This window comes from Pinus tabuliformis, chromosome 4_1 (assembly GCF_031772625.1).
Source record: "Pinus tabuliformis cultivar Carrire ecotype Pingquan chromosome 4_1, CPIR1, whole genome shotgun sequence".
NCBI lineage: Eukaryota > Viridiplantae > Streptophyta > Pinopsida > Pinales > Pinaceae > Pinus > Pinus tabuliformis.
This window is the reverse complement of record NC_142303.1, coordinates 945920593-946064771: the sequence shown is the minus strand read 5'-3', so window position 1 is coordinate 946064771 and position 144179 is coordinate 945920593. Positions and strand designations below refer to the sequence as shown.

Below are 144179 nucleotides of genomic sequence, written 5' to 3'. Positions count from 1 at the left end.
TGGCGAATCGAGGCTGCAATGGACGTGGTAGTTCAATTGATAGTCAGTGGAGAGCCATTGAAGGTAATCAGGAGTGGAAGGAGCTGGCAGACCTCATCAAGATGGATCATGCTCAAGCCACGGAGGATAATGCGCGGTCCAGCGGGTCGGACTAATAGGGACTCGTGGAGAGCCAGATGTAAGATTAGGATGCAATCGGGTTTTGTCAAAATCATCATGCCAGACAGCAGGACGAAGGACTTAGATCGGGGTGACAGTACTACGGTGGCAGGTGAAACGGTTGGGAATAAGCTCACCCAACGCGAGGTTATTATTGCCCGAACTATGACTGGAGATGGAGGCGGCTCATCAGGATTCACAGCAGAAGGAATGAATAATGACAAGATGGCAGGGAGTAGTGGTTCACCGGAGAGTGACCGGCGATACTCGATAACCGGTATCTCCTGCGTCCCCGCGGCAAACAATACTCTTTATAATCGAAGCGGGTTGATGGTGAAGGATTTACGAGAGGTCATTATCCGGGCAAGAGGGGCGGGCTCCATTGAGAGGCATAAAACAGCAGCGAACAGTCCTGGAGACCAGGAATTGAAGAGGGACGATCCCCTGGGAATTATGGAGACTAGGCAGAGACAGCGACAGGCGATGGAGCATCAGGGCGTAGGGGAGGAAACTAGCGATAGAAAGGGCAAGAACCTCATGCAGGAGGAGCCTTCCTTCTCTGTTTGGGAGGTTCAGGACGAATCGGAGGAAGACATCATCCCGGATGTGACTAAGGAAAGCGGACGTCAGCACGAGCACCTGGTTGAGGAAGGAACCGAGCAGGTGAACGCGAACCCTGCGGGCGCTGAGGATATGATGTTTCGGCGTTATGGGTTGAGGAAGCGCGGAATGGTTGATGACAAAGGCGATGACAGGGCCAGCAAGAGAGCCCGTGGTCGAAAGGGACATGGAAAGGAGGCTGGGGAAACGTCCAGGCGGGGACCGGGAAGGAGCAGGAAGACGAAAGAGACTGTTACGGACCGTGTGCGCAAAGCCGAACAGGCTTTCCTTCGCTTTTCCAACCAGGCGGTTCGTAAGGTAATGCAGAAGCTTGAAGAGGAAGCCACCCAAGATCAGTCTGATGAGGAAGTTGAAGACTGGACTTTCCTGCTGCATGACCCGGGTCAAACCAGAGGACGCATGTCCCTTTATAAACAGTCCCTTCACCTCTACTGGGTGATGAAAGGAATCCTGGCCAAGGCGCTGCTGCAAGTGGCGAAGGAAATGGTGAATTTGGCTAAAGGAAGCCCGGACATCCGTCTGGAACTGAGTTTCCTGCGTGTTGCCATGCTGAAACAGGATGAAGCCATGATGAGGATGGAGGAGAATCTGAACACCATCCAGCAAATGCTAACACGGGACCAGCCGGAGCAAGCGGAAGAGGCGCTGCAGCAACCTGCGAAAGACCATGATTAACTCAAGATATGTTTAGAACTTGCAAAAATTTTTGTGGTTATAGCTTTGTTTTTGTCAAAGATAGGAGAATGCATATCATACAAAGCAGTAGCTTTTGTAATAGTTTTAGTAAGTTTCAGGATTGCATAGTTTATTTAGCAAATTCCATCAGACTATGGACATATTTTTTTTGGGCTGCTATCAAGAATTACAGATGGCATTATGACCCGGTTTCCCCTAGAGGGCGGGCATATACTGTTTTATGAACTGATGTAATGTTCTTTTTGATCGAAGTAATAGAATGAGCACCATCTTAGCCTACAAAAAAAAAAAAAATGGGATATTAATAATTTCATCCATACAATTATTATTATCATAATATTTTAAGAAATAGCCATACTATATTTATTTTAGGAAGAAGAAGTGAAACTACTTTTCACACGTGTGAAAAAGACACTACTAATATAAGATAAATATTGAGTGCATTTAATGAGGTAACCTCACATGAAAATGTATGGAGTTAGAATTTTCTTACACAATTTACCCATAGGTGATTATCCAAATTACTATTCCAGATTCTTCATTAACCATTAGAACTTCGCATGAGAATGTATGGAGTTAGAAATGTTTTACACAATTTACTTAGGGGTAACTATCCAAATTACTATTCTAGATTCCTCATTAACAATTAGAATATTAATCATTACATAGAGTAACTTTAGTAAGGTAATAGTAAATTACATAACTATTAATAATCATTGTTGTAGCATATTAACATAAACTTTCTGATGTAACCTTGCATCAATTTCATGATTCTTTTATTTCAGTTAGTTAATCGTATTCTTTATAATATAAATGTCACACCATGCAAAGAATCAACATCATAAAAATGGAACAATAGGCAACCACTTCATTAGACACCAATATACCCTGGAAACCCATAGGGTGTAAACTAGCAAAATTTTAATTTTATTATTAAATACTCATGAGAGTGTTCACCCGTCACTGAATGGCTATAAGGGAGCTCATCCATTGACCATTGTCATAAAATATTACAAAGAATATCATCTCAAAAACAACATAACTTGTTATAAGCTATTACAATCATCATGACATCATTTATCCACAAACCCTTGAGCATTATGTCTTTAGGGCCTAGTTCTTGCCATCAGTGGGTTATCCCACAATTGACATTCCTTAAATATCCATAGACCGCTAACTTATTGTCTGTCATAATGGTAACTTAATCCATTTTTATATATTGCAACATTTTCCTTCAACTGTTATTGTCAACAATGTTTGATATCATGATTAAATCAAGTATTAATCAAACCAATTCATAAATCTATACTAGTAGTCCTTCACCATCTATTCAGGTACATTCATATGCAAACAAAATATCGCAACATGCTTCCTTTAACAACACTCCATATGCATTAGTTATAAGTGTATAACCATCAATACATTTCTATAATCAAATACCGCATTAACTAATATTCCCCTCGCATAAGCACACATTCTTCCAAGAAAAATAACTACAATTGTCAAGACATTCCTTTAAACGAAAATAACACATCATTTATGATCATCGTGCATGTGAATTACATAAACTTTATCAAAAGAAGTAGTCCTTCAACTATTCCTTTTGGTGTATGCAAATACGTAAAGAAATCTAACACAACTAATGTTGTCCCTATGCATGTAAATTCATATACTTTCCAAAAGAGTTTTTAACACAATAAAGCATGCAAACACATGTTTCCTTTTCGAAGAAATCTAGCATAATATGGCATGCAAAAACATGTTTTATTTTCCATAAAGCTAATGCAATAGGGCATACAAATACATGTCTTCTTTATCAAATATTATACCAGCCTTACCCATATATATATATTCCAAAGAAACCAACACGTTACTATGGTTTTTGTGCATGTAATTCATATCCTTTCCCAAAGAAATTTTTCCAATGTAGGCTAACACAACATGCTAGCATTTCCCACATACAAATGTATATTCTTTCCAACGAAAGCTAATACAATATTGCAAGCCTATACATGATCTTATTCCAAAAGAAATTAACATAATAGTTATGATAGCATAAAAGTAATCACATATAATTTTTAAAGAAATATAGCTCAATAGTTATTATATCCATGTGAAGAACATATCTCTATAACTCAATGACTGTTCTTTGTGCATGCAATAGTCTATCATAATAGCCCTTATTTAATGTACGCAACACGTATTCCCTTCTCTAGAATTCTACCATCATTAGCTATTATTTTCATGTAAACAAATACATACTTATTTTTCAAAAAGAAGTTAATATAACCTCATTTTCTATCTTTCTACATGCAAGTTTCTCATGCTTCCATTTTCAAGAAATTACCATAGATAACCATCTTTTATGCATAAAACCCAGGCAACAATAACAAGGTTAACTTAACCTTTTATGCACCTAAATCAAGAAATTAACACAATTCATCTAGCCAGACAATATTTTCAAGAGATTATTCTTTTCAAGAAAATTAACATGATAACTTTCTTTATCTACACACAAAAACATATTTTCTATATCACAATGACTACCCTTTTGTGCATGCAACATGTGCTTTTTTTCTAACACAATGACCCTTACTTCAATGCAGATAATATTTTTAAGAAACAAGCATACATTTTTGTTATTGTATGAACAAGGTTCATATGCATATTTTGAGAAAATAATCTTTATTTTTCATCAATTCATGCACAAAATTCCTATGCAAGTCTTTCTGCACTCAAATCCTTGCATTCTTTAAACAAACAACATGGGTAATATATGCATACAGATTCGTGAAAACTCTTCCAAGAAAATTAATATAATCAATTTTTCTCTTTTCTAAGAATTTGATAATGTATGAAAATACATTTCACTTCAAAATCTAATACAATGATGCATGCAATTAATATTTTCTTTTCAAGAATTAACATAGAAATTTATTTTGGATTTTAGACATCTGTGGTTTATATCTTTTGACTTAGTTTCCGAAGAACCCATAGTAAAAACCATTTTCGTCAACATTTCAAATCCCAACAGGGATCCATCATCAGGACTTCTTGAATGTTGATAGTAGAAGAGATAAATGAGAGATTTAAATAGTTATGAGGTTAGTTGATTTAAGGATGAGAAGGTTAGTGGTTTAATGATATTTATTATTATCCTCGTTTTTAAGTTTTTTATTGTAATTTTGAATAATTATTGAAGAGTTAATTTATTAATTGAAAAATATTAAAAACTATTATTATTAAATCTAATTATTAATGGAATACTAATTAATCCTTAATCTTAATCAAATACTAACCCTTGATCTTAATATGAATATAACTAAATCTTAATATAGATTAATAATGATAGTCTTAATAATTAATATTAATAATTAAAAATAGTAATCATTATTATAAATATTTACTACTAAATGTTGATTTTTATTAATAGTTTAATTAAGTAATAGATCTTCTAATTTAAGTACTAGTTATTTTATCTAGTACTTAAATTAAAAGATCTATTAATTAATGAAACTATTAATAAAAATCAACATTTAGTAGTAAATATTTATAATAATGATTACTATTTTTAATTATTAATATTAATTATTAAGACTATCATTATTAATCTATATTGAGATTTAGTTATATTCAGATTAAGATCAAGGGTTAGTATTTGATTAAGATTAAGGATTAATTAGTATTCCATTAATAATTAGATTTAATAATAATAGTTTTTAATATTTTTCAAGTAATAAATTAACTCTTCAATAATTATTCAAAATTATATAAAATTACAATAAAAAACTTTAAAATGAGGATAATAATAAATATTATTAAACAGCCGACCTTCTCATCCTTAAATTAACTCACCTTGTAGCTATTTAAATCTCTCATTTAGCTCTTCTACTATCAACATTCAAGAAGTCCTGACAAAAATGGTTTTTACTATGGGTTCTCTGGAAACTAAGTCAATAGAAATTTATTTCAAGGATTCCAATATAATGGATATTATTATTGTGCACATATTCCTATTAAGATCCTATAGGAATCATGCTAATATCTCCAATGAAATTAATAATCTAATTTTCTCTCATAATTTCCTTGCAATCTTTTCTTTAATGATATAACTTATTTTCTTTCTATTTTCATAAGAAAAGTTTACATACATTCTTTTCATGAAAAATATCATGATTTTTTTAATCTTTTTATGTGCAGGTTTCACTTGTGTTTTTTCCAAGAAAACAGCATCACTAACTTACCTTTTACCAAGCAGTTTTCTTTCTAATAAAGTAATATGATTTCTTTATCTTTTACCATGCAATTTTCTTTCAAGAAAATAGTATGGTTTCTTTATCTTTTAACATGGAAAGTTCACACCCATTCTTTATGAAAAGCAGTATGACTTCTTAAATCTTTTTGTGTGCAGGATTCACATGCATTCTCTTTTCAAGAGAAACAACATCCTTAGAATATGTTTTTTTTAATAAAACATGGTTTCGTTATTTTTAATATGTAAAGTTTTCATGCATGTTTTTAGAAAAGTATTGCATAGAAATCATGCAAAAATTTCCATTGAAATAATTAATTCCTCCACACAAAAAATCTGTGCAACTTTCAGGAGTCTAGAGCAATATTTCCAATTAATAAAATAACCTATCATTCCTTGTACAAAACACATGCAATTTCTTTCCAAAGAAAGTCATGGTTACTTATATTTTGTGCGCAATAACCATGAAGTCCCATGTGCATACCTCATGTTTAGGAATACCTTTCATTGGAGCCACAACATTCCTCACCAAAGTTGTGATGATCAATGCCTCGAGACTTCACATGATGAAAACTCCAGTAGATGAAGATGAAAGTCATTTTTCCAGTTTACGAATGAATTTAAAGAACATGTAAAACTTTATTTATCTCAATGAGTTATCATTTTCTTTATTTGATTCAAATTAGTTGCCAACTAAATCATAATGGTTCTTGTTTTCAACCATTTCGTTAAACATGGTAAAAATAATATTTTCCATTGTGAATGCCAACGTAAATGCAATTTATAGGGATATTACATACTCCCTCCTTGAAGTAAGCATTGTCCTTGGTGTTTATCATTAACTTTTACTCATGATATAATGATCTAAACAACCAAAAGAGAAACCTTTCCCTTTAAAATGAAGGATTTTATTTCCAGGCAATATCAATAAGAAAAAAAACAATAATGTTTAGCAATAGTCATAAGAATTTACAACTGCAAAAAAATGCAATTTCTACTTTCCATCACATAGCCATTATTTAAATTCATAAAATACAACACAAAATCTCTATATCAACTTACCATTGCTTACCAAATACTCTTGAAAGCCATGACCACTTTTATGCAAGTTTTCTAAGAATATTTTGACAACCCATCCACACTCCATGGGATGCACCCTATAATATATGACTAACAAATCCAATATAATCATATGATTCACATCATTTTCAATCAAATGAAATAATTTTACCTATCAATCAATTATGTAATGTCAGGTGATATTTCAATCACAGTACTTCTACAAGTACTCAGAGAGCACTAACACTATAATAATCAAAATGATAAATCACTGCACCACGTGCACACTATCTTAGCTCTCGCTAAATACATCCACATAGTACTTCTAAAAATACTCAAAGAGCACCTAGCTCTCTAATCATCGAAATGATCAATAAATGCACCAAGTGCATATTGTCCTAGCCCCTGCTAAGACATTCAAAATATTAGTAATACAATAAAGGAACTTATACTTCCAGTAATTCCTTTCCAAGCACTGTCCTCCTTTCCTATCAAGATGTACATAAAATATTTGCACAATCATATAGAAATTTCATTTTAATACAACACATAACTAATTAGTTAACATGTTCCACTATGAGAACCACAGTGGGAATCCCAACCAATGGGAACTGGTTTCCATAACCAGATCGAGTCATTTTCACATCCAGACAATTCTCTGACAGAGACCATACTAGGTCCAGTCTAGAATTCCACTCACGAACTAGCTCAAGAATTCCAATGACCACGTAGAGTCCAATGTAGGATTCCTCTTGGCAGTGTCTTGCCTATTCCTCCACCAGCGTCCCATCTATGAGGAATTTTGGGCCTCCTCCAACAGATTCCAAATCAACAAAGTTGCCTCAAGATTTTTCCCCTCTTATCAACTTAGCCAACTATTTTCCCTTATCGAGATCATCTAATCTCTAGGGAGAGGAAATCCGAGCAGGCAAGCGCCATCAACCCCTCTAGGTAGGCAAGCACCATCAACCCAAGCTCTCCTATCCCTTCACAACTATCCACACCTGTCTAGCATGTGAAATTCTCTTTTAGCTCTCTTTCCAATGTAATTTACATAATAAACCATATGCACATTATCATTAAAACAAAAGAAACATTTATGCATATCATGCATTCATAAAACATGGGTCCAAAATATCTAGATTGACAGGAAACATAACTAACATATAGGTGGTACACATTCTGATTTTCCGAATAACACAACCATTCATATCATAACATTATACATTCTCATTTAAGGTTGCAATTCACATTGCAACATTTTACCTTCACAGGTTTTCTTGTTGCCATTAAGTTATTGCTATTTAATCTCATCAACAATTTTAGTCATAAATATGCATTGTTTAAACAAATATTCACTTTCGCAATCATTTTAGTTTCATGCATACAATATTGTCATGCATAAAAGTATATGAAAATATTCACTGCGTAAATGTCAATAACAATTAGGGTAACAATCCAAACATTTACAATTTCCCACAATGTACTGTTACCAATAGACCAACACATGAAGTAACTACCATAATCACTTGTTTACAACTTGCAATAAGATTTAATCAAATCCAATTCATGCATATAATATTTATATTTAGTCATGAAACACTAACTAATCAATGCTACCAACCATCTTAATTTAGTCATGATAAGACTCAATCAATAACTAGCTATTACAGTCAAGTCTCACTACTTGACTCATTGTTTATTTTTAACATCTAAAGGGGTTCTTCCAATGTCCTTTTAAAACACTCTATCATCCTCTTCAAGGACATTCCCCATATTTTACATTCATGCATTCACTCATTAAAAGTAGTGCATTGTAACTTTAGTCATGTTCATTAAATGTATCATTAATATTTTCATATTTGCAAAGGTTGGTAGTCAATTTTCACTTTCACTAGTTAGTGCTGAGAATTATTCATAGGTGAAATAGAGCTTTTATTGTCTTTTATTCTCATCGAGATTCAAATTTCATGAGAATATTTTTGCAATAGACTCACTTTATTACTTACTACTCTTTATTGTGGTTATAAACATGCATCATGCATCTAAAGTCATAAGTAGTCTATTGTGTATATCAATATGTGATTTTTTTAGAATCATACCTCAGTTGTTTCCCACTAGTATCATACCTCAACTTCTTTTCCACTTACCAATTCCCAAAAGGTGACAGTGTTGCAACATTCAACTTTGATACCACTTGTAATATACCCTAGTAACCTCGCATGAAAATGTATGGAATTAGAAAATATTTACACAATTTACCCATAGGTAACTATCCAAATTACTATTCTAGGTTCCTCATTAACCATTAGATAGAATCTTCATCATTATATAGTAGTAAGGAAATAGTAAATTACATAACCATTAACAATCATTGTTGTAGAATATTAACATAAACTTTCTAATGTAACCTTGAATCAATTCCATGATTATTTTAACTTAGATAGTTAATCGTATTCTTAATAATATAAACATCACATAATGCAAGGAATCAACATCATAAAAATGAAACAATATGCAACCACATCATTAGACACCGATATACTGTGGAAACCCCATAGGGTGAAAACTAGCAAATATTTAATTTTATTATTAAACGCTCATGAGGGTGTTCACTCCTCACTCAATAGCTATAAGGGAGTCCATCCCTTGACCATTGTCATAAAATATTACAAAGAATATCATCTCAAAAACAACATAACTTGTTATAAGCTATTACAATCATCATGAAATCATTTACCCACAAACCCTTGAGCATTGTGTCTTTAGGGTTTGGTTCTTGCCATCAATGGATTATCCTGCAACCAAAATTCCATCAATCTGCATAGACCCCTAATTTATTTCCTGCCATAACGATAATGTAATCCATCATTGTATGTTGCAACCTTTTCTTGTAACTACTATTGTCAACAACCTTTGATATCATGATTAAATCAAGTATTAATCAAACCAATTCATAAATCTATACTAGTGGTGCTTCATCATCTATTCATGTACATTCATGAAATACAAACAAAATATCACGACATGCTTCCTTTAACAACACTGCATATGCATTAGTTATAAGTGTATAACCATCAATGCATTTCTATAAACAAATACCACATTAACTAATATTCCCCTCGCATAAGCACACATTCTTGCAAGACAAATCACTACAATTGTCTAGACATTCCTTTAAAGGAAACTAACACATCAGTTATGATCTTCATGCATGTGAATTACATAAACTTTATCAAAATAACTAGCCCTTCAACTATTACTTTTGGTGCATGCAAATACATAAAGAAAGCTAACACAACGAATGTTGTTCCTATGCATGCAAATGCATATACTTTCCAAAAGAATGTTTAACACAATAGAGCATGCAAACACATGTTTCCTTTTTAGGAAATCTAGCATAATAGGGCATGCAAAAGCATGTTTTCAATTTTGTAAAAATAATGCAATAAAGCATACAAATACATGTCTTCTTTTCCAAATATTATACCAACATTACCCATATATATTCCAAGGAAACCAACACATTACTATGGTTTTTGTGCATGTAATTCATCTTCTTTCCCAAAGAATCTTTTCCAATGTAGGCTAACACAACATGTTATCATTTCCCATATACAAATGCATATTCTTTCCAACGAAAGCATATAAAAATCTTACATCCATGTACATGATCTTATTCCAAAACAAACTAACATAATAGTTATGATAGCATAAAAGTAATCACATATAGTTTTTTCTAAAGAAATATAGCTCAGTAGTTTTTCTATCCATGTGAAGAACATATTTCTATAACTCAATGACTATTCTTTGTGCATGCAAGAGCTTATCATAATAGCCCTTATTTAATGTATGCAACTCATATTCCTTTCTCTAGAATTATACCATCATTAGCTATTATTTTCATGTAAACAAATACATACTTATTTTTCAAAAAGAAGTCAATGTAACCTCGTTTTCTATCTTTAGACATGCAAGTTTCTCATGCTTCCCTTTCTAAGAAATTACCATAGATAACCATCTTTTATGCATAAAACCCAGGCAATAATAACAAGGTCAACTTAACCTTTTATGCACCTAAATAAATCAAGAAAGTAACACAATTCATTTAGCCAAGGAATCTTTTCAAGAGAATTAACATGATAACTTTCTTTATCTAAACACAAAAACATATTTTCTATATCACAATGACTACCTTTTTGTGCATGCAACATGTGCTTTTTCTCTACACAATGACCCTTACTTCAATGCACATAATCTTTTTAAGAAACAAGCATGCATTCTTGTTCTTATATAAACAAGGTTCATCTGTATCTTTTAAAAAAACAATCTTTATTTTTCATCAATTCATGTACAAAACTCCTATGCAAGTCTTCCTGCACTCAAATACTTGTAGTCTTTAAATAAATAACATGGGTAATATATGAGTATAGATTCGAGAAACCCTTTCAAGAAAATTAATCTAATTAATTTTTCTCTTTTCCAATAATTTGATAATGTATGCAAAGACATTTCACTTCGAAATCTAATACAATGATGCATGTAATTAGTATTTTTTTTCAAGAATTAACATAGAAATTTATTTCAAAAATTCCAATATAATGGATATTATTATTGTGCACATATTTCTATTAAGAGTCTATAGGAATAATGCTAATATCTCCCAGGAAATTAATAATCTAATTTTTCTCATAATTTCGTGGCTATCTTTTCTTTAATGTTATAACTTATTTTCTTTCTCTTTCATAAGAAAAAGTTTATATACATTCTTTTCATAAAAAATATCATGATTTCTTTAATCATTTTGTGTGTAGGTTTCACTTGTGTTTTCTTTTTAAGAAAACAACATCCCTGACTTATCTTTTACCATGCAATTTTCTTTCACTAAAGTAATATCATTTCTTTATCTTTTACCATGTAATTTTCTTTCAAGAAAGTAATATGGTTTTTTTTATCTTTTACCATGGAAAGTTCACATGCATTCTTTAAGTAAAGTAGTATGACTTCTTAAATCTTTTTTGCGTAGGATTCATGTGCATTTTCTTTTCAAGAGAAACAACATCCCTGCAATATATATTTTATTTCAAGAATCTAGAGCAATATTTCCAATTAACAAAATAACCTATCATTCCTTGCACAAAACACATGCAATTTCTTTCCAAAGAAAGTCATGCTTACTTATCTTTTGTGCACAATAACCATGATGTCCCATGTGCATACGTCATGTTCAGGAATACCTTTTGTTGGAGCCACAACATTCCTCACTAAATTTGTGATGACCAATGCCTTTTACATGATGAAAACTCCACTAGATGAAGATGAAAGTGGTTTTTCTAGTTCACGAATGAATTTAAAGAACCTGTAAAACTTTATTTATCCTAATGAGTTATCATTTTCTTTATTTGATTCAAGTTAGTTGCCAAACTAAATCATAATGGTTCTTATTTTCAACCATTTCGTTAAACATGGTAAATATAATATTTTCCATTTTGAATGTCAATTTAAATGCAGGTTTATAGGGACTAATTTTCTTTCAAGAAAGTAATATATTTTTTTTATCTTTTACCATGGAAAGTTCACATACATTCTTTATGAAAAGTAGTACGACTTCTTAAATTTTTTGTGCAGGATTCACGTGCATAATGGTTCTTATTTTCAACCATTTCGTTAAACATGGTAACTATAATATTTTCCATTGTGAAGTAAATATAATATTTTCCATTGTGAATGTCAACTTAAATGCAAGTTTATAGGGATTAATTTTCTTTCAAGAAAGTAATATGGTTTTTTTATCTTTTACTATGGAAAGTTCATTTTTTTATGAAAAGTAGTATGAATTCTTAAAGCATTCTCTTTTCAAGAGAAACAACATCCTTGCAATATATATTTTTAATAAAACAATATAGTTTCTTTATTTTTAATATGTGAAGTTTTCATGCATGTTTTTAGAAAATTATTGCATAGAAACCATGGAGAACCTTCCAATAAAATAATTAATTCGTCTACACAAAAATCCCTACAAATTTCAAGAATCTAGAGCAATATTTCCAGTTAACAAAATAGCATATCATTCCTTCCACAAAACGCATGCAAATTCTTTCCAAAGATCCCTACAAATTTCAAGAATCTAGAGCAATATTTCCAGTTAACAAAATAGCATATCATTCCTTCCACAAAACGCATGCAAATTCTTTCCAAAGAAATTCATGGTTACTTATCGTTTGTGGGCAATAACCATGATGTCCCATGTGCATACCTCATGTTTAGGAATACCTTTTGTTGGAGCCACAACATTCCTCACTAAATTTGTGAGGATCAATGCCTTAAGACTTTACATGATGAAAACACCAGTAGATGAAGATGAAAGTGTTTTTCCAGTTTACGAATGAATTTAAAGAACCTATAAAACTTTATTTATCTCAATGAGTTATCATTTTCTTTATTTGATTCAAAATAGTTTCCAAATTAAATCATAAGGGTTCTTATTTTCAACCATTTCGTTAAACATGGTAAAAATAATATTTTCCATTGTGAATGTCAACTTAAACGCAGGTTTATAGGGATATTATGGGATATTACATGAGGTTCCTCGTTAGCACTCCTAAATGTTAATAAGTCATTGGTTTCTGGTGCCCTATTATTCTTGGAACTTACCATGATGTAGCCTCACCATTGTTGAGCTTACAAAACAAATGAACAAGAAGACATAACAAAAATCAAATCAATTAACAAAAATTCTAAATGTTACCAAGAAATTATTAAAAGATTGTATTAGAGGGAAAAACACCTAAGCACCACAACTAACTCTAATGTGACTCAAGAGCCATAGAATATCTAATTGAAATGAAGAACTCAAAACTTGGAAATAAATAAATAAATAAAACTAATCATAGCCAAAATCTATCACATAAAGGACAAGAAGACTAGAAGAAGAAACCTTAAATTCTTTGTGAAAAACACTGAGAAAAATAAGATTGGAAGTCTTAAACCTACATCCACTAGACTATCATGTAGTTCCAATACCAAGGGTACAGAGAACCTACACTCCACTAGAGAAACTCACTATAACTACCAATAAGTACCAAATAAGAAATTTCTACAAATTCCACAAACGCCACTATAAAATGAAATTATTCCTTTCAAAAATCCATAAAAAAGGAAGAAGAAAATGATAACTCCAAATTTACATATCATTATGGTAACATCCAAACCAATACCTTGGTCGAAGAAACTATGAAAACCATAGCTCTCTCATATTATTCTTGAATTTTCAAATTCTACCACATGCAATTCAAAATCCAATCTACAATGTCAACAGGTGAAGAGAACCTACCTGCACTCCACTAAAGAAACTCACTATAACCATCAACAAGCACCAAATAAGAAATTTCTAGGAACTCACCAAAAACCCATATAAAATGAAATTATTCCTTTTAAAAATCCATAAAAAGAAAAACAAATGATAACTCAAAATTCACATATAATTATGGTAACATACATAACCAATACCTTGTTCCAAAAAACTATAAAAACCATCTCCATCAATGATCCAGGTGGATGTTGGTGACCACCCACCTATCCCATTTGGACCCCCACAACTTTCTCTTTCAGTCTTTTCAGTCTCATAAATTGTAGCACAGTTTACTATTTTCAGCAGTTTTTCGGGTCCTGAACTTCCGGAGTTGTTTTGAGGCCCTAAACGAAATTTTTTTGGAAATCTGGGGCAACATCGGTCCATGGACCGATGTTGCCTCCCAAAGTGGTAGTACTCGAATAGATCTTTCTAACGAGCTATCGTACGCGTCAAACAAAGATCGTATGCCAAAGTTACGACCTCGGGAAATTGATGTACCAATTTACCCAAACGGGGCCCACAATTTGGCGTTTCATCTTCTAGGGTTAGGTTTTGGGAAGTGAAGGGTTTTCCATTGTTTCTCAACAATAAATAGGCCTTCGAGCCTCATTGTAACACAGTTCGGAACAGTTCAGAGGCATGTAGCCGACACATCTCTTCTCAGAGATAAGCTACCATCGCCCTAGCTGGTTTATTCCATTTCTGGTTGTAAGCATATTTCAGTATTTTCCATTAATGAAATGAAGTATTATTTCCGCTGCATCTCTGTATTTATGGTTATCGCATCTCTGTATTTATGGTTATCTATGTAATCTATTGCGTTCCTATCTAAATCTGGATCAGTGGTATCAGAGCGGTCTGCTTTTTCTCTGTTTTTCTTTGCATGTCCCCAACAAGGTCAGGATATAAGGAGTTAAGGCTTGAACTGGTCGAACCTTTGCAATACCAGCCTCGCAAATCCAACGGCCTCCCATGGCGGATGAGAAGAAAGACGAGGGAGCAGGAGATCCTATCAAAATCTTGCTCGAAGAAGCCCTCGAGCGACAAAGGAACGCGATGATGGATAGCTTTGCGCAGATCCTTCAGCGGCTACCCAGAGGCGACGCATCGGCTTCCAACAGCGACTCTGGAAACGCCACACCGTTTAAGGTACAAGTTAATTTTGAAATCCCCATCTTCGAGGGTAAAATAGACGCAGATGTCGTAGATAAATGGTTAAATCTGCTAGATGGGTATTTTTCTGTTCATGGATTTTCAAATTGGGAAAAGATTGTTTTCGCTCTTCTCAAAGCAAGCCCCCCACGTCAAGGACTGGTGGGAAACCTACTGCGAGCAGAAGGATGAAAGTACAGGCTCACTATTTTCGGCCGCACCCACTTGGAATGACTTCCGGGATGCCATCAAGGAGCAGTACTACCCTGTCGGAAGCTATGAGGACAAATACATCAAATGGACCACACTGCGGCAGGGACGAGACCAAGATGTGCCGGAGTTCACAAACATTTTTCATACCCTTCGCACACAGTTGGGTATCAAAGATTCTGAGATGCATCTGGTACTCAAATACCGTGGCTGCCTGCACAAATACATCCAGGAAGAGATGGTGTTCTTGAACATCTCCTCCCTCGGCACAGCATACCGATACGCTGTCAAAATCAAGCAAAAGTTCAAACAGAAGAAGCGAGACTTTGGATCTGCAAATCCGAAGCCCAAAGGTCAAATCCAAGGCGGGGCAGCCCAAGACAACCCGCCGAAGTTGCAAGAAAAGAACAATACCACGAAGCCGAAGAAGGACACAGGAAAGTGGTGTGAGTTCCACAAGAGTCCCACTCATAACACAAGTGAGTGTCGGACCAAGCAGTCGCTGGTGACCGAGTTGAAGGCTTCCGAATTAGATGCATGTTCTGACCCTGAGCCAGAACCCGACAAGGGTAATGGCAAAGGGAAGCAGATCATTGATGCAGATCCCAGCGTCATTGTTGCCACCGCCAAGATCCAAAAAGATGAGCCCGAAAATCCAGAGGAAGGGGAGCGTCTTTTCCACTCATAGATGTGGGTGAAGGGTTCGCCGCTACAATTCATTGTCGACAGTGGCAGCCAAAAGAACCTCGTTTCAGCAGAGGTCGTGAAGCGGTTGGGCCTACCGACTACACCACACCCACAACCGTACAGTATCGGGTGGCTTCATGAAAGACGAGATCTCAAAGTTCATCAGCGGTGCCGCCTTCCCTACAACATCAAGCCCTTCACAGACGAGGTATTGTGTGATGTTACACCTCTGGATGTTTGTGATGTATTATTAGGCCAACCATACTTGTGGAGGCGACATGCTGTGTATGAGTCAAGGCCTCGTGCTGTCATTATTTCTTTGAATAATTCATTATACAGGATACCGGAGGTAGCCCCACCTACCACCACATCTTTGATCACCACTAAGAAAGGTAGCAAGCTCATATCACAGACCAGGAAATTCATCTGTCTGGTTCACTCCCAAAATAAGGGGAAGGTCGTTGCTACATCCATGACCCCTGCAAAGGGTTCCTCCATGCAGCAGCAGCAGCAAAGGGATACGGTCATGACAAAACACGGGAACAACTTCTCCTCACCCACATGGGTACCACACAAGTTTCAGGTGGGCAACAAAGTCTGGTTGCATCGACAGAAAGAACGCCTTACCAGAACCCATCAGAAGCTCAGACCACTCCGACATGGTCCTTACAGTAGTACCAAGGCTATGGGGAACAATGCTTTGGAGCACATCATTCCTCCATTCCTTCGCTTGCACCAAATGTTCAATGTGGACCATCGTCGACCATGCTTCCCACCATCACTGGACACATCAGAGATTGCAGGACAAGTTCAGCAGATGTAGGAACTCAACGCAATGGGGACCATTGCTTCCTAAGGGGGGAGGAATGATCCAGGTGGATGTTGGTGGCCACCCACCTATCCCATTTGGACCCCCACAACTGTCTCTTTCAGTCTTTTCAGTCTCCTAAATTGTAGCACAGTTTACTATTTTTAGCAGTTTTTCGGGTCCTGAACTTCCGGAGCTGTTTTGAGGCCCTAAACGACGTTTTTTTGGAAATCTGGGGCAACATGGGTCCATGGACCCATGTTGCCTCCCAAAGTGGTAGTACTCGGATAGATCTTTCTAACGAGCTATCGTACGCGTCAAACAAAGATCGTATGCCAAAGTTACGACCTCGGGAAATTGATGTACCAATTTACCCAAACGGGGCCCACAATTTGGCGTTTCATCTTCTAGGGTTAGGTTTTGGGATGTGAAGGGTTTTCCATTGTTTCTCAACAATAAATAGGCCTTCGAGCCTCATTGTAACACAGTTCAGAACAGTTCAGAGGCATGTAGCCGACACATCTCTTCTCAGAGATAAGCTACCATCGCCCTAGCTGGTTTATTCCATTTCTGGTTGTAAGCATATTTCAGTATTTTCCATTAATGAAATGAAGTATTATTTCCGCTGCATCTCTGTATTTATGGTTATCGCATCTCTGTATTTATGGTTATCTCTGTAATCTATTGCGTTCCTGTTTAAAATCCAGATCAATCAAATCATCAAATTGTTGTTGAATCTCCAGATTCTACAATATGCAACTCAAAATCCAATCTAGAATATGAACATATAATTTGAAACTCCAACAAACCTAGAATTTAAAAGTGAATAAAATGTGAACATATAATTTTGGGAAACTCCAACAAACCTAAAATTTAAAAGTGAATAAAAATAAACAACATTGCAATAAAAGGTCAAAAAAGTTGCTCGCTTGGAAATGTAACAAGAGTTTCCCATAAACCTAGAATTTAAAAGTGAATAAAAATAAACAACATTTTAAATAAAAGGTCAAAAAAGTTACTCACTTGGAAATGTAACCAGAGTTTCCAACACACCTAGAATTTAAAAGTGAATAAAAATAAACAACATTTTACTAAAAAGTTTAAAAAGTTACTCACTTGGAAATGTTACAATACTTTTGAGTAAATTGAATAACACGGTAAAAAAAGCTTATAAATGACTATCCTTAAACCTACATCACCTTTTTAATAAATTGAATGTTAATTATTATATGTAATATTAAAACAATTATATTTAATTTAATAAATCAAATAAAATTTGAATTATCATTATTATTTATCATTTAAAAACCATACTTATAAATCAAATAGATATTTCGTTTCGTTTCATTCTCCCACGTTATAGGGGAGAGATTCCTATTCTTGTGCAGGGACCAGTAGTTGATATAATACTGGTCCCACCAAACCACCAGTGATTAAGACTTTTGAAACCAATATTTAAACAGAAATAAATAACATTATGTTTAAATAAGTTTTAAATTATGTCCAAAAATCACCCATATATTGACTGGGCCCACAACTGTCCATAAATAGTATTTAACTATTTAATATTGCAAAACATATTGACCCAAGTAGAAAACAGCTAGAGCCATAAAGGCTTCCAAACTGGTCTATTCCAGAAGTACAAAACAGCAGTCACTTCAACCCCCACTCATCAGAACTGCAACTTTGCATCCCAAATAAATATGCCTACCTGCACATAACAAAAGGAATGTATGTCAGCCATAACTGCTGTGTTGTTCAACAACTAAACACCCTATGTTCAATAAATGACACCCAACCCAACAACAATTAAATCCAATTTGTTCAATAAATGACACCCAACCCAATAACAATTAAATCCACTTTGTTCAATAAATGACACCCAGACCCAATAACTGCAATAAATGACACCCAACTCACTCTATTTCTCATTAAAACAGATCAAAGCACATGGATCAACAAATAAACAATTCCCAACCATTAGATCACAGCAAATTAAATCCATACCACACATTCAAAATGAAGCCATTGCAATCCATGTGCATCCATGTCCACCAATTAAAATCAAGTCCCCAAAACTATAAAAGAAGTCCACCCACTGTTGAAGTTGCATCTTATGCTTTCAAACTATTCAGCAAACTTCAAGACAACATCACAGAACAGTAGCCAATATATTCAAGTCAGTTATATGAATTACAACTCATTCTTCTTACAGTTCTGTTTTTATTGTTTTCATTTATCAAATTTCTTACATTACAGTTCTTTCCATTCATTTATCAGATTTCTTACATTACAGTTCTGTCCATAGGGTGGTGACAGTTAACCTATACAGTTACAGTTAACTTTTTTTATACAGAGTTTATGTATGTGTTCTAGCTTATAGAGTTAAGCTATCGAATACAGTCGTATCCATCTAATCAATGTCACAGGTTGCTTACCTTACAGGAATTGAAGGTTAGCTTACACGAATTATTCGATCATCAACTTCATAGGGATTACAACTTACATATCACAAATGTTACGTATGTCCAAATGTTACGTATGTCGTGCTAGTACTGTAGTCATAGCTTGTTTACCTAACAGGAATTGAACCTTCAACCTTAGCTTACAGGAATTGAACCTTGAACCTTAGCTTACAGGAATTTAGCGATAGCTTGTTTACCTAACAGGAATTGAACCTTGAACCTTAGCTTACAGGAATTGAACCTTTATTATGGCTTGGGTTCTATGGTTCCTCCATAAGAACACTGAACGCCTAGCTTCGCAGAGCAGCTCTCCCCCAGCCCACAACATAGTGTGGAATCTGGATCGTTTCATCGAGCACCATTTCTTTTAGATATAAAGGTGTTCTGACTCTATTGGATCAAGTCATAATCTACGCCTTTTACTAGTATACTACTATGGGGAGAGACTAAGCTCTATTTCAGAGATTGGACTCTCTTATTTTGATTAGCCCCTACTAGTAAGAAGCTGTTCCCGAGCCAGGTTCCCTGGATCCACTCCTAGTCGGGCCTAAATGAATGAATGAAGAAGGGGGCGGGCAGCACTCTAAAGAAAGAAGCCTTTGCTCGTTGGACAGCTACCGAACTGGCTTGCTTGACTTACTTTACTGGTCGACAACTATATTATTATAAGACCTCCTGTTAGAAAGAAGGAAAGGTTATTGTAAAAGAAAGAATGCCAGCCGATGTCAAACTGTACTCCTAGTGTGAACCATCCGATTTTGGGCAATTCAGAAGTGACAAGATCCGAGTGAACATGGATGAGTTAAAACATAGAACATAAACGAATTGTAACTTTAATGACTCTGATAAACTTAGTAATTTTTCACATATTTTTCACATATTTTCAGAAGCATGAAGCTATTGAGAAAGCAAACATTTTGATATTGAGTCGAAAGACTGCAAATAAGTGAATTTATACTACTGATGAATGGACCATAGAACTGGGGAATGGTATCTTAGAATGGAAACCCGAGCAGATGACCATTTCTCTTTATTGGATTAGATGACTGTAAGATTTTAGATAATGAGAAAACACAATTATAAGTAACATATCAGATGACAGTCTTATTGGCCTTCATATCTTTTCACCTCGTTGAGCTCGAGACCTTAGGGTATGGAGAGCCCGAGCCATACGGAGTTGTAAAAGTTGGACCAAAGGAATGGGGATTTACATAATTCAGCACTGTAAATTAAGTCACAGATAATGGAGAGAAATCTTGGAGCAGAGATTGTTCTTCACAATATTCAAAATAAGTAAATAAATTATATGAAAAAATATAAAAAAATAAATGACTGCAATGAAACTCAATTAAACTGAAGTAAAACCATTTGTCTATGACACCTGGGAGACCATAGAATCATAATGTAACAAGCTCTGTATCCAAAATGTTTTGTCCTTACTGAAAAAATGAAAAATGTGGGTAACATAATTTTCAATTGGTAATAGAATTTGATCATGGGTAAACAAGTAGAAGGAATCAAAGACCAAGATTTTTTAATTCCAAAAATGTAGAGAAAATTAGGAATAGCATTAAATATCCTCAAATTGTTAGCAACTATAGAATAATATTTGTTCTGAAATATTTCATCTCTTATCAAATTGAAATTCAACACACAATCTCAGTGAAATATTCATGGCCAAAAAAGTTACAAATTCGATCCTTGTTAAATATCAAAAAACTGAGTCTTTCTTTGACAGCTGAAAACAAATGCTCTATCAGGACAAAATCAACAAATTGAGTCTTTCTTTGACAACGTTGAAAAAAAATGCTTTGTTAGGACAAATTGTTGCATGAATCTGTGACCTAAAGGCCTAAGCTCATTGTGTCCATGGGAAAATTTGCACTTCAACCCATTTGAATAGGTTCCCTTTTTCTCATAATGCATGGACAACTTGATTTTATAATTATTTACCTCGTCATAAATGTTGGAACTTATTGCATTGCCATAAATTGTTTCTAGTTTCTGACCAAAAATAGAAAGTTCGGGCTGACCCTTTTGAAGTTCTTCTTCTGAGTGAGCAAACTGACAATCAGTTCCCCACCCACACTTCTTTTTAGCCTAATAAAAATGGAAAATAACATATTTGTATGGAGGAAGTGTAACTATTTTAGTAGCACGTATCTCCTTCACATTTGATAATTTCCTGTAACAAGCTCTGTATCCAAAATGTTTTGATAATTTCCTGTAATAGAGGAAAAGTAATTTTTGCAGAAGTAATAAAGCATAATTTAACATATATTCTAATGTCTAAATGCATGCAATAATTTTACAGGTTGTTGCATCTATGGCAAAAGGAAGTTACTCTGCTCGTACAAGGAGAAGTGGCAGGAGAGTGACAAGGGGTGCGCAGCTGCGATGCACATCGTCTGATGATGACAGGCCAGCTGATGTCGATGCCAGCAATGCACCAGGGAACATTGTTGAAGATGACCATGTGACAGCCGCTGATGTTAACACACCATCAGCCACAGAACCACCATCAACAACAGTCCAAGGGGCAAGCTCAACTAAAAAGATCAGTGCTATAAGAGGATGGACAAAAGAACAAATGTTAGTTGCAATTGACGACATAGAGTTTAATGGATACTCAGTTCGGGCATCTGCAAAAAAACATGGTATTCCTCCCTCGTCAATACATTATTGGATAAATGGACTGACTCATACAAAACGTAGAGGGCCTCTTACAGTTATGACTGAGGATGAGGAGGCCGAGGTGGTTGAGTGGTGTAAAGAGATGGCCCAACTGGGACATGGGCTAGAGTTGATACAACTCAAATCAACAGTTGCTCAAATCTGTCAAGGGAGGCCAAACCCATTCAAAGATGGGTTTCCTGGTAAATCATGGTGGTTTGGGTTTAAAACAAGGCATCCAGAACTTGTATTGCGTACTGCTGAGGGCCTTGACAGAGACAGAGCATTAAATTTGCGCCCTGCAGTTGTGCAAAAATTCTATGACACACTTTCTAGTGCTTATGATAAACATTCTTATGGAGCAGACCATATATGGAACTGTGATGAAACAGGTTTACAGGCAGGGAGGAATTGTGGCATGCGGGTAATTGCCAAGAGAGGGAGCCGAAATGTGCCAAAGATTTTGCCCAAGAGCAGGGAGTGGATAACTATTTTATGTTGTGTTAATGCAATTGGTACTTCAATCCCAGGATTTTATCTATTCAAAGGTAAAAATCAACTGAAAAACTATATACAGAACTGTGAACCAGGTGCATGCATGGCTGCACATCCCCATGCATGGATGACTAAAGAACTGTTTCTAAGTTGGCTTTTTCACTTTGCTGCATCGGTACCAGGTGGCGTCTCGCCTAATAACAGACACCTTTTGATATTAGATGGCCATGGGAGCCACATGGCTGTACAAACAATTGAGGAAGCAAACAATTTAGGCATCGACCTGTTGACATTGCCCGCTCATACCACTCATAGGCTGCAACCCCTTGATGTTAGTGTGTTTGGCCCTTTCAAGAACTATTTCAGGTCGGAGCGTGCTGCATGGATGGCAAAGAATCCAGGGGTTGAGGTGAAAAGGTTTGAGCTAGCAGAGCTTGCAAGTAAAGCTTTTAAAAGGGCTTTGACACCATCAAATATCAAGGCTGGCTTTAGGAGGACAGGAATCTGGCCACTGAACTATGATGCTCTTATGCATGACACTGGTTGTAGCCAAGCGTTTCATGTGGATGGTCAGGAAGAAGGGAATGTCCAAACATGTGTTGAAGTGCAAGAAGTAGATGACCAAGATGATGTTGTTGCAGCTGGTAATATGATTTCCCTGTCTCAAGGACAGTTATATGCTGAAGATGATGAAACTGTGTGTGAAACACAATATAACAATGAACAAATTCCTAGTAACATGGAGATTGTTCCACCAACTCAAGAACATCAAATTCCTGTCGCTGATATTGCTAATGATATTGTTGAACATGCAGTTGACAATGACCAATTGACATTGCCAAGCCAAGTAACCCCACCTTCATGGCTAGCAGAAGCAATGATCAATTTGAATGCACATAGTGTCTCAGCAACCAATGAAGAAAGCATGAACATGCCCTCACAACCAGCAGAATTGAACAGTGAAATTGTTCATTTTTTTGTGGACAATAGATCAATGGAAGAAGATGAAGGACATAATGAGGCATCAAATGAAGATAATGATATGGTTCAATCAGTTCCAACAGATACTGAAAGGGAAGTACCAAGCAATGACATGCAGGTGGAAGGGGTGGAGAAGACACTTGGACGGTTCCTAAAGCTACCAGTAGAGAGAGTATCAATGAGAAAAACGCAAGGTGCACCGGGTAGTCTTCGTCTGGGCCGAAGCTCACAGCTACTCACCTCAGAGGACTATATAAACCTGTTAGTTGAGTCAGAAAAAAAGAAACTTGAAATGCAAGAATTAAAACAGAAAAAGAAGGATATGGTCAAGGAGAAGAAGGCAGCAAGGATTGTTGCAGCACAACAGTGAGCAGAAGAAAGGATTGAAAGAGATAAAGCAAGGCAAGTTAAGGACCAACAAAAGCAAATGGCAAGACAGGAAAAGGAAAAACGAAAGGCACAACAAATGCTTGAAAAGGAACAAGGGATGATCAACGATACAAGAATAGCTGATGAAACTAGGATTATTTCAAACTCATTGGACTCCATTGCAGATAATACACCATTATTCCAAGATCTCATAAACATTCAAGTGCCCCACTATCAAACCGAGGGTTTACCCACTTGCCTTGTTCCTACCAGAGCTGGTGTCAATTCTCTGTATGCTCATTACACACCTCCACTTAATGCAGGGGTCAGTAGTGCAAATGTGAGGTATGGGTACTCAATACCTCCATGGTTGGAAGCTGCAAATTGGAATCAATCATATGGCAACAATCGACCATTTCCTAATCAGCCCTTGACTGGTAGGCCAACCTACCTGGCTCAAGAAGGTAACTCAGGGAGTTTTGGCACTCAAGATTCTCAGGGCCATAAAGAATAGGGGTGTCATATGTTTTCGGTTCTAACCACATTATGATGTGGATTTTGGATGGATTGTATCTTTTTCTTGGCACAGCAACATTTTGGCTTACAACCTAGTAGTGATTTCTTGTGGCAACCGAACTGTGTGTTGATAAGAAATTTTCAATGGAATATGTCTTTCTGTAAAATATTAATTATGATAAAACTATTTCTATAAGTTATTCTGTGCGCACTGTACAAAGCTCTAAACTCACTTATGGCTCCAATAAGTGGACCGTTATAATGTGATGACAGTGCTGGGCAAGTTTACAATCACTTAACACTGAATAGAAGTCTACACTCACAATTAGAAACACCTCCTGCTCGCTTCTAATGTACGAGGCACTAGTAGTAAGGAACTCTATACTTAGCATGTTATTGATTGAATTAGAATGAATAAGAACTTTACATTGCTGGAAACTAGAAATACAATAAAGAACATAGTTATGATTTTTATCAATCACCTAGGGGAGGGTCGCCAATACATGTGCGCCCTCCCCGCCACGTCATAATACCACGCGTCAACCCACATGGCTCCGGTACGACACCTGTCCACCGTGGAGTATGCCCAACTTATAAAGAGCATGTGTTTTTATATGTGTCAGTAAAAATGATGGAAGTATCTAAATTAATCAAATCAGTTGATGAACAACTATGAGAATCATATTGTTCCATCTTGTTACATCAACTTTCCAAAAGCAATTGAGAAATTTGGGTGCACAGTAACCTAATCAGCTATATGACGAATTGTGGCTTAGTCATTAATTCTTTTCTAAGCACCTATTCACCATTTTCATTTTCCTTCATGAGTAGATCAATTGTTTGACAATTACAATAATTTATAAATCTACAAAATATAAACCAGCGTAGACCCATCTTAAGATGGGATCTTTTAAGCATCAAGAGAATCATGTCTCTGTTTCTTTAGATCCCTTTTTACACTTATGAGTTCTGGGGTTAATATTGATCTATAACAGTGTATTACGGTACAGAAAAATTATGAATTGCCTCTAATACATGTAAGAAGGAAATTCCAAAGCAGTAGGTATACAAAAATCCCACAAAATTGCTTCAGAGCTCAAAATCTACAGCATGTTAAGCTTTCCTGTAATTTAAACTTCCCTGCACAAAACTAGGCATTGCAAAAATAAGAGAGATTCAAAGGAAATCAGTGTACCGAAAGGAAATCCAGGGTAACTGCAATTGTGGGTCTTGTCATCAACGCTGGAGATAAATAATGTTTAAAATTTGAATGAACCTTAGGAAAGATCAACAATCAGGCAGAAGCACATGCCATTCTTAAAGGGATTGAATTGGCTCTTGATAAGAGTGTTCACAGTATCTAATGCATGGCAACTAAGCAACAATAATTATGTTTTTTGGAATAGAGATTATACCGACTCCATAAATTTAAAATTTCAGTAGGTCATGTGCTATATACGGGTCAAGGAGGGTTTTGATTCAATATTCTTTTCACATATTACAAGAAATTTACATTCAGAGGTACACAATCTAGACAATTCAACAGCTACAATGGACACCAGCACCCTACAAATATATCACTATTATCAACACATTCTCCTCTCCCGATAGCTTTGCACTCCTTATATCCCTGTTCCCCAAGCAACTAGGAAGAAAAGTTTCAAAAGTGCATAGAAATCTGTTTGCAGAATCAAATATTCCAACTTAGCACAATTCCTACACATCCCTTGGAAGTACAAAGGTTGTCTCCAACACAAATGGCAGACCACCAAAGAAATGGACTCTCCTATAATTGTGATGAAAAATATGCTCCAGGTCATAGGTGTAAAAAACAGAAATTGTTCCAAATTGATATGCCCACTCAAGACCTGACCGAAGACATAACTACTGAGAGACACTGGAGTTACAGGTTGAAAACACCAACACTCTGACTCAAGCAGATATCGAACCTATTTCTTCATGAAGAACGGTCAATCTCTCTGCATGCATTATCGGGCATTTCAACTCTAACAAAACCCTGACAAGGAAACTCTAACAAAACCCTGACAAAACTCTAACAAAACCCTGACAAGGATTTAATCCTATAAAGTTTGCTAGTAAAAGCTGAGCGATATTAAAAGGAAATAAAAGAGTAGAAGCTTTGTTCATAAAACAGTAAACCCTACCCATTTCTGGACTATATAAACTCATCAGCTGTAAAAACAAAATAACCTTCAAATAGAGATGCACCGTCACAAGTGAAAACGATCTCAAAAACTTAGCACTATGCAAGGTTTTACAGCATAAGGAAATCATAATATTCTACAATGAGTAAATCAAGAATAGTAGCGTTCAAACAGTATCCAGAGAAGTCAATTTAAATAATAGAGAATGCAACTTGTGTGTAAAATTCGGAATAAGACTTTCATAGAAGGAAACAAGCTAACAGTTATGACTTCAAGAAACCATAAATAAATTAACAGTATAACTGTGATTAAGGTCGTAAAATGTCCACGGCTTCCATACAAATGTCCATACAAATGTCCACGGCTTCCATACAACACTGTAGCCCAAGTCAATTTAAATAATAGAGAATGCAACTTGTGTGTAAAATTCGGAATAAGACTTTCATAGAAGGAAACAAGATAACAGTTATGACTTCAAGAAACCATAAATAAATTAACAGTATAACTGTGATTAAGGTCGTAAAATGTCCACGGCTTCCATACAAAGTCCATACAAATGGCCACGGCTTCCATACAACACTGTAGCCCAAGTCAATTTAAATAATAGAGAATGCAACTTGTGTGTAAAATTCGGAATAAGACTTTCATAGAAGGAAACAAGATAACAGTTATGACTTCAAGAAACCATAAATAAATTAACAGTATAACTGTGATTAAGGTCGTAAAATGTCCACGACTTCCATACAAAGTCCATACAAATGTCCACGGCTTCCATACAACACTGTAGCCCAGAGAGCAACCTGAGTAGCAAGTCTGCGAAGAAGCTTCATAAGGGTTTAGTGAGGCTTTAGAAGAGCCTTCCCCTCCGAGCAGTCGAATATAAAACAAACAATAGCACGAAGCAGAGCACTCAGAACTCAAGCAGAGCACTCAGAACTCTATGAAAGAAAAGAGAAACCCTCATATCCCAAATGAAAAAGATAAAATAGCAGGGACAATAAAAATGCAGCGTTTTTATCTATAAAGCAAACACAGTAACAAGGCAATTGAGAGCAGCTACAGAGAGTTTCGAAAGTTGGTCTGGGCTCATTTCCGCGATGTTCCATTTTCCCTTTGTCTTTCTGCTCGAGGCCGGCTATGCAAGTCAGGGGAGAGCAGCTACAGAGCGTTTTGAGGGCTAAAACAGGCTAAAACAGCCAAAACAGACAGAATGCCATAGAATGCCTAAAACCCTAAACCCTAAAACAGCAAAAATGCCATAGAATGCCTAAAACCCTAAACCCTCAAAAAATTGCTCAAAATACTGCCATAAAATGCCATAGAAAGTTCACAAAATATCCTGTTAGAGATGCTTGTATTGAAAAACACAGAGTAAAGCTGGTAGGATTAAAAATCCTACCGGTTACAGGCCATGGATGGTCGCCGACCTCCCCCACCTTCCCCACAGCTCGCCAGACCTTCTCCACACCTGCAACGTCCTTTTCCACACCTGCAACACCTGCAACAGGAAGAAAAAAGCCATTAGAAGCCATTAGAGATCACAAAAACAACAAAAACAGCAGAGCTAAACCCTAAAAATGTTATGTTACCTCAAGCTTAGTAGAATGGCGACCGACTCCTCCCCAAACAACAAAATCGCCGAATAAGACCACCACCAGAGAAATGCTAAACAACCGGCATTCCATGTTAAACAACTTGCATTCCAGAACGACCAAGAAATCCAGGCGGAAAAGCACAAGAAAAGCAGAACCGCTGTCCCAGCCAGAAACCCAGAAACTCCATCAAACCTTCGCACCAGCACACGAATAAACGACTCTGCGCGCAACAATACAAACCCTGTCAACCGAACACAGCATTCCCCCAACACAGGTTCTAACCACCATGCGCGCAGGTTACAGGGCCGTCCCGCGCCATCTTCGGCGGGGGGCTTCGCCCAACTACCGGCCCCGAGCAGAAAGACAAAGGGAAAATGGAACATGGTCGAAATGAGCCCAGACCAACCATGTAAATGGCACCAAGTTCGTGTTTTAATGTTGGAGGTGATAGCCCACACGGCCAGCTCCACGGTGGACAGGTGTCGTACCGGAGCCATGTGGGTTGACACGTGGTATTACGACGTGGCGGGGAAGGCGCACATGTATTGGCGACCCTCCCCTAAATATGACACATATTTCCCATCACGACTTTTAATACCTTTCTCTATGTCGTACTTTGACATTCTACGCCCTCCCCCTTCGATACAACGTAATAATGATGTTTACAGTATCATTTTTTAAATATTCTTTTTATTATTATTTTATTATATTAAATATTTTTATGAATATTCTTTAATACTAAAAGATATTCGAAAAATCGTTACATGTATAAGATTAAAAAAAAAAATCCCATGTGGAGGGATCATCGAAGCAAGCCATTATTACATTTGCAATGAACATTCAATGTGCTCTTATAGGGCATCGTCCACTTTACACTAACGTTCCACACGACAATATGTTAATGAAGGTATTATTTCTCTTCATTCTAGTGGAATTTTTATAAGGAAATAACCTTTTTTTATTATGGTTTAAACAATGTTAGGTTCAATTGTTATTTTGTTTTGGAATCCCACATTTAGGGGTATCTTTGTATTTTTTTTCATTGTCCTATGCATGCTAATGTGGTATCTTTGTAATTTTTTTCATTGTCCTATGCATGGTTTAATAGGGCTATTTTTTTCGGGTCATTGGTTTCTTTCTAGTTTTCCTTTATATTTTTATACCTTTTTTTTGTTATATTTTCAAGCCTTGATTTCTAAGCATCTTTTCACTCCTCTAGATTCTCTCCCTGCTAGACCCCTTCTCCTACTTAATTTTCATCATCCTATTTTTCCTTTACTCGAAACCATCTCTAATTTGGCAAAGAAGTGCAACAACTCCCTCCTGTTCTCTCATTACTTTGGTTACCATGTCATGGAAGGGCTTTGCAATGTCTAGCCCGATATCCAACATAAGAGAACCCTATTCTTGTGTGTGAGCTCAAGCAAAGGCAACAACCCACGGATCTAAGGAGCTCACTCCTCACTCAATACAAGAGGAATTAGAAGCAACTAAATGTGAAGCATGAGTGGAAAGAAAGTTCTTATCTAACATACAAGTTGAAGAAGATGTATAGAAATGGGTACCAAATAGGAGGAAGACCTAATATATGCAAATAGTGGAAATATATTGGTATTTAAAAATGATAATGAGAAACATGTTGGTAGAACATAATGAAGCCAGCGAGAAGAATCTTCTCTACATCGACACTCTGTAATAACAAGTAAACAATATGGATAACAAAATTTCATTTTTTATATAAAGAAATTAGTAAACCTGGAAAATAACAACAATCAAGAGGATTATCAACCCCCCGCTTATATCTAGGTGGACTCACCCAATACATAATTATAATTATGATTCTCTTATTTATATTTCTAGATTCTGAGTGCGCTCTTAATAAACCTACACATTGTTGGGTATGTGTTATATTCTTTGCATGATTAGTTGTTTTTGGACCCCAAATTCCTAACGAGGGGAATCCCCTCCCACCCCCTGTATAATTGTCATCGTGGGGGGTCCAACTGGGGCAGTGACACTTTTATGGAACCTCCTCTAATGGGGGCTTTTGAGGGCAGTGCCCCCAAAGGAAAAGTTTTGGAAATTTTGTCTTGTAAAATATTGTAATTTCATAGTCAATTTGGACCATTCATCATTAGGTTGCAGATTTGGTGGTAGAAGTTATGTTGGGGTTTTTTTCCCTAGAAGGCAAACCTCTTTTATGAGGGAATTGTATGGCAATTATGTATTCATTGAGAGATATTGAAAAATATTGTTGGCTTTCCTATTTTTGGATTTCCAAGATAAAATATGTGTTAATATATGCATTTTCTATTACATCTTTTTTTATTTTAATTAAGAATTTGTATGTAGTAATTTAATTGTGTAGTATTAAAACCTACATTTGGTATCAAAGTAGAGTTGGCTTCAAGGGGACACCTTTATGGCTAAGGAATTTGGCTTGGCGAGGAATGCAAAAAAATACAGGTATACACATAAACACAAAGATGCAGCAAAAATAAAACTTCATGTCGTCAATATCAAGGAATTGAAGTGTGCTTACATACAAAAATGGAAATAAACTAGCTTGGGCAATGGTAGCTTGTCTCTAAGAAGAGATGTGGCGGCTACATGTCTCTAAACTATGTTATAATGAGACTCGAGAGTATTTTTGTTATTGAACAACAAGGGAAAACCATAAACAACCAAAACCATAACCCTAGGAGATGGAATGCCAAGAGTTTGTGGGCCCTGTTGGAGTTAGTTGGGCAGCCAACTTCCCAGGGTTGTAACTTGGTCATATTATCTTTGTTTGGAGCATGTGATACCTCGTTGGAAAGATATATCTGAGTACTGCAGGAATTTTCATAGGATATATAAACGAGTCTATTGTATGCCTAAAAAAAACATTGTTTATGGGGTCAAAACTGCTTTAGAAGTTCAGGACCCAAAAAATTACTAAAAATAGTAAATGCTGCTATAAACAAGGAAACAGATGAAATCGACTGAAGGTCTAGGTTGAATAGGCAGGTGGCCACCAATATCTACCTGGATCATAGGCCATGTTATAGTAGGATATATATGGAAGTGATTCTCATCGTGAAAAGGAATTAATGAATTGTTTGAAGATAGAGGTCGAGAAATTTAATGGGAAAAGTTTCAAGTTGTGGAAGCTCAAAATGGAAGATTTATTGGTGGAAAAAAATCAATGGATTGTTGTGGATTTTGGTATTGCATCAACATGGAGTCCAACAGAATGCTAGACCAAGTTATATCGAAATGAAAAGAGCATAATAAAAATGGAAGCTATAACAAAGGCTTTATGGGACAAGTTAGAGCCTTTGTATCAATATAAGTCCTCAGTGAACAAATTGTTCCTATGGAATAAGTTATATAACCCAAGGACAAATGATGGAGCCTCAATGAGAGAGAATCTGAATGCTTTCAAAATAGTGGTAGGTGAGTCTATTATCTGTTGACATTAAGACTTCACCTTAAGATAAGTGCATCATTTTCTTATATTCTCTACCATTCTCATGGGATACTCTCATTGTTCCCATGGGTAAAAATGCAACTATTTTAAAGTTCGATGAAATAGGCTCATCCTTGTTGTCAGAGGATATGAGATGGAAAAACATCGAAAGCTAGAATGGAGATGCCTTATTTATAAGAGGACGCTTCCATAATAGAAGCAAAAATAAGTCCTCAAGTGGGAGATCTAAAGCTCTAGTAAAATTCATAAAGGAATGTTGGAGATGTGAAAAAGAAGGGCATTAAAAGAAATATAGTAGATCTAAAATTCTTGAGAAAGGGAAGGGATGTGATGATTCTCCTTTTGTAAAAGAAAAAACCTCCTTCGATGAAGGAGGGGACATGTACTTGGCTTCTTCAAGTACACATGAATATCATAAGGTATGGTTCATCGACTTAGGTGCATTCTTCCATATGACTCCTCACAATGAGTGATTTTGCAAGTATGAAAGGTTCAATGGTGGTGATGTTCAAGGATAATTTTAAGGGCGAATGTTCGCCCTTTCGCGAAATTAAGGGGTTTTAAATTTTTAGTGGGCGAATATTTTGTATCATAGTACATTTTTACAAATCACCTCAAATAGCCCACCTTATTTTAAGGGAGAGGGTAAAAAAGGTAAATTTAGCCCTTGAAATTAGGACTTACAACCTTCCATTCGCCCATTTTCAAGAATAGATTTTATTTAAGTGAATCCATTCGCCCATTTTCAAGAATAGGTTTTATTTAAGTGAATCCTATGGGCCAAATACCATATTTATAAAAGAGGTATGGTGAATTAATAAAAATATAAATAAATGAGAGGTATGGTAAATAAATAAAACATTTTTTATATTTACTCCATAAGTCACCTTATATACATGTAACAATGTAAACAAATAAAAATATAAGTAAAGTGGAGGTATGGTAAATAAATAAAACGACTTTTTATACTTACTCAAACGGTATGGTAAATAAATAAAAATATAAATAAACTAGACGTATCATAAATAAATAAAACCTCTTTTTATATTTAGTCCATAACCCTCGTTCTATTTATGAAGGCTCAAGAAAGAGGTTTTATTTAAGTGAATCCTATGGGCCAAATACCATATTTGTAAAATAGGTATGGTAAATTAATAAAAATATAAATAAACGAGAGGTATGGTAAACAAATAAAACATTTTTTTATATTTACTCCATAAGTCACCTTATATTTACGAACACTCAAAAAATGGGTTATATTTAGGTGAAACCTATGGCCAAAATACTATGGGACAAATACCATGGACTAGATTGTTATTAATACCATGCAAAAAACCATTATTAACCCTAATATTAGAATTAATAAAAATAAAAATGGCACATGGTATTGACCCATGGTATTCACCAAAATGGCACATGGTATTGACCGATGGTATTCACCTGGAATGTAGCCTATTTAAATGGGGGAATTAAACCAGCATGTAGCCTATGCTAAGATTCACTAGGACTTTACAAAGTTTTATTATTTAGTGAAAGACTCGCCAAGATCTTACAAGATTTTATAATTGAGTAAAATATTCGCCATGCCTGGTGAGAGATTCGCCAAAAAATTATATATACATATTATATTATTGATAAAATCGCCTTCCATTTTTCCTATATACCATGGAGATTCGCCCATTTATTATATTTATAAATTTAGGGAGGGTTCTTAAAATTTTCCCTGGTGATGTTTTCTTAGGAGATGATTTGACAACTAGAACCATAGGACAAGGAAATGTCAATTTGAAGCTTACAAGTGGAAATATTATAACACTCTTTGGTGTTCTGCAAATCCCATGATTAGATAGAAAATTAATTTTTGTAAAGCAAGATGAGTGATGCAGGTGTAAGAACGATATTTGAAAAGGATACTTGCAATATGGTTTGAGGATAAATGGTATTGATGAGGGGGGTTCTAATTGGAACTTTGGATAAGTTGTTGGAAATCAATATTAGTGATGGGTGCAATAGTTTCGTAGTTCCTGAGAATGGATCATAGGAAGTAAAAACTCTTGCAGCTTAGGGAGAAAAGATGATGTTATGGCATCAAAGATTGGGACACATTGGAGATAAGGGCCTTTGCGTACTACATAATAATGGTATGGTAGAAGGTATGTCTAATTGCTCTCTAGATTTTGATTTTTGTGAGCATTGTAGCTATGGGAATAAAAATCAGGTAAGATTCTTCTATGGTTCTACGAGGTAAGAGGGAAAATTATAGTTGATGCATAGTGATGTGTTTGGACCTATGTTTGTTCCATCAATGGGTAATTATGTGTACTATGTCTCATTTATAAATGACTTCTTGAGGAATACATGGATATATTTCCTTAGGAAGAAAATCAAAATCTTTGACAAATTTAAAGAGTTTAAGGCTCTGGTGGAAAGTGAGGTAGGAAAGAAAATAAAGGTGTTGAAAATAGATAATGGTATAGAATTATGGGGTAAGGAATTTGAAGAGTTCTATAAGAAGAGTGGTATTTGGATACTACTCCATACACACCTCAATAGAATAGAGTTGTGGAAAGGATAAACATGATGCTAATGGAAAAAACAAGGAGGATGTTTAGTGGTGTCAGGTTAGGAAAAGAATTCTAGGAAAACGAAGTGGATACTACATGTTACCCGGTAAATAGATCACCCTCTTAACCATTGAATGATGAGGTTTCACATGAGGTATGGATTTGTAAGATACTCGTTCTCACACATCTTAGAGTATTTGACTATGATGCATATGTACAGGTTCCAAAGGAGAAAAAAACTAAGTGAGATAGTAAACATGAAAGGTGCATCTTTATTGGTTATAGACATTGTTTGAAAGGTTATAAGTTTTGGAACGTAGAAATTAAGAAGGTTGTGTATAGCTAAGACGTGGTATTTGGAGATGTGAAAGATATCATCAAACAAGAAGCCCTATTGAGGGAGAAATAACTAGAGAGGATAGAGTTTGAAATGAATTATGATGAAGCAGACACTATAGAAAATGAGGAATCAAAATATGAAGAACCACATATCTAATATAATGCACTGCGTAAATCCCCTATACACATACTATGGTATTGAGTAGATCGGTTCGGGAAAGAAGGAATCAAAAAATATATACTCCACCTAATTTTTGTTGAAAATTTTCTTCTTTTATTACTGATGATAATCCTAGAACTATTTGGGAGCCAATGAATTTAGAGGACTCTAGAAAAGGGCCATGGTTGAAGGAATGGTAGCCTTGGAAAATAATGAGGTTTGGGATCTAGTGGAGATGCCACTTGGAATAAAACTTGATGGTAGGAAATGGGTGTTTAAAAGGGAGTTGAATGTAGAGGGAAAAGTGGAGAAATACAAGGCTCACTTAGTAGCAAAAGTTTATTCCTATGTCCATGGAATTGAATTTGGTGATATTTTTTCTCCTGATGAAAAGTTAGTTTTTATTATATTTCTTTTATTTGTTGTTGTTAAATTTGATTTTGAGAAAAACATATGGACCTAAAGAAAACATTACTACATGGTGATCTAGAAAAAGAGATCAACATGAAGTAACCAGAAGGATTTGTAGGGAAGGAAAATAAAGAGCTAGTACGCAAGTTGAAAATGTCATTGTATGGGTTAAAGCAATCACCAACGATGTGGTATCAAAAATTTGATACATATATATAGAGACTTGGTTTCACAAGGAACAAAGTGGATAATCATGTATATTTTAAATTAGTTGGTTAGCATCTTATTTTTTTCCTCTTATATGTGGATTATATGATGCTAATTGGAAGTGACGAGGAAATCATCTAGGATGTGAAAACTTGATTGTCCTCTAAATTTGACATGAAGAATCTTGGTGCTACAAATTTATATTTGGGCATGGAAATACAAGAGATTGGGAAAAGAGGAAACTATGGTAAAATTAAAGGAAGTATGTCGAGAAAATATTATGAATGTTTAGTATCCAGGAATGTAAAATGGTAAAGGTCCCTATTCTTGTAGGTGTGAAGTTCTTTGTAGATCAATGTCCCAAGGCACTGGAAGAGAAAGAGGAGATGTCTCATGTTACATATGCCAATGTGGTTGGAAGTTTGCTATATGCAGGTATGTACCATATCGAACATTGCACATGCAATGGGAGTATTGAGCAGGTATATGTCAAAATTAGGGAAGGAGCATTAGACAATAGTTAAGATAGTTTTCAAGTATTTGCATGGTACTACTAGATATGAATTGTGCTACCAACAAAGACCAAGAGTGGACATTGTTTCAGAAATACATGGCTTTGTTGATGTAGACTTTGATGGAGATATATATCACAGAAGATTCACAAGTGGGTATGTTTTTAACATTTGGAGGAGAAATTAAATGGATGAGCAAAAGAAAATTTGTAGTGGCACTCACAACTACAGAAGTTGAACACATGGTCACCACTTATGTAAGCAAGGAAGCAATATGGTTACATAGATTTTGTTCAGGTATTAGTTTGGTATAACAAGCTATAATGATAGATTTTGATAGTAAGAGTATAGTCTTCCTAGTAAAGAACCTTTCTCATCATTTGAAGACAAATCATATTGATGTTCAATATCACTTTGTGAGTAATATGATTCAAAATAAGAAGGTGATGCTGGAAAAAGTGGACACTTTGAAGAAGGTTTCACATTCATTGAAAAAATATGTGAGCACTGAGAAGTTCTCTTGGTGTATAGAAACAATGGGTATTGCTACCCTGGATTGTTGATCATGTACTCTTATGACCTCTTCTATACAAAGATAACAACAAATAAGAGAATTTTGGGTATGGGTTATATTTTTTGCATCGTTAGTTGTGTTTGGACGTCTTTTGTTTGGACCTCTTGAAAGTTGGGGGGGCGGGGGGGGGGAAGAAATTTTATGGATTCCCCACCGCCCTCCAATTGGGGGGGATTTCAAGGGAAAATCCCTCGAAAGGAAAATTTGGGGGAAAACATCTTGTAAAATTTTGTAATTACATGGCCAATTTGGATTGTTCACCATTAGATTGTAATCTTCTGATGTTAGAAACTATGTTAGGGTTTTTTTACCTATAAACCCACTTTTAAGAAGGAATTATATAGCAACTATGTATTCATTGAGGCATATTGAAAAATCTTGCTAGTTTTCCAAGTTTTGGATTTCTAGTGTGACACCCTTGGTACTTGTTCCCCTGATTTTTTGTAATGTAATAATGTAATGGCCTAAAGTGTGGGACCACAGATCCATGATCTAAGAGGGAATAGGTAATATGAACCCAAGTGGGATTATTTGGAACCTTAAATTAGGTTTATGGTGTAAACAATGAAAAAATGAAAAGAAGAGGAAGAGTCCAAGAGAAACATGAAGATACCCTGAGGAAATAATAAAAAAGAAAATACACAGCAAAAGGGGGTTGGACCTCTTCTTGGTAGAGCTCATGAGTAAATTTGGAAAGATTTATGAGCTAAGGGAATTGGATTTCCCTACAATAAAGAATTGTGACCAGAAAAGCAAGAGGAAATGGGAGTGAGTGTTTGTTATGGGTTGATAACCCACTTATGGAGTGCTTGACACAACTGATAAAGAACTTAGGGTGCTTTCTAGGGCTAATAAACCATATGCAGAAGGGTGGTTGTTGTGGGATGATAACCCACTCATGAATTCCTTGACACATGTGATAAACCATGCTTACCATGAATTCTGTTGTGTTTGACTAGTTGACAAACCACCCACTGTCATGTGCATTTCCTATCCTCTGTGTCCTAAAGAAGGATTCCTACTAAGGCTGTTGAAAAGGAATTCCCCTTAGATCGTGGATCTGGCTTGGGGGTGATCGATGTAAGTAAATTTTGGTTATAGTAGGTCTATGGTTTGGTGGAAAATTGAAGTCTTTCCTTTAGTTGGCTTTCTTTTCTGAATTGTAATGAAATGGTCTGAGTTGAGAGTTATGAATTTAAAGGAAACTCTCTATGACTCTTGCATGATATTGGTGCATGAATATTGTTGACTGGAATTCTTAAATATTTTATGGTTATTTTTATGAGTCTTTTTCATGCAACTGTAAGTTAAATGCCTGATAATTTCATTCTATTTTCTATGGAAAGCAATCTATGTCTAAAGTCATTTTTCTTCAATGGATGCCTTCTTTCCCGTGTAAAAGTGAGAGGTTGAACCCTGGGTATATATTCAAAATAATTGGGAAGCTTTCGCACTCTCTCTGTGCATACAAATGGTTTTGATGACCTCAGTATGAAAGAAACGTATGAAACTGTGATAAAGGAAGTTGTATGTGAATCTTGTAGATTTGAAAATTGGGCATTAGATATTATGTTATAAAACTTGAAATCTCAGGAGAGTTAACCCTAGTTTACTATGTAAAAAAAATACATATTTATATAATTTTACAAGTTGTCAACTGAGATGGGTTGCGAGTCATAATAAGCTCAAGAGGGATAGTAGACTGGGTTGTCCATTCCTTCATATCAGCTATGGCCCGAGGGACTAGGAATAAACCTTTATAAATAAGCACATGCAAAAGTACTAAAAATTTTAAAAAGTACGAGAACAAAGTCCCTAAGCCCGGGAGGAATTAGGGCCATTGTATGAATCTCGAAGGAAATACCTCCACTATTGGATGAGTCTTGGAGGAAATCCCTCTGTTATTGGATGAATCTCAGAGTAAACCCCTTCATCATAGGATGGTCTCTGATGTAAGATTCTCGGATGATTTCTCTTGGAAGTTTGGAAGGGAGGCTCCAACAAGAACTCTCGAGATTAAAAGTTCTGAGATGACGTGGCAGGAGTGGGCCTAATCACATATTTCTTCCAAGGAGTTTTCACCGAGAAAGAGTTCTCTCCAATATGGAGTTTTTGCCAAGATGATTTTTCACTGAGGGAGAGCACAAAGGTCCTCGATGGTAATGTTTCTCAAAGGAAATGGTCCTCGTGGGTAAATGGTTCTTAGTGGTGGTTGTTTTCACTCATAATGATCCTTGAAGCACTCCTTCGATGATCATGGATTTCTCCAAGGATGGCTACCTTCAGCATGATGTGGCCTAGAGGGAATTTCTAGTTAAAATAACTTCAAATATATTACTATGTTATGGACAATGGAAAATGTCGAGACCCCCTTTTATGTGGTGCACATGGATCCTCTATTCTGAGACATAAAATGGTGACAAAGCTCGTGGTTTTTAACTGACGGGAGGAATCTCTATCTCTCAGACCCCATATCTTGTAAAAAGAATTTGGAGCACTCATGAAAATCTCTAGGGATTCAACCTTATAAATATATATATATTGGAAAATATTAAAAGTATAAATGTTCTCTTGGCAATAACCCTTGCGGCGAGGTCCATCCATTATCTTATTGTTACCATGACTGAGTCAACAACTAAATTTTTGCAATGACTTGGTGGGTAATGTGGACACCATGTGGGGAACACATTAGGTGCCACATGGCCAACCTTACTGACTTGGCAGATAACTATTGGTCGATCCTTTAAAGGCCCTTATATTTTGATCCAAGGGTCCGATTGGGCTGAAATTTATACCATGGGAAAGGTATCGTCGAGACGAATGAAATGGTGTTTTCCATATTAAGTTTTCAATAGGTTAACAAATATAAAAAAAAGTAGATCATGCCTCCTTAACTAGGACCTTGGGGGTCGAGTCAATATAGTAACTATTAAAAATGTGTTTTCATTCATGGCAAAGGTGATGAGGATGAAGGAAAAATCAGAGTTGATTGCAGGAAGAAGGAAGATCAACTCAAATCTAAAATATCAACTTATATATCACTTCAAGTGAGTTATAACAAAGCCTGGTTGATTTCCATGTAAAAATTATAAGACCAAGGTCATGGGACATGTATTCGAAGATGAATGGTGGGAAAAACATCCTAGTGCATGTCACTTTTGGTTTATTAGTGGCTATGGAAATTGACAACGACATTGGCAAAGGAAAACAAGAATTAATTGGCATTTTATTTATGAAATAATGAAAAATAGGAGAAAAGGAAGTGAAAGGTCACAGATTTGCATGAGGAGGAAATTGAAGGAAAATGAAAAAATAGAGGCCTCAATGATTAAAAGGCTTTTGAGGATCAGTTCATATTTTTTGGTCTGTGCGTGAAATATTTTTGTCAATTTTAGCTTCGATATCTCTCTCTCTCACTCTTGCACACTTAGAGAAATCTTGGAGCATTATTGGAGCATACTTGGAGCACTCTAGTTTTCATTGGATTTGGAATAGAAGGAAAATGAAAGTAGGAAAGTGAAAAGAAACAATGGGATATCTTTGCAGGTATCAAGTTGCATGTATGATTTCCTTGCTAGTTTTGGTATGCATGGTATATGCATGTGGTTATTTGGTTATGATATGTCACTAGCATGGAAGATTTCCTGGATTGACGACAGTTTTGCCTAGCCTTGCCATTTCTTGGATAGCCATGATTTTGTGGGTTTTTCAACTTCTTGTTTCTAATTGGTGCTCCGTTGGTTGTGACAAACGCTTTGGAGCACAGGAGCAACTTGGGTTGAGTTACTAGTCCTGGAGCCTTGGCTGGGAAAACATTCTAGATTCCTTGGTGGTTTGAGTTACTTGTCATGGAGCCTTGGTTGGACAAATTATTTAGAGCCTTCGAAGTCTGTGGGTTGAGTTATTAGTTCTTGGAGCTGCGGTTGGGAAAATTTCTTTAGAGCCTTAGATAGCTTCGGTAGAGACCAATCTGGTTGGTGTTAGTGATGTCCAATCGTGAGGTGGAATCACTGGTTGAGGGTTGAGGTGGTTTTTCCTTTGGAAGCCCTGGTTTGGTTTTGCTTGGTTTATTCCATGAGATCCCACATTCACACTTGGAATATGGCATCGGGGTGATTAACTAAAAGAGAGATTTGGTTTACCCCAATCTATGGTTGGCTGATACATGGAAGTCCTTGACTTGGTTGGTTTTACATATGTTAATAAGAGCTCTTTTCCTATGGTGTTTTTATGAATACTTGCACATGGTATTATGTGGATTTGATGGTTATTTTATCATGGTGTATATGTTGTTCATTTGTTGGTTATACATTGGTTATATGATGTATATTGTCTATGGCTCTTGATGTGTTTTGATTTTTTCATGAATGGTTAATGAATGCATGAGCTAATAGATTTTATTACAGCTATTATGAGAGGGCATTAGACGTTATTGACAATTCTCAAATAAGTATCAAACCCCTATGTTTAAATATGCATTCATGACCTATAGATTACATATTCACCATATGTTTGACAAAATCACTATCATGGTTAGGCCTAATTAGGTCACATTTATGGCTGAAATTTGTATATTTATCTTTGTCTTGATGTATTTTATATTTTTGGATAGTCTCATCAAGTTCTGGGCAGTGTTCCTGGAGACAAACTATGAAAATATGGCACTGATTCTGGGGTCGCAGACTCAGAACTGAGAAATTGGGACTGTAATTTCTACCTTGCAGGATTATGCATGCGAATGGAGGCCTATAGTTGCATAGATGTTGTTTTATGCCTGTGGTTGGGAGTCCAGGTCAGTGAAATAACTTTTCAACTTAAAATTTGGGCACTCAGAGTGGTCTTTTAGCCTCTGAGTGTCCTATAAGTCTTGTAGAATGTTAGTTTGTGATTGATAGTTACAGTTGTTGACCCCACTTCCATAAGTGAAGCTTAGAGGTCAGGTCATGTCTTAGTGGCTCTTCCTCTCACGTTTACCTTGGTAGGTTAGTGAGACTCAGTAGATATGGGAGGGGTGGTTAGCAAATGGTATAAGAGCTTCCAGGTTCAAATGCTTGAACAAGATGGGTATAATGTGTTTGTCATGCATGCATGTTAGTTTTCCATGTGATTGTTATGCATGCATTGTGATAGTCATTGTTGCAGTTTGTATCATCATGATGCTAATGTGTTGGCTGAGATAGAGCAAGAGATGTAGATTGTCATAGTGAAGTTGCATAACTGGACCTCAAGCAGATCGTCATACAAGTTTGTACGTTGGGCATGCAAGTATGTTGGTTAATGGTTTTTTATCTGTGTTGTGGTTATGTACATGCTATCATTATATTGTTGTTGTGGTTACATGCATGATAGATGTTAGTTGATCAATGTGGTCATATGCACAAGTGTAGAATAGTCATGAATGATAGTAACTTGTTCTTATATTCATTGTGTTTATATACATAATGATTATGGTCATTGCATTTAAGGTCTTGATGTTATATGTATCATGCTAATCTAGATCAGTCTATGCAGATGGTTATGTTTAAGATATTCTCATATGATTCGATATACTTGTGATATTGTGTCATACTAATCTGGACTGATTTGTGGAGATGTGATAGCCTCCCCTGAGATACATTGAGGTAGCAGTTTTATTATGTCTTCTATTTGGTTTATCTAACATGGTATGTTTACAGCTTGTTTGAATGTTTGATTAATTGCATGATATGAGTATGTGTCTATGAGATTGCACGAAGGAATGATCTTGTTTTAAGACTGTTGTACTAACATGATATGTGTTGAGACAACTGATATGTACTTGAATGCAAGTGGGTGATAGTTGTAGGATTATGATTTATGACTATGATTTGATTGAGATTATGACATGGCTGTTAGTCTTGGTAAAGGTTGATTTCAAATTAATATATACAATTTCTTGATCTTTGAAACATGTGACTAACATGTGTGAACATTTGTAGGGAAACATGCTTGGTATTAGCATGACAAGGTAACAATTAATTTGTCTATATAGATAACAACTGGATGATGTGATAGCACCTAATAAGACTTAATTGCAACAAGGTAAAAGGTAAAAGAAATGAATTGGGTGAGAATTCCTTTGGCTATATTTGGAAACCACAATCCCAAATGAATGAGTGCTTTGCATACAGGAAGTCTTCTTAACCTTGATTTTGTCTAAGATTATGTGTATATGTGTTATATTCATGAACATGTATTTGATAGGAATATTAGCTAATTTTTACTTATAGCTAGACCTGTCAAGGTAATCAAAGTCCCTTGAGAGATGACATGGATGTGTTCAACTACAAGGAAACATGCTTAACACAACAAGGTAAGGTAATCAATATATTGATACTAGTGTGTGTATGGCAGTATGATGCAAGGAATTGCATGGAAAAGAGATTTCCATGAAATCTTGAAGAAGGATAGGGTTGATATTTCCATTGGAAGCATTGGGAATCATGGCATTGATTCATGGTGTCTATTGCCAGTTTGGTTCTTTCGGTGCTTTGTGATTTGTTTGTGCTTGATTTGCAGTTTCGTCTATGTCAGGCACATGACAATGCCACTTTGTTTATGGTGATTGTATTGTGTTGTAGCAGCTACAACCACCCTCCAAAATTTTGCCTTAACTTCATTTTGGAGCCTCCCTACCAACCATCCTCAGCAGCATGTCTTCCACTGTCAAGTACATGAGCTTCAATGGTTTCCTAGCATCTTGCCAACCTGTGCATGATAGCTTGCTTCACTCCCCTCACAGACTGCTACTCCAGACTTGGTCCAGATGTTGGCTGAGCATATCCCTCAAGAAATTGTGAAATTCTGGAGGGAAACCAGCCTTCCCTCCAAAAATTGTGCAAATCTAACTGGCAGCCTGCTGGGCTCAGAAACTGCGCAATCCTGTCAACCAACCTTCCCAGTGAAAACTTTGCAATCTGGCCCAACAATGCTACTCAACCCAAAAATTATACAATTCTAGGTAGTAATTAGTTGCTCCACCCAAAAATTGCATGATCCCTCTGGACAGCTAGCTCAGCTTCCTCCCAGAAACTACGCAAAAAATTCTCCTTAGTCAAGCAGGCTATTGCATGTGCCTCCAAGTTGATCGTTCCACCTGGGACGGAGAAAACTTGATTTGGATGCATGGGCTTATTTTTCCTGAAATAGAAAAAAGAATCCCTAGATTTTAATGAGCTATTTTTAGCAGCTGGAGGTTACATGCATAGACCATTTTAGAAACTTTCCTCCAAGTGTCGCTTTTTCCCATATTCGTGGTATGTGCATCATGAGCCTCAAAATTATTTACTCGACGCTTCAGAGCTCATTATTCACATCGATATTGGAGCTCTAACATCCCACAACACATCCAAGAGTCTTCAACACATCCATCTCATCTATGTCCGAGTAAGTCCGCTTAACTTGTCTTTTGCAGCATTTCTGTGAGTGTTGTCTGCTTGATTTATGTGAATGCTTGCTGTCATTTACATGCATATTAGCTTGAACAAACATTGTTTCAGTTTTCATTAGAATCTCACTGTTGTCGCATGCATGACATTGTTTTACACGAACGGTCGTCGATTCGGCAACTCGTCTCACACACATGCATGTTGTTCAGTTTTCTAAATCTTGCATTCACTGTTTGCATGCATGATCATTCACCTTTGCTTACACTCAGTATCGCCATGCATTCACATCTTCTTTTGCTTTCAGTTGCCTTTGGCAGGTCTGGGCAACCTTGGGCTGGACTTTGCCTCACCAAGACAACATTGCGCAATTTTGAGAGGGAAGGCTCTGCCTTCCTCCTAGAAAATGCGCATTTCTGGCCAGTGAATGTCCTCCAATCTTGCCTTGCGAAATTCTGAGAGGCGGTGACTGCTGGCACATAAAATTGCGCAATGCAATCCCTGGGCTTGCAACACTTTCCAGCTGGAATTGCACATTGTGAAATCCCAACACCCAGTAGGCTAGTATGGATTGCGCACTGCAAAATTCCAGCATTCAACCAGCCTCCTGATAGTCTGGACTTCCTTTTGTGCAGTTCCAGCAATCAGTCTCCCAGCCTCCCAATGAAAATTGTGCAATCCTTTCCAGTCAATCGCCAAGTATGTTGCATGTCGTTCCTCAACTTTTCTTTGGTTTTAGCTGACAAATTTCTTGCCATGCATGTCACCATGTCTCCATATATATGAGGTGTTTGCCCATCTCTCAACAGTTTAGGATCAATGGCCTCCAAGAGAGCAGGGTCAAAGGACACCGATCAAAGCGCAACTGGAGCAATAGTTGAGTGAGTGTCTATGAGTTTTCTAATCTATGAAGACACCAAGTTGATCGTAGACAAAGACATCAAGCTGAAATGGCAAGATGTCAATGATGCATTCTTAGGCACATTTGGGGAAGACCTCGAAGACCGCCAAGTCTATGTGAACATTCACAAGTCCGGCTTGTACCAGATTGCATTCAAGTATCCTGCATTCCAATGCGTGGACATGATACATTGGATCGTCTTGCACACTGATCCTGAGATATTGACATTGAGTAGTGTCAGCAAGATGAAGATTGCTACCTTCAAGGCACAGGATCATCAGCAGATGTACCATTTGTCAAAGTTGGTGATCACCATGGAGACACCCTTTAGCATACCCAACAATAATGCCAACTCCAAGGATATCTTGAAGAACTGGGTGAAGGAGCGAGCCAAATTCAGGATGACAGCCAACCATATTTACAAGATGAAGATATTGCAGAAGGTGTATCAATACTTGGTCATCTTTGCATGTCTCTTGTATGTCCAAGCGAACACAAAGACCTTCCTGTAGAGTTGGGTGATCGTGTTGGACCAACTGGCCAATGAGGCAAAGCATGCAACTGGTCTGACATGTTGCCTCACAGGCTGAAGGAACAGGTAACAGTTTCTTAGCAGCCGCCCAAAGGTCAGCAAGTAGAAATTTACATGTCCTCTTACATCTTGGATGCAATCTTTGCTCGTCAAGAGTTCCTGGGCTTGAAGTGGGCATGGACATCGGCGGAGACCTCTATGAATACTTATTGTAAATTTTTTTCTGAATGTAGCTTCAGAGGAGTTATCACACAACTACCAGATCGTTTTGTCACCCCGCTATACAAGATGATATTTGAGCAGGATCCACCTTTCATGCCGAAGGCAGCAATGGAGGCACTGATTGATATAGCGGATTGGTATGCCTAACCATTCAATACCTTCGTATGGATGTACAACACGGAGAAGCCTCTGCATGTTTTGTCGAAGTTTTCCATGGACAAGCTCATCATGCAAGAAGTATCATACCACATCTCAGCAGGACCGTCTGCTAGGCTGCACCAAAAGAAGAAGGCACCTTGAACCACTCTTTCATTGCGGATTGGGTTGTACGAGATATGGAACCTCAAGCATGCAGATGTCGAAACAAAGGAGATCAAGAAATATCCTTTCGACGTCTGAAGCTTCAATTCGTATGACCCGCATTGTATTGTGAAAGATCACTGCGCGAGAGTATAGTTTCAGTGGATCCACGGGGCATGTCATTGGGTGGAGGAAGACCCATGGAGATATTGTTACAGCTTCTCCAAGCCCAATGAACTGGTCAGCATCGCTAGGGAATGGTTAGCGAAGAAGCGTGAAGTAGCATCTAGGAGAGCACCAGTAGCAACAACAGTAGAGGTAAACATACCAGCGTGCAACAAAGGCAAGAGAAATATTGTCGACAGTGTGGAGGCAGAACAAAGTTGCAAGTTCAGAGCAGACCCACTTGTGCAGAAAGCAACTTTGGCAATAGAGGCCAAGAGGCAACATCGTGATAAGAGGAATGTGCAAACGCAGAGAGAAAAACATAAGATGGATGAAACATTGAAGGAGTTGCATGAGTTTAAGGAGTAACTTTGGAAGGAATAGGAGCTACGCAGACAGGAGAAGGAAGCGCAACAAGAACAAGTACAACAGGGGGCACAACATGTATAGACAGATGAAACTGCGCTCGTACCGATATTAGACTCATCCAAACAACTGGCACCAAGCAAGAAGGGTGAGCAGTCACAGGAGCAGGACTTCGCTCAAGAGATTGAACAAGAACTTGAGAAAATGGATACGAATATGGAGCAGCAAGAGTTAGAGCAAAACATCAACCTCATGCCTTACCACCAAGAGGTCAACCTACCAGCTTCACTAGATCCAGAATCAGAGAAATTCCCAAGAAACCAAGGAGACACTAAGATCCTTGGAGACAATCCGGAAGAAGAGATGCACAACATATCATTCGACGAGTCATGGAATAGAGTTGAGCAATATCGAATAGTGTCTACTCCATATGACAACACATCTCCTGTGCAGTTTGAGGAAAAAGTGATCATGTCTGATGTGCGTAAGCATCCAACAACATTGGCCGATGATACTAGAGCATATGTCGAAGCCACTAGCTCTAGTGTTCACTTCTTGATAGTAGAGAACGAGCGAATGGCTAAGGAGTTACAGACGACCAAGAAAGGAGGAGAACTGGTTACAAAATCCACCCGAGCAGAGTTGAAGAAGGCAATATTGGATGAAGTATTATCCCTTGAGACAATCATGCAGATGTTGTATTCCAAGTTTGGTACCGTGCATATGGCTGTTGTCCATCTCAACGGTTGGCAACAGTGATGTGCTAGGAGAGCACATATCTTGTAAAACATGCATACTATTTTTGACTACATGCAAACATGGACAATGAGATATAAGGGAGCCTCGTTACACTTGCCCAAGATGATGAAGCCTAGAGCAGTCGAGTTGAAGGCACACATCTAGAGTCAGATCTGGAACTATGAAGATCTCCCGTAGCTCATCACTAATTTGCAGGCTTCCCATGCACGAGTATTCAAGAGTATGGATGTTGTTGTGCGTGCATATGTGATCCCATCTATTAGGAGACTCACCGAGGCAAAGACAAAGGCACAAGTTTGACTAGAGTGTGACTCGTACTTAGACGAGTTGATGTGCATAGCCACCAATGCAGACTTGGTGATCAGTGCAAACACCATGCATCAATATGTCATTGGTCCAGCCGCACTTAAGACAATTATGTGCATGTTATCAAACGAATTGGATAGAGGAGCTAAATCAGTGTACCCAGATGCTACAAAGGCAAGATTTCATTTCCAAAAAGATGTCACCATAGAGTACACAGACACCATTATGGACTATCGAGCTTGGCATCAGTTCGCTACAATCAACCATCATGAGGATGTTGAAGAGCTGGTTTTCTCACAGTTGTCTGAGTCATAGTGATGTCTTGCATGGCTTGCTCAAGCCTATTTTGTCTCACATGGATACATGTGCAGATTGTATGTAACGTCTTGTCAAGTGGAAGTTCAAGTGTCGATAGTTGGATGTAACATTCATAGACTAGATGAAGAGTCATGAGAGTAGATGAACAGTCACAAAGGGGAATGTCAAGGGCCACCCCACCCTTTGCTATATATAGTCCCTGACAACTCATTGTAGAGGCTTTTGGTCAGCCAAGCTTCCGACAGGAGTATCTTAAATAAATCTTGGAGAGTATTGTAACGAGCCTTGGCTTCTCCACTGTGCAGAGCTAGTATATCTCTTTGGAGGAGCAGGCAGCAGTGACTGTAACATTCTGTTGTCAGAACTAGTGGTTGGTCATTGTTGTATTATATGACTAGAACTTTCACTTCTTAATATAACAAAGCCAACATGTTTCATGTATATGTCGTATTGTATTTCAACTATCTTGTTTAATCTAAATGATATATGTATATGTTTTCTTACGCATGCATGTATGGATTTCCTATATAAGTATGTATAAATCTTACCGAAATGTTTTTTTGGTTTAACCATCACTTTGGATTGATAGCTTACTTTCCTTCCAATTTTTTATGCATCTTTGCTCGTGTGTTCCCTTCTTAACTTCGTGCTTTGCCAGGTTTCCAAGGGGCACACTCACCTCACCCTCCATGTGTTAGAACCATCCATGCACCTTCCTTGACTTTCTGCATATGTCACACCCTTGCTACCAACAGGGACATCTTACTTGCCTCTGTGCGCAACCGTGATCAAGGCGATATTGTAAGACCCACTGCTGGGGCTCGTACACCAAATGATCTGAGGTATAGTTGGGACTTCTTATTGGGGAGATCACCTAACATATTGGCGTGTCCAGCACTGTCAACATATTTCTATTGGTTTTTCATGGTTTTCTTCTTCTTTTTTCTTGTTCTTTATTTTTAAGTTTTGAGGGGCTTGGGAATTGGATTTGGAAAGAGGAAATTTAATGGAGCTTAGGAGAGTTATATGGAACCCAATAGGTAATGTAAGACCTGGATGAAGTCCATGGATGAGTAAAGGGCAATTGAAGGTAAGAATATGACAGCCAATTGGATTGGTTGGACCATTGGGATGAATGGACAATGGTAGCACAATCATTAGAAAGGTATCAGGAAAGGTAATGTGAATGGATTTGAGGCGTCAGATTTCTTGGCCATGTTGGGAACTATTTTTCTCAATGTTGTGCATGTTGTGCATAAATAAAGGGAGTTGTCTTAACCTTGATCTTATGATATTTGGTAATTATGTTGTGATCAATATTATGCTAATGTCTATATATGTATAAATGTATGTATGTATGTATGGTGTTGTCTAATAGGGTCATCATGAATCATTCCTGTGGAGGAATGATTGCTTATGCAAGTGAATGGCATGAAGAGGTTCCTAGTTTCCAAGGGAATCAAGTGGGAAGATTAGCTCTGACAAATATATGAGGTTAGTATCATGTGGATATGATTTGATATTATGTATTTATATTATGCCTATGTTTATGTTATGGATAGAATATGTTGAGGGATACATCAACGAAATGAAAGCAATGTGATTTGTGGCATGATAGAAAAGCACAAATAGTGGAGAGACATTGGAAGAAAGGTTGCTTGGTAGAGACAGTGTGCTCTCTGGATGTGCTATGTACATATGGTAATGCGTACGTATTTTACAAGTGGTGTTAAGTACATATCATACTGTGTACGTGATGGACAAGTGATGCTATGGACATATGGTATTTTGTATGTATTCTACAGGTGGTGCTATGTACGTATGGTACTGTACAAGTATTGTACAAGTGGTTTTTTGTACACATGGTATTGTGTACGTATTGTACAGGTGGTTCTATGTACATGTAGTATTGTGTACGTGTTATACACGTGGTGCTATGTACATGTGGTATTGTGTACGAGTTGTGCAAGAAGTTCCATGTACATGTGTGATGTGTACATATTTTATATGCAGTGTTGTATACACACAGTGTTGTGCGCGTGTTGTATATGCGGTGTTTTGTACATATAGTGCTTTCTGCATGTTGCATATGTGATGTTGTGTAAATCATACCTCATTGGTAGCTCGTCAATAAGCCACTCATCATTAACTATCAGGCATAGATTGCTTTCCACAGAAAATAGAATGAAATTATTAGGCATTTAGCTTTGATATCTCTCTCTATTCTTTCTCTCTCTCTCACTCTTGCACACTTAGAGAAATCTTGGAGAATTATTGGAGCATTCTTGGAGCACTCTAGTTTTCATTGGATTTGGAATAGAAGGAAAATGAAAGTAGGAAAGTGAAAAGAAACAATGGGATTTCTTTGCAGGTATCAAGTTGCATGTATGATTTCCTTGCTAGTTTTGGCATGCATGGTATATGCATGTGGTTTTTTGGTTATGATATGTCATTGGCATGGAAGATTTCCTGGATTGACGACAGTTTTGCCTAGCCTTACCAACCTTCTCCTTCTCTATTTCACGCAGGTATGTTTTGGTCTTCTTCCTTCGTTGTTGGCCTCTTTCCACGACTTTCCCTCCGGGACATGTAGTTTTAGTTTTGCGCTCTTACTTTTGGCTACTCCTTTTGAGCACTAGTGTAAGGACCTGCAGTCCTCGACTCGCCCAACTGGTGAAGTGCGACCGCGACCGATGGAGGGCGCGCGGGTGGAACAGTGCATGCGCGGTTGGAGTTGAACGAACAACGTTTCGATTATGTGCGAGCTCGACTTGGTGTGCGAAGCATTATGTGATAATGCGAGGCATATGAGAGAAGGGCGAGCTGCAGTTTATATGTGTGGGAGCATGACTTAAACCTTATGGAGACGAAGATGATTGGGGAGCGTTTGGAGAGGAGGCCGACATGATATTGCGTGAAGATTGAAGGCGTAGGCAAGTCGGTTGGGCAGCCACGACCCTGCCTACCGCCCGTATATATTAGTGATGCGATGGAGCTCATTTGGACCATCGCTCATCGATCCAACATCAAAGCATCTTCGCTCATGTGAGAAAGGCACAAATCTAAGTGTGTGGAAGCTAAGGAGAAAGGCACAGATTTGGGTGATGCGCCCGTTCTTGGGAAAGGCCGCACAGAGGTAGCGTTTCTCGGTTTTGGGTGAAGGACGTGGGCAGGGTTGCCCGCCGGTTGGAGTGAGGCATGCATGGGTGTGTGGCGCCCGGTTTGTGCGACGACTTGGCACGGGTTCTTGGGTGACTCGGGTGAGCGCCCGCCTGTCGTGCAAGTGTGCACGGTGACTTGGTGAAGTGTTGAGATTGTGGACAAAGGTGTGTCTTGGGTGGAGGCGCCCATGTGTGGCGACTTGGAGGCGCGCCCAAGTTGCGCAAACAACACGATCATGCGACAAGGTGAACGAAGGGTTGGTGAGTCGTGCAGCGACCGTGTGGAGGTGCCGACGCGCTGGGCAACCGAATTTGCCGAAGATTGTAAATTTGACTAAGTATGAAACTTGGGGTTTCCAAGTATACTTGTAAAGTTGTGCAACTATTGTAAAAGATTGTATAATATATTATCGGACAGACTCATTGTTCAGGGAGTTGCCCCTCCCTTTATACTATGCAATTGTGTTCTTCGTTTATAATTGTTGATGATAATGAATGTGTATGGGTGTTCATTGGTATAAAGGATAACATAATAATACTTGGTTGCGAAACACAAACTAAGTAGGAGTAAGTGGTTAGGCGTAGTCCATGAACATAAGTATTGGTGAAAAGAAAGTGTTCGGTGGTGCCGCACCTCGCTAAGAGCGGTTGAAAGACTACCGTCGGCTTGGGGGCATAACAACTAGTTTGGTCTTGCATGTTTTAGTCTATACATTTTCACTATGTCTTTGTTGGTTCGCTCTTCTACTTATTGTGCAAACTCATCATCTTTTGAACATAGACCCGTCTTGGTCCCCAGGTCTAGATCCTCTGTGTGCGGGTAGCTTAGGGAGGTTAGTCATTTTTTATTTCCATTTTGTATTCTCTCTTCTGTTCAAGGTCTTTCATTTTTAGATCAACCCATTCTCACCATGCCATCCAAAAGGGCCCATAGCAGGAGAGGCGTATATTCTATTTTCTGGAGCATGGAGATTAGCTTAGTGCTTCAGAGTGAATATTCCTCCATCAATTCAAGAAGAACTCACTCAATTTTCGAGAGAAATATTTGAAGAATATAAATCTTAATAGATTTAAAAATGTGAACAAAGATACTTGATTAGGTTCTTGTTAAAAGTTTCCCAATAACTTTAATACTTCATTTCCCACCAAATAATATCTTTAAAAATAGTTTGTGTAATTTCATAAATGAAAATATATGTGAGTACATATGTGATTGGGTTTGTGATGGAAAGCTTCCCAATAATCTTAGTGCTTCCTTTTCCCAAAATAATATCTTAGTTTCATAAATGAAAATGTGGGTTCATGATCGATGACTTCCCAATAACCTTAGTGCTTCATTTTCCCCAAAATAATAGCTTAGTTTTATAAATGAAAATATGGATTCGTGATCATGGGCTTCCCAATAACCTTAGTGCTTCCTTTTCCCACAATAATATCTTAGTTTCATAAATGAAATTATATGAAGTGCACATTTTTAGAGACATTCACTTTAGCTTGTTCACCTTTTCACTACTAAAATATATATACCTGCCGGCTGCCCTTAAACGTAAGGCTTTCTCTTGGCAAATATCTTCTCAAATATACGACAAATAAAGGTATTTTTTAAATTTTTGCCATCATTCCTAAAGTTTCCATGATAAATCATTTAACACCCACGGTACGTATATCGTCCGTGGACAATTTAATTTCCATCGAATAATGGTTTGCTCAAAAACTCCATATCAAGAGAACCTACGAAGAATTGAACGAAGAACAACACAAATGTTGGAACGCTCACCGATATCAGAGCCAAACCGGCGATGGCGAGGGCGGGTCTGGTGTTATACACCATGTTCTGCAACCATCCCAAGAATTGACAAATGTCTGAAGCATAAGTAACAGACCAGTCCTTCTCCCACTTCATCCAGTGCTGTGGAGGCAAGTAATTTGTTTCATGCATTCTGAGCTCCAGGATCCGTTTTCTCAGCACTATCATGTCCGTGTCCACTTTGCTTGGATCACCTGTAATGGCAGTTTTCTTTAACATTAAATATTGAATTTCGAACATATAGACACAGAAATATTGTTTGCTTACATATTCATGTGTAAAAAGAAATTCCGGAACATCCAATAAAATGAAAACATTACAAAGAAGATTAACATAGCCCCTGCTCAATAATGAGACACACAAATAAATGGTCCATATTTAAAAGAAATTACTCGAAAGCTGCAAACGATGCGATCAAAATACCTGAGCCAAATTGGTTGCCGCTATGGCCACAAGCTTTAACAGCAGCTCTTCTGATGAAGATCCTGTAGGGAATTTGGGAATTACGAACTGATCCTCCCAAATTTGTGGGAAGGGGAAATAACCCGCGCACACTTGCTGCTGCATGGACTGCCTCGCTAGGTTTGGCCATGACGTAACGAGAACTAATTGCAATTCCAATATTCTTCTTGTGAGACTGAGGAATCAGGATAGATGAGTTGAAAAAGAAATGTATTGCAATGGGAGATGGAGAAGAATATATTTATAAGCACCATAACTACAATCCTCGTCCTGCTCTCTTCTGCCGGGCAGTCCCGCAATCGAAAGCATCCACCTGCATCTTGTCACGACCGGCTTTTGGCATTTTGAAAGGTTGAGGTAATTGGAGGGACGGAAAAGTCAACCGTTGAATTTGCTCTTTTGTCATTTTGAAAGGTTGAGGTAATCGGAGGGGTCGTCAAAGTCAACCGTGGAATTCGCTCTTTTTGGCATCTTGAAAGGTTGAAGTAATCGGAGGGGACCACAAAGTCAACCGTTGAATTTGCTGCCCCTCCGATGACCCAAACGCAATATGGAGTTAAGTAGGGGAAAATGACTCGAGGTGAAAAGGAATGTATGGATAAAAACCATTCTCTTTACGGTGGACTTTACCCAGACAGTTGGACAAGGACACGGAAACCAGCGAAAACTCATCAGCACGTCTAATTTTGAGCGAGGATGACTTCATATTTTTGTTATTTCTTTCCCACTTTTAACGTTTAATCACGGCATTCTTGAAGATTGATTTGACTGATCCAGACATAGATGGAAAGAGCTAACCAGCAATCCCTAGGGTATTTAATGCCCGGGGATATGCACGCAGCTTAGCCCGATAATACGCGAAAGCCAAAATATTAGTTAATGCCGAAACTTGGCTTTCGCGTGTTATCGCGTTAACTGGCGTGCATATCCCCGGGCATTAAATACCCTGGGGATGGCTGGTTAGCTCTTTCCTAGATGCTCCACATTTTTTATTAGGTAAAAAAAAAACTGAGATTTGTATTATAAAGCTAAATATCAATACATATTCCATCAAATCAGATGAATAAAGCATTTAGCAGATATGTTTTTTAGTCCCAAAAAAAACACATATAATCTAAAATATATCCCATATGCATATCTAATATATGTAGTTATTCTAAATTATTTAAACTACACCATGAGCAAAAATGGATTTGTCCACGACTTAAGCAAAAAAAAAAAATAGACATGAAAACACGAAAACCATATTGTCTCTCACCAGAATTTCAATATTCATCCCATCTCGTTGAGCATGTATGCGCATTTTGGACATCTTGTTTGCGTTGTGGTTGTACTCCCTACCAATGTGTTGAATGGAAATGTGCCTAAATGTCTTCCAAAGAAGCTTAAGTGCAGAGCCAACCTTGTAGATGTGGATGTTGGATGCACGTGATGCCACAAATATGGTTGATTATATGCTTTGAATTCCCATATATGTAAATGGAGGGAATGCTCAAGAAAGAAGCAAACCAAACCGGGAAGAAGCAAACCATAGAAGACCCCACAGTGCCATGGCCTCCGCTTTCATATTTGTTCCACTTCCCGCCCCCCATGTGTACCCAGTGTTGTTGTTCTAATGAGAGAACGATCCAGAAAAACCACATCCGCATCTACCCCTTGTGCGGCCCCATCAAAAATCCCGGTCGGATAATTAATCTCGGAACCAGGTACCAGCAACTTGAAGAGAAGACCGATTAGGCCTGAGTGGAGTAGACAGAATCGGAGATGTCCATCCCATAATCCAGTTAACCACCGGTGCCAAGTCCATCTTAGATCCTTCAAAAATAATATGATTCTGACATCTCCAGATTTCCCAAAAGAAAGCGAGGGGTATAACACGCCAATGGGACGGTTTGTGACTCCACCAAGCCAAACATTATGTGAAAGAGTCGAAAGGTGCCAAAGGGAATTTTAACCAGCCTCCTAGCTCCACCTAGATCTGATATGAAATCGAGAATTTAAGGAATAAATGAAGATTATCTTCCGCATTCTCCTTGCATAAAACACATATATTAGGTCCCTGCCAATTCCTCTTCTAGTTATACATACATGATAATATTGCAAGCATTAAAAATCATATGTTTTTTAATTGTTGATTAATACGATCAACATTAAATATCGTTTAACTTTTCATTTGTTAACACTGTGAATCTTGACCCTGTAAGGTCACAATTTTGCTGGGAAAATAATGGAAATTACTGCAGAATTTTGAGAAAATCTAGCAGAATTTTTTAGAAATTCAGATTATAGTTGTCAAGATTCAAGATTTTTGATGCCCAAAAAGTCACTGAAAATGTTGAATTATTCAAACATTGTTTTTTAATTAATTAAGATGTTTTTTTAAATATGTTATATGTATTGAAATTAGATGGGATAACAAATATTTGTTGAAACTCTTTATATTTATATATAAGTGATTCACTGTAGTTGAATTTTTTTCAAAGAAGTTAGAAAATATAGGAAGAATAATTAAGTTTAAAAATAGTTAAAATAAAGAGAACATTATTTCCAGTAGTATTTAAAAGAAAAATAAAAAATTGTAAAAACAAATTTATATGAATAATATCAATTTTAAATTATTTATAATTGTTTTTCCAATTATAATAATAATAATATAAATTTATTTTATATTTAATATGAGATTGTATGAATATATTTAATTACTATATAATATTATTGTTTTAAAGAAATCTTCACACTGTGAAAAAAACAATTAAAAAAGTTTTAATTATTTTGCTACTTTTTCTTTTTTTCTTTTTGACTTTATCTATTTGTTAGGCATTTTTTAATATTTTTTTCCTTATTTCTAATTCATTTTCTTCCATTTTGTAATATTACTTTGATTTTTTATCAATATAAGATATAGAATAAAATGTTAATACATTTGACACATCAAAAACAATCTCAAGAGTTAGTTCAATTAGTCGAGTTCTCATCCTCAAAACATAAAAGGCTTGTTTCATGATATATATCACATTACCAAGATTTTAAAAAATCATAAAAATCAAATAAATTATATAACTTTATTTTAAATTGTAAAATAAAACGATGTAAAATATTCAACAAAATAAAATGTTTTTATTATTTTGAACCTTCATTTTTATGTTTTACATAATACTTCATAACATGTCCATCACCAATTGAACTTTCTCTCATGCACGTAACCAAGAAAAAAATATTATAATTTATAAATATTCATTGAGAGAATCTTTCTGGTAAATCACATTTCAATTATTTCTGTGTACACTTTTCTAACCACTAAATGTGGTTCATCATCACAACTAGGATGAATGTATTGATCCAATCATGCAGTTATAAACTGTAAAGATGCAAAATTGCTAAAGAGAGATGAACTTAGTGGTTCATCATCATGACTAGGATGAATGTATTGATCCAATCATGCAATTATAAACTATAGAGATGCAAACGTTGAAGGAAGTGAAAAAAATTGAACATTATATAATTTATAAAATAAGCAATATAAACATTAAATCATTTAAAAAATAATAATATAAAAAGGAATTTCTAAATTTAAAATATAGTTTAGAATAATAAATAATTATAATTTTGATTGAAAAAAAAAAGGAAATTGTGAAAAAGTCCTTAAAATATTTATAAATAATAAATTAATTAATTATTTTTTTAATAAATAAATACATGGGAGTATCATTAATAAAAATACTAATAAATAATAAGTATAAATTAATTTATGAATAAGGAAATTCAACAAAAGATTGAGGGAACAATGAAAAAAGGAAATTAGGAAAAAAGAGAAAAACATACAAAAATCAACCAAAAAAGAAGGGAGACCAGCACAAAGAAAGAGAAGAGAAGGGGAGAGGCAGTAAGGAAAAAGAAACGGGATCCAACAACTACTAATCTTCAATCTATCATCCCTATTCAATGTAATATGCCTTTTTTCAATTTCGAGAGCCTTCCTAAACCTCCGTGGTGGAAGTGGTTAATCCTTGCAAGGACTCAGAATCTTCTAAATAAACATGGTGTTTAGTTTTGTCAACATGTTCTGCCAAAGGTGAGGAATGTGCCCTACAATGTCTGATATCAACAAGATATCAGCAACATGGTCACAAATCCTTTGATTTATAAAGCAACTTGTTTCTCCAATGTAAGGGGTCCCACATGAACATGGGATTAAATAAACACCTTTCATGTCTTTGGGATCCAACGGGTCTTTGATAGATCTGAGGGAGCTACGAATGGTGTTCAAGGGTCTAAAGGTAGAAGAGATCCTATGCTTCCTTAAAAGCTGAGCAATCGTGTGTCAGTGGTACCTTTGATGAAGGGAAGTTAACATTGGTAACCAATTTTCTTTGGTCATTTCTTAATTTTGGACTTTTTCTTGCATCCAGGAAAGTTGTGAGACCTTGGGACCAACTATAACCATTATTCTTAAAATATTTAAGGAGATGAGCTTTTTCCTCTTCCAAATGATCTTGTATCAAACAACTTGAGAGAATGAGTGGCCAAAGTGTTGAGAACACCAACCTTTTGAGTCCAAAAATGATAGGATTTAGCATGAAGGTATATATAATTATAATTTATCTTAATGTCATTTTCAAAATAAATATCAAATTGGTATACAAAATTATTTTATTTGTGAGAGAAAGAAAGTGCCTTTAATTCGAAATCTACAAGATATGTATACTCTACCTCTTTTAAATACATATAAATATAAATATAATATATATGATGATTCTAAGGACATGTTGTCCTACCTTGTTATGTTATGTAAACATTTTCACTGGTTCAAATTACACTTAAAAAAAAAATAAAAATAAAAATAAATTATAAAATAAAATAAAGTAAAAATTAATAATTAAAATAAAATTGAGATAAAATAGTTAATTTAGAGTTGGTTGTTTCTTTGCTCCAGCTTTTGATAACCCATGGTTTTTCCCATCTTATTCTTATCTAATAATATACTAGAGGGATCAAATCTATTGAGGTGCAACCATATTTCAAAGTGGAAAGAGATTTCATCCGTAGATCAAAAATTAAGATGAATTATGTTAGCTATAAGACCATACCATTTATAATATTCATTAAAATACAATTTTATATTATATAAATATTGTTACTTTTAATATAATTTAATATATGTTTTAGATTAAAATAAATTAATATTAAATATATATTGAAATTGGATATTAATAATTTTCATCCATATAATTATTATTATCATAACATTTAAAAAATAGTTTTATTATATTTATTTTAGGAAGGAAAAGTGAAATTATCTTTCACTTGTGAAAAAGACACTAAACCCAAAAGAGTGTAGTAATTAAAATTCCATATTAATAATTTTCATCCATGCCATTATTATTATTATAAGAAAAAGTAAATTAACCATTACAAAATAGACACCGAGTGCATTCATAAATGAAAAGTAGCAAGTAAATTAACTAATATAAAAGAAACACCTAGTGCATTCATAAATGAAATGAACACGGAGACATAACACGGTCAAATCAATTAATAAAAATTCTAAATGTTACCAAGAAATCATTAAAAGATTGTGTTAGAAGGACAAACACCTAAGCACTACAACTCACACTAATGTGAATGACTAAGAGCCATAGAATATGTAATTGAAATGAAGAACTCAAAAACAAAACAAAAAAAACAAAATCGGGACACAAAAAATTAGAAGAAAAAACCTTAAATTATGTGTGAAAAACAATAGGAAAAATAAGATTGGAAGTCTTAACCTACATCCACTAGACTATCATGTAGTTCCAATAGGAAGGGTGTAGAAAATCTACACTCCACTAAAGAAACTCACCATAACTACCAATAAGCACCAAATACCAAATTTCTAATAATTCTCCAAACACCCCTATAAAATGAAATTATTCCTTTGAAAAATCTATAAAAAAAGAGAAGCAAATGATAACTCTAATTTAAATATAATTGTGGTAACATCCAAACCAATACCTTGGTCCAAGAAACTATGAAAACCATAACTCCATCATGTTTGTTGTTGAATCTCCAAATTCTACCACATGCAATTCAAAGATCCAATTTAGAATGTCAACATATAGATGATGAGAACCAGCACTCCACTAAAGAAACTCACTATAACCATCAACAAGCACTAAATAAAAAATTTCTGCAAGGAATTTCTACAAATTCACCAAAGACCCCTATAAAATAAAATTACTCCTTTTAAAAATCCATAAAAAAGAAGCCAATGATTCAAAATTTACATATAATTATGGTAACATCTATAACCAATAATATCTTAATAAAAAGCTATGAAAACCATAACTCCATCATATTATTGTTGTTGAATCTGCAAATTCTACCACATACAACTCAAAATACAATCTAAAATGACTCAAACAAACCTAGAATTTAAAGGTGAGTAAAAATAAACAACATTATATAAAAAAGTAAAAAGAGTTATTCACTTGGAGATGTAACAAGAGTCTAGAGTAAATTGAATAACACGGTTAAATTAAAAAATAAATAAACATAAATGACCATCCTTAAACCCACATCACCTTTTTAATAAATTGAATGTTAATTATTATATGTAATATTAAAACAAATATATTTAATTTCATAAATCAAATAAGATCTGAATTATCATTATTATTTATCATTCATTTAAATCGAAGCAAAGCAACCCATACTTATAAATTAAATACATATTTCGTGTCGTTTCGTTTCATTCTCCCACGTTATAAATCTGACACATATTTCCCATCACGACTTTTAATACCTTCGCGTCGAACTCTTACTTTGACCCTTCCTTCGATACAACGTAATAATGATGTTTACAGTGTTATTCTTTTAAATGTTCTTATTATTATTATTTTATTATATTAAATATTTGTATGAATATTTTTTTAATACTAAAAGATATTGGAAAAATCGTTATATGTACCAGATAAATTTTCTTATTTCCCATGTGGAGGGATCATAGAGGCAAGCCATGATTACATTTGCAATGAACATTCAATGTGCTCTTATAGCGCATTGTCCAACATTAAGATCCGACACTAACACTCCACACCAAAATTTGTTAATGGAGGTATTATTTCTCTTCTTTTTGGTGGAAATTTTATAAGGAAATAACCATTTTTTATTATTGGTTAAATAATGTTGGGTTCAAATTATGCTTTTTATTCTTTGTTTTTATGTATTTTCTTAGGCCCGATGCATCATAGATTTCTTTCTCCTAATGTCCTCTCGGTTCCTGGAGGTTGTATCTCTCTTTTATTGTCCTATGCATGGTTAATAGGATTATTCTATTCGGGTTACTTGTTTTTTTTGGTTTTCTTTCATATTTTAATGCCTTTTTTCGTTATTTTTTCAAGCCTTTGTTTCTAAGCTTCCTTTGACTCCTCTGGACTCTCTCCCCGGTAGACCCCTTCTCCTACTAAATTCTCATCATCCTCTTTTCCTTTACTTGAATCCCTCCCTAACATGGCAAAGAAGTGCAACGACTCCCTCTCGTTCTCTGGTTATTTTGGTTACCATGTCATGGAGGTGCTCTGCAATGTCTAGCCCGATATCCAACAGAAGAGAGCCATATCCTCGTGGGTGAGTTCAAGCTAGCACAAAGGAAACAACTCACGGCTCCAAGGAGCTCGCTTTTTATGCAACCAGCTCACAAAATAGAAGAAAAGATAGATCAACGACTTCAAAATAAGCCTCTTCGAGGGGGAAACCTCCTTTCCATTACATAAATGAACAATTATTCGATGATTCAAATGACAAAACCTCATTTCTATGTATAGGAGTCTAAGGGGTCACAATATAATCAAAGCCGACATAACAATAATAATATAAGGGCACAACAATAACAATAGTGGGCTTCTATGGGGCACAATAATAACAATATGGGGACAACAAGGGAACAACAATAAAAATAAGGGGCTACAATGACAATAGTAATGGGGAAATCACTAGTATTATAATGACCAAACATGCCCTCTCCTTCAAAAAAGTGTTGTCCGTAGTTCTGGATTCTTCTGTATAAAATTCTCATCCTCCCATGTGGAATCTTCAGAGGGTAAGTTCTTCTACTTGATGAGATACTCTGAAATTGATCAATTTCGTAGCTGTCGAGTTCTTGTTTTTGTGAATGCTTCAGGTTCCAATATGATTTTTCCTTCCTCGTCAAGTGCTCATAATATTGTTTGAACTAGAAGCTTGTCACTTATAACCTTCTTTAAGCATGAAACATGGAAAACTGGGTGCAATCGGGAAGATGCAGGAAGATCCAATTTGTATGACATAGTACCAATCTTTTGCAACACCTTGTACACACCATGATCCTTTGGTGATAATTTATTATCCTTCTAAGCTTGCTTGAGGGGCATTTTTTTGTATGGTTGTAGTCGTAGAAATAACCAGTCACCTACATCAAAACTTCTTTTGTTGCGATGTTGATATGCCTATTGTTTCATTCTATTATGCGCCAAAGTGAAGTTATCCTTTAAGAGTTGGAGAACCTATTGTTGATGCTTGATGTGATCTTCCACTACTTGAACCTTAGAATTTTCTCTTAAAGATGTTGCGATGGACAGTGGATGATATCCCTAAAGTTCCATAAATGGGGTCATTTTTGCTGCAGTATGGAAGGAAGCGTTATACAACCATTCAACTAAAGGCAACCACTTGACCCATTGTGTTTGTTTATCAAATACAAAGCAACAAAGATATCCTTCCGAACATTTCTTCACTATCTCAGTTTTCCCATTAGATTGAGGATGATAAGATGAGCTATGAGCTAACTGAGTACCCAGACAAGAAAATAATTCGGTCCAAAAATTTCCAGTGAAAATGGGATCTTTGTCGCTTATAATAATCTTTGTGTTTCCATGTAGCTTTTGAATTGTTTCCATAAAAGCAATAGCATTTGTATTGGTTATAAATGGATGAGATAATGCACAAAAGTGTGTATACTTGGTAAGTCTATCAACTACCACCATGATGAAACTCTTTCCTTCAAACTTGGGTAAACCTATGATAAAATCCATTGAAACCTCCTCCCAACGTTGACTTGGAATGGATAAAGGTTGTAACAGATTCGAGGTCTTAATTGTCTTAACTTTATTTTGTTGGCAAACCAAACATTCCACCACAAAGTTTCGAATATCAGATTTAAGGCCATACCAAAAAAAATCCTTCTTAACCCTATGGTAAGTTTTTAAAAATCCTCAGTGCCCTCCTAAGGGAGAGATGTGCAATTCCAGAAGAATCTTTTGTTTGAGTTGGGAATTATTACAAAGGTATAAGTTATCTTTGTACCATAACAAATCATTTTTCCAGTGAAATGTATCAGATGTATTGGGATCTTGCTGCAACTTTTGAATGAGTGCCCACACTTCTTCGTCATTCTTCCATTCATCCCTTGCTTCATTTATCCAATCTGGTTGGATGATAGAGATGATACAACGCAATGCTTTCACATCCTCTTCCTTTCTTGAGAGTGCATCTACAACAACATTTTGCTTCCCTTTTTTGTAGATGATTTCAAAGTCATAACACAGCATCTTTGTGACCCATTTTTGTTGCTCTTCTGAAGATAATATTTGTTCTAAAAAGTATTTAAGAATATCATGATCCGTTTTTACCTTGAAGTGTCTTCCCATTAGGTAAGGTCATCATTTCGTAAGTGCATGTAGTATTTCCAATATTTCCTTCTCATAAATAGCTTTGTGTAAATACTTTCCTTTGATTGGACAGCTTTCAAAAGCAACGGGTCTTCCTTCTTGCATTAAAACAACACCAATTCCATTTCATAAGGCATCACATTACACAATAAATTTTTTTGTGAAGTCTGGCATAGCTACGACCGGTGCTTGGCACATTGCCTCTTTAAGATGTTCAAAGGCCTTCATTGTTTCTGGAGTCCAAGAAAATGCATCTTTCTTTAGCAATGTTGTTAGAGGTGCTATTATTTTCCCATTATTCTTAACAAACTTGCCAATTCCTTCGCAGATGCTTTATGGATGTGGGGATTTTCCATTCCTTAATGGCTTTAATTTTACTAGGGTCTAACTTAACACCTTCATGAGATACAATATGACCTAGATATTCCACCACATATACTCCAAAGAAGCATTTGGAGGTTTTTTCATATAATTGTTTCTCCTCCAATAGTTTGAGCACCATGTCAACATGTTTAACATGATCCTTCCAAGACTTGTTGTATATTAGTATATCATCAAAAAATACTAACACAAATTTTTTAAGGAAGAGTTTGAAAATGGAATTCATTAAACGTGGAAATGTAGAAGGTGCATTGGTAAGGCCAAAAGGCATGGCCAAAAATTCATAATGACCCTCATGAGTTCTAAATGATGTTTTCAAAATGTCTTCAATCTTCATTCTGATTTGATGGTATCTTGAATGAAGATCCAACTTGGTGAAGTAAATTGCTCCATGTAATTCATCCAATAATTCATCAATGACGAGAATGCGAAATTTATCTTTAATAGTGAGCTTGTTGAGCTCCCTATAATTCAGACACATGCACCATGATCCATCCTTATTGTGCACCAATACTACTGGAGTAGAGAAAGAACTTTGACTAGGATGAATTATTCGAGCCTCTAGCATTGTTGCAACCATACGCCCAAATTCGCTCTTTTGGGCATATGGATATTTGTAAGGCATGATGTTTAGAGGAACACTTCCTGGAATCAAATGAATAACATGATCATGATCATGAATAGGTGGGAGGCCTTTGGGAGTCTCAAACACCTTAGAATGATCATTCAAGACTTTTTGGAGATAAGGAGAAATAGATGATTTCAATGTGGGAACTTCTAGTGAACATAATTGTGCAATTAGGCCCCATTGTTCTTTATTTAGAAGCTTTGTCATGCTATTAGAGTTGGTTATCTTTCTTGGTTTCTATACGATACCCCTTAATTCAAATTCCTTTCCTTCCCAAAAAAAATTCAAGAAAAGTTCTTGAAAATTAAAAGCTATCGTACCCAAAGATTGTAGCCATTGGAATCCTAGTACAACATCAACACCACCCATTGGAATAGAAAGCATAAGACTATTCAATACATATTATCCCATGCATAGCTTCATATTATGGCACCTTCCAGAGAAATTTATGGTTCCTCCATTTGCAACCATCACTTGACACTATGGTGCTAGATATAGGAAGCAATTCAATTCCTTAGCTATCTTACAATGAATAAAATTATGGGTACTACCCGAATCAATCAACATTGTTACCTTTTTCTTCTTGATGTGTCCTTTGATCTTGAGAGTTTGAGGACTGGTAATTCTTGCCAATGCATTATAAGATATGGTCGGATTTATTTCTTCTTTCTCTAGGGTTGATTCCTGGTGTATATCCTCTTTTTTTATGTTTCTAATTCCTTTTCTTCCTCCTCTTCACAATCTTTGTAAAATAATTTCTTTTCAGCACACTTATGACGTTTAGTGTATTTTCTATCACAACTGTAACAAAGCCCTTTTGTTATTTTTCTTACAATTGTTGTGGTGTCAACCTTGTAGGTTGTGGAAGGCTAGGGGTAGAAACACTTCCATATTTATAGTTGTGAGTGGTAGGATTCCTTGTTGCCACACTTTTGCTTTCAATTTTTCTTTCCAACCTAAATGCCTTCTCCAATGAATCAGGTTCCCAAAAGCAAACCTCATTTTGGATGTTATACTTTAAAGTCCCTATGAACACATCAATCCTATGCTCCTCTAGAATATCATTTACCCTTATATTCAATTTTTGGAAGTACTCAATGTGCTACATAATTGAACCCTTTTGTTTGAGATTTATCAATTGGCTAAAGAAGGTGTTGCTCTTTGTATCCTCATAATGTGCTATCATTGCCTCTGGAAAAATTGACCAAGTGACAATTTGTTTACGAGAGCAAAGCCATTGATACCATACAAACTGATTGGGTTCCAAATATAAAGTTGCAATGCATAACTTTTGTGTGTTTTGCACATTGTGGAGATCGAAATATTGTTCCATCTGTAGTATCCATGTTATGGGGTCCTTGCCATAAAACTTCCTCATATCGATATTTGGAACGTGGTGGGTATTCATTCCAACATTAGGGTCTATGAAATCATGATTAACATTTCTTTTGTTCTCATCATGAATTTCATCTACTACATTTTCGCCATTAGGAAGTCTTTCTTGTGGCAACTTTGTCAAACCTTCCATGTCTTTGTTCAAATCTTCAATGTTGTCATTCTTCAAATCATGATTAACATTTCTTTTGTTCTCATCATGAGTTTTCTCTACTACCTTTTCGCCATTAGGAAGCATTTCTTGTAGCAACTTTGTCAAACCTTCCTTCAAACCTTCCATTTATTTCTTTAAATATTCAATGTTTCCTTTCAAACCGTCCATCTTATCTTCTATTACTATTTGTGAGAGCGAAATTTGTTGCACTTGGTCTCGTAATTTTGATATATCATGTTGCATTTCTTCTTCTCCTTCATGTGTCATAGTATAGATTTTAGTTTTCTTACTAGGTATTGCCATTTTCTTTCTTTGGGGCATCAACTATTGATACTTTTCTTCACTATGCCCTTTTAATCACTTCAAACTAATTTTGCAAACAAAACTTATGCAATTTTTAAAAATACTACACACCTTTTTTTCACTTTGTAGGAGCTAGATATTGAATCTATTGTATCTCTGTAATTTCATATTTCCAAGATCTGAAATTTTGTCTTCCAGTAGCTATATAATTCCTCTTTCCAATGCCAAAAGTCTGCTCAAGATTGGATTTTCCAAGAAAGAGTGATGCACAATCTCCCACAATGACCTGATTATAAACTGGTTCGGTAGAGCGAACTTGTATGACGTGCCACATGTCATTGTTTCAACCTTCAACTCTGAAAATGATATCCAACAAACTGCAGTATGTCCTATTTCTGTCACGTTTTATGGAATTTGAATCTGATGCTCAAACATAAAATTATGACGATTTTCCCAAGCTCACCTGTTTGAGATGGCATTCAAAATCTTGCAAAAACCCTAACTTCCTTAGTTCATATCTCTGAACATATAGCGCTACAATATCTAAAATTCAGTCACAAGGTTAATCACGATTTCGGCTCAAATGGGTTTTAAGTTTAGCTTCTGAAGCTTCGTATAAATAAAGTTATAGCGAAAATGCCACGATGGCCTATTTGAAGCAGTGAAACGCTAGAATCCAAAGCTCTGATACCAAATGTTATGCAACTAGCTCACAAAATAGAATAAAGATAGATCAATGACTTCAAAATAAGCCTCTTTGAGGTGGAAACCTCCTTTACATTACACAAATGAACAATTATGGATGATTCAAATGACAAAACCTTCTTTCTATATATAGGAGTCTAAGGGGTCACAATATAATCAGAGCCGACATAACAATAATAATATAAGGGCACAACAATAACAATCGTGGGCTTCTATGGGGCTACAATGACAATAGTAATGGGGGAATCACTAGTATTATAGGGACCTAACGTCACTCCTCACTTAGTACAAGAGGAATTAGAGGCAACTAAATGTGAAGCATGAGTGGAAAGAAAGTTCTTGTCTAACATAGAAGTGGAAGAAGATATGGATCAATAGGTAACAGATAGGAATAAGACCTAATATATGTAAATAGTGTAAATATATTGGTATTTTAAAATGATAATGGGAAACATGTTGGCAAAACATAATGAATTCGACAAGAAGAATCTTCTCTACATCAATAGTATGAAATAACAAGTAAACAAAATGGATAACATAATTTCAGTTTTTTATAAAGAAATTAGTGAACCTGGAATCTAACAATAGTGAAGAGGATTATCAACCCCATGCTTCTATCTAGGTGGACTCACCCAATGGATAATTACAATTATGGTTCTCTTATTTCTATTTCTATACTATGAGTGCATTCTTAATAAACCTAGACATTGTTGGGTATTTGTTATATTATTTTCATGATTAACTTTGTTTGGACCCCAATTCCTAACGAGGGGAATCCCCCCCTGCCTTGCCACCTGTATAACTATCATCATCGGGGGTCCACCAGGGGTAGTGACACCTTTAAGGAACCCCCTCTAGTGGGGGCTTTTGGGGGCAGTGTCCCCAAAGGAAAAGTTTTAGAAAGTTTTCCTTGTAAAATATTGTAATTTCATAGTCAATTTAGACCAGGGAAAATTTTAAGGATGGAAAATATTTTGAAGTTTAAAAACATTGGCGAATCTCACTAGTCCCTAATATGTAAACTATAAATTTGTTATTGATGTATTTGTAAAACCATTCAAATTTATAATAATTTTATATATACCCTCTATATATTGTTGGCGATTTTTAAGGTAAAAAATTTTATATTGTAAAATTTGGGTGAATCATTTTTAGAGAAAATGGAAATTAGTAAATATTTTTTTTGGAAAAATCATGGAAAATTAGCCCACCTGCGACTATTAGCCCCTAAAATTTTCCATGATTCGAACCATTCATCATTAGGTTGTGGATGTGATGGTAGAAGTTATGTTAGGATTTTTTCCCTAGAAGGCAAACCTATTTTATGAGGGAATTGTATAGTGATTATGTATTCATTGAGAGATATTGAAAAATATTGTTGGCTTTGCTATTCTTTTCCAATATAAACTATATATGTTAATGTGTGTATTTTCCATTTCATATTTCTTATTTTAATTAAGAATTTGTATGTAGTAATTAAATTGTGTAGTGTTAAAACCTACATTTGGTATCAAAGTAGAGTTGGCTCCAAGGGAACACCTTTGTGGGTAAGGGATTTGGCTCGGGCCTATGGTAGACCATGTTATAGTAGGAGATCTATGGAAGTGATTCTCATGGGGAAAAGGAAGTATGGAAAAGAAAGAAAAAGAAGCAACTCACTACTTCAATGACAAAATGAACTCACCATGGTTTCAGGGGGGGGCTGCTCATGAAAGTAAGAAAGAATCTTTTTAATGACAACATTAACAATTCAACATGTGAGGGGGAGAGTAGTCCCATTAATGCTCATTGGAGACATGGAAATGAGGCAGATTTTAGTAGAAAATATTTCAAGAAAACCTAAAGCAACCAAATAAAATTGAAGTATTCATCCAATATAAACATCTACAATGAAGATGGAGAACACAAGTTAAGAACTCTTTTGAATGCTAAGATAAGTATTGTGTGGGAGCTTCCTCTCCATCCAACACCACCAGGAGGAGGAGGATGAAGTCTATGAAACACCCCCTATTTCTCCACCAGCAGGCTATTTTTTTGATGAAGATGGATTGAATCTTTTTGATGAAGATGGATTGAATCTTGGAAAGCCTCTAGGAATGTCAGCCTTTGAAGACGTTGTCAAGGATTATCTTATAGAGCCACCAAAGATAAACCTTCCTAAAGCTCCTAGGAACCCCAACAATCCTTAAAAAACCCAATTGACTAATGATGTTGAAGTTGAAAGATATTCTAGTCTGCACATCAGGAATTTGTTGGTGTCCGCGGGGAGCATGAACACTCGGTTCTTTGATATTCTATTTATTTGGTTTCAGGCAATAAGAAACTGCTAAGATGGGAGATAATATTTCTGTCTGCTAGGAAACATTTGGGGTGCTGATGAAAAAAAAGGGAAACCCCAATTTAAGTAGTACTAGGAAGAATTTTGTTGTATGGAAACTATGATCGCTTGATGAAAATACTATTTCTCTTCTCTTATTTCGTGATTCATATACCCTTCACTCGAAGGAATCACCTGGAAGTATCTTATCAATATTCAATGCCAAAATCAATCGTGAGGATAAGGGAGATGAATTTTATCTTAGTGTGTATGGAGTTGACTAAATTGTGAAATTGGGAAATTCCATGGACTATGGTGTTTGCAAGGGGAAGCGAAAGGATGAAATACCGTGCAATGTAAGTATAAACCAACGCCATGGGGAATAACTTACAGGTCATTTTTCAGGCTCAGTGTCGTCATGAGGAGTAGACAGGAGCAGAAGAGTGGAGTCAAACATTTCACTGCTGTGAAAAGAAGAGAATATAAAATACAATTGTGTGATGACAAAAATGTTGCCTCATAGAAAAATCAATAACTTGAATAATTTCTTCATCACTCAAACTTCAAAAGGAAACAAAAAGGATGGAAATGCAAATAAGAGTCTTTATAAATATGGAGAGTTTACATAGTCTAGTGCCTACCTTGGAGATTGTTGTAAGAGCATTCTAGCACTTGTGGATAGATTTGGTCACGGGAATGATATATCTTAGTGAATAGATTTGCGTTACATATTCACGGTAGGAATTATAGTGGCAAGAGTTTGATGTTTCAGTGCGAGCATTATACATTGACAAAGAAAGGATAATCTGGTTACATTATGAGAATAATGGTTGCACTAGTTACTATAAAAATCATCGTACATGGCTCGTTGGCTTTTCATCCATTTTATTTGGTTTCTAGATCTGAATAATATATGATGTTCCCAACGCATATATATAATTTTTTTAATTTTTCATCCAATTAAAATAGTGTGCACCCCTCTACTATAATATCATAGTTCGCTCAATGATATATTGCATTTTTCATATTCAACTTTGAATGACATATATGCAAAGATATGACAACAAAACTTTATCAGTGTAAGAAGGAATCTGTGATAGAGAAATGATATAGTGTAAATGATAATGCTAGAATTGAATGTTATGACCGATCTGGAATATACAATAGCTTCCTAAGAAGGGAAACGTTTCCAGAAATTTTTCTAGAGGTGGAATTCTCAGTGGTTGTATCAGTTCATGGATTCTTATTAATCCTTTGACAGTAGAGCTCCGACCTAGAATACTTGGTAATATTCTTTATGTAATTCAGAGGAATTTAAAACGAATTCCATAAATTCTAGGGATTCCTATATTCCTTGAGGAGTGGTTGTGCATGCTTTGGACAATATTATTTTCTATGTTGGTTGTGGTGAAAGAGGAAATGAGGTGGCAAAGGTTCTAATGATTTTTCCATAACTGACAATGACTTTTCCTGATGAATGATAAGTATTTGTGATGAAAATTGTGACCCCTTTGGAAAACATGAGAACTATGAGACAATAATTTGTAGCAGCTCATATCACAGTACGAGGCAGAACTTGTAGCAGTAACTCAATTTCGTTTTCAGACACTAATGATGATGATGATGTTTATATATGATGGGCCGTTTCATGTGATTCTTTGATTCTTATTATGCAGTGAGATCATTAATTACATCCTGGGAGAGCATTAATATATTTGTCATGCATTTATTTCAATGATTTGGTTGAATGCATAACGTATAGCTAAATGCACAATGTATATGGACAATGTATAATTTATTCAGAATGTTATAATGTTATATGTATGCATATATATATATATATATATATATTGGTCAATAATTTTTTATGAATGTTGCATTATTATATGCTTTCTCTAGAGGAAAGCGGTTAATCTTGGCATCGTTTTCTTTCTTCCCTATAAAATTTTGGCATCATATTATTTCTTGGACATTCCCTACTTGAAAGTGGTTAATCTTTTATGGAGCAACTTTGTTATGTGGAACATTACTCATGATATACACGCCATATAATATTGTTATTGTTGTTGTGTTATTCGTGGTGCCTGGAATCATTTGAATGAAATGGAAATATAATGAGATCCCTGCATGTGTCCATGTCACAACACAACCTGTGTCGATATCTCAGAGCCTAGCAAAGCACGAGTAATATAAATTAATACATACATATAACGTTCAATGATAATGGTGCTTACAACGTTCTAGATGAGTTGGGAATTAAATACAGGAAAATGAAAATGTAAATTTTGTATTATAGACTCAAAAGGATAGAAAATTAATACCTACAACATACAACGTTCGATATTATTGATAAGTGCAGTGTTATATATGTAGCATTCTTGGTTGAAGAATACATCAACCAAGAAGCCTTTGGTAAACATGTTTTCTTACAGAGTTTTGGCACTCCTTATGTATGGAGGTTCAAAGAAGGTATTTTAGATTTTCAACATTACCCATCAACCATCTTGCTCGGCTAGAGACTTCAACACCTGGTCAAATCCATGCGAGTGAAGTTTCATTGTGCTTAGTTGGGTGATGATTTTCAAGAATGGAGGTTTGTAGTTTGAATAGATGTCTTCTATCAAGTGCTTGAATTTATAGGGGTTTTCTTCCACCTGGATGAAATATTAAAAAATACTAGAGATGATCAGAAGTATGAGAATGGGGAATTCGCTGCGTTTTTGCTGCACTTTTTCTAAATGGGGAAGTAACACACAAATTTGTTGCGCTTCTACTCAGTCAACAATTTAACCCTTCAATTCAACTCAAGATATCTTGAAATCAGTTTATATGGTTATGAAAAGTGTCCTTAAGTGTCTTGGAGATTCGAGCCTCATCCTTATGAAGGCATTAAATGTATTTTGTTAAAGATTCCTCTAGTCAAACAATTTCTTAATTTGTAGAAGGTGGTTCTATATTCGTTGCTACAAGCAATAAACTAAGTCTTTTTGGGGAAAAGGAAGGTTTTTCACTATTGATTATTCTCTAAAACAAACAAAATTCTCAGGTGACTTGAACAACAAATAATTGGCCACTATCACCTCTTTCCATTGATGTCAAAGGGGGAGGTAAGTAGAGGTTAGATGTGCATAGGGAGACTCAGTGTTTTTCCATCAATGCCAAAGGGGGAGATTGACAGAATTGTTGTCATTGATGTTAAAGAAGCAACAAAAAGGCAAGGAGTAGCAGTAAGCATGCAACAAAAGAAAGAAAAGAAGCAGGAAGCAACAAAATATGAGATGCAAAGGAGAAACAACAAGCATGTATGGTTGTGATGAAGGAAAATAAGCAGCAAGAGAGTGACAAAGACAAGAGCAGCTTGGGCAGAGAAACAACAAAGGTGCAACAACAACAGAACAAAGACATGGCATGTTGTTTTTGTTATGCTTGTGATGCCTGGGTATGTTGATGAGATGGTGATGTTTTCTTATGTTTGATGAGATGGTGATGTTTGCTTATGTTTGATGAGATGGTGATGTTTGCTTATCTTTGATGAGATTGTGATGTTTGCTTATGTTTGATGAGTTGGTTGTTATATGCATATGATGATTGAGATGTTGTGATGCAAGGCAAAGGAAAGACTCATGATAACAAGGAAAAGGCAATACTACATGGAAATAAAGGCAAGGCTAGACTCCATGAAAACAAAGGCAAGGAAAGAATCCATGACAACAAATACAAGGTTGTTGAGTCAATGACCTGAAGACATTGTGATGCAAATGCAAGACAAAGGAAAAGATGTTGGAGAGATTATTGTAATGCATTAATGGAAAATGTTCATATTGATCATGAGGAATGAATGCTCAACTATATAGTCATATGTTATTTCTATAATGCTACTTTTGGCATTATGTTGATATTGGTGTACCTAATCATTATCGATGGCTGAAATAATGAGGCGGGGCACTTATTTATGTTCTAATATTCCAAATATGAAGAGCTTGGAAACGAATGAGTGGAAGGCAAAGAGCTAAGACGGTTCACTTCATATTCTTATGTGGAATACAAATAACCAACAAACTTTCTTTGTAAAATATGTTGTTTTTGGAAGAAAAAGGAGGTTAGAGAGTTGGAGAATGTGTGAGAGATGATTAAGGTGTTATGCATTAGCTACCTGACACATATGAAGCTTATGTGAAGTGTTGTTAGTCACTGCATTATGGGTTTCAATTGGTAAAGGTTTCCCAAGAGCAGTGAAGTTTGGAGCCACTTTCCTAAGCCACAAAAGACATTAGAGCTTAAATAGACCCTCTCAGTGCCTAGTTCTCAAAATGAGATTTCCAATGGTATATAGAAGTCCAAAAAAGGACTCCTGGATCAGAAGTTAGATCTTGTTGAAGATTGCCTTTGGAAATACTAGAAAAACAAGAAAATGGCTAAGTATGAGGGCATCTCGCAATCCCGCATCCCGTACATCAGCAGTCCCGTAGTCACCGTAGTCCCACATGGCCCGTGTGATACTTGATGGGCCATCCTTAAGGAATTGCGGGGGGAGGATCGTTGATAGTGTTAAAGCGTCGGGGAGGGCAGAGGCTGATTTACACAAAAATTCAATGAAAAACAAAGGTCGGGCTTACCCCTTCTCACTCCTCCACGTGGTGAAATGTGGTAAATCTAGTATCCCGCAATCCCACAATATCAGTCGATCAGCGAGGTTCTGACTTAATAGACCTTGCGGGAGTCGATTCGGTGATACAATGTAAAATTCTTGAGGGAGGCCAAATTTATTTTACATAGGAAACCTATGCAAAAATAGGGTTGGGCTACCCCCCTCCTCTCTCCTCCACATGGCAGAATACGACAAATCCCGCACTCTCTCAATCCTGCATCCCACACTCCCGCATATTCACATTCAAGCAATATCAGTGGATCGACAGGGTCCTGACTTAATAGACCTTGCCGGTTGCGATATGGTGTGGCATCACCGGGAAGGGATGAAAAATTTTAATCAAGAAAAGCATGAAAAAACCAAGGTCGGGCTGCCCCCTTCTCTCTCCTCCACGTGGCGGTATGGCGAGTGATGTGGTAGTACAACGAGTGACATGCAAGTATGGAGGGTGACGTGGCTGTGCAGGGGACACGTGTCACCCAGTTTCAACATTTTAAGGGTGAAATAGGCCCATTTTCAGGTGCCACATGTCAACACTCATAGGGTGACACATGGAAGCAATGACGTCACCCCGAAAATCAGTGATCGCAACTATTGAGAGGAAAATCTAAAGGTAAGGTGCTTGTGATTGCAATATGCAGGGGATCCTCCAGGATGCGATACGTCATGTGTTATATTATATAAGGATTTCATGTCCGGACTGTCGGCCCACACTAAGGAAAAAGGTAAAGGGTCCCCCTCTCCTGCAGTGCGATTTTGATGTCCTAGGTGGGCCCAATCCCACAGATCGACGATCGCAGTTGTCTAGGGAAGAAGCTTAAGGTAAAGAATGGTAATGCACTGATATGCGGGATTTTTCTTTACAAAAGAAAAAGGCTCCCATACACGGGTCTGATGGACTTAGCGCTTAACGGCTAAGCCCCTAGTTCTAGCCCCCGGTCATATGAGGAAAGCCACATGAGGGGCTACAATAAAGGGGGGCTAAGGGGGAAATCAAAAGTGTTCGTTTCGCCTATTTTAGAGGGAAAAAGCCCGTGCCTGAGAGACTGCATTGTTACACTTTAATACATATCACCCACTGCATCAAGGCACTGATAGTGCAGGACAGAGTTTTAATGGGCAGATGGACTGGTAGCTAATGACTTAAATGGATCATGGTGCAACAATGGAGCAGTACACAGGACTGTTGGGCCATGCAACAGGTATAAATTTACCCTTGATTACATTATCTTTTTCCTCCTTTTTATGCATTTGTGCCATGATGTAATAAGGTTTTGATAGAATTTCGATAGAAAGTGAATGAAACCGCTTTTGGTATGATTTAGGTGTCAAATCTAAATTTCATTGCTTTTTATGCTGAGATTTGGGAATGGGACAATTGTTGTTCAATCTGTTGAACAACAAAGGCTAAACAAGGAGAAAAGAGCACGTCTTATGCGGTCAGTGGAGAAGTGAATCAGAAAGATCAACACAGGATAGAAGATTGTTCTGATAATAGCATTTGGTTGTGAATTCCTCAGGATCTCCTGATCCTAAGGAATCACAGTTATCTCTTTTCCTCTTTGACGAGGGGAAAATGAATAGAATAGAGCAACTTTTTCCTTTTTACTTCGGCTGTAATTTTAAGAGACAGAGTGTTATTTTGAAGAACACATTGTTATTGTAATGACGTTTGGAGTTGATGAGTAACATATAATTTGTGTTTCTGTTTGCTCGTGATATTTTGAGTAACTAGGCAGTAATCACTGGTGGCTTGGGCCCGGTCACTGGTGGATTTCATTGCTCTTCCCTGTGTTATACTTTTACCTTTTTACTACAAGTCTAATTACTTTTTTTTATAGTTTTACGAATAATCTACTTGATATATAAATCACTGGTGTTGAGTTTGTGAATTTCGCACATTATTTCTTATTACTGTTGATTGGTTTCATTTATTTATGTCGTAGATTGATTCAATTATTAGATAAGAGTTATTTCCTGTTAATTGAGATCCATAGTATTATTGGTTAGATAAGGTGTATTACTGTTATCCAGAAGTTTCTATTCAAGTGAAAGAGCTCTATTACTGCTACAGTGCACTCGGTTGATGTGCTTATGGCCTATAATTGCAATTAGAGCTTTTTGATTAAGATTGAGTTTTGATGTTTGAATAGTTTAATTTCTTTGAAGTTACAAGTTTGGTAGCTTATGGTTTGATCCGTTTACTCTTGTATTGAAATCAATAAGTTATCTTAAAGCATTGATTTCTGTAGATGCAACGATTTCCATCACTTGCACATACTGTGTACACTCTTGAAACAAGAGACTTACCTAAGTCGATAATTAATGTGAGGCATTTAGGAGTTCTAAAAGGACATCTTATATGCGCCAAAATTTTGGCATTGTTGTTGGGGAGAGTGTTTCTATTTCACAAAAGGTGATGAGTGTTTGATGTTTGTTTGCTGTGAAAGAATTGGGTATTAAAAATGGAAGGTAAGAACCTGTGTACTAGCAGGTAAAGTGCTTGCTCCTTTGCATGCTTTTCAGCAAAATTGCATAGGAATTGAAGTAGAAATAAATTTTTGATGTTTGTTTGCTATGAAATAATTGGGTATTAAAAACGGAAGGTAAGAACCTACATACTAGCAAGTAAGTTCTTGCTCCTTTGCCCACTTTTCAGCAAAATTGTGTAGCAATTGAAGTAGAAATAAATGTTTGTATTTCTGTATGAATAAGAAGAAAAGAGTAGAAAAAGATATAATTCCTCCACCCAAATTTGAAAAATCTAAGGGATCAGTGACCCTTGGATGATCAACCTTCATTGACGAAATCATAAGAAAAGCTGTGTCTCAATGATCAGTAGGACCCCAAACCGTTTCTACAAGAAATCCTACTGTAACCCTTCAGGCCACAGGATCACCATCTATAGCTGACGCTGAGATTCACAGCAAGACTAAAGGGTCTGAATAGAGTTTTCAGAACACTGAAAATTTACAGCCTAGCCCTTTACAAGAAGGGAATTCTTGCAATCTCCATGAAGGAGAAGAAGAAACAGGTAGTGTTGAAAAGATTAAATCATCAAAACCCAAATCTCCTGAAGTAGTGGTTGAAGAGAGGACACCTAGTATTCCGGACCAAGGTAGTGTTGTTAAAATAATTCTAAAAGTTTCTTCTAAACCCCCCAGGAACAAATCTCCAGCTCTAGAAATCCCTGAAGGATATTGGCACCCTTTTGACCAAATGGCTCATAATCAGCAACAACCTCAGACCTCTACATTACAATACCCTATTATTGATACAATTGTCAATGCTCCCATGAAAGCTATTCCATTACAAAATATTCCTACCTTTCATGGGCTAACTTCAGAGGATCCTGATGCATTCCTTTTCGAATTTGATGTTTTATGTAGGGGATATGATTACACTATCGACCCCCAGAAGCTGAAATTGTTCCCCTCTACTCTGAAGGGAGCAACTTTGCGTTGGTTTATGGGGCTTGGTGGAGGTACCATTACTGACTAGGACCAAATGAAAACAACCTTTCTAAAAAAATACCAAGATTATTGCTGAACTAGAGAACTGAAGGATGAAATCTTTCAAATGGTAGTTAAGACTAACGATGATCAAAGGTATGAAAGACTAATGGGTAGAAACGCTAAATTTAATGGGGAAGGGTGATATTTATCAAGAGGATTATGATGATATTATACAATTGTGCATCAGGTGCTCCAAAGGCAGTACAAGGCTGAAACAAACTGGACATGATGCGATCACCAGAGACAACAGAACCTTAGGAGGAAGCATTACATGAGTTGAAATCGGCAATCTGCTGGAAGATTTCAAGACTGACATCTTGGATACCCTGACGACACAATTGGATATCATGTAAGCCAAACAAAAGGAGGCCGAAGCAGAACAAAATCTGGCTATTTTCTATCCACATTGCATAAAGAAACACAATCATAGAGAATGTTTGTTAGATATGATACAAACATGCACCATTTGCACTAAGGATCATGCTACGAAAAGTTGTCCATTGCTTCCTGGATTAAAAGCATTTTACAAGGAAGAAGAAGAGGAAGTGGAACCAGTATATCTGTTGAACCAACACCGTCAATGGCAAGCACGTCCAACAGGTATGGCTACAGAACCATCTTCGTTCTTTCCTTCTTCACAATTTAATTATCAACAATATTCAGGGGAAACATGGCAGAACCAACCACCTTTCTCTACTTGGCCACCTCAAGCATTTTCTATGCCACCATGGCCCAACCAATCAAATCCAAACAATAATTGGCGAAATTTCTCTTACCCTCCACCGTTTTGGTAGAACACCCCCTATTCCTCTCAATGGTCTCCTTCTACCTCACAAAATCAAAACTGGCAACCAAATTGGCAACGATCCATAAACCAACCCATGGGAACACTTCCTCTGCCTCAACCAACCTTACCAACACCTTACACGTTGCAACAAAATTCTCAACCTAATATACGGCCACAACTCCCAGCTCAACCAAATCTGAATCCTAACAATAGACTGATCCAGGCAGTACAAATTATTGAGAGTCTGGATCCTAAAGTTGAGTCGAGATAATGTAATGAACTTAAGTTAAGATCTGTATACGTAATTGCTTTAGATGAGGACAAAAATCTGCAACCTGAAGTACATCCAAATAATCCTTTGACTGTAGATAACCAGCAAAAAAAATAGGGAGAAGATACAGTCAGGTAGAAAGATCCCGAACAAATCATAATTACTTCTCCCCCATTCCCAAAAAGATTGATAATACCTCGACCAATTGAATATCTTGACTTTGATCTTCTGGGTGAACTCAAAAATCTCTGTATAAAAATACCCCTCCTCCAGGCCATTCAAGATATTCTGATATATGCTAAGACCATTAAAGAGTTGTGTGCAAAGAATCCTGTGAGGAAAACAAAAAAAACACCAACTGTCCATGTCGTCGGAACTTTGTCTAATTTATTACTAGGAAAAGAGACACCTGTAAAATACGACGACCCGAGGAATCCCATCGTCACAGTCCAAATAAATGGCCACTCTTTTCCCAATTCTTTAGTTGACTTAGGGGTATCCATTAACATTCTTACAATAGAAACTTGCGAAGTGCTTGGCATCATAGCCTTAGAACCAACCACTACCTTGCTGGAACTTGCCGATTGTTCAGTCGCTAAGCCAGAAGGAACATTACAAGATGTGATGGTTTTTGTGGACTCTTGGGAATATTCGACAGATTTTTTGATTATCAACCCCAGAAATCGGCTAGATGGACATCCCTTAACACTGGGAAGGCCTTGGCTAGCAACAGCTGATGCTTATATAGGTTGCCGAACATGTAGTATGACCATAATCAGAGGAAATGCTATTAAGAATCTAGCTTTATACCCTCTTGCTCAGCCAAGCTTGACCATTGTAAAAACTAGGAAACAACCAACATCATATTTAAAATAAAATATTCGTTAACCGTTGACTGTGGCAGATGCACTCGAATTCAAAAAGAAAATAGAAGATGATGTCATTAACACTTTTATCAATCACCCTGCTGCAGTGTCTAATTTGAGATGTGACAATGCCAGTATTACGAGGACCGAATTGGGATATACCTTTGCAGATTTCATTAGATGCATCAGATACAACCATTGGAGTTGTTCTTGGCCAAGAAGAAGACAAAAAACCTTACGCTATATATTACATCAGCAAAAACCTTACCCCTGCTGAGTTGAATTATACAGTAACAGAAAATGAGTTTCTAGCTGTTATTTATAAACAAATTTAGACACTATATAACTGGATATCCTATATTTCTGTATACTGATCACTCTACCATTAAATATTTAGCTAACAAACCAATTAAAAATGGAAGAGTGACTCGTTGGTTACTTTTTTTGCAGGAATTTGACGTAACTATAAGGGATCGACCAGGGAAGGAGATCCTCGTGGCAGACTTCCTCTCCCGAGTGCCAAGAACAGATGATACAGTGGTGGTAGATGATCAGTTCCCAGATGAACATTTGTTTGCTGTGGCCGTAAAAATTCCATGGTATGCAGATGTAGAAAATTACTTAGCAGTGGGAAAATTGCCCAAACATTTGACACCCAGAGAAAGGAAATTGATTATTCAGTGTAGCACACATATCTCCTGGATTAGAGGATACCTTTTCCACACAGGATCTGATATGCACATCCATAGGTGTATCAGGGAGGATGAAATTTATGATATCCTAAAAGCCTTCCATGATGGACCTTGCAGTGGACACTTTGCAGGCCACAGAACTGGACGTAAAATTCTACAGATGGGCTACTACTGGCCCACTATTTTTAAAGATGCTAAGAAATTTTTCCAGGCATGTGATAGTTACCAAAGGATGGGCCGCCCTAGCCAATCTAATGAAATGACCCTGCATCCACAACTGGTGATAGAACCCTTTAAGCGTTGGGCATTAGATTACATTGGGCCGTTCAAACCACAATCCAACCATGAATCATATATATTGGTTGCAACAGATTACCTAACTAAGTGGGTGGAAACAGTAGTGTTGCCAAGAGCAACAGAAGAAACCATTATTAACTTTCTTTTCAAAAATTTTGTGCGATATGGCTTACCCGGAGAAGTAATTACTGACAGGGGACCACAATTCGTAGGTCACAAGATTGCTACTACATTGAGAAATCATAATATCACACACAAAATTACTTCTTCGTATCACCCGCAGGCGAATGGGCAGGTGGAGAGCACCAACAAAGTTATCGAAGCTATTCTAACAAAGACAGTTTCATCACATCGATGAGACTGGGCTACTCGACTGCCAGAGGCCTTGTGGGCGTATCGCACAACTTGGAGAAACACTACTGGATACTCTCCGTATCAATTGGTATTTGGTAAAGAACCCATTTTTCCCATAGAATTTGAAATACAAAGACTAAGGATAGCCCAGGAAGTGGGACTAGATTTAACTAAAGCCTAGGTTAACATGTTACATCAGATGAATGAATTAGATGAAGCTCGGCTACTGGCTCTATAATATACGACACTTATTCAACAGCAAAGAGCCAAATGGCATGATGCTCTGATTAAGAAAAAGACATTTCATGAGGGCGACTGGGCACTCCTTTATGATTCCAGGTTTCACGACTTCCCTGGAAAACTGCAGACCAAGTGGTTAGACCCCTATGAAATAAAGCAAGTACATGACAATGGCACTCTTACGCTGACCACCATTGATGGGTTTGGTTCTTATTTTAAAGTGAATGGGCATTGGGTGCACCTCTACCAAAAACCACTTACCAGATAATCTTTCTATCAGTAGATACGTGAGGACCCCACCATGCAAGTTTTAGCTGCAGAAGGCAATCCTTCGATAGCTTCATCTTTATAAAATTTATTTCTTCTTTGTAAAATATGTAAATATGATTGCTGATTTGATTTGATTTTCTTTTTCTTTTTCTCTACTTTTCTTGTTGTTTAGTTAATTAAACAACTGTTGTTCAATCTATTGAACAGCTGTTGTTCAATCCAATTGAACAACACTTTCTTTTTGGCATTGTTTTGTTGTTCAGTTAATTGAACAACTGTTGTTCAATCTATTGAATAGCCGTTGTTCAATCCAATTGAACAACACTTTCTTTTTGGCGTGATTTTGCTGTTCAATTAATTGAACATCCGTTGTTCAATCCAATTGAACAACACTTTCTTTTTGGCGTGATTTTGTTGTTCAATTTATTGAACAACCGTTGTTCAATATATTGAACAACCGCTGTTCAATCCAATTGAACAACACTTTCTTTTTGGCATGTTTTTATTGTTCAATTGATTGAATAGCTGCTGTTCAATCTATTGAACAGTTGTTGTTCCATCTCAATTGAACATCACCCTTTTTTTGGTCTGTTTTGTTGTTCATTCAATTGAACAGTTGTTGTTCAAACAATTGAACAACACTTTTACATCCCCAGTGTGTGTTTTGTTGTTCATTCAATTGAATCGCTGTTGTTCAAACAACTAAACAACACTTTTACATTCCCTGTGCATGCTTTGTTGTTCCTTTGATTGAACAACTGTCGTTCATTCAAATGAACAGCTACTATTCAATCCCAATTGAACAACACTTTTTCTCTTTGCGGTTATTGTTGTTCAACGATTGAACAACACTTTTTGCGTATCTCTGTTGTTCAATTCCAATTGAACAGCAAAATTTTTCTTTTGTGTGATTGTTGTTCGCTTGTCTGAACGATTGCTGTTCACTCAAATGCTCAGCCCCATTTTTCTTTTGTTTTTCATTTTGTTTTCTTTTCATGGCATGAAGTACACTACTTTTATGAGGACAAGAATTTATGGATTCTATTGAGGGGAGTTAATACCATTAATGTTATGATCTTTAACAGGACAACTTCTTGATGATAGATTCTTTTCAAGAAAGGGACACAGTTATTTATATACTACTTTGCTGCATAGCTTTCTGCTGTACTTGATACTAATTGGTCATCTTAATACCATGTTGGTTCCACCCTTCCTGGTTATAATCTTCTCTATCTTTAATAAATAAGACTATGGGTATATTTTTTTATTGACATGTTAAACTTCTTCCACCATCCCTGCTCTTAAGGAGTATTGAGCCTCCCTCTATTTATCATAAAAATGTGTAATAACAACAAAATTTTGTTTTCAGATGGAGGAGAGGGGGTCTCATTACGAGCCATCCTACCATGTTCATAAGGCTGTAGCAAAGTGACTTTCCCACTATGGCCACCACACCAAGGTTATGATCCATTGGATAGCCAGAATATCCTTGGAATAGGAGGTTAATCACGAGCTGGCCTGATCACTTTTTCTACATCCCAGTGAATGGCAATGTGGTCATCTAGTTATCATGCCAACACACTGATGTCTTTTGTAAAAAAACACTGTAACTCTCCATTTATAAATTGAGGATCCTGGTTCATTGGGTTAAAAAGCAACCCTGTCGAGGGTATGGACGCCTGCTGGCAACAGAGGCTCTGCTTATGGTATTGAAGTTATATCTTATCATCAATTATTACTATATACCCTCTTCTTATTCTTTCTTTTTATCGGAGAAGTTATTTCTTTAATTTTTCCCCGTTCTGAACCTTTATGCATGAGATATTGTTTTCTGATCAATCGTATCATTCTCGGCTAGAATACCGTCAACAGAGCATCTTTTTGGCACGTTGTTGTCATTTTCTTTTATGCATAACTTATCATCAATTAAAGTGTCTTATATTTTATTGATAACTATCTTTACACACTCCACTTTCATTATAACCATACCTCTTGCCATCCTATCATTTATATGTGTACTCTGTTTCATTTAATGTTGTATTGTTCTTCCCCTTGCCTTGTCGTCACAACAACCCTTTCCCTGTCTACTCGGTTGTGGGCGACCTCTCTTTTTATGGAGGGGGAGGATTCCCATTACACCTTTGCATGCATTGTATTTATTTCGCTTACTGGATTTGAGATGTTTTAGATTGATTGCTATGATATCCCATGATCAAATGGCATGTGGCAGTATGGTAGTCTTATAGTTAATATCATTAATTATCATGGAAATTCCACTTGACATTATGAACTTTAGTTGTTATGTATAATTGTTGTTCTATTTTACCAAAGCAATTGTTATTCTCTTCTGCGTTTTTGTTGTGTTAATCTTTGAAAATTGTAGAGCGAATATTGAATGAATTCGAGCATTATGGGAGGAAAATTGGTTTACCGAGAACCCTAGGTGTTGGGAATTTCTGACAGACCCAGGGACATTCTGGTGCACGTGGGATGGATAGTCTCGACCAATAGTGTCAAGAACAGAGAACTGTTTGGCTACAAGAATTTTAAAGCTGCCGCAAGCTGTTTTGTCACATACAGTAATATTATCTTGAGGGAAGGACCACATTGGCTAGGATGTCGATTTAGGAGCCCTGTTATTTGATACCCTCTTGAGGGATACTGTTCTGATTACGAGCTTCCTAACGATCATGAAGGGATAGCCTTTGCAAATTTAATACAAAAGCACAGTTTTAGGTTGTATAAGGAAGAAGTCTTTCCCGCTTATTCTTTAACTACATTACATAATAACTACTTATTTTCATGAGGACGTGAAACAAGGTAAGCAGGGGAGCATGTTGGGCCGTGCAATAGGTGTAAATTTTCCCTTGATTACATTATCGTTTTCCTCCTTTTCATGCATTTGAGCAATGATGTAATAAGGTTTTGATAGAATTTCGATAGAAAGTGAACGAAACCGCTTTTGATATGATTTGGTTGTCAAAACTAACTTTCGTTGCTTTTTATGTAGATATTTGCAGATGGGACAATTGCTGTTCAATCTATTGAACAAAAAAGGCTAAAAAAGGAGAAAAGAGTGTGTCTTGTGTGGTCAGTTGAGAAGTGAATCAGAAGGATCAGCGCAGGATGAAAGATTGTTCTGATAATAGCATTTGGTCGCGAATTCCTCAGGATCTCTTGATCTTGAGGAATCACAGTTATCTGGGAAAAACGAATATAATAGAGCAAATTTTGCCTTTTTACTTCGGCCGTAATTCTAAGGGACAGAGTGTTATTCTGAAGAACACATTGTTATTGTAATGACATTTGGAGTTGATGAGTAATATATAATTTGTGTTTTTGTTTGCTTGCGATATTCTGAGTAACTAGGTAGTAATCACTGGCGGCTTGGGCCCAATCACTGGTGGATTTTACTGCTTTTCCTTGTGTTATACTTTTACCTTTTTACTGCAAGTCTAATTACTTTGTTTTATAGTTTTACGATTGATCTACTTTATATATAAATCACCGGTGTTGAGTTTGTGTATTCCGCACATTATTTCTTATTACTGTTGATTGGTTTCATTTATTTATGTTGTAAATTAATTCAATTATTAGATAAGAGTTATTTCCTATTAATTGAGAGCCAGAGTATTATTGGTTAGATCAGGTGTATTACTGTTATGGAGAAGTTTCTATTCAGCTAAAAGAGCTCTGTTACTGCTACAATGTACTTGGTTAACTTGCTTATGGCCTATAATTGCAATTAGAGCTTTTTGATTAAGATTGAGTTTTGATGCTTGAATAGTTTAATTTCTTTGAAGTTACAAGTTTGGTAGTTTATGGTTTGATCTGTTTACTCTTGTATTGAAATCAATAAGTTATCTTAAAGCATTACTTTCTATAGATACAACGATTTCCATCACCTGCACATACTGTGTACACTCTTGAAACAAAAGACTTACCCAGGTCGATAATTAATGTGAGGCATTTAGGAGTTCTAAAAGGACATCTTATATGCACCAACAAGGACTCAGGAAGATTAATGGCTCAACATGGAGCCCCATCCCTCTACACAACAAAAGACCGCAAATACGAGCACTTAGAGTCGACCCAACCCCTACTCCAAAGAACAAGGTATCCAAGCAGTAAAGGCAGAAGCGACAGCGTCAATTGAGTTTGGCCATACCATGAGCAACTTACAGCCTGAAGTAGAGGAAATCACAGGATGGGCACAAAGACTCTTCATTTACTTTTTTGTCTCATTATTTACTTATTTTTTTCCTGTAACATGCCTTCCTTTCAATGAGGCTTTTAATTCTATAATGTTTTGTGACACAGAGCCATCTCTGACTGAGACAGTTGGTCAACCTGTCACCTGAGTCTAGACTAGAGATATTTTTCTGTAATGAATGTTCTTGTTCCCCTCTCTAGATAAATAGGGGAAAGCAAGACTTAACAAAGGTTCAAAAATTCTATAGAAATGACTACATGCCATTTTCATATGATTTTTTCTTTGTAACTTAGATCTTTTTCAGAATATCAAGGATATGGTGGTGATTCCCCCTTCAAGTATTACAATATGTGTTCCTTCTGTTAAATCTCATTTTATGTTCATCTTTCCTCTCTGTATTCATGCAAATTATTGCTGCTAGAAATGTTTCAAGCTTCCTCATAGATTTATTTGTATTGATATGTGAATGCAAGTGCCTGTAATTATATCATAGATTCACTTGTCTCAATACTTTTGATGCATATACCTGTGTGGGCTATTGAAATCATATCTTTAAATCTACAACACATGAATCGTAGCATTTCGCCCCTCGTTCACCCATTATTTCTGCTTGCAACTCAAATAAGTAAATAAATCCTTAATGCCTCAAGGTCTATGTGTTAAGTGTAGAATTCTTGAAGCCTTATGCTCTATGTGATGAGTTTCTCCTTCTCTTTTTCCTCCCTAATCTTCTTTGCAAAATCTTATTAAGTTGTAAGCCCTTGAATTACTCGACCTCCACTATTTTTATGCACATTTATAAGATCTGAACCTCTGAAGAAGTACTCGAAATCCATGTCTTATTTCTTTGGATAAATGAACCAACCTATTTCATATATATATATATATATATATATATATATATATATATAACATAAGTGATGTCTCTAGTTTCCTGTAAATCATTTGAGACACATAAATTTAGATGTGCCAAGACACTGGTCTTGTAAGAAATCCAAGGTTGTCTCTGGGAGCTACAACATCTTTTGGCACCTTTTCCTAGGATCTTATTGAAGGATTCCCCCCCCCAAGGATATGACAAATTGAGCACCCTTCGTGTAGGTGAGAAAAGTCTGTTCTGATTGCATTCATATCACCTTGGTGACTCCACACCCCCCTCATTATCATTCATAACCATGGATTTTAAAAGGCCTCATACTCGCTTAGATACATCCCAACAGAAAGCCCCATTTGTATCTAACCCTGAAAAATTAATTTCCAAGAAAATATGGAAAGAGAAAACTCCCCCTGACTGTGCTACCATCTCACTAGCCTTTGAAGTACCTCATCCAGTTCTCAGCCTACTGCTTCTCATTATTAGGACTTACTCCTAGGGCCCTGACATACCCTTTTTCCCCTCTAAACACTATGGTATTGACCCTAGTTCCTCAAGAAAATTTTAATCCCCCTCCACTAATCAAGATGGCTCTTCCTTGATTTTTGCTAAATAAGTATGCACCTCTTGATCTACCTCAACCCTTAAGTGTCATGCCCCAAGATTACCTCAAGATTTTGCCTAAATTCAATAGGGAAGATGACAACCCAGCATAGAGACACATAAAAACCTTCTATGCCTTTGCTGAGAACTTGAATGTGGAACAACTGGATGTGGTCATGATATTTTTTGTACAAAGTCTTGATGGAGAAGCCATAAAGTGGTTCAAAGGCCTTCCAAATGCCTCCATCACTACCTAGGAGGAGCTGGAAAATGCTTTCACCTAGAAATCGAGAGAAACGAGGAATCATGAGTACCTCCTCACTGAGTTTAATGCCATAATAAAAAGACTGAAGGAGGATACTTCAGAATTTATCAAAAGATTCAATAAGAAATACAATATTTTGTTGGATGACATAAAGGCTCCTCTAGCTACAGCTCGTGTGGTTTTCTTGGGAACCTTTGATTCCAACATTGGTTTCACCCTGAGATAAAGGAAGTCTCTCACTCTGGACCAACTTCAGATCGATGCTCTCAAAGTATAAGAAAATCTGGCCTTGGCAGGGAAGTCAAGGGTAAAGCAAGAACCTACTTAACCCAATAGAAGGAAAGAAGAGGCATCGTCCTCTGGTCAAGATAGAGAATCATCAAACTCAAAGTGGGATGATCTGGACAACCTCATCAAGAGTTTATCACAAAAGGTTGGAAAGCTTGAAATTGAGAACAAGAACCTCTCTAGACATAATGCTCAAGTCAATAATTAGGGCTATAACCCGCAATATAGAAGACCTCCACTGCAACTACTTCCAAGGAAAATAAAGAAATGGCTTGATCATATCCCTCACCCCTTATACTTGGAATATGGTCCCGACGAACAATCATTGGATACACATGAGATGCAGGGAAATATATATTCTGGTTTTGATGAAGAAGAACATGAGAATATGGCTCACACGGAGGCCAGTCATGATAAAGAAGCAACAACAGATGAGGAAGATATGGATTATTATTGCAAACAGTTTACAGATTTCATGCAAACATAACCCCAACGTAAGTATAATATAAGATCTTCAAAGAAGAGGATGAGAGAACCAGGACAATGAGGGGAAGCTGCTCCCCAAGCGGTTCCTCCAGCACCAGACAAAGGGAAAGGTAAGCTCCATCCTAACCCACCCAAGACAGGAGTCCTTGCAGATAAGGAAAGAAATAGTCCTAAGGGGCACATAGAAAGGCAAGCACCTGTTCTGCTAACAACTGCCAGCGGAAAGGGAGAAAGAACTGAGCCAGGAGATACAGAAAAGGCCCAACCCACATTCAATATCTAGAAGGAGCTTGAAAAGGTAGAAATTTTTGTTCCTCTAACTAAGCTTCTAAAGCAGCCTCATTGCAAAGCTTAAGTCTCTCAATTCATGCATCCAACCACCTAAATATCATCTCATGATAGTTTGAACCTCCAAGAGGAGAGGCCCATGGTTGTTTTCGGGCTGCATGTGGAAGAGTTGGACCCTTCTACTGCACCTTTCTATGTGAATTTTGTGATCCATGACCTTTTGTTGCATAATTGCATGTTGGCTTCTGGGGCCTCACATATCCTCATGCCACTATCAATAATGGAATAGATGGGTTTATAGATCATTAGACTTTACAAGGACCTGTACACCTTTGACTCCAAGAGAGTCAAGTTCCTAGGCATGATAAAGGATCTGGTGGTAAACTTGGCTCAGATCCAGGTGAAGAGTGTGGTAATGGATATAGTGGTGGCTGATATACCTTCTCATTTTGGAATAAACTTATCCAGATCTTAGGGTTCCAAGGTGGGTGGCTCTATCAAGCTATATCTTACTTATGCCAACATTCCCACTTTTGGAGGTGAGCAAAGGAGGATGTACAGAGAATCCAGGTTTGTGAACACTATTAGCCCAACTAAAGGATCAGAAAACTCCCCAGTGCATGTGAAGGATAATGACATCTCCTGCATATTCTTAGAAGAAGATGAGAACATCTTAGAAGAAGCATCAATACACCTGACAAGGCAGTTGAAATACCAACACTTAAATGAAAACGAAGTATGGAAATTGTACTTTGACACAGCAAACTCAAAAGAGGGAAATGGACCTGGAATATTGTTGGTATCTCTAAAAGGCAGCATGATACCCCTCTCATTCAAGCTCGAATTTGAGGCAAACAACAATGTGGTAGAGTACAAATCATTGTTCCTGGGGTTACAAATGGCAAGAAATATGAACATTGAATGCCTATCGGTCTATGGAGACTCTGAGCTAGTCATAAGGCAGATCCGAGACCAATGCCAAGCCAAACACCCCAGGCTGAGGATGTACCGAAATGAAGTGTGGGACTTAATCGAAAATTTCTTCCTGGCCTTTAACATCCAGTTTCTTCCTAGGGAAGAAAACAAGATGGTTGACTCTCTTGTGGTACCTACAAGCACTTTCAGGCCCCCACATAATCCACTCCTCCGATATGAGATAGAAGTCAGGCATAGGCCTTCAATACCTGATAATGTCAAACACTGGTAGGTATTCAAAGATGATGAGTAGGTAAAAAGATTCATAGAATTCGTTGGGGAGTTTTCCCACTCCACCATCAATCAAGAAGAAGAAGAAGTAGAACAAGAAGCCACTTTGTGGAAAGACACAGTGGCTAGGAAAAAAAATTGCAACTAAAAGGGAACACCATCACTCATGGACTTGTTCCACTAGAAAGACTATTTAATAAAGATGACATAGCTTCCAAAAAAATGGCCCCAGATAAGGATGAGAAAGTTGAAGACTGCAACATCAGATCAGAGGAGGAACCCTAGATGATCAGGCTGTCCAAAGGAATCCCCTTGCAATACAAACAGAGGTATTTAGATCTATTCAAAACTTACAAAGATGTATTTGCTTGGTCTTATGATGAGTTGAAATCATTTGATACTAATATTATTCAGCATAAGATTCCTTTGAAGAGGGATAAAATATGGAAACAGAAACTCAGACAGATAAATCCACTCTTCCTCACCTCCATTGAAAATGAGGTAAGGAAGTTGTTACAGGCCAAGATCATAGTACCTTTAAGATACTCTAATTGGGTGTCTAATTTGGTCTCTGTTCGGAAAATAACGGAGAGATAAGGCTATGTGTGGACTTTTGGAATATAAACAGGGTGTCTCTAAAAGATAATTACCCTCTACCCAAGATGGATAATATATTGCAGAAGGTAGTGGCTGCAGCCAGAATGTCCATGATGGATAGATTCTCTGAATATAACCAAGTGGCAATCCACCCTGAGGACCATAAAAAGACTGCTTTCATCACCCCGTGGGGAACATTCATGTATGCCCGCATGCCATTCGGGTTGATAAATGCAGGGGTCACATTTCAGAGAGCTATGGACGTAGCTTTCGTAGGCGAGCAAGATAAATTCGTGGTAGTCTACTTAGATGACATCACAGTCTTTTCTAAGACTAATGAAGAGCATATCCTCCATCTAAAGCTCACCTTCAAGAAGTGCAGGAGGTATGGCCTCTCTCTGAATCCTAAGAAATATCAGTTCACCCTAAGTGAGGGGAAGCTACTTGGACACATAGTAGTGCAAGAAGGAGTAAATATTGATCCTGAACGAGTCAAAGCCATTAGCCTTATTCCCTTGCCTAGAAACAAGAAATAAGTCCAAGCCTTTTTAGGGAGGATAAATTTCTTAAGGCAATTCATACCCAACTATGCTGAGATAGTCAAAGGTATCACAGACATGCTCAAGAAGGAGAATGAAGTTAAGTGGAGCTTTTCCCCCATTATTATTTCATTAGGATCAAAGAAGCTTTGGCTAAGGCCCCAGTGCTAGTAAGCCTCGACCATTTAGTTCTTTTTTACATCTTTTCTTTCGCCTCTCCACATACCATTGTTGCTATGTTGTTACAGAAAACTAAAGAAGGTTACAAGCAACCCATTGCCTTTTTCAACCAAGTCCTAAGGGATGCTGAGCTGAAGTATAATATATTTGAGAAACAGGCCTATGCACTGGTCAAGGCGTTGAAGTCATTTTGTATGTATGTGTTGCAATAGGAAATCACAACATTCATCCCAACAATTGCAGTAAAGGACATCCTAGTTCAAGGACACAGTGAAGGAAAGAGGGGTAGGTGGATAGCTAAAATACATGAATATGAGCTAGAAATAAAGCCTACCAAGCTCATCAAAGGCTAGGGGTTGGCTAATATTTTATATGAATCCAACTGCCACGCTCTAGGGATAAACTTGATCACAGAGGAAGGCACACCAGAGGATCACCACAACAAAATTAAAAAAGTAGAGTAGAAAATCTATGCCAAGTATGAGGGATCACCCAGGTATAAGAACATTGTTCATTACCTCTTATTCCTAGGATGCCTGTTGGGACTGGATAGTTCTAAATACTAGAATTTAAGATTCCAGGCACAAAAATACATCATATCTAATGGACGACCCTGCTGGAAGGACCTGGTGGGGGTATTACTGATATGTTTGGTTGAGGGAGAAACCAATGAAATGATCGAGGATTTTCGTGGGGGAGTTTGTGGAGGACACTACAGTTGGAAGACAACAACACACAAAATCCTCAAGGTAGGATTCTACTGGCCCATGCTGTTTGGAGATGTTTATTCTCAGGTCAGGTCGTGCCAGAAATGGCAATTGTTTGCTGAAAGACAAAAGTTTTCTCCTCTCCCCCTAATTCCTATGCATGTAGAGGAGCCTTTTAGACAGTGGGGATTGGACTTCATTGGAGAAATAAACCCACCTTCTAGTGGCCAACATATATGGATTTTAACAACCATTGACTATTTCACCAAGTGGGTAGAGGCTATCCTAGCTAGAAATGTTATTGACTCAGTGGTGATAAAATTCATGGAGGATAACATACTATCCCGCCTTGGGTGTCCTTTAAAAATTATCACTGATAATGCACAAGTCTTCAAATATGCCAAGTTCACCAACTTCTACCATAAATTCAATATCATTATTGGAAACTCCACTACATACTACCCTCAAAGGAATGGCTTGGTCGAGTCTTCTAATAACTAAAGAAGACCATCACTAAAAATCAAAGGAACTAGGAATCCCAATTGAATTTTGATCTCTGGGCTAACCATGTAACACCCAAACGATCCACTGGGAAATCACCTTTTGAGCTAGTATATGGCAACGCTGGTGTCTTCCCAATCCAATTAGCAATGCCAGTAGCTAAGTTGCTACAAGAAGTCGAGGAAGAGCCTAGCACCTTGACTAGAAGGATAAATCAGTTGGTGGAGCTTCACAAGAACAGAGAGCAGGTGGGGACCAAGTTGTCATACTAACAAAAAAGGATGAAATCTCTGTTTGACAAGAAGGCTAAGGATAAACCTCTTCAGCAAGGAGATTTTGTTCTTAGGGGGGGTGTCCGACGAGAAGACAAAGGAAAACATGGGAATTTTGATCCACTATGGTTTGACCCTTCAAGATTGCAGAAGAAAAGGGAAATAACACTTACATGCATGAAATCTTAGATGGTGAACTGCTGGAACTACCTATAAATGGCCAATTCCTAAAATTTTATTTTCAAAATTAGAGATATCTGTCTCTTGCTCATTGTAAATATCCAGTGTGTGTGTTGAAATTGTTATTTGAATTTTTGAGTTTATTATCAAAAACGTCCTTTTTCACAGAATTATATTTTGTTTAAGAATAAATCCATGCTCAATGGAAGGAAAGGTTATTGGTCTGCAGTTCCTCAGTGCCTTGCCAGCAAGGCACTATCCCCAGTTGGAGCCAATGTTGTCACTCACTGCAATATGGGTTTCAATTGGTCAAGGTTGCCCAAGAGCAGTGAAGTTTGGAGCCACTTTCCTAGGCCACAAAAGATATTAGAGCTTAATCAAACCCTCTTCAGTGCCTAGTGCTCAGAAATAGCTTTCCAATGGTATATAGAAGTCCAAAAAAAGACTCCTGGATCAAAAGTTAGAGCCTGTAGAAGATTTCCTTTGGAAAGCCCAAAAAACCAAGAAAATGGCTAAGTATGAGGGCATCCCACAATCTCGTATCCTGCAAATCACTAGTCCCACAGTCATAGTAGTCTTGCATGGCCCCCGCAATACCTAATGGGCCATCCTTAAGGAATTGTGGGGGCGGGGGGGGGGGAGGATCGCTGATAGTGTTAAATCGTTGGTGGGGGGGGGGGGGGGGCAGAGGCCGAGTTACACTAAAAATCAATGAGAAACAAAGGTTGGGCTGCCCCCTTTTCACTCCTCCACGTGGCCAAATGTGGTAAATCTCACATCCCACAATCCTGCAATATCAGTGGATCGACGGGGTTCTGACTTAATAGACCTTGTAGGGGTCGATTCTGTGATACAATGTAAAAGTCCCGAGGGAGGCCGAATTTATTTTACACATGAAACGTTTGCAAAAACAGGGCCAGGTCGCTCCCCTCCTCTCTCCTCCACATGTCAGAATACGACAAATCTTGCACTTGTGCAAAGCGACATCTCGCACTCCCGCATATTCACAGTCAGGAAATATTGGCAGATCAGTGGGGTTCTGACTTAATAGATCTCGCGGGTTGCGATCATGCGATATGGTGTGACATCATCGGGGAGGGATGAAAAAGTTTAATAAAGAAAAGAATGTAAAAACCAAGGTCAGGCCACCCCCTTCTCTCTCCTCCACATGGCCATATGGCAAGTGACGTGGTAGTACGACGAGTGACGTGGCAGTATGGAGCATGACATGGTCGTGTGGGGGACACATGTCACCCAGTTTCGGCGTTTTCAGGGGTGAAATGGGACAATTTTCAGGTGCCATGTGTTAACACTCATAGGGTGACATGTGGCAGCAATGACATCACCCCGCAGATCGATGATCGTAGCTGTTAAGGGGAAAGCTAAAGGTAAGGTGCATGCGATTGTGATATGCAGGGGATCCTCCCGGATGCAATACGACATGTGTTATATTGTATAAGGATTTCACGTTTGGACTGTCAGCCCGCCCTAAGGAAAAAGGTAAAGGGTCCCCCTCTCCTGCAGTGTGATTGTGATGTCCTAGGTGGGCCCGATCCCACAGATCGGCGATCGCAATTGTTTAGGGAAGAAGCTTAAGGTAAAGCACGGTAATGCGTCGATATGCGAGATTTTTCTTTACAAAAGAAAAAGGCTCCCAAACACAGGTCTGATGGCCTTAGCGCCTGAGGGCTAAACCCCTAGTTCCTGTCCCCGGTCATATGAGGAAAGCCACACGAGGGTTTATAATAAGGTGGGTTAAGGGGGCAATGAAAAGTGCCCGTTTCGCCTATTTTAGAGGAAAAAATCTCGCGCCTGAGAGACTGTGTTGTTACACTATAATACATATCACCCACTACATCAAGGTATCGATAGTGCAGGACAGAGTTTTAATGGGTAGATGGGCTGGAAGCTAAAGACTTAAATGGAGCATGGCACAGCAATGGAGTAGTACATGGGACTCAGGAAGATTAATGGCTCAGCATGGAGCCCCATCCCTCTACATAGAAAAAGACCGCAAATATAGGCACTTACAATCGACCCAACCCCTACTCCATAGAACAAGGCATCTGAGCAGTAAAGGCAGAAGCGACGGGGTCAGTTGAGCAGCACAGGAGGCCATACCGTGAGAAAATTACAGCCTGAAGTAGAGGTGATCACAGGATGGGCACAGAGACTCTTCATTTACTTTTTTGTCTGCTTATTTACTTATTGTTTTCCTGTAACATGCCTTCCTTTCAATGAGGCTTTTAATTCTGTAATGTTTTGGGCCACAGAGCCATCTCTAACTGAGATAGCTAGTCAACCTGATAGCTGAGCCTAGACTAGAGATATTTTTCTGTAATGAATGTTCTTGCTCCCCTTTCCAGATAAATAGGGGAAAGCAAGACTTCACAAAGGTTCAGAAATTATATAGAAAAGACTACATGCCATTTTCTGATGATTTTTTCTTTGTAACTCAGATCTTTTTCAGAATATCAAGGATATGGTGATGATTCCCCCTTCAAGTATTACAATATGTGTTCCTTCTATTAAATCTCATTTTATGTTCATCTTTCATCTCTGTATTCATGCAAATTATTGCTTCTAGAAATGTTTCAAGCTTCCTCATAGATTTATTTGTATTGATATGTGAATGCAAGTGCCTATAATTATATCACAAATTCATTTGTCTCAATACTGTTGATGCATATACCTGTGTGGGCTATTGAAATCATATCTTTAAATCTGCAACACATGAATCGTATCATTTCGCCCCTCCTTCACCCATTATTTCTACTTGAAACTAAAATAAGTATAAAATCCTTAATGCCTCAAGGTCTATGTGTTCAATGTAGAATGCTGAAATCCTTATGCTTTATGTGATGAGTTTCTCCTTCCCTTTTTCCTCTCTCATCTGCTTTGCAAAATCTTATTAAGCTATAAGCCCTTGAATTACTCGGCCTCCACTATTTTTATGCATATTTCTGAGATCTGAACCTGTGAAGAAGTACTGGAAATCCATGTCTTATTTCTTTGGATAAATGAACCAACCTATTTCCTATATCTATATATATATATATAACATAAGTGATGTCTCCAGTTTCCTGTAAATCATTTGAGACACACAAATCTAGATGTGCCCAGGCACTAGTCTTGTAAGCAATCCAAGGTTGTCTATGTTAGCTACAACATGAAACATATTTGAAAAGAAGAAGAGGCAGAAATGAAGATCGAGATAGGAAATATTTATGACCAGGAAAATCAGCACATTGTTGTTTCTTATTTGTATCAGGGGATTGTAGTTTCCTTTCAAGTTGTGGCCTCATAAATATCCAGTTGGAGCTAGTTGAGGTAGAAGCCTCTTTTGAGTTGTAGCATGAAGAAAACATATGGGAGTTGGAGCTTCCTTGCATGTTGTAGCTTGCAAAAAAATTGAGTTAGCATCCTCTTGTAGGTTGGTGCCTATGGAAACTCATATGTAATAAGGAGTTGTGACACCCTCCTACCACATCTACCCAAGTAATTGGCCAACCAGGGTAAAATTTGACGAGAGACTACTATGATTGGATTCAACCTACTAGGTGACCTTAAGGGAATGGAATCAATGGACATACATCATACAAACCTTCCACATCATCAACGTGACTCCTAAGAACCATCCCAACCTTTCTGGTAACCAACCCCTGGGCCACACTAAGGTTTTAGACCACTTGCCCCCAAATGCTCCGACAATATGGACCTGACAGTGTCCAGGAGGCTCTAGACGCTCTCATGACAAGGCATGCCACCATTTAGGGGCTATTTTTCTCAGTGTTGTGCCAACATCCTCGGGATTTGCACCACGTTTTCAGGACCAGAGCCCAAGTCACTACTCAAAATTGAATGACACCTTCAACATAAAAGGATAACAAGGAAATGATAATGAAAATTCAAATACTTGAACAAGCCCTTAACTGGACCCCTACTAGCCATGATAGGCATTTCTTCAAACATATCATGAATATGTAATCTACAGGTGTAAGTAACATATTTAAAAGCACAAGAGTCTCATACTTATATGAGAATCGCTAAGAAGCATTGTTCCCTTATATCATTTGTTGCATTGTCATCTATTAGGTCATAGATACATTTTTCATTCATTTACAAGTAAAAACATGATGAGAGCCACACATTGCCTCTATCATAAAACATATACATAACCAACATTATAGCAATAAAAATACCAAGGAAATAATAGCCACGTGATCCACATATAAACCAATATAATACTCATAGAAATACAAGGATAAATAACCTCATATTGATGATGCAAAACCCAAACCCAGGATGGGACTACCACGTTCCTCCTGACAATAGAATGGCTGAGTCAAATCTCTCTTCAGATATTCACCCTCATTCCATATTCCAGGCGTGAATGTGGGACTCAAACCAAAATAACCAACCAGGGAATCCCGAGGCTAAACCACCTCACCCTCATCAAAATAAACTAAGCTTTACCGTAATCCATCCTGGATCACTAGGCCAACACAATAAAAATTTAATAACATGCTTTATCATGATCTCCAATAGATCTCTAGACCAAACAAACATGGATTCCACCGGATTTCTCAACCTACACCGAGAGGAATTTTCTTGTCTCTTAGGCTTTACTGCAATCCACACCAAATCACTAAGCCCTAAATTGAGATCCACGTTCCATGCTTTACTGTATATCCCATCTTGGGATTACTAGGCCCAACAAAGAGAAATCCATCTCTCAACTTTACCATATATCTCGCTAATCATTGGCAAAGATTCCTAGGCCAACCGAGGCAACACAAAAATTGGTTTTACCGCAACCCACAGTCTGGTTTAGGGGTTACTAGGCCATGTGTTCTATCATTCAGAGATCCACCTCAGTCAACTTCGAATCCATCTGGCAATCCAACTCAGCGAAAACATGAGAACCCCATCGCACCATGGCTATCCAGAACTAGCAAGGCTAGGTTGAAAACACTGTCACACTAGGAAAAATACATGTGTTAAAAAAAAAAGAACCACATGCAATACCATGCATGCCAAATCTAGAAATGAAAATACACATGCAAATCGATACCTGCAAGAATACTGTTATAGCTATTTCATCCTGCTCTTTTGTTCTTGCTCCTTCCTTCCTCTTTCCTTCTATGTCTTTCTTAATCCAATGCCAAAGTGCTCCAAGTAAAATCTAAGCGTCAACGAGAGTGAGAGATAGAGATAGAGAGAGAGAGAGAGAGAATAATGAGAGAGCTCCAAAACTAAACAGACAAAAGGTACAAACTGATCCTCAAAAGAATTTTTATCAATTAGACCTCGTTTTTCTTCATTTTTCATTATTTTCCTTCATTTTACTCCTCACATGCAATTTGTGACCTTTCACCTTCCTTTCCTCCTAATTTCCATTATTTTCATAAATAAATGTGCCAAAAATGCCACTTTGTTGTTCTAAAGCCTTTGCCTTTGCCAATTTCCTTAGCAACAATAAACCAAATGAACACCCACTAGGATGTTTTGCCCAACATTCAACTTGGAGTAAGTGTCCCATCAACTGTAGTTATTATTTTTGCCTTTGTTAACTCTTATTACATGGAATTTTCACCAAGGTTGTTACGAGAGTAGGAGCTTGCCATTGCATCACAACAATAACAAAATCATGGTTTTCTCCATTTATGGGTTTCCACTTATATATGGCACCCTTATGTGTAGCTATTATGTGTTGATATGATGTTTTTGGTTTACATATTACTTCTTGTTTGCATATTAAATCTGTTGGGCATTATATGTCAATCTACTCACTTAATGGTTTAGTTAATGAGTTTAAAGAAAACCAAATTAATGTCCATGAATGCACTAAATTGATTCACCCCATCTCCTCAGTTTAGTCAAGTTTCCGTTGCAGGGGTACCTAATGAGGTTTTGATCGTATGAGAGGAAAATGTAAGGAATGAAGGGGTGTTGTTGATATGCAAAATACAAGGAATGGGCCTAAAAGAGACTTTATTTTGCATGAATAAAGGTGGTTTACTCATGACAAACTTTGATAGATGATTCAATAGGTACAAAGGCAAGGTGGTGTCAAAATAAGAGAAACAAATATGAATAAATTGATTGGAAATAAATGTACTTTGACACCTCATGGAAAAAATGACTTCTAAGTGAAGTATCTAAGTGGAGAAAAATGATGAAGGCCCACTTGAGACTTGAAGAGATATTTCCAACACTACTGATGACTTGTCAAATGGAGCATGGATGAGCTCGTAATAGCCAAGTGAAAAATGGTGGATTTCTATTAAAGGGAGTTTCTCCATCAAATTCCAAGTTATTTTTGCATTTGGTGGAGAACAACTTATAGAGGAGGAGGATGCCCTAAATATTGGGCAACTAATTGTGGATAAACCAACTAGTGGATTTGGGATTTGTGACTTTTAGGTTGGTGACCTTTGTCTAGGAATGATTTAGGTAAAGCTAACCGAGGTGAAGAAAAGTTCCTTAATTATTCTTTGGAAGATGTTTTTTGATGAAGTAGAAGCGATGAGGGGATGAACTACAAGAGGATTTATTGTGTCATCCCCCACCCCGCCAACCAAATCAAACATGGGGACCAAATGGTAAATGTGACATCACATAAAGTAGAATATATCAATATATGGTATTGATCATCTACTATATGCAATGTGTAGATGGCTCAACGAAGAGGTCGGTAGGACATATTACCCAATGAATGAGAGGATAATCTACTTACATAAATTATTAGGGCCTAGGCCAATAAAGGATAATGAGGAATTTAAAAATTGGCCAGAGGGGTCACCATCCCCCCAATCATGAGACACTTCCCCCTACTAAATGATGATGGAGGGGAATACATCAAGTATGCATAGGTGAGAATGATCCCTACTACTGGGCTTGTATGTAGCATGAGAAATACATGTCAAATGTAGTTAAAGTAGTGGACTCCAGACACTATATTATAGCTAATTTTGATATTTTTTTACATTATATGATTATACATGTTTCATTTTTTTTGTAGTCACCATTTTTTGAGTATGGGATCTTCTCGGTATCAATGCAATAATGCATTGTGAGAAAGGAAATGAAGTATTGCCAATATATGTTCATATTGCATATATGATTCAAAAGGATTTAATTTATGGGTTTTCAAAGAAGTGAAACCATACCAAAGAGTGGCTTGGGATATAATGAACAAATAATCATCCAAATATGTCTATGATTCAACAACACAATTGTCAGAGGGGTCGGGTTGAGGTAATAAGTAGAAATGATTAGTTGGATCATCCTTATCACAATCTGGAGTGGTAGGGAACTCTAGATGTTCTCCATGATGGGGAAGAATATTAGTATTAGAGTTTATTAAATTATTTATATGAGAATAAATAAAATGAGTGAAAATAATTATATTATCTTCACGCAACCCCGATCGGGGTGCGAGCCGGTGGTTGGGACAGCCTGGGGATAGTAATGACAAGTACCTCTGATATATGTATTGTCGCCCCCCACACGTTCAAGGCGATGGGTGCGGTGACCCTTGGCATGAGTGCATGCAAGGGTGGTGGGAAAGGTGGCAAAGAAGGTGGCAAGGTAGGATGTATAGGAGAGCACGACAGACAAGTGGGTGAAGCTGGAGTGTTGGCTCGCGGATGAAGGAGTTGGTGTAGGGGAAAGGGAGGGTGATGACATCCTCGGCATCAAGCTTGGAGATGGCCTGCAATTGTATACGGGTATGTTTTTTGGCTTTTCTCCTCCATTGCAATGACGACCTGTTTGGGTTTCTACTGGTGGGAGAGGGGGAAAAGTAGGAATGTCAATTGGGGGGTTGAGAATTGCTGGTGGCAATGGGGTAGGCAACTGGCTACAATTGCTTGGTTCTGCATCTATGTCTTGTGCTTGTCGGGTATCGCCTCTAGCCTCTGTTGTGTTGACCCTGTGCTGTTTGGTATGGAGAACTCGGGTACTGCAACCCACGATTGGTGCAGGGTTGGTCGCAGGAGGCATATGGGTTGTGGAAATGAGATGGATGTTGGGGGAGGGGGGGAGAAGTCAAGATGTTGTATAGGAGTAAGGCCATACTACCACAGCCAATGCACCTACTGGGCTACTGTGAAACCCTACTATGGATATGGAAATGGAAATGTTAGGGACTTAGAATGGAAATTTGGGTATGAAAAAGACAATGGCCTTGCTAAAATCTCCTGGGTTGAGGGGAAACAATTTACAATTACTGTTTGGCAATCCTCTAGCTTGAGGTCAGGCTTACTTGCTTGGCCTTAGCAAGGGGATGCCTACCCGAATGTGACTGTGAGGTACTAGGTATGGATGTGTAGCATGACAAAGGGTTGTAGGAGGCCGGTTGTTGGCTTAGTGGGTCCTGACCCAGGTTCAGAGTTAGTTGCGCCAAACAAATCCCTACACTATTGGCCCTTTCGGCATCAATCCGCGGAGCACGGATTGAAGTCTCACCCGAAGTAGTATGGGGTGATGCTGGAACACAGTTTCCGCACCCAGAGATGAGTGTGATGTCATTTTATTCCCGATATTTTCCTTCGTGCAGATCGATAAGCCTTTAGGGATTATTGATATAACTATCCTTGATTAAATTCTATACCTCTGTGAACATTTATGACTATCTTTCGTGGACCCTGAATAGGTGAATTCACTACTTACGCGCATCAAATATTAGGTACAACCCAGTAATTACTCAGGTTAGCTTAAGTGTTACATATATCAAGATAATATTCATGTAAACAATTAACATTAATTGCGTTCATATAATGGTATAAGTCATGTAAAGTCGTATATCAATACATCATTATTTCATAAACCAATTATAATATAAGGCGCATTCATATAAACAGAAGTAAAGAGATAAACACAAGTATTTCTGCAATAATCTTCTTTATTAATACTCAGTTCTGCTTACAAACTCAATACTTCCCTGCGCACTCAGCTGTAAGGGTCTGCGCACTCAATTGCAGACTCTAATCTAGGCCTTTGCACACACAACTGCAGAGCCTTTCTTCCTACTCTTCTTCACTAACTCTTTAGACTTCTCCCATAGACCAAAACATTACTTCTCTATGACCATGCCTTAGACTCTCTAAGACACACCTATTTATACAATCCCATGGTCTGCGGACCATGGGTAGATCTTCAAAAGCCGACTCAACTTACATAAAAGAAGGGTAAAACCCTTTATGACACTTTAACTATCTACGTGCTCCGCGACCACAACTTGTGGAGACTTTACATCTTTATACAACAAAACTTGGGCTTTTGCCCCAAAATTGACCCTAGGGGACCCCATCCCAATAGGCCCCCAACACAAAGCTTGTGACTCGCCCTCGAGTCACTCTGCTAGCATGGAGATATTACTGCAAAGATCCCCTAGCTCCACTCACACTATTGCTACCTCAGCTGTGCTCTGCGTGGCTGCCTGCTTGATCTGCTCCACCAGCTGCTTTGTTGCCAGTCCTGCACTGTCCTCCTTGATTTTCTGCTGCGTACTCTGTAAATTTGCCAATTTCTCCTGAACGTTGGCAGAGATGATGTAGGCCTCATCCAACCAAGGCCCCAATATAGCCTTGAGGACTACCTCTCTCTTCTACGCTGCTTCCACCTGTGTAAACAACTGTCTCGCCTCTTGCAGCTTAGCAAGGCATTGTGCGACAGCAACGGTGCGCGTCGTTGCCCTTACTTCATCATATTGTTGCTGGAGTTCACGAGCTTCTATATTCAAGGCCTGCAGGGTGGGATCTTCCTGTAGAGCCGTGACTACCTCCATTGCTTGCTCAAAAAGCACGATGCATTCTACCACTGCAGCATCAACTGTCGCAACTCCATCCTTCACAACAAATTCCCATTGTTCCCATACCTCTGGCAGAGTTGAAGACGACGACTTCAACTCTAATTCTGTGATCTTCAAGTTCATCTTAAACTGAACTCTAGCAACTTCTATCTTGGCTTCGCGCACACTTGCAGCTAGCTTTTTGATCTTTGCCTCCAATGACGCTTCCTCTGGTATATGCAGTTCAGGCACTGTTCTGCAAGCTTCTGCCACCGCGATTGCAAGCTAGTCATTCTGTGCCTAGATTTTCTTCTGTTCCTCCAGTGCCTCTAACTTCTCAGCGAACATATGTTCATTGTTCACTCTATACTCGCTGATGAGGTTGAGCACATGCTGCTCTTAAGCTCTAAATTTTGCTATCACTACTGCCTGCAACATGTGCAGGTACTCATTTAGGAGCATAACCAAGTTGAGGCCAACGTTCTTCAAAGAACTCACTATGGCCTTTTCATCGGCTACCTCTGCGCTCAAATATCCATCTGGCAGCGCGACTACCTGGAGGTCCAGTGATCGAACCATCTCAGCTGCCTGAGTGGTCCTTGGTGCCAAACTTGTTGTTGTAGCACTGCTCTGCCCTGTGCCTACCTGGATTCTAGTCGTCTGAATCTGTAGCTCACGCAGATCCTTCTAGATGGTGCTCAGTGCCTGCTTTTGCTACTGCAACAGTTCTACTGTAGTATCCCGAACCTTATCACCTATCTCGTCTAGATCGTCGTCTATTAAAGTGATCAGATCCAGTGACGGTTTTGTGGCCTTGGACTTCTTTTGCAATCATTCCTTTCCCTGCTCTCTGTATCTTTTCACTTGGAAGGGAGTTCTCTCCTGCTCCTCTTGACCACCGTCGCCCTAGTTTGACTGGTCTTCCTCCTCTGTTTGGGGTGACGGGGACTTATCACTCCACTCAGAGCTTCGCTCTTCCTATTTGGCCTACTACTTCACGACGTGCTCCGCTTCCACCCAAGCCTTCTCCTCAGCCTCTTTTTTATGTTTCTCAACCAACTGCTAAACCTTCTGCTTGGTCGCTTCGTACTTCTTCTTCTCTGTGGACCTGCTAGTACCTACGGCCAGATCGAATGGAGAGTGCCACTCTATCAGTCAGTGCTTGACGACCTCCTCAATAGCATCATCTGTAGTGAGGTAGGGTAGGTTGAACCATTTTTGTTGCAGATTCTTCTGCACCCTGATGTATACATGGTGGAAGTGAGATTTGAACTCTGTGTACCCTGAAAGTTGTTCAAACACGGTTGGTGACAACCATAGCTTTTGATTGATGGCCATGCGAATGCTCGCCTCCATCAGCACACAAAATACTTTCGTCTCTGTGACCCGCACAACATCTTTTGTGGCCCAGAGAGATGCAAACTTTGGTGCCTCTGGAAAATCCTTATCCACGGGAGAGAACTGACTGTCCTTCGGCAAATCCCAAGCGACGAGCACAATGGAGAGAAACAACCATGAATAGTGGAATGTTTTACTCTCGTCCTACGCCTCTCGAAAGTTTGTGAGGAACTTGCTACAAAGGTAGCACTCCCAGTTGAACTATACACCCTCCGTGCATTGGGCAGCCAAAGAAATCATTGGCACCGGAACTTCGTCCACCGACATTTTCTCATAACTTTTCCTGCAAGGATCTATGTTACAACCTTCACTGTGGGGTTGGTGATTGAGGTTATAGAGTACCCATGCGACTTCTTCTCGATCTTGAATTTGTCCTTCATTTTCGCTGCGAGGTCTGGCTCACTCATCTTTCTACCAAAATCCTTGGCCAGATTCAACCTTGAGTGCGACAACAACGTGATACGATGGATCAGCATATCAGTGATGGGGATTGGTGTGCTCAGCCACAAACAACCATCATGTACCAGGGTTAGAAAATGCTTAATGACAATCCAGTTGATGTTGGAGAGGTGGTAGTGGGTCACTCATAACAGGTTCAGCAACCCCAACTAATTCATTCCACGAATCCATTCCAATAGCTCCAGCGCGATGACACCCAATTCTTTGTAGAACACCCTCTTCATGTAATTTTCTGTGGCCAAGTGGGGGAACCTCTCATGGTCTGCCAAATCCCAATCTTCCAACTTGATATGGGGAATCCACGCCAAGCGTGGACCTTCAAAAGTGATATTCTCCGGTAGCAGGGGTGTATTAAGGAGGAATTTTCCTGCATCTGGGTCCTTAGGGACCTTCACTTTCCCTTTGCGTGGGGGGATGTAATCCAACAACTTGGATATTGGATCCACCCCCTTGGTGTTGATGTCCTCCATGCCCTCTTCAGCCTCCAAGTCCACCACTTTTCCCTTCTCTTTCGTGCTTGGTTTGTCTTTCTTCTGAGCCTGGGTGGTTGCATGCTTCCTCGGTGACTCGTGCACTGGCATGGGCTTCTTCTACTTGTCCTTCTTAGGTTTGGGGACTTCCCTCACTGGTGTCGGCTTCAGCCTAGGCAACCTCGATGCCGTAGGCACAATAGTTGGAACCTCCACGCTCACAACTTCCGAAACCACTCCTTTAGAAGCGACATCTCCACCAGTACTCATAGTTTCTGTGGGGCTTGGTCCTATCCTATTTTCCAAGATGAATGTTTGATTTCCCTCTGATAACTTGGAAAATGCAGGGATCGCAACTAAATCCTCCCAATATTGAGCGATTCATAGGAAATTGAAAGCACAGCACAAAAATTTTGAGGATGCAAAGTGTTTTTCACTGGATGGCCAACGGTAATTTATAGGCGAATTCGAATTCAAATTCGACCGTTCCCCCAAAAATCCATCCATAAATGCTAATTTGGCAATAGATATCCAAATATTTCAGCCTTAAATTCCTTAAATGCCGCCCCCCCCTCCCGCTCCTCTTAACCATCTCTTGGCAGTCAAATCATGAACAGTGATTGTAACGGTTACTTTCTGGCTATGTTGTGTGGTCTCTTCCCCTATAGTGTAGCTCCCTTCGTGCTTCTTCTGGTACTGTAACAACATTTTTTTTCACGCAGACCCCTTGTGCAACTCTACCAACCAGGCAATGTAGTTTAGAGTCCAACGCCTCCTTGCAGCTGCCTGGAGTGCTAAAATTGTGTTACCGTCATGTAGTCATTGGGTCGGATCCCTGGTGTATGGCTTCAATCGGCTTCCATTTACCCTCCCCGAAAATGGATCTCCATTCAACTTCCCAAGCTGAACTGCTCCACCATCTATAATCTCTTTGATAACATATGGCCCCACCTAGTGCATCTGAAATTTTCTTGGAAACTTATCAAACTTACTGTCATATAATAAAACTAAATCATTTACCTTGAAGGTGCGCAGTTTGATGTGCCAATCGTGCCAATATTTTTCACGTCCCTTTTGAACCTATTGATGTAATCCAACCAAAAACTGATATTCCTCAACCTCTTTAGCTGCGTGATCCTTTCTTCTAAGGCTTCATGGTCCACCATTCCTATGAAGGCTGCTATGCGTAGACTAGGCACAATGTATTCCATAGGCTTTATAGCTTCTACACCATAGGCCAACCTAAAAGGTGTCTGACCAGTAAGCTTTTTACCAGTAGTTATGTACGCCCATAGCACTGTTGATATGCACACGTCCCAATCTTTCCGCTGCGCGTTGCAAACCTTCATCAGTGCATTCTCCAATATCTTATTGAAAACCTCAACTGTTCCATTGGCCTGAGGATGGTATGGCGTACTCTTCTAATGGTAAACTTGGAACTCCTCTGTGAGCACGTTGATGGTTTCATTGAGAAAATGCGTACCACGGTCACTCATCAAAACCTTTGGGAAACCAAACCTGGTGAACAAATATTCGAATAGAAATGTTGTTGTTTCCCCTATACAATCTTTCATAGGCTATGCCTCCGCCCATCTGGTCAAATATTCGGTCGCGGTGATGATATATCGTGCACCCATTTTCTTTCCTGGAGGCTGAATCGGTCCTACAAAATCAATTGCCCACTTCTCAAATGGCTGCAATGACATTTGCAGATTCAAAGGAAGCTCATCCCTTCACAATGGCCTGCCCATCCTCTGACATGCAACGCATGCTCTGCAATATGCTTTAGAATCCTTATGCAGTGTCGCCCACCACAGCACAGTGCGCAAAATCTTCTGCGCTGTTGCTTTTCTTACATAATTCCCTCTCGCAACTCCTCCATGAGCTTCAGTGAAGGTACTGTTTCTTTCAAATTCAAGTACATAGCATCAAAGTATTTCATCTGATCCCATCTTATACAAATGGCATGTAATAACTGAAAAGTTTGCAGCATGCACCACCAATTCTTTCTTCTGTTGACTGGTGTATCCCTCTCGAGCTGCCCCTGTGGTCAGAAAGTGGCTAATGTCCGCAAAGTGATTATCTGCTACGCATGCTGCGAAGAGCTGTGCATCAGGCATCCCTTCCTCCAAATTGGTAGGCTTCTCTCCTGTTTCAATGTGCAACAGATGGTCTAGACCTGCATTCAACCTTCCTGGCTTCACAATCACCTTGAAATCATACTCCTGAAACAACAACAGCCATCTGCATATTCCCCCCCCCCAACACAGGATTATTGAGTAGGTATTTCAATGCAAAATGGTCTGTGTACATCTTAAAATGTCTGCCTAGCAGGTAATGTCTGAAATTTTAGAGTGCATACACCATAGTCAACCTTTCACGCTCTTTCATCGAGTAATTATTTTTAGCCTTAGACAACTTCCTGCTCGCAAACGCTATAGGGTGATCCACTTCTCCTTCACCAACCTGTGTCAACACTTCTCCTAGTGCAATACATGAGGCATCTACATGCACATGGAACTCCTTCTTCCAATCCAGGAAGACTAGGATTGATGCGGTGACCATTTTCTCCTTCAGTACGTCTAGGCTACACTAACATTCTTCGTCCCAACAGAATGTAGCATCCCTCTTCAGTAACATTTCCATAGGCGCAATAATCTGACCATAAATTTTGATGAACTTCCAATAATATCCAGTATGGCCCAATGTTGCGCACAACTGTTTAACACTTCTTGGTGCTTCCAAATTGATGATTACCATGATCTTAGCAGGGTCCACCGTAAGTCCTTGCCTGCATACCACATGACCCAACAAGATTCCAAAAGGGACACAGAACAAGCATTTCTTTAGGTTTAGCGCAATCTGATACCTTCGGCATGTATCCAACATTAGGCGTACACTGTCTACATGGTGCTTGACTAGCCCAAACATTGTCCAGTCATCGAAATAAACTTCCAAGAACTTGTGAATGAACTCCTTGAATGTTGTGATGAGCACGTGCAAGAAGATCGCCGACACATTCTTAAGTCCAAAAGGCATCACTGTATACTGGAAGCATCCCCACTCTGTCACGAACGTGGTCTTACTCTTGTCTTATGGCGTGATCTTTATCTGATGGTATATAGAGAACCCATTAGTGAACAAATAAGCCTCCTGCCCGCAAATGTTATCCAATACCTCATTTGTGAACAAAGTTGGAAAAGGATCATGAAAGCAAGCATCATTGAGCTTCCTGAGATCTACGCAAATCCTTATCTCATCCTTCTGCTTCTTTTCCCGGACAACCAATGGACTCACCCAATCAAATTCCTCCACTGGTTCAATAATACCCGCTGCAAGCATCTTGTCCAACTCTAAGCAAACCTTTTCCTTGTATTTGGGATTAAGGAAATATTGCCTCTGCTTAACAGGCTTCACGTCCGGTTTCAAAATTATCTTCATCACTCCCAAATTGCCTATGATGCCTTTTGAGTCTAAAAAATTGGTAGGAAATAAATCTTGATATTTGTTGAGCAACTCAGCGACTTTGTCCATGGTAGCATCATCGTAGTAATTCCCTATCTTCGCCAACTTCGGTTCCGCTTTTGTACCAACGTTTACCTGCTTAGTTTTCAGTGGCGCAACAATGTCGGGGTTCTCTATCTGCGGTCCCTCTGCTTCGTGGTGGCTTTTTGCTTTGGGGATGTTAATATTCCTTGGATCCTCATCCTCTCCTTCAGCAGTCATATTATAGCATTCTAGTGCATGGCACACTTGGGTGTTCTAATCTGGTTGAATCAATTCCAAGGGGTCCTACAAAATTCTGAAGATTGCTGCCTTAACCTCCTGCAATGCTTCATCAATACTCTTGAATCCGTCTTCAAAGTTTAATGTCCTCATGAACCACTCTCTTAAGATATCCCATTCCGGAGTGCCTTGGCGGAGCTTTGTTTCCATTTACCAGTTCATAGGGATGATGTCCAAAGTGTGACAGAAAATATGCACCCACTTGGGCTGCGGCTCTATTCCATAAATCTTAGTCCACTTTACCAAATGATCACGCGGATCATTTCTCCTATCATACTTCTCAGTCAACCGTACCTTGGGGTGACCAAATCGTATCCACATCATCCTCCTATATTCGTGTCATTCTTCAAAACTGTCTTTGTGCGTACCCCACCATTGTGTAGGCGTAGCACGCAGCGCCAAATCCAGCGCTTGGAAGTGATGCTTCTCTGGAACTTCCCTTTCAAATGAATCCAAAAATTTATCCACATCAGTTAGACCATTATAATAAAGCAAACTTCTTACCTCGGATGATACACAACGTAGCGATTTAGTCATCATATTACATCGCAGCGTAGATACTTCGTGTAACATATTCTGCCAGTGCTCCAATTCTTCATCTGAATCTGACATACATGAGCTTTTGCGGTCCCATGCAATTTGTCCATTGGTTGTCGAATTAACCCAATATTGGCCTCGCGTTGTTATCTTATATATCTAGTCCAAATCATCATCGCTCTCCTCATAGTCACGGACCAGTTCAGTATAATGCGGTCCTTCTTTAGGGTCCAATGGTATTGTTTAGTAAATTTAGTGTCCTAAATTGCTTGCATAAATTATCAACCAAGGTTTGTAAGTTGATGAAGTGTAGTGAACTGTATGTGCTTATTTAACCCTTCTTACTTCGTTGTTTTGTATTTTATATTGTTTTTGGGGGTTTATGTTCTTTGATTCCTAATGATGTACAATCTGAACTATGAGGAACTGAATCTAAACTTCCTAAAGGTGAACCAAGAGCTTAAAACTAGTCAAAATTTAAGTTAAAAGAAGGAAAAATAGAGCATCTATCCTATCTTGTCATTAATCCTAAGTCATGAATCTAATTCTTAAAATCAAGAACAAAAAGTCCAAAATTATAGAGCTGCAAGTCTGAGCTTAATACATCAAAAACTTCGAACCCCTTCCACTTCTGTATAGCTGGTATTTAAAAGAAAATATTCATAATTGTCTTTTGAGGAAAATTAGCTATAGGTGGTCTATACATATCGCAACCAAATTGGGTAAATGTTTAATCAGCTATAGGTGACTTGAATTCGAGCAAGATGGTTGCACATAACCATTAACAGAGGTGGCTGATCCGAGTTAATGCTTCAATAGAACTATTGGATTTATTAATTAACCACGAAAGGGTAGATAAAGATTCCTATTGTTTCCGGGTTTCATATGTTTGAACCTTTGACTGTGGTCTTGAGTTGGATTTTTTATCGATCTGGGTTGTGTGACTAGGATAGGATCCATGTTGAGACGATTCCAGAGATTCCCATGTGGCCGGTTTCTTCGTTTGACACTTGTAACCTGCCAAACCACAGAAGTAGCTATGGAACACATAGTTAGCTACAGAATAGGCTGCGTTCCATAGCTAATTTGCAAAAACTTATTCAAATAGAAAAAACATAAAAGTATAACATGTCAATCATTTAATGTCCTCCTTAAGACAAAATCTATCATTTATCAGTGATGGAGATCTGTATTCTTATGGAAAAGCAAGGGAAAGAAAAGAAAAGTTGTCAAGGAGAGGGTAATTCTAAGGTTCAACATACTCCCATTGCAAAATCATTGCATGTCCCCATGCAATTTTTCCAAAAATGTGAACTCTTCTTTCCTATTGCATTTGCTCAAACAACTCTGCTAGTACATCTAATTTTCTTCTCTTGCTCCTCTTTGAAGTGACTGCCATCTTGGGTTTCTTCATGAGAAGTCTATATTTAAGGTTGATGACTGTTCTGTTCAAGTTTCTATTCTTCCTCTTCAACTTCCTATTCTTCTTGTACCATAGCCCTAGGTGCAGTATTGTATTATCATGAATGGCTTTATCCAATTTGCTTTGTTCCTTTAGGGTTTCATTTTATTTCTTGATATGCATGTTCAATATCTCTAACTCGTAGATTTCCTGTTTGAGAGAGTCAGTTAGAGGTTCTTGTGGATTGACAGGTTGTTCTAGATTGGCTAAGGATTTTGGATCCATTGAGGCACTTTTCTTCTCCAGTGATTCTATGTAATCATAAATTTGTTGCTGCACTGGGTCTATGCCTGGAGATCCTCTGCTAGGGCTGCCTTCGAAATATTGTTTAGGAGAGTTTTGAGGACTGTGTGTAAATGGAACATTATCAGGAGATGGTACTGGGGTTTCTTCTTCTAGATTTATGAACTTTGTTCCCTTTGATGATACCTTCTTTACCATACCTCAGAGTCTAGAGCTCCTTTTAAGTTGTAGGGGGCTTATGTTCTCCTCCTTTGTACCCTTTTTCTCCTTTCCTATATTTTCCTTTCTCTTGATTTGTTTCCTAATCTCTGTCAAATTTTCAGAGATTAATTGTTCATCATCTTGTTGTAATGAAGATTCAAGTTTGTTTCTAGTAATTCCACCAGCTTTCTTTTTTATCTTTCCTTTTTGCTTGATCTGCTCCCTGATCTCTCTCAATTTTTCAGGGACTAGCTCTTCATCATTTTTCTGTGTGGACTCAAATTTGCTTTGAATGGTCATAATGGTCTTTTTCCTCCTACTCCTTCTGACATTACCCTCTTCAGGTGATTTTGGTTCCTCTTGGAAATAGTTTCTTATCAAGAAGTTTTCCCAAGTATCTCCTATTCTTTTCAAATGAAACTCAACTAGTATTTTTACCAACCCATGATGGTACATAGTTGTGTCTATGAATTCTATTTTCTTCTGTACATTTGAATCCATCCTCCTTAAACTGTTTAGAAGGAAGAAAGGGAGGTTGATGTCTCCATTTTCTAGAAAGTTCATCAATAAACGTATATGATAGACATACATGCATTCGAATCTTCCCTCACAGGTAATAAAGTTTTGTAATATCAAAAGCATGCTTCTCCATTTATTTTTAAGTGTTGAAATAGGAATTCCTTTTCTAAACACAGTGACATCCATACTTGGGTTCCTGAGGATTACCTTCCATGATTCACTGTGAAATTCCTTATTTTTGAACCATCTCTCACCAAGTCTCGGCAGTTTTTTAGCCTCTGCTATGTAAGATTCTTTTACTGCAAACTTAATGTCTCCAACTTCTAGTTCCGTACCATCGAATGATCTAGCAAAATATTTTGTGATCTCTTTGTGATAGCCATCAAATTTTTCAATGAAATTGAGCCATCCAACCTTCTGCAACATCTCCTTGAGTTGTGGGTATCCTTCCATATATTTTGCCCCTATGGGCTCTGTCCTGACAATGAGTCCCATGGCTTCTGTTTCATAGAATTTTATAACCTTCAGAATTACTCTCCTGGTCTATGAAATGGACTGACTATGGGTATGGTGAAAAAGAACTATGGGTTTGCGTGGAATAAGTAGACGGTGAGGGTTTGGAGATACATGAATACATTGATCACATCGTAGTTTTGACCATTAATAGATGGAGTTAGTAGGGACGTTTAAGTACAGAGTATGGAGAATGTAGAGGAGGTGTGGTATGATGAAATTATTATAGACCATTTGGTACCGAATGTGGAAGTTGTGGTGGAGATGTGGTATCATGAAGTGGCAGTCAAATAAAATGATGACTTGTTAAGGAGACATACAATCATTCATATTATACATAACTTATATTTGTAACTTGCTGTTTGAAATAAATTTTGCATTTTACCTTTAGAAATTAACCTTTTTCTTGATAATTATTTTGGTGTTGATCCGTAGGTACTTTGAGCATGGTTGATCTCCAAAATTTGATTGTTCAATTTCCTTGTATTCATGATTTATTTGTGAGCTATACAATTGTGCCAGAGCTGATAAGTAAGTTGTAGCTGCAGAATTAGATTCATTGCGGAATGGAATCAGCTGTAGAATGTGAAAAGAAGGAAAAGTGAAATATGGCTATGGAATATGAGTGTAAAAATAAAATGGAAATGAGTTATGACAGTGAGATGGAATGAGGTGTAAGATAAAATGAGAAATAGGGTGAAATGGAGTAAAACTGTAAGAAGATAAAATGTAAATGAAATATGACAGTGAGATGAAGTGAAACTGTAAATGAAAACAAGATGAGATGGAATGAGATTATGAATTTGTAGACTCTAAACTGCAAATGAATGTATCTTTTTATCACTACTTATTATAGAAAGGAAATGGAAAATATAGGATGTCAAAAATATTTGATTTTCACCCTGTATTTTCTGTATAAGTATGCCAATCAATGATTGGTTTTTAATCTCATACATTTTTTTTTATTTTTTACTTTTTTATTTTTTATTTTTTATTTTTTAGGAAAAATAAATACTAAGTTAGTGGAGAAGAAGAATTCTTCTTCATTAGCTTCATTTCAGAGTTATACTAGAAAATCTTAATGAACTCCTCCCTTGAAATTGGTTTCTGATATATCTTCAACCGATGAACATTCACAAGAAGAGGTATTTTGCTTCCATCTATTTTCCTTATCTTTAATGCTCCATTATTAAAGACTTCTTCAATCTCATATGGCCCAAGCCAGTGAGTTTGAAACTTCCCTTGAAAATCTTTGAACTTTGAATCGAACAACAGTGCCCAATCTCCTACTTGAAACTTCTTCTCCTTAATATATTTATCATGCCAGTTAGCCCTCCATTGTTGGACTATACTAGTTCTTTGAACTGCATCTTGCCTGATTTCATCAAGTTCATTGAGTTGCTCCAATCTATGTTTCTGTGCCTCTAATAAAGCTAGTCTCAATTGGATTTCCATCTTGAAGGTTTTGATTTGAAACTCTATAGGGAACAGGACTTGTTTCCGATAAACAAGTTCATAGGGTGTATGTCCCGTTGTGTTCTTCCATGTAGTTCTATAGGCCCATAAGGCTTCAGGAAGCCTTTCTGCCCAATCTCTTCTATGTAGATGCACAGTCTTAGTGAGAATTCCTTCAATCACCTTATTTGTAGATTCAACTTAACCATTTGCTTGTGGATGATAGGGAGTAGATTTCCTATGTTTGATCTTGTAATCTTCCACAAGACCCTTCACCATTTTAGATGTAAATTGAGATCCCTGATCTATCACAATTTCTCTTGGAACACCAAAACGAGTGAAGATGTCCTCAAAAAGAAAATTAACTACAGATTTTTCATTAACAAAAGGTAATTCTTTGGCCTCTACCCATTTAGTGACATAATCAGTGCATACCAATATATACTTCTTTTGCTTAGATGGAGGATTAATTGATCCAACAAAATCCAAGGCCCATTTTTCAAAAGGTTCAATGAGTACCTGAATTTGTAGTGGCATTTCATTTGAAGAAGCAGGTTTCCCTACCCTCTGGCAGTTATCACACCTCCTACCATATTCTTTGGAATCTTTGAAGATGGATGGCCAATAATATCCTAAAGAAAGGATTTTATAGGCTGTCCTCTTGTCAGCAAAGTGTCCACCACACGGCTCATCATGACATGCCTTAAGAATCTAAGGAATTTCATCTTCCCTAACACATCTTCTGATCATAAGATCTGGGCCTATTTTATACAATTCATTAGTGATCCATGAGTATCTTGCACTTATCTAAATGATTTTTCTTTTCTCTCTAGGAAACAAATGTGAGGGCAATTTCCCTGTGACTAAGTAATTGGCAATATCTGCAAATCAAGGAGTTTGAGTAGTCACTGCAAAAAGATATTCATCTGGAAACTTATCTTCAACCGGAGTGTCATCTTTGATATTTTGAATTCTGGACAAGAAATTAGCAACTGTGTTTTGTTTTCTAGGTCTATCTAGTACAGTAATATTGAATTCTTGCAAGAGTAAAAGCCATCTTGTCACTCTACCATTAGTAATAGGTTTATTCATTAAGTATCTAATTGCAGAGTAATTTGTATGAACAAAGGTTTCATAGCCTATCATATAATGTCTGAAAGTTTTGATTGCATGAACAACAGCTAAAAATTCCTTTTTAGTTACAGTGTAATTCAACTCAGTGGAAGTCAAATTCTTACTTGTATAGTAGATGACGTAGGGAATCAAACCTTTTTGTCCTAATACAACTCCCACAGCTATATCTAAAGCATCTGTTGAAATGTGATAAGGTATTTTCCAATTTGGACCTCTCAAGATGGGTGCTTCAGAAATTTTTCTTTTTAAAGTCTCAAATGCTAACTGACAGTCAAGATTCCAATTCAATTCACAATCCTTGGTGAGTAATTTGAAGAGTGGGGATGCTATTTTAGTGAAATTTTCTATAAATCGTCTATAGTATCCTGTAAATCCTAGAAAACTTCTAACATCCTTTTGGCAATTTGGAATTGATAATTTAGGGATGCCTTCAACTTTATATTTATCAACTTTAATCCCATCTCCTAAAATGCGATGCCCTAAAAAAATCCCTTATGTAAACATCACAAAACATTTTTCATGGCTTAGTGAAAGGTTTGCTTCCTTACATTTTTTAAGAAATTTTTCCAAATTTTCCAAAGCTTCTTCAAATGTATTCCCATAGACTATAAAGTCATCCATATATACCTCTACACAATCATGTATTAGCTCAGAAAGAATTCCTAGTACTGCTCTTTGGAATGTTGTAGGTACATTACATAACCCAAAAAGAAGTACTCGGTAGGCATAGGTTCCCCATGGACAAGTAAATGTGGTTTTATCTTGATCTTCAGGTGCCACCTGAATCTGATTATCACCACTAAAACGATCCAAGAATGAGAAATACTTCTTACCTGCTAATGTATCTAACACTTGATCTATAAAGGGCAAAGGAAAATGATCTTTAAGGGTAGCTTTATTCAATTCTCGTTAATCAATGCACACCCTCCATTTACAATTCTTTTTAGGCACACTCAGTAAAGTGGAATCCATTGGCTATCTGAAATTGGGTAAATGAAGTTTACATTCAGCAATTTTTGCAGCTCTTCTTTCACAATTTCCCTAAGATTTGGATTCATCATTCTTTGAGGTTGTCTGATAGGTCTACAATTTTCCTCAATGTAGATGTGATGTATACAAGTCTTAGGACTAATTCCTTTCATGTTAGTATATTCCCATGCATATGCAACAAAATGTTGTTGTAATGTCTTGATTATCTTTTCCTGTTGTAATTTCTCCAAGTTATTGTTTATGTTCAATGTTCTCCCTTGAAGGATTTCAATTGTAGAGCTACCAAATTCTTCCATAGAATAAAGAGACATCTGCCTAGATGACAAATATTCAATATTGGATTTTTCTTGAAATTGATCATGTTCATATTCTGGAGATGATTCGAAATTTCTCATTGTATTTAAGATTTGACTATCTTCACTAATGTCTGAAATAGTAAAGAGAGGTTGAATGTCATTTTCATCATCAATCCATTCTTTTTCATCTATTTCTGTGACTATTCTTGCTGGAGGATATAGAGTGAATTTCTTTTTTGAATTCCCATCAGAAATATACATGTCACCAGATCTACAACTAATGAAAGCATCAGCTGTGGCCAACCAAGGTATTCCTATTATGAGTGGATGTCCTCCTAGATTGTTCTTGGGGGTTAAGATCACAAAATGAACAGGATATTCCCAAGAATCTAAGGATACTAGAATATCTTCTAACGCTCCATCTGGTTTGATTACAGATCTGTCTGCTAATTGCAGTAATGTAAGCGTGTAAAGAAGACTAGGAAGCTTGAGTTATTCCATGGTTTGTTTGCTCATAATGTTTATTACTGCTCCGAAATCAATCAATGTATTTGGAATTTCAACTCCATTGATATGTGTTTTACAATTGGACTTCCTGGATCTACATATTTTTGTATGGCAATTTTTCCCATCATTATATCTGTTATTTTTCCTACCAGGTGAATTCTTTTTGTTTCTTTTACTTTTCTTCTTGGTTTCTTTATGCTCAACTCCTTTATTATTTTAGCTAGGATTGGAATCTCCTTAATGGCTTGTAACAAAGGGATTTTGATATAGACATTTTTCAATTCATCTAAAAAATCATAATTAGGCAACATAATCTGCCTTTTTACTCCTCTATCAACTTGTAACCTTTCAAGAAAAAGAAGTGCAGAAGTAGATACTAGTTGCTCAATGATGGGAGTTGAATTCACTGGTTCCTTCTGTTCTTCATTTTCAATATTTTGGTTTTGGAGAGATGTTCCTTCAAAACTTTTATTGGGCTCTAGAGAATATTCCCCAGAATTGTCTTATTCTTGAATAACTACAGAAGGCCTTTCCTTTTATAATATCCTACCAGATCTTAGTTGAACATCATTGAGATCTAGAGGAGTGATCATATAAGTTGGAAATTGCTGTCCGTCCACCATGTAAGTATTCTGAGGATTTTTATTGTTTGGGTTTGGTAATGGTTGGGCAGGTAGCTGATTTGGTCTCTGCTGAAATGGTAGTAAGAGTTGAGGATTTTGGTTTTGTTGTTGAAATGGTAGTGAAAGTTGAGGGTTCTGATTTTGAAGTTGTAGCTGCTGATTTTGTTGTGGAATGTGCAGGGAACGATAATTTTGATATGATGGAGGATATTGATAATACTGAGAAAATCTCCCATAAGGATTTTGCACTCCTTGAGCCCAAGGTTGAGATTGAGATTGAGGTCGAGGCCAAGGTTGCTACCAAGAATTCCAATTTGGTGGGGGCTGAAGATACATTTGATTGTTAAATCCCTGATTTTGTGGCCCCTACCAGGGTCTTCTAGAGATAAAGCAAAGAGGTTCTACTGAATTTGGAACTGTTTCTTCTTGAAAAACAACCTTAAGACTTGGAATTGAAGGACAACTCTTGGTCTCATGGTTTTCTGAGCAAATCGTACAAGTCTCTATAATTTTTTCATCTAGAGGACATTCTCTTAAAGCGTGTTTTTTTCTACATTTGGGACAGAAAATAGCTAAAGCATCAACCTCGGTTTTCTGCTTGTTTTGCAACTTAAGGGTGTCTATTTTCTCACTAAGGCTCCCTAGAATATCTGTTTTGAATTCATCAAGCATATTCCCAATTTCTACCCTACTCACTGATCCAGTTGCATAATTATTCACTCTAACAAGAGAAGGATCTCTTGGACTTTTCCCAGTTTTGGATTTCCCTCTTGAGAGATGAACACATAATTCTCCTATGTCACTTAATGGGAGTTGAGATATATCTCCCTTCCCCATCATGTTAAGGATATCTATCCACTCATCTATAATGGCTTTTAATAAAAGAGATTTTAAGGTATCTTCATCTAAATTGTCCATAATTTATCTTTTCAAGTTATAGTTGAATCTTTCAATTAAATCCTCCAATTTTTCATCCTATCTTTGTATCATTTTGAACACTTCATCCTTGTGATTGTTAGGCATGCAATAATCCAAATACCTATCCAAAAACGCTTTCTTCATGTCATTCCATGTTCTAATGGACTGAGTGACTAACCCCATGAACCACTTCAAGGCAACTCCTTTCAATGTTCAAGGAAACAAATTAAGTTTTTGAGAGTCTTCTAAGTAATCATAGGTTCTGCACAAGACTTCAAACTCAAATAAAAATGTTTCTGGATCCTCACTTTTTAACCCATGGAAATTTGGGAGGGCAAAAGGTGAGATATTTTTCATTGTGGCATTTGTTTCTTTATCCACTATAGGGAATCCAAAAGAATTATCTATTTCCCTATTTCCTCTGCCTCCTCCATTATTTCCTCTACTTCCTCCATTATTTCCTCTACCTCTTCCTCTACCCCCTCCTCCAAACAGTGTGAATTCTCCATCCTCTTCTTCTTCTGCCATTATACTTTCTTTGGAGTCAGTATAAGGTTCAACCTACAAGGTTACTTTCTCTTCCTATGGTTCTTCTATTAATGGAATATGGGAGAGAGGTTCTACTTCTTCTTCCTCACCAGGTATTCCTAATTCTTCAACTAAAATGTGCTCCACTGTGGAGGTGAAAAATGCTACTCCTACTGTTGGAGACCCAAGATTTTTCTCCTGTAGGACTGCCTCGGTAGATGAAGTAGGAGATTTTTTGATGAGATCTCTGATCTTAGAATTTCAGGAGTTCTATGGTTGTGAGTATGAGCTTGATATGGAGGTGTATCTCTTCTTGTTCTTGGTGGAGTAGGTGGTGTTGTAGGAATTGAACCACTGCCTCTAGCCATAATTCTACCCCTAGAGTCTCTTCTCTATGTGTATCATTTTTTTTTAATGTAAGAGATAAGGTTACCTAACTACACTTCCCCGGCAATAACGCCAAAATGTTTAGTCAATTTAGTGTCCTAAATTGCTTGCATAAATTATCAACCGAGGTTCGTAAGCTGATGAAGTGTAGTGCACTTTATGTGCTTAGTTAACCCTTCTTACTTCATTGTTTTGTATTTTATATTGTTTTTTGGGGTTTATGTTCTTTGATTCCTAATGATGTACAATCTAAACTATGAGAAACTGAATCTAAACTTCCTAAAGGTGAACCAAGAGCTTAAAACTAGTCAAACTTTAAGTTAAAAGAAGGAAAAACAGAGCATCTGTCCTATCTTGTCATTAATCCTAAGTCATGAATCTAATTCTTAAAATCAAAAGGTAAAGTTGTAAGTCATGTTGAAATAAATACAGGGAATGAAATTAACTGAAGTACTTCTAGTTACTCTAACCTTCAATTTTGAAAGATAACCTTCTTGATATGGAATACAAGCAACTTCTGTACTTCATGATCTAGAAAAAACTAAATAAAAACATGTAGAAGGTAATTGATTGGTTTCAACCCTTATGTAAAGTGAATGTTTAACCATTTAGTTTAGGATGGATATCAGCTTGAAATGGTGATCAAAAACATTCATTAATACAGTGCATTGACAACCTGAACTAGGAAATAAATAACAAAAATAGTGAGTAAACTGATCAACAATGCATCCTCATTACTTTCAATATTACTCTGTTTAGAAACAAGGTCGTTTCCTTTATGAAATGTATTGGAGAAACAAGACTGCACAATTGAATTCTAACATTATGCTACTGATCAGAACTAAAAGAAATCAAACTAAAAGAAATCAACCTAAGTCACAAACACTGCTAAAAGCAAACGATGAAATTAAAACTGAACGAAAAAGCAATTGGAAAGAAAACCTCCTTCAGTGTAGGGGCCCTCTGCAACTAATTGGGTTAGCTGCTAATTTAATTCAAAAATCTCCTTCAAATGATCATCGGTCAACACACGGCTTTATATTCTAGATAGGAACAAAAAGTCCAAAATTAAAACGCTGCAAGTCTGAGCTTAATACGTCAAAAACTTCGAACCCCTTCCGGTTTTGTACAACTGGTATTTAAAAGAAAATATTCATAACTGTCTTTTGAGGAAAATTAGCTACATGTGGTCTACACGTATGACAACCGGACTGGGTAAATGTTTGATCAGCTACAGGTGACTTGAATTCGAGCAAGATGGTTGCACAGAACCATTAACATGGGTGGCTGATCCAAGTTAATGCTTCAACATAACTGTTGGATTTATTAATTAACCACGAAAGGGTAGACAAAGAGTCCTATTTCTTCTAGGTTTCTTATGTTTGACTCCACCTTTGACTGTGGTCTTGAGCTGGCTTTTTTATCGATCTGGGCTGGGTGACTAGGATAGGATCCATGTTGAGACGATTCCAAAGATGCCCATGTGACCAGTTTCTTCGTTTGACACCTGTAACCTACCAAACCATGGAAGTAGCTATGAAACACACAGCTAGCTATAGAATAGGCTGCATTCCGTAGCTAATTTGCAAAAACTTATTCAAATAGCAAAAACAAAAAAGTATAACATATCAATCATTTAATGTCCTCCCTAAGACAAAATCTATCATTTATCAGTGATGGGGATCTGTATTCTTATGGAAAAGTAAGGGAAAGAAGTGAGAAAAGTTGTTAAGTAGAGGGTAATTCTGAGGTTCAACAAATACTACCACGCGGAGTGTTTTCCTTTCAAACGACATTGTTTGCTTCTTCAAATTGATGACCCCATTCATGTCGATAGCCCAATCAATTCCTAGGAGCACGGGATATGGATTGTTTTCATCAACAATCTCTATCACGTTAAAGTCAGCAAACGTGCTCGCACCTTATATATCTACAGTTACTCCATGCAATCTCCCTATAGGGATAATATTCTGTTGATTTTCCATTCTTAATTGAATCGGATACCACTGCAGCGCATACCTCCCAATATTTTCCCAAGTCTGTTTAGAAAAACGTTCGCATCCGACCCTAGATCCAAAATAACTTGATGCATCTCTTATTCTCCTATTTGCACGGTGATCCTAATTTCGCGTCTTGTTCTTATCTTATGTCTTCCGATATTTCTGACCGTGTTGTGCCCATCAGATGCATTATCCCTACCAGCACATTTGTTTATCAACTCATGTACTCCTTTCACAGCCCTGCTGCCACGCAGAAGTTTCATGAAATTCTTCAAGAAAGTAGTAAGCATGGAGGGGTCAACTTCTTCAGATAGCCTATCCTGACTTCCTGAGGTAGAGGCTTCAACAAAGTTTTTCTTTGCTTCCATAAATGTTTCCTTTTTGCGCTCCAAATCAAACCCAACTTCTTTTTCTGGAGCCTTACAGACCCATCCACCTTCTTCAGGTTGTTTTCCCTTATTGACACCATTTGCCACACCACTTCGCAGCACGATATTGACATTGGGATCCTCTTTGCGAGGCTCTACCATCATCATCTCCAAGTTCTGGGTAGGCTGTTGAGGTTGCACCTTCTTCTCTTGCATTTTAGCTATCAATATAGGGCATGCTTCTATCGCGTGTTCAAATGGAGTACAATACTGGCATGACAGGCATGTCTGGCTCGTATACTCCCGCGCATAGTGTCCTAGAACTTTGAAATTACAGCAAATAACTTGCCCTGGACCTCTACCAAGTCCTCCTCCTCCTCAGCCTCATCCGCATCCCTGATATCCACCGCACGCTCCCCCGGCGCCTTGATCCAGAGGCCGAGTTTCTATTTGCATCTAATACGCGGGTGTTCTTTCCATCATTAATTTATAGCTATGATAGTTATGGTCATAACAGCCTATCGATTTACAGAAGTTGCATAATAACTGTTGCGGCGTCTGTACAAATTTTTGCAGTAAGTAGCAATTGTTTGTTACATGTTTTCCTGCTACTTGACAGATAGTGCAGGCCCTGTACTTTGTCTTGATGGGCTTCCTGCCTAAGAGGCATGGGCCCTCCTCCTGCCATATAATTCATGAAAATAGGCCAATGATCCTTATCATGCCCTTGGTTCTTACACTTCAGGTACCAAACTTCTTCGCACACTTTCGGCCGAGCTGATTTTTCCTTCTTCAAGCTCTGAAACTCTAAGCAGAGGTTCTCCAACTCCGCATGAATTTGTTGAACTCCCAACATCGCATCCTAGATAGGTGTCTCATGTAATCTCATTGTGATCTCTAGCGCTTCCACCTGCGTTCCTATATTTTGTTGTGACAGAGCAATCCTTAAGTGAGGCAAGAGCACGACTATAAACCAGTCATGGTGCTGACTGTCTGTGAGATTCATATTGGCTTCACAGATTCCAAACTTCAGTCTCTGATCCAGCTCCCAGGGTGTTTCATTGATCCTCATCGCGATTTCCTTGAACCCCACTACCGATTGTGTTTCAGACTTAGGCCTATCGAATTCCTTGTTCAAAGCAGTCTAAGTGTCCGCTAATGACGCCATCGGATTATCAATGTAGTACTTAATATACCACGTCAACGTGCGATCCTGTAGAACAATAACCAACTGCACTTTCTTCATATGATCATCTATAATATTTTGTGCTATCCACATGGCCTTCACAATGAACCAAAACTGGTCCAGGTCCTCATTTCCCAAGCCCTTGAAAACAGGAAATTTCATTGTATTTGACATATTGAGCGGTGGCGAGGGTGGTGTTGGTGTGGGCGAAGGTGTATGCTATGGAGGTGAAGGTGGAGGTGGTGTGGATTGATGAGGTATTCGTGGAAACCCTTGCCTTATTAACTAGACAATGCTCTGTGGTGAAGCCTGTGCTGCTCCCTCGTCATCACTCAGAGGAGGCTCAATCAACGGGATATATTCAGGGCTTGTTCTCCCTCTATCCCTGAAGAACTTTCCACTTCACGTAGCTCCAAACATCAAGGTAATGGCATAACACACTTTTCACACAAGAGCATCTTAATCCAAGTATTCAAAGATCTCAAATACTTACCTCACGGTCCCCTGAAAACGCATCACTCTACTTCACTATAGCTGACTGAGGTATCGACCGCGAATTCTGTCACGAATCCTCCTATGACTCGATCAAGCCAGTGATCGATAGTGCGTGTGAGCTTATCTTCAGAGGCTTTTAACCTCTGTTCTAGCTCCAGGGTCCACACTATTAGACCGTCAAGCTTCCACCTTCCTTGGTCAGCTGCCAATTTAGTGATCCACTCATATAGTTTGATCAAGAAGGTACAGAAGAAGATCTCGTGTATCTTTTTGTATAAGTATCTGACCAACCACTGTTCCTTCGTCAGGCACGAATTTCTATTTCCTTGAGCCGCAAATTTGTGGATCTTTCTATCCAACCACTCCTCAATTTCTTTCTTGGTCAGATTCCAGTGATGCGACATCACACCTCTCTTTGTGCAGATCCTGATCCTGACAATGGAACCATTTTTTGGCTTAGAGGGTCATGACCCAGGTTCAAAGTTAGTTGTGCCTAACAAATCCCTACACTATTGGCTCTTTCGGCATCAATACGCAGAGCGTGGAATGAAGTCTCACCCAAAGCAGTATAGGGGGATGCTGGAACCAAGTTTCCGCACATAGAGATGAGTGTGATGTCGTTTTATGCCCTAAATCTTCCTTCGTGCAGATCGATAAGCCTTTAGGGCTTATCGATATAACTATCCTTGATCAACTTCTATACCTATGTGAAGATTTATGACTGCCTTTCGCGGAGCCTGAATAGGTGAATTCACCACTTACGCGCATCAAATATTATGTACTACCCAATAACTATTCAGGTTAGCTTAAGTGTTCGATAACTTCAACATATATCAAGATAATATTCGCGTAAACAGTTAACGGTAATTGCATTCATACAACAGTATAAGTCATCTAAAGTCGCGCATTAATACATCATTCTTTCATAAACCCATTATAACATAAGGCACATTCATATAAACAGAAGTAAAGAGATAAACACAAGTATTTCTACAATAATCTTCTTTATTAATACTCAGTTCTGCTTACAGACTCAAGACTTCCCTGCGCACTCAGTTGTGAGGGTTCGTGCACTCACCTGCAAACTCTACTCTAGGCCTCTGCGCACATAGCTGCAGAGCCTTTCTTCCTACTCTTCTTCACTAAGTCTTTAGACTTCTCCCATAGAACAAAACATTACTTCTCTATGACCATGCCTTAGACTATCTAAGACACACCTATTTATACAATCCCATGGTCTGTGGACCATGGGTAGACCTTCAAAATCCAACTCGACTTACATAAAAGAAGGGTAAAACCCTTTATGAAACTTTAACTATCTAAGCACTCTGCAACCACAACTTGCAGAGAATTTACATCTTAATATAACAAAACTTGGGCTTTTGCCCCAAAATTGACCCCAGTGGACCCCATCCCAACACCGGCCTCGTCTAGTGACTGGTTCTCAGCCCATTCTGGATCTGGCTCCGATAGTAGAAGGATACGTGAGGAGCGCGGTGAGGTTGACCTCACTATAATGCAATTCAGGGAAGGAACCAAAACCATATTATATTAAATTATTTTCGATTAACAAATTGTCATTGTGAACAGGTCTCAGGAATTTCTGATATGGCTCGGCCTGCGAGAGGTCGCGGACGAGGAAGGTGGGGCCAGGTCCCCATGAAGGATAAGGAGTCGAGCACGTCAGAGTCCCGCAGGGGGAGAAAATCAGTAGAAAACCTTATCAACGAAGTTGTTGAGGCTTACCATGAGGGTACTAATGAAGGAATCCAAAAGCTGTTAGAAGAATGGGAAGAGGAAATTAAACAGGGCAGTGAGACTGAGGAGGATATGGAAAATTGGAGGACCATAGTCCTGGATCCTAGAAACACCAGAGGAAGAATTATGCATTTCAAACAGACCTTATACCTTTATTGGTTGATGAAAATCCTGTTGGGCAAAGCTATGGAACATATCTCGATAGGTGTGACGGTTTCACTCCAAGGTATGTCGAGCTACAAACAAGACCTGCAAAAAATACAATTCCAACTCCATAAGAAAGACATTAGGCTGGACAGAATTGAAAGACACATTCCATGCATCCTAGAACTGTCTGAGATGCCTGGATCAACAATCAAGGACCCGGCACCTGTGGAATCGGCCTCAGAGGAGTAGAAGGGCTAGTCATTTTCCTATGTTTACTTTTGTTTTATATGCGGTTAGCTTTTAATTTTCGTCATGCAAGTATATGTATAGATAGAAATATAGAGTATGGACATGAAACAGAGACATATATAGCTTGGTTAGAGAGATTAAAACTATATTGTTTTTGGATGGCTTACAATGTGGATAGGTGGCCAACAAACTTGGTTTCCCACTTGGGCAAGTTGAGGCCACCTAGCCAATCTATGTGGTGTAAATTTGTCTATGATTGAATAGAAAATGAAAAGGTCTTGCCAAGCTTAACCAAAAAAAAAATATTATCTTCACGCAAATGGGTAAAATTATGATACTAACATAAAATTAGTGAATTTATTAGTTATTCTCATGTAAACAGGTAAAAAAATTGGAAAAACTTAGGAAGAGTGACTCCTTAGGCTATTTCCTTCGGTGAAAGTGGATTTTAATATGTAAAAGTCATACTAAAATGGTATATTTCATTCAACCTAGTAATTTTAGCTAGGTGATAACTTTTTGTGTGATAATATGTATGATAAACTAAATTTTGTTTGTTATTAATCAATGCCTCAAAAATTATATAAATAAATGACTAATAGTCCACCTTATGGGGGAAACCTTCTTTTACAATGAATCTGTTGCTAAAAAAAATGTATGTTGCATATTCAAATGAATCTCCTTTACAATAAATAAAATATAAAGTGACATGGTGTAACATATGACTAATAGTCCACCTTGTGGGGGAACCTTCTTTTACAATGAATCCATTTCTAAGAAAATATATGATACCTATTCAAATGAATCTCCTTTACAATAAATAAAATATAAAGAGACATGGTGTAACCTATGACTAGGCTAACATAACCATAAATAATAAAGCAAGAATGACTACTTATTAGGGCCTTAACATAGGCCCCCCTTTTAAAAAATATTTTCCCTCAAATCTTGTAATTAAGGGTGTTTGTTCATGAATGGCTCATTTTCTCACTTACCTTCTTCTTCTTTTTTTTCTCTGCAAAACTAACTAACTATTTTATTATGTACAGGTGAGCATTACATTCAGAAAAACATGCTGCCCAGAGCCGACGGTGGCTTCCTGGGTTGCTTTACATGACTCAAAATTTGCCCTCGCAGGGGCAGCACCTCCAAACTGTACCAAAACATATAACAAAGAGTTGTTCCCAGATAAAAACCAAACAACCCGCACAGGGGCATCCAACAAAAAGACATATAACCGACTTTGCCAGAATTACTACCCAGACTACAGACGACTTGAACATGAACACTATCTGAAAATATACAAACACAGATAATTAGCAAACTCCCAAAACCAACCACCACCCCGAACCCATACCAGACCTGAGGCAGAGTAGTGTTTGCCAGATAACGCTTCCGAGACTTAATCTTCAGGCTTTTCTTCAATGATTCTGCACTAGCCTTGCCCCTCAGGGATGCCTGCCATGGGATCCTGCGCGGTGGACGGCAGCTCCTGCTCTTGCAATTGAGTAGGGGCTTGCTGCAGCTCTGTCTCTGAGTTGCCCTCTGCAGTTGAGGGCGGCACCATTGGGCTTTTCTCCCTCTTGCTCTCTGGAGGTGCCTCAGCTGAGACAGAATGGGTGCCTTCTTCGGTCTCCTCCGGTATCTTTGTGAACAGGACTGAGATATGAGCGTTGATGCCGGCATTCTCCCTCGAACTGCCCAAGGTGAAAATGACAGAACCAAATGCTGGAAGCATGGGCCCTCCGTCAATGGAGCCACCGGCCTCCAAGAACTGACTGGCTGGAATTGGTGTAGCTCCCGCTCTTCGGTAGCAATAGCAGCAACAACAATGATGGTGGACATCTGCTGCAGGGGGACGCGAGGGCTCTCCACGCCCAGTACCTCTCCTACACGGCTGCCTTTCCCGCAGTCGCACCATGGCGTCGGCTGCTCCCCAATTCGTTTTGCTGCGGTCTCTCCTTGTTGAGCGCTGGCCCCAAATTGGTTTGAGGCCAAACTCAACTGCACAATAACTAAGCCCAGGATAAACAATCCAGACGCAATCCTTGCCTGAGTAAATGCCTTCCTCCTTAGCATCAAAATCGCCACACTTTCCTTCCTAACTCCACGTCGCTGGTTCGGTGTTCTGAGCCCAGAAAATCGACATTCCTTCCCTCTTATGCCAGCTGACATTCCCTCGGGCTTTGTCCGCATTGAATACCTTCTGCAGGTTCTCCATTACTCCCTACGCTCGCATTCAAGACCGCGCAGTGCGTATCCTGGGTTGGCTTCTCGGCGGCGAGGTGCCTTAATGAGCCTTGATCCTCACGTGGCGTCACATGCAGGGCATGTGGCTCCCCATGTCCTAGCTTGATGACACCCACATCCGGGGCTCACTTACCTTCTTCTTGAAGCATATTCTTCCACTTAATTAGTTACTCCATAATGGTTCTATTTTGAAAAGATAGATAATGTTGATCTGTATTTTTTTTAGGTTCAAGAATCAACTTCCCTTCTTCATATAATTTTGAAAGTTCCAATTGCACTATCATAGTTTATCCCAAAATCCTTTTAAGGAAAGATAAATGAAAAACCTTATGAACATGAGAAAAAGATAAATCTAACTCATACACCGCTTGTTCAATCATGTGAATAATAATAGAGGGTCCAATTTTTTTTTTGATCCAATTTCCAATTCTTCTTTTACTTGAGTATATATTTCTTATAAGGTTGTAGTTTCAAAAAATCCCAATCACACTCCTTAGATTGCCTTTCACTTCAATATTGATCTACTTGCTACTTCATCATGTTTTGTGCCATTTCGAGGCTTTCCTTAATAATTGTTAATGTTTCTTTAACATTCTCTACATGTGCCTTTGTTGCTTGTATTTTGGGCTTACCTTACAAAACTTATGATATTCTAGGAGCCAAATATCCATAAAAAGCCTCAAATGGGGAAATTTTAGCAAATATATGATAGGCGGTGTTATAACACATTTCTACTAGACAAAGCCACTTCATCCATTGATAATGATTTTTTAAAGAATAATCACATAGATAACCCTCTAAACATTTGTCAAGTATTTTAGTTTTACCATTTATTTATGGATGATATGCTAAACTCATATCTAGTGTTGTTCTACTCATTTTCCATAACTTTTTCCAAACATTTCCTCTGAATTTTGGATCTTTCCAACTCACTATTACTTTAGGAAACTCTAAATTCTATGAATTTCCTTCATGAGTATTTCTGCTACTTGGCTTCTTGTACATTTAGTAACTTAGAATTTGGTAAAAATGTGCATTTTTTGCTAGTCTATTGATGACAAAAAAAATGACATCCTTACCTTCTAATTTTAGTAACCTAGTAATAAATTTCACTAATATCTCTTCCATATGTGATTAGCTATGTGCAATGGCTAAATTAGCTAAGGGTATTTTACTATCTCTCATAACTGAAAATATATGTGAGCGCACATCCGATTTGGTTCGTGAAAGAGGGAGGGCTTCCCAATAGTGCTTCGATTCCCCCAAAAATAATATCTTAGTTTCATAAATGAAAATATACCCGAGGGCACATCTTTAGAGACCTTCGCTTAGATTGTTCATCTTTTCACTACTTAGAAAACTACGAAAATATTTATACCTGCGGGCTGCCCTTAAACGTAAGGCTTTCTCTTAGCAAATATCTTCGCAAATATACGATACTTTTTATAAGTTTTGTCATACGGTACGTATATTGTCCGTGGAGAATTTAATTTCCATTGCATAATGATTTGCTCAAAAACTCCGTATCAAGAGAACCTAGGAAGAATTGAAGGAGCAACAACACAAATGTTGGGACGCTCACCGATATCAGAGCCAAAGCAGCGATGGCGAGGGCGGGTCTGGTGTTATACAACATCTTCTGTAACCATCCCATGAATTGACAAATGTCTGAAGCATAAGTAACGGACCACTCCTTCTCCCACTTCATCCACTGCGGTGGAGGCAAGTAATTTGTTTCTTGCATTCTCAACTCCTGAATCCGTTTTCTCAACACTATCATGTCCATGTCCACTCTGCTTGGATCACCTGTAATGGCAGGCAGTTTTCTTTAGATTTTGGATTTCGTACCCACATACACACAGATATCGTTTGCTTAGATATTTATCTCTAAAAAAAAATTAGAGACATCCCATAAAATTAAAACAAAACCCTACAAAGAAAATTAACACAGATATCGTTTGCTTAGATATTTATCTCTAAAAAAAAGTTAGAGACATTCCATAAAATTAAAACAAAACCCTACAAAGAAAATTAACATGGCTCTGCTCAATATTGACACACACAAATAAATGGTCCATATTAGGAAAAAAGAAATACTCGAAAGCTGCAAACGATGCGATCAAAATACCTGAGCCAAATTGGTTGCCGCTATGGCCACAAGCTTTAACAGCAGCTCTTCTCATGAAGATGCTGTAGGGAATTTGGGAATTACGAACTGATCCTCCCAACTTTGTGGGAAGGGGAAATAACCCTCGCACACTTGCTGCTGCATGGACAGCCTCGCTAGGTTTGGCCATGAGGTAAAGAGAACTAATTGCAATCGCAATATTCTTCTTGCGAGACTGAGGAATCAGGATGGATGAGTTGAAGACGAAATGCATTGAAATGGGCGATGGGGAAGAATATATTTATAAGCACCATTAGTCGAATCCTCGTCCTTCTCTTGTCTGCCCTGCAATCATCATTTGGCATTTTTAGAGGTAGAGGTAGTTGAAGGGGCGGCAAAGTCAACCGTTGAATTTGCTGCCCCTCCGATCGCCCGAACGCACTAGGGAGTTACGTTGGGGGGGGAAACGAACGCGAAAGGGAATGTGCGGATAATAAGAATTCTCCTTACAGTGGAATCTACCAAAGCAGGTGGACAAGGACACGGAAAACAGCGAAAACTCATAAGCACGTCTAATTTTGAGCGAGGATGACTTCATATTTTTGTTATTTCTTTCGGACTTTCCACGTTTATTAATCACCAGCATTCTTGAAGATTGATTTGACTGATCGACATATAACACAGGTGGGAGTACTCGCAAATTGATGCTCCACATTATATCTACATTAATAATATTGCAAACAGTAAAAATCAGCTATTTTTTTTTATGGTTTATTTACCGTAAACATTAAATATCATCTATCCTTTTTTTATTGTTTATTAATACCGTATATCCATTATAAATTACTTTTAATTAATTTTCCAACCATGATAATAATACTATAGATACGAATTTCTAAATTTACAATAATAAGTTATTATAATTTTGATTAAAAAGGAGAAGAGGAGGTTGTTAAAAATTTCTTAAAATATGCATAAATAAATAGAAAGATAAAATATTTTTTAATAATTAATAAATAAACAAAAAGATTGATAATAATATTAATAAATAATAAGTATCAATTAATTTATGAATAAGAAAATTTAACAAAAGATTGAGGGAACAATGAAAGTAGGAAAAAAAAAATACAAGAATTAATCAAAAAGAAGGGATACTAGTGGTTAATCCTTGCAAGGACTTAGAATCTTCTAAATAAATATGGTGTTTAGTTTTGTCAGCATGTTACACTTATGTTGACGAGTGTGCCCTACATGTTACACCAAAGTTGAGGAGTGTGTCCTACAATGTTTGATATCAACAACATGATCACGAATCCTTTGATATCAACATGATCATGAATCTTTTGATTTATAGAGCAACCTATTTCTCCAATGTAGGGGGTCCCACATGGACATGGGATTAAATAAACACCTTTCATGTCTTTGGGATCCAACAGGTCTTTAACGAATCTGATGGAGCTAATGGTATTCAAGGGTCCACGAATCCTTTGATTTATAGAGCAACTCGTTTCTCCAATGTAAGGGGTCCCACATGAACATGAGATTAAATAAACACCTTTCATGTCTTTGGGATCCAACAAGTGTTTAACTAATCTAACGGAGCTAAGGATGGTGTTTAGAGGTCTAAAGGTAGAAGAGATCTCGTGCTTCCTTAAAATCTGAACAATCTTGTCTATGGTACCTTTGATGAAGGGAATGTGAACATTGGTAACCAATTCTCTTTGATCATTTCTTAATTTTGGACCTTTGATTGCATTCAAGCAAGCTCCTAGACGTTGGGACCAACTATAACCATTATTCTTAAAAACTTTAAGGAGATGGGTTGTTTCCTCTTCCAAATGATCTTCTATGGGAGACCCTCAGGGCATGATGGCCGAAGTGTTGAGAACACCAACCTTTTGAGTCAGAAAATGATGGGAGTTAGCATGAAGGTATATATATTTTAATGTCATTTTCAAACTAAACATCAAATTGGTATATAACAGTGTTTTATTTTTGAGATAAAGAAACTGCCTTTAATTACTGAAGTCTACAAGATATGTATACTCTACTTCTTTTAAAGAAAATATTAATTTATAAAATATAACATATATTATGATTCTAAGATCCTCAGAAAACCATGTCTAGAGGTGCTCTCCAACATAGTATGGAAGATATGTTGTCGTATCTTGTTATGTTATGTAAACATTTTGACTTGGTCAAATTAAATAAAAAATAATTAAACTAAAAAAATTGTAATAATTAAAATAAAATTTAAATAAAATAATCAATTTACAGTTGATTGTTTCTTGGCTCTAGGTTTTGATAACCAATAATTTTTTTATGTCGTATTCTTATCTAATAATATACGAGAGTGATGAAATCTATTGAAGTGCAAACATCTTTCAAAATGAAAAGAGATTTGATCCCTTTAAGTGCTTAGTAAATAAAAAATTAAGATAAATCTAAATTAATTATAAAAATATACAATTTAAAATATTCATTAAAATTTTAATTTATATTATATAAATATTCTTACTTTTAATATAATTTAATATATGTTTTAGATTAAAATAAATTATTTTATCTATATATATATAATTATAATATTTTAATCATATATCGATGTAGAGTTTTAGAAAATATTTTCATTAATTTTTTTTATTTTTTAAATAAATATAATAATTTAATATATATTTTAAATTGATTTAAAAAAATCATAATATTTAATAAATTAAAATTGGATATTAATAATTTAGTTTTATTATATTTATTTTAGGAAGGAAAAGTGAAATTACTTTTCACACATGTGTGAAAAAGACAGTAAACAGAGAAGAGAGTAGTAATTAAAAGTGGATATTAATAATTTTCTTCCATACAATTATTATTATCATAATATTTAAGAAATAGTCATACTGTATGTATTTTAGTAAGAAAAAATGAAATTACTTTTCACACATGCCAGAAAAAGACACTATATTGAAAAGATAAGATAGTAGCAAGTAAATCAATCAATATAAGAAAAACACTAAGAGCATTCATAAATGAAATGAATAGTAAGAAGTCCATAGGGTCTTGAATAGATGGTGATCAGGTTCTTTGTTAAAGCACTCCTAGATGTTAAGTCATAGGTTTTCCTCCTCTATTATTCTTGGACCTGACCATGATGTAGTCTCAACAATGTTGAGCTTACAAAAAAAATGAACAGAAAAACATAACAAAAATCAAATCAATTAACAAGAATTCTAAATGTTACCAAGAAATTATTAAAAGACTGTGTTAGAAGGACAAACACCTAAGCACTACAACTCACACTAATGTGAGTGACTCAAGAGCCATAGAATATCTAATTGAAATGAACTAAAAAAAAAAAAAAAAACTTAGCCAAAATCTATAAAACAGGTACACAAAGGACACAAAAGACTAGAAGAAAAAACCTTAAATTCTTTGTGAAAAACATTGAGAAAAATAATTTGGAAGTCTTAACCTACATCTACTAGACTATCATGTAGTTCCAGTCCGAAGGGTGTAGAGAACCTACACTCCACTAAAGAAATTCACTATAACTTCCAATAAGCACCAAATAAGAAATTTCTACAATTTCCCCAAATACCCCTATAAAATGTCAGGTGAAGAGAACCTGCACTCCATCAAATAAACTCACTATAACTATCAATAAACACCAAATAAAAATTTCTACAAATTCACCAAAAACCCCCTATAAAATGAAATTATTCCTTTTAAAAATCTATATATATAAAAAAATGATAATTCAAAATTTATATATAATTATGTCAACGTCCATAATCAATACCTTACTCCAAAAAATTATGAAAACCATAACTCCATCATGTTATTGAATCTCCAAATTCTATCGCATTCAACTCAAAATCTAATCTAGAATGTGAACATATAATTTCAAGGGAGTCCAACAAACCTAAATTTAAAAATAATAAAAATAAACAACATTGTATAAAAAAGTCAAAAGAGTTATTCACTTGGAAATGTAACAAGAATATTGAGTAAATTAAATAACACGATTAAAATAACATCTAAATGACCATCCTTAAACCCACATCACCTTTTTAATAAATTGAATGTTAATTATTATAACTAATATTAAAACAAATATATTTAATTTCATAAATCAAATAAAAGTATCATTATCATTATTATTTATCATTCATTTAAATCGAAGCAAACCCACCAATACTTTCATTCTCCCACATTATAAATATGACATATTTCCCATCGCGACTTTTAGTACCTCTCTCGATCCCATAAATGCCCGTCTAAATCGTACTTTGACATTCCACGCCGCTTTGTCATTTTTTAAATGTTCTTTTTATTATTATTTTATTATATTAAATATTTTTAGGAATATTCTTGAATACTAGAAGATATTGGAAAAATCGTTATATGTACAGATAAATTTTCTTAATTCCCATATGGAGGGATCATCGAGGCAAGCCATGATTACATTTGCAATGAATTGTTATAGCGCATTGTCCGACACACTAACCCTCCACACGAGAATTTGTTAATGGAGGTATTATTTCTATTCTCTTTAGTGGAAATTTTATAAGGAAATAACCATATTTTTTATTGTTTAAACAATGTTAGGTGCAATTGTTTTTTTGTTTTGAAAATCAAATTATGCTTTTCATTCTTTGTTTAATTCTTTTAGGGTTTGGAGTATTATTGATCTTTGTCTCTTAACGTTTTCCGACTTTTTAGAGGTTGAATTCTTCTTTCATTGGCTTATGCATGGTTCAATAAGGCTAATTTTTTTCGGGTCACTTAATTTTTTTTCGGTTTTCCCTCATATTTTTATGTTTTTTTTGGTTATTTTTTCAAGCCTTAGTTTCTAAGCTTGCTTCAGCTCCTCTCGACTCTCTTCCCACTAGACCCTTTCTCCTACTCAGTTCTCATCATCCTCTTTTCCTTTACCTGAAACCCTCTCTAACTTGGCAAAGAAGTGCAACAACTCCCTCTGGTTCTCTCATTATTTTAGTTACCATGTCATGGTGGGGCTCTGTAATGTATACCCTAATATCCAACATAAGAGAACCCTATCCTTGTGTGCGAGCTCAGGTTAGCACAGAGGCAACAACCTGCAAGTCCAAGGAGCTAACACTTCACTCAGCGCAAGAGGAATTAGAAGCAGCTAAATTTGAAGCATGAGTGGAAATAAACTTTTTGTCTAACATACAAGTGGAAGAAGATATGGAGCAATGGGTACCAAATAGGAGTAAGACGTAATATATGAACATAGTGGAAATATATTGGTAGTTAAAAATGATAATGGGAAACATATAGGTAGAACATAATGAAGCCGACGAGAAGAATCTTCTCTACATCGACAATCTGCAATAACAAGTAAACAAAATTTCATTTTTCTATAAAGAAATGAGTGAACCTGGAATTTAACAACATTGAAGAGGATTATCAACCCCCTGCTTCTATCTAGGTTGACTCACCCAATAGATAATTACGATTATGATTCTCTTATTTCTATTTCTAAATTGTGAGTGCATGATTAATAAACCTACACATTGTTGGCTAAAAGTTATATTCTTTGCATGATTAGCTGCTTTTGGACCCCAATTCCTAGCGAGGGGAATTCCTCCCCCATCCCTCGTATAACTATCACCGTGAGGGGTCCAACAGGGGCAGTGACACTTTTATGGAACCCCTCGTAGCTTTTTTGAGTCGAACAATAAGGGATGCAATGCTAAAATACAACATTATTGAGAAGTGGGCTTTGGCTTTGGTGAAAGCGCTTAAAGACTTCCGGGTATACATTCCGCATTCTCGCATTTTAGCTTATTTTCCAACAATAGTAGTAAAAGAAGTTCTTATGCAGACAGATCTAGAGGGTAGGTGGGGAAAATGGATCGCAATGATGTTAGAATACGATTTGGAGATAAAGCCAACAAAGCTCATCAAGGGACAAGGTTTGGCCAAGCTCATGGCCGAGTCTAATTTCCATGCATTAGATATCAATCTGATTGCTGCCCTCTCTAAAGAAGAAAGAAAATATTCACAGGTACATGTATCAGACATGTTCACTTCATCTCCATGGTACTCAGACATAGTTTATGTATTGCAGCATTTAAATCCTCCGTCGGAAGTGCCCAAAGGTAAAAGTAGATCATTAAAGTTGAAAGCTTCAAAGTATTGTATTCTTGATGGTGTTTTGTTTTGGAAAGATCCGAGTGGCGTGTTGCTGAATTGTCTTGTTGAAAATGAAGCAAAGGATGTGATGACAAATTTCCACAAAGGAGATTGTGGTGGCCACCTCTTTTGGAAAACTACAGCCAACAAAATTTTGAGGGCTGGGTTTTATTGGCCTACTCTTTTTGTTGATGTGTATAAAACAGTGATGAGCTGCCATGAGTGTCATATTTTTCAGGGGAAAAGAAAACTTTTTCCATTGCCATTGCAACCAGTTTCAGTCTCAGCTCCATTTTAGAAATGGGGTTTTGATTTTGTTAGGAAAATCCATCCTTCATCGTCTGCACAACACAAGTGGATCCTGACAACCACATATTACTTTACGAAATGGATTGAAGCAATCCCAACCAGGCAAGCTACTGATTCTGTTGTCATTCAGTTTATTGAAACTAATATCTTATCTAGATTTGGTTGCCCACAAAAATAATCACCGGCAATGTTGTTGCTTTGAAGTCCAAAAAGATGGTGGAGTTTTTGGATAAGTACCATATCACATTGGGGCATTCAACCGCTTATTACCCGCAAGGGAATGGGTTGGCTGAATCTTTTAATAAATCTCTGATCAACATCATTAAGAAATTTTTGGAGGTCAATAAGAAGAATTGGCAGAAAAAGCTCATTAATGCTTTATGGGCGGACATAGTCAGTAATAAGAAATCCATAGGAATGTCTCCTTTTTAGGTGGTGTACGTGGTTGATACTGTCTGTCCTTCATCCCTTGTTGTCATGGTCACAAAGATTATGTAGGAAGTGGGCAGCGAACTAAATGATGTGCAATAGAGGATAAGTCAAATGATCCATTTACAGCAAACTATGGAAGAAGTATTTCAAAATACTTCTAAACTTCAGGAAAGGATCAAAAAGATTTATGACTGCAAGACTAAATAAGATAACTTCAGCATGGGTGATGTGGTTCTTCGTTGGGATGCACAGAATGAAGAAAAGGGAAAACACAGTAAGTTTGAAAATCTGTGGAAGGGACCGTACAAAATCTCAACTTTTAGAGGGAAGAATGCTTATCTGTCAAAAGAAATGAATGGGCAAGGTTATTCAGGAGGAGCAATTAATGGTAGGCTTCTCAAGCACTACCATACCTAAGAAATTTCTGGAAAGTTTCATTATCATTGTATATACTAGTTTACTTTTCATGTGAGAGCGTAAAGTGGCTATCATAGGAGTTTGAAGCCCGAGGAGAAGGCCATAAGGCTTCTTTGATCAACTATTAGTTTGAAGATTCAGTTTGTTTTGTTGTTTGTCAAAGTCAGCTAGTCAGTCAGTTTTCAGTTTGAGTTTAGTCTTTGCATTTTGACTCCATGCCCAGTGAATAAGGCTACTTGGTCAACGATGTTCTTGACACCTCCAAGGCGCTGCCATCCACAACTAGAGCTAATGTTAGTGTCAGTCAGTTCTATTTGTCACTAGTGATCAAATATTATTTTACCAAGTTTTGTTAGGGGTCTCAAATTCAAATTTTATTATGTCACTAGGTTTTCAAAATACAATTTGGTCACTAGCTTGTGTGTCTAGGTCTACTATTGCTCCTTCAAGATTTTCATGTTCCGGTCACTACCATCACTCATTTGGATGGGTCATCTCAGTTTCAGTATCATGGTTGTCATTCAGTTCATTGTTCATCCATTAGGTCACTAGGGTTTCATTCATTCAATTCTTCATCCCATTCATAAATTGGCATGTGAAGGAGTAGTGATTAAAAAATGTTTCAAAAAGCAGTTCTATTTCAAAAATATGTTCTATTTATCTTCAAATAATACCAAAGCTACATTCAAAAGGTTCACAAGTACATGATTTTCAAATCAACAACAAGAAAAGTATATGGTGGGCCACCTCACTATAATCAAAGCAAGTCACTTCTCAAAGCTATAAAAGACCATTTTTCTCTCATTCCTCTCATCCATCATCCATCATTTCCTCACAAGTTTAGGGCCATACATTAAAAAAAAATCAATTTTTTCCCCTAGTCTCTGCTCTTTTCCTTCTTTCATTGCGCTTTTCCAAACTGCACGTTGTGCGTTTCCTTCAGACGTTGCGCTTTTCCTTCAGACGTTGCGCTTTTTGCAGTGGTGCTACACTTTGTGGTAAAGAGTTTCTAAGTGGTTGTAGAAGGTCTCCAAGCTCAACACAAGCTTTCACAAGGGTCAAACAAGTAAGTTTAAGCCTCTCACACTATCTTTCACTCAGTTTATCAAGTCTTATGGTGTGGAAACTTATCATTTGCTCCTATGATATGCTTTTCTTGACTAATGTCCTTTTCAATTTGTAAACCATAAAAATACCTCTCCTGCCATACCCTAAACCCTACCATTTTCATTCCCTAAGACCTATTCCCAAAACCTACCCCTACTCGCTGCACTTTTAGCAATTTTCTCAATTTGGGCTGTATTTGAATTACCTAGCCGCATGCACCTTCATTTTCCCATTCATTTTACTTCCCTAAGCTACCTTACACCCCTCCCTATCACATAAAATTTTATCACACCTATTCCTACTCCCTAAACCCATCATTCCATTTTTATTTTTTTTCCTTCCCCTGTTTTGCCCCTCAGGTTTTATATCACAGTCTACCATGGAGGAGGAGAAGAAAACTTATAACAAGGGTTGGAAAGTGTCAATATATGAACCATCAAATATTGAGGAGCTGATGTCATCACCACTTGCCATCAAGTGTTTTGAGCATTTTGGGTGTTTTGCATTTTGTGGGTTGGTCCAAAAAGTGCAATAGTATCCTGAATTGACCAGATTGTTTGTCACCAACCTCAAGAAAGGCCAAGTCACACTTGCAGGGGTAACCTTTACCATCTCAACTGACCTGATAGCATCAGCCACATGGATACCTAACATGGGTGAAAAATAGTTTAAGACCCAAGAATTGGATGCTCAATTGTATCAGCCCTACCTCAAGGCTCCATACAAAGATAGCATTAACAAAATCTTTCCTTTTGGCCAGCTCGTTGATAGGTTTTCACCTTTGATGAAGATCATCATGAAGTATTTCACTTGTGAGGGGAGATTCTCTAGGCTCTACAGCTATGACATCAGACTACTTATGCATTTTACTAGGGTGAAACTGCTCAACATACCCTACTACCTGTATAGAATCTTAGACAAGATGGCATACGAAGTGCAGCATAGAAATAGTGGGCTATAGCGAAACAACCTCTTTCATCTCTTTCTCATCAAGATTATTTTCCTTCATCATCTTAAGCAGCTAAACATTGCTTGGGAGACATTCATTGAAGCAGAGGTATTTTTTCCTTCTTCCAACTAGCCTACTAGACCTATTTCATCATCAACACCCCCTACTCAAACATAAATTGGCTCATCTAGTAGGTCTACAATGAAGAAGAAGAAAGGTGGGGATAAAGTGGTCAAAAATTATCAAAGAGGGAACAGGCTTGTGTTTGCTCCATAGATTGTGGAAGGGGCCAAGCCTTCTACATTAGCACAACAGGGATCACCTTTGCATCATGAGACACTTTTCCAAGATGAGGACTCTTTTCATATTTATGTTGATGAGACTAATTTGAAGGTTAATGAGGAGCCTAGGATAGTTGAGCAGCCTATGGTGGACAAGGAGAATGAACTCAAAAGGTTTCAAGACAAATTGATAGAGGTAAATGCTTTGATAGCATGCCTACAACAGGGAAACATGTAGCTGAAAGTTGATAGAATGCTTCAAGAGAAGAATATTATGAAATTGAAAAAGGAGACTAAAGGTAAATGAGTGATAGAGAAAGAGGACCCAGTTGAACATCAAAAGAAAGTGGCAAGACAAAAAATAAAGACAAGAGGGCTTAAAAGGGCACTTCAACAACAAAGAAATAAAATCACGGTGAATGAGCTTATTGATAGGGAAATTAATGAAGACAAGGAATATTGGCTATGCAAAGTCAATGATCATTTGGAGAAGCTTCTCAAGAGGGAAAACAGGGACAAGAGGCTACAAAAACACATGGCTGCCCATTATTACACAAGGAACTTGATTTTGAGAGCAAAGGTCAAACAAATGAATGCAAGCCTAAGCAAAACCCTAATCAGTCAAAAGGAGAAGGATAAGCTTGATTTGCTGGTTGATGCATCTATGACAGTGCAGTACAACATGTTAGAACCTTATACACAAATTTTGAGAAGTTTTGGTGAACATTTTGGTCATTTGCAAATTTTTGGTCAAATTTGGCACTTTTTGGCACAGTCACCCTACGAAAAGTGTAGCGTGGGCCACGCTGTGCTTTTTTTGAAGAGCTCCAAATGGAAAAAAAATCTATATGGTTGGATAAATTTTGATCCCTACATCAACTTTGGATACTTGGCAGCCCAAGTCATCAACTTTTATAGGGTGAAAATGGGGAAAAACAACCTAAAAAACACAATTTTCTGCCTTGTATTTGGACGCCATGCCACGCTTTTTGACCCGTATTGGGAGAAGTCACTTTTGAGAAGATATAATTCATCATTTTCAGTGCGTGAGGGCTCTATGGATAACTAAACGGAGAGATATTTCCAATGAACTACCATGAGCTCAATTTGGAGCTTAGGAAGGCCTCCAAAAGTGGTATGCAATCTCATGCTACGCTTTTACTCATCGACGCTGCACTTTTTCTAGATTTGCTGCTTTTCTTCACTAGTTTGACCTAGTTTGACTTTTTACCTATGTAAATGATTTAATTGAACATGTAATGATGTAATTGAGGTGTAATTATGTTAGATGATTTTCAAACTAGGTATATACATGCAAATTTCACTTGTTTTGGGTCAAATGAAACAAATTCTCAAATTGAGGGAGAGTTTGTTAACTTCCCTAGTCATTAGGGTTTTGGTTGAACCCTTTGGGGAACAACTCCACAAGTCATGGATTCGACCCCTGAGAGTGGGGAGATGTTTTTTTGGTCTTTATGTATCATTTTCTCAGTCATAGAATGGGTTGGACATCAGAGGAGAGAACTATTGTAGCTTGTACTTGGACATTTTTTGGAAATCAAATGATACAGTTTGCAGCTATTATCTAGGAATTCATGTGTAGTAAGTTTGTGATGTTTTTTTTTTCTATGTTATAGCTTTATATGAAAGATATTCATATTCTCTTTCCATTCATCAGTTCTTCAGTAGTTTTCCTTAAAGTTTATAAACAAAATTATTTGCATAAAGCTCTGTTTTTATGGGAATATCATTATGTGTTAATTTCCTTCCTGTTTAATGAATTCATGTGCTCATGCTCATTAACACCCTTTTGCATCTTCCAAACACTACTCTACACCAACAAACCCTAAATCCATCACAGAATTATTGCTACCTTGCTCCTCCATATCTTTTTTGTTGTAACCCTTTGATCCTTTGACCTAGCTACCTAGTTTTTCTCCCTTATCCAGCATCAAACCATAAAAAATTTCAAACCCTATCTGAGCCTAGTATACCTAGCCTAAAATCCTTTTGCATTCCAGTCAATTCTTTGGTTGTGATTTCATAGAAAGAGCCCTCTCTGGTTTGGTAGGGCTAGCTACCAAACTGAAAGCTTGGTCTGTGGTTACCTTTGTCGATCTCCTCATCAGCCTAGGACATTATGGAGGATAACACGATATATTTAGTTTAGTCATAGTGAGTCTAAGAAGAAATTTTTTTTGTGAAGAATCATTGTAAGGGTAAGGTGCTAAGGCAGGAAAGGTCTATTTCCTGTACTAAAGCGAAAGGGGAAGGCTCTTGCAGCTGAGTGCGCAAAGACCTTGGTAAATCCGCAAGCTGAGTGTGTAGGCTCCTACAGCTGAGTGCACGGGGAGGAGAAGTCTATAATTGAATGCTTATTCATAATAAAGACTATTTTGAGCTGAATCTATGCATCTGTGCCTTGTTTATTTATTTATGTTAAGTTTATGTATCTTCACTTTGTGGTCTATTTTATGTGAATTAATGCTTCATTTCTGTGTGAAACAGATAGATATGTAATGTTATGCATAACAAGTATAATTAACCACCTTCGTAGCAATCGAAAAGTCATTAGATAGATCTGTCGTAGTTAGTTGTTCGGAGAGGGTAGATCTGCGTGACGATAGATCTAGGTCATAAAGGCTTCAGAATATATAGTTTAGTGTGCAAAAGTATTAAAGTTGTATCCTTTATGCATTTTAAGTACAATAAAGTACCTTTGTGAAGGTCTGAAGGTCAATTCAATAGAATTGCAGTAGTTGACAATAGGATGGAATAGATATACGTGAAGGCATATCTAAGTTATACCACCCTTAGGAAGACCATCACATAGGCCTCTGGATGCAGAAACCTGGTTCTAGCATCCCCCAATAATGCTTTGGGTGAGATTACAACATGCACTACACAGGTTGTTGTTGAAAGGGCCAACAGTTAGGGTTTTGTTGGTTGGCACGGATAACTCTAAACCTTGGTCAAGCCCCTTTAAGCCAACAAGTGACTTTGTACATGTATGACCTTGCGAACACACACTCAAGATTACTTGATGACTAGACACCTCGAACCATCAAGATAACATTCATTCAGTGTGACTAACTGATGGGTGCGAGCGACAAGCGTGACACTTGTGAAAGACGTTCAGATGACCGCGACGACACTTACAAAACAATACTTACAACATCATGTGTGAGTGCAATAGATGTTTACATAGCAAACACAACTCAAACAAAACCTTCAACATCACCAAAACGAGGTCGCAAGCATGACATAGCAATCAACATGCCGAAGACAACAGTTGGTCAAACAAGTGAAAAGGAAGCAAAAAATGTAGAAGAAACACATAAAATAACCTTTCATGTTTGCGCACATGCATGTCACTGAGGACAGGATGATATGGAATGACAAGCAATCCTGCAAACTAAACTAAGAGGTTTACTTCTAATCTTTTCCATTACTTGGCTCCTTACTCCTTCTCCTCAACTCCTTGGAAGCGATTTCAGCATGTCACCTTTTCCTGTAGTCACTGAGAGGTAGAGCTGTGCAATTTCAGTGAACAATGATTACTACTAGGATGAGGCCCTAGGAGGCCTATCTGTGCAGTTTCTTCATGCAAGACAGATAGGGCAGCTTGGACAACATTGTGCAGTTTTGAGGCTCAGGGCACTGTTGCGGGACAGGGGTCCTGGGAGGACACCTTTAGGCAATTCCTAAGTATAGTGCAGCTAGACTGCTTTGTGCATTTCTAGATATTAGTGCTGGCTGCCTCACTGCTCTGCGCATTTTTGAGAGTAGCGCTAGCTGGGGTCTCTGCGGGCTACAGGGTTTCAACAAGAAGGGAGGAAGCTTGATGGTTGTAGAAGCAAAGCACATAGTTTCGGGAAGCTGGATGGGGCTAGGTTTCTCGGGAAAATGGATAAGTGTGAGATCAACGAAACATATGTAAACATTGGTAGGATTTGACTATGATCGCACATGGACACTTAGTGACACAATGTAGACCATCCAGAATGCATAAGACATATTTTTCTTGATGCAACAACCTTCATGACAAGAGTGCATGAAGTGAGTGTGAAACATGTCTATGTGATGACAACCACTCATACGCACACAATTCCCTTGAAGCAAGACAACATTCCCTTTGCATGAAAAACAACAACCCCTATGCCCGAGAATAACACATACTGCATAAAGATGAGAAAGCGGACAACTCTTATGATCAAGGAGGGGAGCTTGAAATCATCAGCTTACTAATAAGCAACCAAGGATAATCGATCATAGGAACTGAGGTAGGCTCTGAAATTTGCATGTGAGCCAAAATTTTTTAGGGTGGTTGTAGCCGCTACAACACTTGGTGACAAACTGGTAGAACTCCAGCTCTTTGAATGGACCTTGTTTTGTGAAAAGAAATTCTAACCCTTCCGGAAGTATTGTTCGATTCTTTGATCATCGTGGTTTGCACACTAGCTTGATTGAAAGATGTAGAACCTACCATGCTCTTGATCAGTCAACACACATTCCAAGCCAAGTTAACTCAATTGTTTTGATTGAGGATGAAGGCTGTATTGGTGCACAAGTAATATGACTGTCAGAGTTCAAGTTTCATCTCTAGTGTTGCTCCGCTTCCAGTAGGCATGGACAGTACCCCGATGGAGTCACATAGGACACAAGCATCACTTCGTTGCTAGCAAACCTAGTCAGTACCTTGACGGAGTTACTTGCATCACCTCCCTGTGCAGGAAGCCTTTCTCTTCTTTCACCTTATTCATTTTTCAAATTTTGTTTTTCAAAAACTGTGTTTAGGCACTTATTTATTTCAGAGGTAGAAGAGGGGTCCTGACTTATTGAGAGTAGAAGAGGTTATTCCTTCAAAGAATTATGTTATGTATACCTCTGACATACTTGTTAAGGTTTTTCCCCTCACCTTACTCTACTTGATTGAGTTGACAAGGGTTAAACTAAAACAACTAGCTAGAGTAGGTGGTACTAGTTAACAATGCAATCTTTGTGTTTTCACCAGGACTTACTCTGAATAGAATGTATTTTCCATCAAGGCATCATCGACTGAAGACAAATAATTATTCATAAAGAGAGAGGAAAATAGATAACCATGTTTTGATAGTTGTACAAGTCCTCTTAGATTTTCCCATCTTGTCTCGAGAGCCAAACACAGTTTCACGAGAGGCTAACCTATGGGTACAAGCAAGAAAAGAAAGAAAAAAGAAAAAAAGTAGAAGTAAAGTGAGAGAAAAACAAGTAAGAAAAGCAAGCAAGAAGTAAGAAAGCAAACAAATATGCAAACCAAAAAGAAAAGAAAAGTAAAGCAAAGAAGCAAACGCTACTCCGACTCCTATGCTAAACAATGCATGGGCCTACTCACGTGAAGTGATATTTCTAATGTAGCCACCGACACATTTATTGGCCATTGTTGGTGAAGGCATGGTTAACAATAAAGATATGCATGTAAACCAACAAACAATAAAGATATATCAGCGAAGACCAACACGCTTTGAGTTCTAAAACATCCACATAATAGAAAAGAGCAAATGCACAAAACAAACATTCTGCAGACATACCATGGTGTTGCAATACACTGCATGTAGATGGTAAACATACACACTCTTTGGACTATGACATATGAGCGAACATGAGAAATAACAACAACTTATGCTTTGCAAGTGCACTCGTTGTGTAAAATTCCTCCAAATCCTAAGTGATGGGATCATGTGATTCGAGTGGAGGAAGCGAAATTTGGGTGTTTGGTTGATCTTCAATGTGAAGCAGAGAGTAATGAGGAGCCTGGGGTGTTTTGAAATATTTCTTATCGGAAGTTGAACTAACCTTAG

General features: G+C 37.4%; 1 protein-coding gene and 1 pseudogene across 4 annotated transcripts; one reads left to right on the top strand and one right to left on the bottom strand.

Moving 5' to 3' along the window:
• Positions 1 to 52376: 52376 nt before the first annotated feature.
• On the bottom strand, positions 52377 to 129021 carry LOC149179257 (uncharacterized). 4 transcript variants are annotated; one of them, XM_089420574.1, is made up of 4 exons: positions 128710 to 129020; positions 128164 to 128387; positions 59193 to 59253; positions 52397 to 52930 (listed from the first exon to the last, which is right to left on the bottom strand). In XM_089420574.1, the coding sequence occupies exons 1-3, from the start codon at positions 128960 to 128962 to the stop codon at positions 59227 to 59229; spliced, it is 504 nt and encodes a 167-aa protein (XP_089276700.1). In that variant the 5' UTR covers positions 128963 to 129020; the 3' UTR covers positions 52397 to 52930; positions 59193 to 59226. The 4 variants fall into 4 exon arrangements, with proteins under 4 accessions (XP_089276701.1, XP_089276700.1, XP_089276699.1 ...); XM_089420573.1 differs by lacking the exon at positions 59193 to 59253 and having other exon boundaries at positions 52400 to 52930; positions 128710 to 129021; XM_089420575.1 differs by lacking the exons at positions 59193 to 59253; positions 128164 to 128387; positions 128710 to 129020 and adding an exon at positions 53160 to 55172 and having other exon boundaries at positions 52377 to 52930.
• On the top strand, positions 53024 to 53118 carry LOC149179258 (U6 spliceosomal RNA; annotated as a pseudogene).
• Positions 129022 to 144179: the final 15158 nt, after the last annotated feature.

Bases quoted from the DNA above. Each gene is read 5' to 3' on its own strand.
- LOC149179257 (XM_089420572.1), bottom strand. From the start codon at position 128,962: ATGCATTTCGTCTTCAACTCATCCATCCTGATTCCTCAGTCTCGCAAG. The intron at 128,388-128,709 runs GTATTTTGATCG...CTGCCATTACAG, and splicing joins CGGCAACCAATTTGGCTCAG to GTGATCCAAGCAGAGTGGAC.